Source organism: Hyla sarda, chromosome 1 (assembly GCF_029499605.1).
Source record: "Hyla sarda isolate aHylSar1 chromosome 1, aHylSar1.hap1, whole genome shotgun sequence".
In the NCBI taxonomy this organism is placed as follows: Eukaryota; Metazoa; Chordata; class Amphibia; order Anura; family Hylidae; genus Hyla; species Hyla sarda.
Genome location: NC_079189.1, coordinates 13,004 through 157,182, shown reverse-complemented (window position 1 = coordinate 157,182; position 144,179 = coordinate 13,004). Strand labels below are relative to the sequence as shown.

Genomic DNA, 144,179 nt, shown 5'->3' with positions numbered 1-144,179 from the left:
TATAAACTATAAGGGGGGGAAACTATTAGCAGCAAAAAGGGGCCTACAACAACTATATAGTGGAAGTTGTGCCCCGGCCCATATAGTTGTTGTAGGCCCCTCTTTGCTAATAATTTTCCCCCCATATAGTTGTAGGCCTCTCTGAGAGGGGCCTACCACAACTATAGGGGAAACTATTAACAGAGGGGCCTACCCAAATTATATGGAGCCCCCTATATAGTTTGGGTAGGCCCCTCTGTTAATAGTTGCTTCCATATAGTTTGGGTAGGCCCCTCTGTTAAAGGAGTAGTGTCACGATTCGGCTTCCAGGTAGTGGATCCTCTGTGTCAGCGAGGGATTGGCGTGGACCGTGCTAGTGGACCGGTTCTAAGAGACTACTGGTTTTCACCAGAGCCCGCCGCAAAGCGGGATGGTCTTGCTGCGGCAGTAGCAACCAGGTCGTATCCACTAGCAACGGCTCTACCTCGCTGACTGCTGAGAAGGCGTGGGACAGAAGGACTAGGCAGAGGCAAGGTCAGACGTAGCAGAAGGTCGGGGGCAGGCGGCAAGGTTCGTAGTCAAGATGGATAGCAAGGGTTCAGGTAACACAGGCTTTGGACACACTAAACGCTTTCACTGGCACAAGGCAACAAGATCCGGCAAGGGAGTGCAGGGGCAGTGAGCAGATATAGTCTGGGAGCAGGTGGGAGCCAATTAAGCTAATTGGGCCAGGCACCAATCATTGGTGCACTGGCCCTTTAAGTCTCAGAGAGCTGGCGCGCGCGCGCCCTAGAGAGCGGAGCCGCGCGCGCCAGCACATGACAGCAGGGGACCGGGACGGGTAAGTGACCTGGGATGCGATTCGCGAGCGGGCGCGTCCCGCTGTGCGAATCGCATCCCTGACGGCCATGACAGTGCAGCGCTCCCGGTCAGCGGGACTGACCGGGGCGCTGCGGGGAGAGAGACGCCGTAAGCGCTCCGGGGAGGAGCGGGGACCCGGAGCGCTAGGCGTAACAGTACCCCCCCCCTTAAGTCTCCCCTTTTCTTTGTCCGGTAACTGCCTCCCCTGGGATGAGGACACCGGGAAAGAATGGAGGGTTTCCTCAACGGCAGGCAGTACAGCAGGAGTGGGAATGGGGAGGGAGGGCAGAGGGCGAAGCCTGGCACGGGGCAGTGTGACACCAGGACGGGGGCCATGAGGAGGCACTGAGGCTTGCCTGACGGGACTGGGAGGGGGGGAGAGGCACTTCCTATGGCAGGCAGAGTCCCAGTTCTTGATCTCCCCGGTGGTCCAATCAAGGGTGGGAGAATGAAGCCGGAGCCATGGCAGACCGAGGAGGACCTCAGAGGTACAGTTGGGAAGGACGAATAACTCAATCCTTTCGTGGTGGGGTCCAATAGACATCAGGAGGGGTTCTGTGCGGTAACGCACGGTGCAATCCAATCTGACTCCGTTGACCGCGGAAACGTAGAGCGGCTTGACGAGACGGGTCACCGGGATGCTGAATTTATTCACAAATGACTCCAAAATAAAATTCCCAGAGGCACCAGAGTCCAAGCAGGCCACGGCTGAGAGGGAGGAGTTGGCTGAAGGAGAAATCCGCACGGGCACCGTGAGACGTGGAGAAGCAGACTTAGAACCAAGAGACGCCACACCCACGTGAGCTGGGTGCGTGCGTGCGTTTCCCAGACGTGGAGGACGGATAGGGCAATCCACCAAGAAATGCTCGGTACTGGCACAGTAAAGACAGAGATTTTCTTCCCTACGGCGATTCCTCTCTTCCTGGGTCAGGCGAGACCGATCCACTTGCATGGCCTCCTCGGCGGGAGGCACAGGGGTAGATTGCAACGGATACTGTGGGAGAGGTGCCCAGAGATCTAAGTCTTTTTCCTGGCGGAGCTCTTGGTGTCGCTCAGAAAAACGCATGTCAATGCGGGTAGCCAAATGGATGAGTTCTTGCAGGTTGGCAGGAATCTCTCGTGCGGCCAGCACATCCTTGATGCGACTGGATAGGCCTTTTTTAAAGGTCGCGCAGAGAGCCTCGTTGTTCCATGATAACTCGGAAGCAAGAGTACGAAATTGGATGGCGTACTCGCCCACTGAAGAATTACCCTGGACCAGGTTCAACAGGGCAGTCTCGGGAGAAGAAGCTCGGGCTGGCTCCTCGAAGACACTCCGGACTTCAGCGAAGAAGGACTGGACTGTGGCTGTGGCAGGATCATTGCGGTCCCAGAGCGGTGTGGCCCAAGACAAGGCCTTTCCTGAAAGAAGGCTTACTACGAACGCCACCTTAGACCGTTCAGTAGGAAACAAGTCCGACAACATCTCCATATGCAGGGAACACTGAGACAAAAATCCACGGCAGAGTTTAGAGTCCCCATCAAATTTGTCCGGCAGGGACAGGCGGAGGCTAGGAGCGGCCACTCGCTGCGGAGGAGGTGCAGGAGCTGGCGGAGGAGATGGTTGCTGCTGTAGCAGAGGCAGAAGTTGCTGTAACATGGCGGTCAACTGCGACAGCTGCTGTCCTTGTTGGGCAATTTGCTGCGATTGCTGAGCGACCACCGTGGTAAGGTCAGCGAGACTTGGCAGCGGCACCTCAGCGGGATCCATGGCCGGATCTACTGTCACGATTCGGCTTACAGGTTGTGAATCCACTGTGTCAGCGAGGGATTGGCGTGGACCGTGCTGGTGGACCGGTTCTAAGTGGCTACTGGTGTTCACCAGAGCCCGCCGCAAAGCGGGATGGTCTTGCTGCGGCGGTAGCAACCAGGTCGTATCCACTAGCAACGGCTCAACCTCGCTGACTGCTGAGAAGGCGTGGGACAGAAGGACTAGGCAGAGGCAAGGTCAGACGTAGCAGAAGGTCGGGGCAGGCGGCAAGGTGCGTAGTCAATATGGATAGCAGGAGATCAGGTAACACAGGCTTGGACAACACTAAACGCTTTCACTGGCACAAGGCAACAAGATCCGGCAAGGGAGTGCAGGGGAAGTGAGGTGATATAGCCAGGGAGCAGGTGGAAGCTAATCAGGCTAATTGGGCCAGGCACCAATCATTGGTGCACTGGCCCTTTAAGTCTCAGAGAGCTGGCGCGCGCGCGCCCTAGAGAATGGAGCCGCGCGCGCCAGCACATGACACCCGGGGACCGGGACGGGTAAGTGACTTGGGATGCGATTCGCGAGCGGGCGCGTCCCGCTATGCGAATCGCATCCCCGCCGGCAATGTCAGTGCAGCGCTCCCGGTCAGCGGGTCTGACCGGGGCGCTGCAGGGAGAGAGAGACGCCGTGAGCGCTCCGGGGAGGAGCAGAGACCTACATCTACATCAAAGCAGTCTACTATTCTGTATCTGTAACAAGTCTAGATACAGGGAAAGTCCTGGCAAAAGTCATCACCTGCTGGAGTTTTGACAAAATTACTCACCGGCTGATGTTTTACAAAAATTACAGAGTTTACCACATATCTACATCAAAGCAGTCTACTATTTTGTATCTGTAAATCTGTAACAAGTCTAGATACTGGGGAAAGTCCAGGCAAAAGTAATCACCGGCTAGTGTTTTACGAAAATATGTTATCCAAGTGTACTGTATTTCTTTCCCTCATCAGTGCATACCACATACTTGCATCTAATTAGTGTACCATTTTGTACCTGTTAATCTGTCAAGGGCCTACATACTGTGAAAGGACAGCCATAAGTAATCACCTGCTGCTGTTCTAGACAAATACTGTTTAAAGAGTAGTGTAGCGTAATGTAATACTCTCATATACGCACTAAGTATGTCAGGCAGAGAAGTACCAGGACGTGCAGAGAGGAGTGGCAGAGGCCTAAATAGTTCATGCAGAGGTCACAGCAGACTAGGGGCGAGTGGCAGCAGGAGTCGCAGCGAGAGGCCTGAGCTCCCGTTATCAGCCAGCGGTCGTGTCTCCAGCAGCAACCCATCTGCCGTCATTGATTGGTTAACACGCTCATCCACATCATCACAAGTGACATCTTACACCATCAGTCAACAGTCAGTGGGTTCCTCAGACACAACCCTCAGTTGGCATGGCCCGGGACCAGATGCTCCTACATCTCCCGCTTTTAGTCAGCTATTCCGCCAAAAATCCATTGGCGAAGCCATGTCCAAGAGACAACAGTATGCGCCCACTCATCCAACAGTGCAGAAGTTGAATGTGCTCCTGTCCAAGTTGCTGGTGTTGCAGTCCCTCCCTTTCCAACTGGTGGACTCTGCACCTTTCAGAGAATTGATGGCTTGTGCCGATCCGAGGTGGAGAGTCCCAAGCCGTCATTTCTTGGCGAAAAAGGCAGTACCAGCCCTGCATAAGTATGTACAAGAGAAGGTGGGCCAGTCCTTAAGCCTGTCGGTGTGTTCAAAAGTGCACGGCAGCGCCGACGTGTGGAGCTGTAACTACGGGCAGGGACAACACTTGTCTTTTACGGCCCACTGGGTAAATGTGGTTCCTGCACAGCCACAACAGCAACTTGGACAGGTCACACCGCTTCCTCCTCCACGCTCTCAGGCAGTTGGTCCTGTTACAGTGTGCGACCACGCCTCCTCATCCTCCATCGTGTCCTCGGCCTCCACTGCACGTCCAAATCTCGGTGGCCCTTCATCGTACCATGTGTAGGGCACGGCGTTGTCAAGCTGTTCTTCACATGGTTTGCCTTGGCGAATGGAGTCTCACAGGGGTGGAACTGCTAAAATTAATTTGTCAAGAAAACCCGAGTATGGCTTACTCCACGAAATCTGGAAATGGGAACCATGGTGACCAACAACGAGAAGAACATTGTGTCCGCGCTGCAGCAAGGAAGTGTGAAACATGCGCCCTGCATGGCACACGTGATGAATCCGGTTGTCAAGCACTTCCTGAAGTCTTCACCCCATTTGCAAAACATCCTGAAAATGGCAAGAAAACTGTGCATGCACATCAGCCACTCGTACACCGCCAAGCACACCTTCCTCGAGCTGCAGCGTCAGAACGGTATCCCACAACATAGCCTTATTTGTGACGTTGCCACACATTGGAATTCCACCCTCCATATGTTGGACAGACCATACGAACAAAGACAAAGCCATCACCGATTTCCAAGCAGATAGGAGTACTCCCCTGTGTAACTTCAATGTGAACCAGTGGCAGCTCATACTTGACACCTGCCGTTTGCTGAGGCCCTTTGAGGAACCCACATTATTTATGAGTCGCCTGGATTACGGCATGAACTACGTAATTCCCCTCCTACATTTCCTACAACAAATGATTGAAACCATGGCTGGTCACTGCAATGGAGACTTTGCGCCTACATCCAGGGCCGCCATCAGGGGGGTACAACCCATACACTTGTAGGGGGCCCGGAGCTTCAGGGGGGCCCGGCCGTCCCTGGAACTTTTTTTTTTTCTGGTAGTCAGTCAAGTCAGTGAGTGGACCCACCACCACTCCTGACTGAAAATAACTTACAGTCATCATGGTCACGCTGCGGACAATTCTGCTTCCATGCAGCAGGGATACCTCCGGGGCTGGCCCGTCTCTTTAAATTTGCAGTGGCCGGTGGGAGGTACTACTTACTCCCATATGGCTGCTGCGCATTGATACAGCAGCACTGTGGCGGAGGCTGAGCAGAGGATAGTCTCTCTGTCTCTGCTGCCTGCCTGCTGACTAAGAAAGTCAGGTGCGCTGCAGCTCCGCTCTGCGGCGCTGGCTAAGGCGAGCGGTGGCAGCAGTGGTGGGATAAGCAATAGAGCGGCGCTGGTGCCATAAATAAATGTTTATTAAAAAAAATATATAATGATCATTTGGGGCTGGGGGGTGCCCGGAGGCGAGCTGTTGCACTCGCAGAACTAGGTGGCAGGCAGCTGAGTTGGGGCCTGCTGCCTCGGCAAAAGATGTCATGAGGATTGGAGGCATTCAGGTATAAACTATAAGGGGGGAAACTATTAGCAGCAAAAAGGGGCCTACAACAACTATATAGTGGAAGTTGTGCCCCGGCCCATATAGTTGTTGTAGGCCCCTCTTTGCTAATAATTTTCCCCCCATATAGTTGTAGGCCTCTCTGAGAGGGGCCTACCACAACTATAGGGGAAACTATTAACAGAGGGGCCTACCCAAATTATATGGAGCCCCCTATATAGTTTGGGTAGGCCCCTCTGTTAATAGTTGCTTCCATATAGTTTGGGTAGGCCCCTCTGTTAAAGGAGTAGTGTCACGATTCGGCTTCCAGGTAGTGGATCCTCTGTGTCAGCGAGGGATTGGCGTGGACCGTGCTAGTGGACCGGTTCTAAGAGACTACTGGTTTTCACCAGAGCCCGCCGCAAAGCGGGATGGTCTTGCTGCGGCAGTAGCAACCAGGTCGTATCCACTAGCAACGGCTCTACCTCGCTGACTGCTGAGAAGGCGTGGGACAGAAGGACTAGGCAGAGGCAAGGTCAGACGTAGCAGAAGGTCGGGGGCAGGCGGCAAGGTTCGTAGTCAAGATGGATAGCAAGGGTTCAGGTAACACAGGCTTTGGACACACTAAACGCTTTCACTGGCACAAGGCAACAAGATCCGGCAAGGGAGTGCAGGGGCAGTGAGCAGATATAGTCTGGGAGCAGGTGGGAGCCAATTAAGCTAATTGGGCCAGGCACCAATCATTGGTGCACTGGCCCTTTAAGTCTCAGAGAGCTGGCGCGCGCGCGCCCTAGAGAGCGGAGCCGCGCGCGCCAGCACATGACAGCAGGGGACCGGGACGGGTAAGTGACCTGGGATGCGATTCGCGAGCGGGCGCGTCCCGCTGTGCGAATCGCATCCCTGACGGCCATGACAGTGCAGCGCTCCCGGTCAGCGGGACTGACCGGGGCGCTGCGGGGAGAGAGACGCCGTAAGCGCTCCGGGGAGGAGCGGGGACCCGGAGCGCTAGGCGTAACAGTACCCCCCCCCTTAAGTCTCCCCTTTTCTTTGTCCGGTAACTGCCTCCCCTGGGATGAGGACACCGGGAAAGAATGGAGGGTTTCCTCAACGGCAGGCAGCACAGCAGGAGTGGGAATGGGGAGGGAGGGCAGAGGGCGAGGCCTGGCACGGGGCAGTGTGACACCAGGACGGGGGCCATGAGGAGGCACTGAGGCTTGCCTGACGGGACTGGGAGGGGGGGAGAGGCACTTCCTATGGCAGGCAGAGTCCCAGTTCTTGATCTCCCCGGTGGTCCAATCAAGGGTGGGAGAATGAAGCCGGAGCCATGGCAGACCGAGGAGGACCTCAGAGGTACAGTTGGGAAGGACGAATAACTCAATCCTTTCGTGGTGGGGTCCAATAGACATCAGGAGGGGTTCTGTGCGGTAACGCACGGTGCAATCCAATCTGACTCCGTTGACCGCGGAAACGTAGAGCGGCTTGACGAGACGGGTCACCGGGATGCTGAATTTATTCACAAATGACTCCAAAATAAAATTCCCAGAGGCACCAGAGTCCAAGCAGGCCACGGCTGAGAGGGAGGAGTTGGCTGAAGGAGAAATCCGCACGGGCACCGTGAGACGTGGAGAAGCAGACTTAGAACCAAGAGACGCCACACCCACGTGAGCTGGGTGCGTGCGTGCATTTCCCAGACGTGGAGGACGGATAGGGCAATCCACCAAGAAATGCTCGGTACTGGCACAGTAAAGACAGAGATTTTCTTCCCTACGGCGATTCCTCTCTTCCTGGGTCAGGCGAGACCGATCCACTTGCATGGCCTCCTCGGCGGGAGGCACAGGGGTAGATTGCAACGGATACTGTGGGAGAGGTGCCCAGAGATCTAAGTCTTTTTCCTGGCGGAGCTCTTGGTGTCGCTCAGAAAAACGCATGTCAATGCGGGTAGCCAAATGGATGAGTTCTTGCAGGTTGGCAGGAATCTCTCGTGCGGCCAGCACATCCTTGATGCGACTGGATAGGCCTTTTTTAAAGGTCGCGCAGAGAGCCTCGTTGTTCCATGATAACTCGGAAGCAAGAGTACGAAATTGGATGGCGTACTCGCCCACTGAAGAATTACCCTGGACCAGGTTCAACAGGGCAGTCTCGGGAGAAGAAGCTCGGGCTGGCTCCTCGAAGACACTCCGGACTTCAGCGAAGAAGGACTGGACTGTGGCTGTGGCAGGATCATTGCGGTCCCAGAGCGGTGTGGCCCAAGACAAGGCCTTTCCTGAAAGAAGGCTTACTACGAACGCCACCTTAGACCGTTCAGTAGGAAACAAGTCCGACAACATCTCCATATGCAGGGAACACTGAGACAAAAATCCACGGCAGAGTTTAGAGTCCCCATCAAATTTGTCCGGCAGGGACAGGCGGAGGCTAGGAGCGGCCACTCGCTGCGGAGGAGGTGCAGGAGCTGGCGGAGGAGATGGTTGCTGCTGTAGCAGAGGCAGAAGTTGCTGTAACATGGCGGTCAACTGCGACAGCTGCTGTCCTTGTTGGGCAATCTGCTGCGATTGCTGAGCGACCACCGTGGGAAGGTCAGCGAGACTTGGCAGCGGCACCTCAGCGGGATCCATGGCCGGATCTACTGTCACGATTCGGCTTCCAGGTAGTGGATCCTCTGTGTCAGCGAGGGATTGGCGTGGACCGTGCTAGTGGACCGGTTCTAAGAGACTACTGGTTTTCACCAGAGCCCGCCGCAAAGCGGGATGGTCTTGCTGCGGCAGTAGCAACCAGGTCGTATCCACTAGCAACGGCTCTACCTCGCTGACTGCTGAGAAGGCGTGGGACAGAAAGACTAGGCAGAGGCAAGGTCAGACGTAGCAGAAGGTCGGGGGCAGGCGGCAAGGTTCGTAGTCAAGATGGATAGCAAGGGTTCAGGTAACACAGGCTTTGGACACACTAAACGCTTTCACTGGCACAAGGCAACAAGATCCGGCAAGGGAGTGCAGGGGCAGTGAGCAGATATAGTCTGGGAGCAGGTGGGAGCAAATTAAGCTAATTGGGCCAGGCACCAATCATTGGTGCACTGGCCCTTTAAGTCTCAGAGAGCTGGCGCGCGCGCGCCCTAGAGAGCGGAGCCGCGCGCGCCAGCACATGACAGCAGGGGACCGGGACGGGTAAGTGACCTGGGATGCGATTCGCGAGCGGGCGCGTCCCGCTGTGCGAATCGCATCCCCGACGGCCATGACAGTGCAGCGCTCCCGGTCAGCGGGACTGACCGGGGCGCTGCGGGGAGAGAGACGCCGTAAGCGCTCCGGGGAGGAGCGGGGACCCGGAGCGCTAGGCGTAACAAGTAGTCTGGGGAAAAATAACATCCCCTATCCAAGGATAGGGGTTAAGTTATAGATCGCTGGTGGGGTCCAAGCGCTGGGCCCCCCGCGATCTCCTGCACAGGGCCCAGGCAGTTTACCGGAAACTGACGTCTTTACCCCGCAGCAGCCAGAGGAGCTGGAGGGTTATGAGGAAGTTGAGACAGAGGACCCAGACACACCGTGGCAGTATGCAGTGGAGATGGAGACAGGTAGTCCCTGGCGGAAATGGCACGATGCATGCTCAGTTGCTTGCGTAGTGACCCCCGAATTGTCAAAATTCGTCAGTGGGATGACTTCTGGATCTCCACCTTATTAGACCCTCGCTACCGTCCCAGAATGGGGGCCTTTTTTACACCCACTGAGAGGGAGGACAAACTGACCTACTACAGAGAGATCCTACATAGTCAGTTGGCCGATGCCTATCGGCCACATGGTCCATTCACTCGCAGGTCTGACTCGGGGGGCCCTCTGCGCTCGCCTTCCACTGCCACGGCTGCTGGGGAGGGGAGGGGTGGCAAGAGCAGTACCAGCTCAATCAGCAGCAGCCTGAGTCTACAGTCGCTGATGAGTAGCTTTCTTCACCCGCATAGTGAAGCAACTCATCAGCAGCAGGTAGACATGGAGCAGGACCTGAACCAGCAGGTGGTGGCATACCTTGACATGACCATGCCAACAACCATTGAAGATCCGCTGGACTTCTGGGCAGGCAAACTTGATTTATAGCCGCAACTAGCAGAGTTTGCCCTGGAAAAGCTGTCCTGCCCGGCCAGTATTGTGCCATCAGAGCGGGTGTTTAGTGCGGCCGGGGCCATAGTCGCCCCAAGGCGAACTCGTCTGTCCACGAAAAATGTGGACAGACTGACCTTTGTGAAGATGAATCAGGGATGGATCAGCCAGGATTTCCAGCCACCAATGCCAGATGCCTCAGAGTAGATTGACCATGCTGCTACACCAACATTTCCCAATTATGGTTGGTTATGAAACTCTCTTGGGTTATCAATTAGGGTTATGAAACCCTCTTGGGTACTGCAAATGTTTGCTCCTGACTCATTCTGTGTCTTTCAGGAACTACTTGCCTCACTGACGCTACTGGCCTTGGGCCTTTAATTTTTGGAAGTTTAGCAGTAGCTAAATACATGCTTAATGTGAATTTCATCATTGATCTTTAAATGTAAGGGGTTATGAAACCCTCTTGGGTACTGCGAATACCTGCTCCTGACTCATCCTGTGTCTTTCAGGAACTACTTGCCTCACTGATGCTTGGGGCCTTGGGCCTTTAATTTTTGGATGTTTAGCAGTAGCTAAATACATGCTTAATGCAAATTTCAACATTGATCTTGCAATGTAAAGGGTTATGAAACCCTCAGGTGTACTGCTGATGCCTGCTCCTGTGTCTTTCAGGAACTACTTGGCTTACTGTTGCTTCTGGGCTTGGGCCTTAAATTTTTGGATGTTTAGCACGAGATAAATACATGCTTAATAGAAATTTCAACTTTGATCTTTCAATGTAAGGGGTTATGAACCCTCGGGTGTACTGCTGAGGCCGCCTGCTCCTGACTGTGTGTTTAAGGAACTACTTGGCTTATTGATGCTTCAGGGCTTGGGCCTTAAATTTGGATGTTTTACACTAGCTTACATACATGCTTAATTGAGATTTCAACATTGATCTTTCAATCTTAGGTGTTATGAAATCTTCTTGTGTACTGCTGATGCCTTTTCCTGACTGAGTCTTTCAGGAACTACTTGGATTACTGATGCTTCTGGGCTTGGGCCTTACATTTTTGGATTTTTGGACTTGATACATACATGCTTAAGTTAAATTTCAACATTTATGGTGCAATGTATGGGGTTATTAAACCCTCTTGATTCTGTTTTTTTTTTAATTTCTGATAATTTTCTAAGAAGTAAACTTGAATTTTCCAGAATACTAACCATGACACCATGGAACGCTTGTTGTGTGTTATTTTTTTATTAAAATTTTCCCAAAATAACACGGTGAGGGATAAACTCTGCTTCTTTATGTCAGAACACATAACTTTAGAGAAGAATGTCTTTTTGTGGTCCACCGTCCTGCATTATAGAGTCTTCTGGACTCTTGGATATGCAATTGTTCTAACACAAAGGTGTTTCATCGGACAACATACCTAAAACAACTTTAATATTTTCTTCTGACTGAGAAAACGATTGAATTCTTCTAGTACACCTTTTAATAAACACTGAAGTTAGCCTTTTTTTCTTAGTTCTGCTGTGTCATGTGACTCAACACTGTTATCCACTTTTGATGAGAGTGTCTAAAGGTCGTCATTTTTACTTTCTATTAAAATTGGAGTGTCTGTCTGAATTTCTGAGATAGAATCTGCTATCTGGTGATCTCAAGTTAAATCATTGAAATCCTCGAAGCATTTACTTTTTGCTTCTTTGGATGGACCTATTTCCTATGTGTGTGAGCCATAATGGCTTCCCATTGCTTCAGCCACCTCAAGGATGTGGCATTCAGACACCGTATAGTCTAGAATCTGCTATCAGGTGATCTTGAGATAAATAATTAAAATCCTCGAATTAATTGATATTTCAATCTTATTGCTTATTAAATCCCCCAGTGTACTGCAGATGCCTCTTCCTGACTGTTTTTATCCGGAACTAATTTACTTAATGCTGCTTCTGGCCTTGGCCTTCAAATTTTGTGATATTTAGCACTTGCTTAATTGAAATTTCAACATTGATCTTGCAATGTAAAGGGTTATGAAACCCTCGGGTGTACTGCTGATGCCTGCGCCTGTGTCTTTCAGGAATTACTTGGCTTACTGATGCTTCTGGGCTTGGGCCTTACATTTTTGGATGGTAGCACTACCTAACATGCATCTTCAGTAGAGATTTCAAAGTTCCCCTTTTAATTTTAGGGATTGTGAACCCCTCTTGTGTACTCATGCTGCTTCCTGCTCCACTATGTCAGCCCGTTGGTCCTGTGACAGTGTGTGACTCCGTCTCCACATCCTCAATTGTGTCTTAAGCCTCCACTGCCCGGACAAGTCTCAGTGGCCCTTCAGCATACCATGTGTGCAGGTCACGGCGGTGTCACGCTGTTCTTCACATGGTTTGCCTTGGCGAAAGGTCTTGGAAACTATGGACGGTCAGGGCAATGGAGACGTTGCGCATACATCTCACGGCCACATGAGCCCTGTGGGGGCTTGTTGGATTTGGTCCTTTGTACCCACACGCTGGGGTCCGGGACACTCAAAGTTTGATTTAAATTTCAAATAAAAAAATCAGACGTTTCAATGGACTCCTCATGCTTCAGCCAACTCCAGGCTGTGTCATTCAGGCAATATATGGTTAACTGATGCCGCTGCTGGGCCTGTGTCTGGGAATTTCACATTTTATCATAGGTTTATCTTCGATTTAAATTTCTAAATTCATCTTTTAATCTTAGAGATTGTGAAGGCCTAGTGCCTACTCATGCTGCTCGCAACTCCGGGCTGTGCCATTCATCCACAATATGGTCTCCTCATGCTGCCAACACCTCCACGCTGTGCCATTCAGCCACTATATGGTCTCCTCATACTGCCAACACCTCCATGCTGTGTCATTTAGTCACTATATGGTCTCTTCATGCTGCAGCCTCATCCAAGCTGTGTCATTCAGTCACTATATGGTGTCCTCATGCTGCCAACACCTCCACGCTGTGTCATTCAGGTCCTATATGGTCTCTTGATGCTGCCAACACCTCCACGCTGTGTCATTCAGCCACTATATGGTCTCCTCATGCTGCCCACACCTCCACGCTGGCCATTCATCCACTATATGGTCTCCTCATGCTGCCAACACCTCCACACTGTGTCATTCAGCCACTATATGGTCTCGACATGCTGCCAACACCTCCACGCTGTGTCATTCAGCCACTATATGGTCTCCTCATGCTGCCAACACCTTCATGCTGTGTCATTCAGCCACTATATGGTCTCCTCGTGCTGCCAACACCTCCACGCTGTGTCATTCAGCCACTATATGTTCTCCTCATAATGCCAACACCTCCATGCTGTGTCATTCAGCCACTATATGGTCTCCTCATGCTGCCAACACCTCCGCGCTGTGTCATTCAGTCACTATATGATCTCCTCATGCTGCCAACACCTCCACACTGTGTCATTCACCCACTATATGGTCTCCTCATGCTGCCAACACCTCCACGCTGTGTCATTCAGCCACTAAATGGTCTCCTCATGCTGCCAACACCTCCACGCTGTGTCATTCAGCCACTATATGGTGTCCTCATGCTGCCAACACCTCCACACTATGTCATTCAGCCACTATATAGTCTCCTGACACTGATGCCACCACCAGGCTCTGTCATTGTGGTGCTGTGCGGCAGTAATTCTAAGAGAGATGCCGGTAATCTGCATGTTATTCTGAATAACAGTATTATTTCACTACCCCAGCACACTCCATATGCGTTTTAGAACACAGCAAAGTGTTTTATACCCCTATTGAGGGTGTCTGTAGGCTAGAAATAGCCTTTTTTAATATCGATTCACCGCAAAATAATTCAGATCGAAACAAACATTTTCAGAAAATTCCGCAAATCGTCCGAATCGAATTTTTGAAAAGTTCGCTCATCTCTACAAATGACCCTCAAATCTACTTCTCCGGCCCTGACGTCCCTTCTCTACTATCCAGAATCCTAAACTGTCTGCCTGCTCTTTCTTCTTTATTTCTCCTCCCACTTTCTCAAACTCAACATGGAGAAAACGGAATTCATAATTTTCCCCCCACCCAGCTCCAACCCCCCACCCAGCCTATCAATCAAAGTCAATGGTTCTATACTCTCTTCAGCTACCCAAGTGTAACGGCTACCCAGGTAGAGAGAGGGTATCAGCCGTTGATGACGTCCTTTTCCCTGCAAGCTGCTGTGTCAAAGTAAAGCTGGTAAATCCTATTCACAATATCCAGAGGGAGAGTCAGGTTTAGCTGTAAAAAGAGCAGCGTAATATTCCCAAATAATCCCCTTTCAAGAACGAGACGAGACTAGGTTTGAAGGGTCAAGAAGAACTCTTTATTGTGGAACAAGTGTCTTCTTTTATAGGAAGGACATAACAGGGGGAAGGGTCAGTAAAGACAATACAGGTGGAAGGTAGTCTGGGAGATAATCCAATGAAGGCAATACAGGTGACAGGTAGTCTGGGAGATAATCCAACAAAGGTAATCCAGGTGACAGGTAGTCTGTGAGATAATCCAATAAAGGCAATATAGGTGACAGATAGTCTGAGAGATAATCCAACAAAGGTAATTAACTCTCCCTATACAGTGCCTTGAGTGCAAAAGGTGTATTGTGCACATAAAGTGTATGAAAACAGTAAATAAAGTATTTTAACTCTGAGCTTTATGTCACTGGACAACATAAACTGAGGGTACAAATAGTGATGTCCTTAAGTCCATCCAAGTAGGTAGGGTGACTCTAGGATCCGTCACAAGTATAACTACTGAACGTCCGGTTGCATTCTCTGGTAATGGCATTTCTCATACAATATCCATTTCTTTCAGGAATTACTTGGCTTACTGATGCTTCTGGGCTTGGGCCTTACATTTTTGGATGGTAGCACTACCTAACATGCATCTTCAGTAGAGATTTCAAAGTTCCCCTTTTAATTTTAGGGATTGTGAACCCCTCTTGTGTACTCATGCTGCTTCCTGCTCCACTATGTCAGCCCGTTGGTCCTGTGACAGTGTGTGACTCCGTCTCCACATCCTCAATTGTGTCTTAAGCCTCCACTGCCCGGACAAGTCTCAGTGGCCCTTCAGCATACCATGTGTGCAGGTCACGGCGGTGTCACGCTGTTCTTCACATGGTTTGCCTTGGCGAAAGGTCTTGGAAACTATGGACGGTCAGGGCAATGGAGACGTTGCGCATACATCTCACGGCCACATGAGCCCTGTGGGGGCTTGTTGGATTTGGTCCTTTGTACCCACACGCTGGGGTCCGGGACACTCAAAGTTTGATTTAAATTTCAAATAAAAAAATCAGACGTTTCAATGGACTCCTCATGCTTCAGCCAACTCCAGGCTGTGTCATTCAGGCAATATATGGTTAACTGATGCCGCTGCTGGGCCTGTGTCTGGGAATTTCACATTTTATCATAGGTTTATCTTCGATTTAAATTTCTAAATTCATCTTTTAATCTTAGAGATTGTGAAGGCCTAGTGCCTACTCATGCTGCTCGCAACTCCGGGCTGTGCCATTCATCCACAATATGGTCTCCTCATGCTGCCAACACCTCCACGCTGTGCCATTCAGCCACTATATGGTCTCCTCATACTGCCAACACCTCCATGCTGTGTCATTTAGTCACTATATGGTCTCCTCATGCTGCAGCCTCATCCAAGCTGTGTCATTCAGTCACTATATGGTGTCCTCATGCTGCCAACACCTCCACGCTGTGTCATTCAGGTCCTATATGGTCTCTTGATGCTGCCAACACCTCCACGCTGTGTCATTCAGCCACTATATGGTCTCCTCATGCTGCCCACACCTCCACGCTGGCCATTCATCCACTATATGGTCTCCTCATGCTGCCAACACCTCCACACTGTGTCATTCAGCCACTATATGGTCTCGACATGCTGCCAACACCTCCACGCTGTGTCATTCAGCCACTATATGGTCTCCTCATGCTGCCAACACCTTCATGCTGTGTCATTCAGCCACTATATGGTCTCCTCGTGCTGCCAACACCTCCACGCTGTGTCATTCAGCCACTATATGTTCTCCTCATAATGCCAACACCTCCATGCTGTGTCATTCAGCCACTATATGGTCTCCTCATGCTGCCAACACCTCCGCGCTGTGTCATTCAGTCACTATATGATCTCCTCATGCTGCCAACACCTCCACACTGTGTCATTCACCCACTATATGGTCTCCTCATGCTGCCAACACCTCCACGCTGTGTCATTCAGCCACTAAATGGTCTCCTCATGCTGCCAACACCTCCACGCTGTGTCATTCAGCCACTATATGGTGTCCTCATGCTGCCAACACCTCCACACTATGTCATTCAGCCACTATATAGTCTCCTGACACTGATGCCACCACCAGGCTCTGTCATTGTGGTGCTGTGCGGCAGTGATTCTAAGAGAGATGCCGGTAATCTGCATGTTATTCTGAATAACAGTATTATTTCACTACCCCAGCACACTCCATATGCGTTTTAGAACACAGCAAAGTGTTTTATACCCCTATTGAGGGTGTCTGTAGGCTAGAAATAGCCTTTTTTAATATCGATTCACCGCAAAATAATTCAGATCGAAACAAACATTTTCAGAAAATTCCGCAAATCGTCCGAATCGAATTTTTGAAAAGTTCGCTCATCTCTACAAATGACCCTCAAATCTACTTCTCCGGCCCTGACGTCCCTTCTCTACTATCCAGAATCCTAAACTGTCTGCCTGCTCTTTCTTCTTTATTTCTCCTCCCACTTTCTCAAACTCAACATGGAGAAAACGGAATTCATAATTTTCCCCCCACCCAGCTCCAACCCCCCACCCAGCCTATCAATCAAAGTCAATGGTTCTATACTCTCTTCAGCTACCCAAGTGTAACGGCTACCCAGGTAGAGAGAGGGTATCAGCCGTTGATGACGTCCTTTTCCCTGCAAGCTGCTGTGTCAAAGTAAAGCTGGTAAATCCTATTCACAATATCCAGAGGGAGAGTCAGGTTTAGCTGTAAAAAGAGCAGCGTAATATTCCCAAATAATCCTCTTTCAAGAACGAGACGAGACTAGGTTTGAAGGGTCAAGAAGAACTCTTTATTGTGGAACAAGTGTCTTCTTTTATAGGAAGGACATAACAGGGGGAAGGGTCAGTAAAGACAATACAGGTGGAAGGTAGTCTGGGAGATAATCCAATGAAGGCAATACAGGTGACAGGTAGTCTGGGAGATAATCCAATAAAGGCAATACAGGTGACAGGTAGTCTGGGAGATAATCCAACAAAGGTAATCCAGGTGACAGGTAGTCTGTGAGATAATCCAATAAAGGCAATATAGGTGACAGATAGTCTGAGAGATAATCCAACAAAGGTAATTAACTCTCCCTATACAGTGCCTTGAGTGCAAAAGGTGTATTGTGCACATAAAGTGTATGAAAACAGTAAATAAAGTATTTTAACTCTGAGCTTTATGTCACTGGACAACATAAACTGAGGGTACAAATAGTGATGTCCTTAAATCCATCCAAGAAGGTAGGGTGACTCTAGGATCCGTCACAAGTATAACTACTGAACGGCCGGTTGCATTCTCTGGTAATGGCATTTCTCATACAATATCCATGCGAATAACTCCAGCTATCTTAACAGTCCAGGCATGTAGTATAGTCTGGTTACACTGCTCCCCTTTTGTGGAACACCCCGGTAGACCCGGATTGATCCATTTCGGGTCAACTTGGGGCTGTCCGGTCCGCTGTTAGGGTAAAAGTTCCGTTTGCCTGGACAGTCCGTCTGCATTACCATTGAATCTGCCAGGGCAGTATTGGATGGAAAAATTGTAGGGTTGCAGGGCCAAGCTCCATCTTAGCAGGCGCCCATTATCCCCAGCTACTCGGTTCAGCCATACGAGTAGGTTATGGTCTGTGATCAGGGTGAATTCCTGACCGTACAAGTAGGGTGTGAGCTTCCTTAAAGCCCAAACCAGGGCTAAACATTCCTTTTCCACTGCCGCGTAGCTCACTTCCCTGGGCAATAGCTTTCTACTCAGGTACGCGACAGGGTGTTCCCCTCCATCCTCCCCGATCTGGCTCAGAACTGCCCCCAGTCCTTACATGGACGCATCTGTGTGAACGACAAATCTTTTGTTAGGGATGGGGGCAGATAGAACAGGTGCGTTGATCAAGGCTTGTTTCAAGGTCTGGAATGCGATTTCACAGCTGGGAGACCACAGGACTACTCTAGGCAAGTTCTTTTTGGTCAAATCTGTCAAAGATTTAGCAATGGTACTATAGTCAGGGACACATTTTCTGTAATACCCTGCTGTCCCTAGGAATGCCAGGACCTGGGTCTTAGTGTGGGGTGTGGGCCAATTGGCTACAGCCTCAACCTTAGCAGGTTCTGGTTGTTGTTTCCCACACCCCACTCTGTGTCCCAAGTACTGGACTTCTGCCATCCCAAAATTACATTTTTCTGGTTTCAGGGTTAGGCCTGCGGCCCTAATTTGATCCAGTACGGCCTCGACATGCCTCAGGTGTTCCCCCCAAGTCTCACTATAGATCGCAATGTCATCCAGGTATCAAGGAGGAGGTCCACTAAGCGCTGAAATGTAGCTGGGGCGTTTTTCATCCCAAAAGGCATGACCTTGAACTGGTATAAGCCAAATGGGGTGACAAAGGCCGATTTAGGGATAGCCTCCTTGGCCAGGGGAATCAGATAATGTCCCCTGGCAATATACGATGTAATAACTCGTCTACTCGGGGCATTAAAGCATACCATTAAAGCGTTCACAGAGACAGTTAGTCTGAGGGTGGTACGTTTAACTAAGCAGGGTCTTAATACCGCAGACCTTACACAACTGTTGTGTTAGGTCGGCGGTAAACTGGGTCCCTCTGTCGGATAAGATTTCCTGAGGAACCTCACTCTGGTGAATATCCCAATGAGAGCACTGGAAACAGTGTCCGCCTGGATATTCGTCAGAGCGACGGCCTCCGGGTAGCGAGTAGCATAGTCCACTACGGTAAGAATATATTTCCTACCCGAGGGACTGGGGTTAGGTAGGGGACCCACTAGGTCGACTGCCACCCTGCTAAACGGTTCCTCGATCATGGACATAGGTGACAGTCGGGCTTTAGGGTGATCCCCTCTTTTCCCTACCCGTTGGCATACGTCACAAGTGCTGCAGTAACGTCGCACATCCCTCGAGATCCCCGGCCAAAAGAAGGTCTGGGTGATCCTGTAGGTGGTGCGGTTACCCCCTAGATGCCCTGCCAACGGAATGTCGTGGCCAATTCGAAGAAGTTCCAACCGGTACTTTCTGGGTACCACTAGTTGGCACTTCTGCGAAGGGACAAAGCCTCTCTTTCTGCCTTCGGTCAATCTATATAACCTGTCACCATCCCATATAAAACGTTCCCACTCGTCCGCTCTACTGTCTGTTAATTTTTGATACCTTTGGAGGGTGGGGTCCTCCCTAGTTTCCCTCCCAAACTCCTCTGGGGTGTCCCAAGCTATGGGTCTTTTTATCATAGTGGGGTTAAATGTGGGTGCTGGGCTTACCTGGGTCTCCCGGCCTGTGGTATAATCGTCTGTGATACGGGTCTGTGAGCGGGTGGTTATGGGACAAGCAGCAGCAGGCGTAGGTAAATAAGCCAAAGTCAGAGGGCCAATGTCGTTGCCCAACACAACCTCGGCAGGCAGGTTGTCCATAATGCCAACTGTGGTCTTTCCCGACCCGACTCCCCAGTCCAAATGCACTCGGGCGGTGGGCAAGCGAAATACAGCACCCCCTGTGACCCGAACAGCAACGATGCGAGTAGACACATTTTCTGGCTTTACCAGATGCTTTTGAATCAAAGTGATAGTAGCCCCGGTATCTCTTAGGCCTTGTGCTACTTGTCCATTCACCCGTACCTCCTGACGGTGATGCTGACGGTTATCTGGAGAAGCAGCTTGTATTGGGTCTGCCTCATACAAAATTCCCAGACATTCCTCAGGGCCCACCTCGGTTTCTAGGCAGTGAGCCGCAGAGGGGCGTGATGGGGTGGCCTCTGTGTTGGGTGTTGTGCGTCTCCAGTTGTTATTGGTAGATCTCAATGGGCAATAACGAGCAATATGTCCCGTGTTGCTGCAGTGGTGGCACATCCCCCTAGACAAATCTCGGGGGTAGTTGGTGGACCCCTGAGGGCGCGGTGGTCCTGGTGGGACTGGAGCCCGAAACTCTGGGCGTAAGGTGACGGCTGGAGTGCGCGGTTCTACCTTATGAGCCAGCCGTGTAGTACCCTGGCTTACTTTTCTTGTTTCCTCATACTCATCTGCTAGCCGAGCCGCCTCGTTTAAGTTAGCGGGGTGGCGGTCTCGTACCCAGTCTTGTATGTCCGCGGCCAGGTCTTGGAAGAAATGTTCCATTAGGAACAACTGCAATACCTCCTCCCCGGAGTTGGCCTTGCACCCTTGGACCCAATGTGATGCCACCCTTTGTAATCGGTTGGCCCATTCCATGTGGGAGTCCACAGCCTTCTTCTTGGACTCCCGGAAGTGGCGGCGGTATGCTTCTGGGGTTACAGCATACCTGGTGAGCAGTGCCTCTTTCACCCTTTGATACTGCGATATCTCTTCTGCAGTAAGTGCTCGGAAAGCCTCATTTGCTTTCCCTGATAGTTTCCCAGCCAGGATAGTGACCGATTGCTCTGGTGGTACTTGTTGTAGTGAGCACTGCCTCTCAAAGTCAGCCAAATACCCATCAATTTCTTCTTCATTTTCCACAAAGGTTTTAAAAGCAGTAAATGGAATTTTCTTTACTGCAGCAGTGGGTGGAGGGGCAGGAACTGCATGTGTAATGGGTTGTCTAGCTCTTACCAGTTCCGCTTCTTATCTCCTCTTAGTTTCGATCTCCTCCTTTGCGTCCCGGAACAGCTGGTTTATTAGTTCCGTGGACGTTGCTGGATACAATGCTAATCTCCGCTGTACAATAGCAGTAAGTACATCGTCCTCGCTGACAGGTGCAATAGGTTCAGTTACCTCCATGGACCTATCCCTTTCGTCCAGCTCCAGCAGGTCAGCTATCAGCTCTCTCCGTGGTCTGTTACTGGCACTCCTACCACGACTCTCCAATAAATATTTTAGTGTGGGTCTTTTCAGCCTGGCATACCGAGACTCCATTCAGCACTTGCTCTTTGGATAAAAGGACTATCCCACCGCTGCCACCAATGTAACGGCTACCCAGGTAGAGAGAGGGTATCAGCCGTTGATGACGTCCTTTTCCCTGTAAGCTGCTGTGTCAAAGTAAAGCTGGTATAATCCTATTCACGATATCCAGAGGGAGAGTCAGGTTTAGCTGTAAAAAGAGCAGAGTAATATTCCCAAATAATCCCTTTTCAAGAACGAGACGAGGCTACGTTTGAAGGGTCAAGAAGAACTCTTTATTGTGGAACAAGTGTCTTCTTTTATAGGAAGGACATCACAGGGGGAAGGGTCAGTAAAGACAATACAGGTGGAAGGTAGTCTGGGAGATTGTTAGGATTCGGCTGGCTGGAGGTGGATCCTCTGTGTCAGAGAGGGATTGGCGTGGACCATACCGGTGGACCGGTTCTAAGATGCTACTGGTATTCACCAGTGCCCGCCGCAAAGCGGGATGGTTTTGCTGCGGCGGTAGCAACCAGGTTGTATCCACCGGTAACGGCTCAACCTCTCTGACTGCTGAGACAGGCACGGTACAAAAGGACAAGGCAAGAGCAAGGTCGGACGTAGCAGAAGGTCAGGGCAGGCGGCAAGGGTCGTAGTCAGGGGCAACAGCAGAAGGTCTGGAACACAGGCTATGGACATACACTAAATGCTTTCTCTGGCACAAGGCAACAAGATCCGGCAAAGCAGTGAAGGGGAAGTGAGGTTATATGAGCAGGGAGCAGGTGGAGGCTAATTAGACTGATTGGGCCAGGCACCAATCATTGTTGCACTGGCCCTTTAAATCCTAGAGAGCTGGCGCGCGCGCGCCCTAGAGAGCGGAGCCGCAGGCGCCAGAACGTGACAGCCGGGGACCGGGACAGGTAAGTGGCTTGGGATGCGATTTGCGAGCGGGCGCTCTGGGGAGGAGCATGGACCCGGAGCGCTCGGCGTAACAGTACCCCCCCCCCCCTAGGTCTCCCCCTCTTTTAGTCTCCTTGTCCCTTCAAATGAGACGAGAACATAGGGGGCGACTCTTGAGTTTCCTTCCGGAAAAAAAAGAAGTCCTGGGAAGCAACATCAGCGGCCGGTAAACCAGAAGAAGTGGGAATGGGGAGGGGGGGCAGAGGGTGAAGCTTGTCACGGGGCAGAGTATTACCAGGAAGGGGGCTATGAGGAGCAGATGTGAGGCATCGTTTGTGACAAGCAGGACCCCAATTCTTGATCTCCCCGGTGGTCCAGTCAAGGGTGGGAGAATGACGTTGGAGCCATGGCAGACCAAGGAGGACTTCAGAGGTGCAGTTGGGCAGAACAAAAAATTCAATTTTCTCGTGATGCAGTCCAATGCTCATAAGCAGGGGTTCTGTGCGGTAACGCACAGTGCAGTCCAATTTTACTCCGTTGACCGAAGAAATGTAGAGCGGCTTGACGAGACGGGTCACCGGGATGCAGAACCTATTAACCAAAGAGGCCAGAATAAAATTTCCAGCAGAACCAGAGTCCAAGAAGGCCACAGCTGAGAAGGAGGAGTTGGCAGAAGGAGCAATCCGCACGGGCACAGTGAGACGTGGAGAGGCAGAATTCACACCAAGGGACGCCACTCCCATTTGAACAGGGTGCGTGCGTGCGTTTCCCAGACGCGGAGGACGAATAGGGCAGTCCACCAAGAAATGTTCGATACTAGCGAGTTTTTTATCTCTGCGGCGAGGCCTCTGTTCATGGGTCAGGCGAGACCGATCCACTTGCATAGCCTCCTCGGCGGGAGGTACAGGGGTAGATTGCAAAGGATACTGGGAGAGAGGTGCCCAGAGATCAAGGTCCTTTTCCTGGCGGAGCTCCTGGTGTCTTTCAGAAAAAAGCTTGTCAATGCGGGTGGCCAAAAGGATAAGTTCAGACAGGTTAGCTGGAATTTCTCGTGCGGCCAGTACATCTTTGATGTTGTTGGATAAGCCTTTCTTGAAGGTCGCGCAGAGGGCCTCATTGTTCCAGGCTAGCTCTGAGGCGAGGGTACGAAATTGGATGGCGTATTCGCCTACGGAAGAAGTTCCTTGGACTAGGTTCAGCAAGGCAGTCTCGGCAGAGGAGGCCCGGGCTGGCTCCTCGAAGACACTATGGACTTCAGCGAAGAAGGACTGGACAGTGGCTGTGGCAGGATAATTGCGGTCCCAGAGCGGTGTGGCCCAAGACAAGGCCTTTCCAGACAGAAGACTAACTACGAAAGCCACCTTAGACCGTTCTGTAGGGAACATTGAGACAGGAAACCACGGCAGAGATTAGAGCCCCTATCAAATTTGTCTGGCAGAGACAAACGGAGGCTAGGAGCGGCCACTCGCTGCGGAGGAGGTGCAGGAGCTGGCGGAGGAGATGGTTGCTGCTGTAGCAGTGGCAGAAGTTGCTGTAGCATGGCGGTCAACTGCGACAGCTGCTGTCCTTGTTGGGCGATTTGTTGGGATTGCTGGGTGACCACCGTGGGTAGGTCATCAAGACTTGGCAGCGGCACCTCAGCGGGATCCATGGCCGGATCTACTGTTAGGATTCGGCTGGCTGGAGGTGGATCCTCTGTGTCAGAGAGGGATTGGCGTGTACCGTACCGGTGGACCGGTTCTAAGATGCTACTGGTATTCACCAGAGCCCGCCGCAAAGCGGGATGGTCTTGCTGCGGCGGTAGCAACCAGGTCGTATCCACCGGTAACGGCTCAACCTCTCTGACTGCTGAGACAGGCGCGGTACAAAAGGACAAGGCAAGAGCAAGGTCGGACGTAGCAGAAGGTCAGAGCAGGCGGCAAGGGTCGTAGTCAGGGTCAACAGCAGAAGGTCTGGAACACAGGCTTGGGACATACACTAAACACTTTCTCTGGCACAAGGCAACAAGATCCGGCAAAGCAGTGAAGGGGAAGTGAGGTTATATGAGCAGGGAGCAGTTGGAGGCTAATTAGACTGATTGGGCCAGGCACCAATCATTGGTGCACTGGCCCTTTAAATCTTAGAGAGCTGGCGCGCGCGTGCCCTAGAGAGCGGAGCCGCGCGCGCCAGAACGTGAGAGCCGGGGACCGGGACAGGTAAGTGGCTTGGGATGCGATTCCAGCTATGCGAATCGCATCCACGTTGTGAATGTCAGTGCAGCGCTCCCGGTCAGCGGGTCTGACCGGGGCGCTGCAGAGAGAAGAACGCCGCGAGCGCTCCGGGGAGGAGCAGGGACCCGGAGCGCTCGGCGTAACAGAGATAATCCAATAAAGGCAATACAGGTGACAGGTAGTCTGTGAGATAATCCAACTAAAGTAATCCAGGTGACAGGTAGTCTGTGAGATAATCCAATAAAGGCAATATAGGTGACAGATAGTCTGGGAGATAATCCAACAAAGGTAATCCAGGTGACAGGTAGTCTGTGAGATAATCCAATAAAGGCAATACAGGTGACAGATAGTCTGGGAGATAATCCAACAAAGGTAATTAGCTCTCCCTATACAGTGCCTTGAGTGCAAAATGTGTATTGTGCACAGAAAGTGTATGAAAACAGTAAATAAAGTATTTTAACTCTGAGCTTTATGTCACTGGACAACATAAACTCAGGGGTACAAATAGTGATGTCCTTAAGTCCATCCAAGTAGGTAGGGTGACTCTAGGATCCGTCACAAGTATAACTACCGAACTGCCGGTTGCATTCTCTGGTAATGGCATTTCTCATACAATATCCATGCGAATAACTCCAGCTATCTTAACAGTCCAGGCATGTAGTCCGCTGCCTTGGAGTCACCTTCGACTCCTCACTGTCTTTCAAACCACACATTAAAAACCTTAGCACCGCCTTATTATTAATAATAATAATAATAATAATAAAAGGCAAAGTTTTTCATGAAATTTTAGAATTTGATGGATAAGACATAAAGACTATCGGGAGATCGGCTCATTCAAATGATTGGGATGTGACGCAAGTCCGTTGGAGATACGGCAACTGAACTCCAAATCTGTGATGTGAATGCACCCTTATAAGTGGGGGAACTTGAAGAATAACCATTTAATTACCAAGGATAAATTTAGGGTGATGGACAATCCCACCCCAAACCTCTGTGCCCTGCCAAAACTTCATGAAGAAAGACGGACGGTGTCTGGCATCCTAATTGTATCGGGAAACAACTGTTTGAGGGTATCAGGCATTATGATGAGGAGGTTTTGTCCCCTTTGTTCGCCCCCTTCCCTCATTCTTTCTTGACACTTAGGACATCGTCACCAGACCCCACAAGATTCAGGTGTCATCCACTGCCCTGATAGCTGGCCTCGATGTACAGTCTCTTTATACCAGTGTGTGTCACCAGTTAGGGACCAAGACAATTCATCATTTTTGAGCCCTGATGGTACATATTTCCAGGCTCACAATGGATTTGTTTGACAGTCGTCTTAATGCCCTTTCACTCACAACTATTTTGTTTTTACCACAAATTTCACTTACAGGTCACAGCAGGCACAGCTATGGGAACGATATCTGCCCCCACTTATGCAAACCATTTTCTTGAACTTGTTTTTTCTGAAACGTCTTAACTTACTGAGCACGTGTTTGTTTTGGGAAGGGGAGGTACATCGATGACGTCCTAACTCTTAGGGACAGAGATGTTGACTTGTTTCGTCAGTGTGTACATTGCGAGTAAATTCTAACCATCTAGGTTTTGGTTTTACTTGGGAGATACACAGAGCATCGATTCATTTTCTTGATTTAAGAATCTCTCTGGAGCCTGGTTGGGACGTCCGAAACAAAACATTTTAAAAGAAAACAGCGACAAACAGTCTCATGCACTGGCATGAATAGATATTTTTTTAAAACAAGGTGCACTCCTAGTGCAGGCGGTTTGAGGTAATAGCAATGTGCACCAAAAAAATGAAAGGCTTACCAGATGGTGTTGTGCTCAGGGCACAACACCTCCGAAGGTGCGTTCGACTTGCAGTGGTAGTTGGAGGTCAGCAGCCACAGTGTCCTTTCCAGATGCCTCAAGGTCAGTGCAATAGAGTACGTGGATGAATTCCAAAAAGAAGGACTTTCTATACCTATATGCTTCTCCTCCCTGAAAGATGCGAGGCAACCGTCCACAGTGTAAAATTAGGAACTTTATTTGCAACAATAGTTTCAAGCCTGTACTGGGCTCTTTTCGCCAGGCATACTGTCAGATTATCCAAAACACAACATTTAAAAGGGTACTGCTCCCCTAGACATCTTATCCCCTATCCTTTGGATAGGGGATAAGATGTCAGATCTCGGAGGATAAGATGTTGGATCTCGGCTGCAGCACCCACCTGTATGGCTTCTGGCAACGCTGGAGGCTTCGGATCCCGACCACAATGGTGGAAGAGCGTGACGTCACGACTCCGCCCCGTGTGACGTCACGCCCAGCCCCTCAATGCAAGTCTATGGGAAGGGGTGTGACGGACCTCCCATAGATTTGCATTGAGGGGTGGGGCGTGACGTCACACGGGTGGGAGTCGTGATGTCACGCTCTTCCGCCATTGTGGTCGGGATCCGAAGCCTCCAGCGTTGGCGGAAGCCGTACAGGTGGGTGCTGCAGCCGAGATCCTGGGAGTCCCCAGCAGCGGAACCCCAGCGATCTGACATCTTATACCCTATCCTTTGGATAGGGGATAAGATGTCTAGGGGCGGAGTACCCCTTTAAAAAGCCTGGGGAGAGAACTTAAACCGAGTGAAAAGGTCACCATACAATAATTAAACATGTAAAATCAATTGGATTAGATTAAAACAGTACATAAAAGCCAATTCATAGTATAATCCATATGACAAACAAAATAAGAGGGGGTACACAAGCAACATAAGAGTTTATAATGCCTATTGTAGTTTTCTGCAGTGCTGGTACCCACGTTCGTGGCACCGGCTGTCACCAGCAAATTGTAAACACATAGTAGTAAACAAAACCGCGATCCTGTGTGCTAGGACGCGCTGCCTCTACTAGGTGCGTGGACCTGTATTGTAGATGGAGATGCGATCTGTGAATGGTGAATGGTCAGATCGTTGATTCTAGCAGCCGCATCTGATTAAGGAATGAATGTGGGCGGTAAGTATCAGAGCGGTGGAATTTCATATTGCTGCGACATTCATTTCACAGGGATGTTGAGTAGTGTTGCTCACGAATATTCGCAATTCGAAATTTCGCATATTCGCGAATATAGCACTATATATTCACAATTACGAATATTTGCTTTTTTTTGTTCACAGTACACATCACAGTGATCGCTGATCATCTCTCTCTGCTCTTCGCATATGCGCATATTCGTGAATATTGACCCCCTCCCTTCTTTAATGGTATAGGGAACTAATGGGCTAGTGCAGTGGTCTCCAACCTGCGGACCTCCAGATGTTGCAAAACTACAACTCCCAGCATGCACGGACAGCCAACGGCTGTCCGTGCATGCTGGGAGTTGTAGTTTTGCAACATCTGGAGGTCCCCAGGTTGGAGACCACTGCACTAGTGCATTAACTCTGTGATTTTTTTGCCCGTTGAAACCAATAGGCCCATTGGGGTCTATGGGGATCTCACGGTATGTAAAACTGTAAGATAAGCAGGAGGGTCTCAGCAGTACAGTGGATGGGAGACCGAGCGGTGGTTTGAGTACCGGAGTGTTACAGTGTTGTGGTTAAACTTAACTTTCCAGGAAAGGCTGCTGTGTTACCCATAGCAACCAATCAGATCGCTTCTTTCATTTTTCACAAGGCCTCTGCAAAATGAAAGAAGCGATCTGATTGGTTGCTATGGGCAACTCAGCAGCTTTTCCAGGAAAGTAAAGTTTAACCACAACACTGTAACACTCTGTCCCACCCCAGAACTCGAACCATCGCATGGTCTCCCATCCACTGTACTGCCGAGACCCTCCTGCTTATCTTACAGTTTTACATACCGTGAGATCCCCAAAGGTCACAATGGGCCTATTTGTTTCAACGGGCAAAAAAATCACAGAGGTAATGCACTAGCCCATTAGTTCCCTAAACCATTAAAGAAGGGAGGGCTCAATTTTGCGTGAAAATTCGCATATATGCATCGATTTTCGCATAAGCGCATAGAAAAAAACCCGAATATAACGAATATGCGAATTTCGCGAATATATGACGAATATTCGTCCATATCTTTGCGAAATATCGCAAATTCGAATATGGCCTATGCCGCTCATCACTAATGTTGAGGATTGCCATGTATAGAGCATAAAAGCAGTATCTGTTCACATACACGCCATGTTCATTTGTAACAATGTTGGAGATTGGAGTGTACAGTGTATTGGAGAAGTGTATGTTCATATAGCTGCAACATAATTTCCCAAGTCCTGGGCGGGGGGGCGCAAAAGGTATATTCTGTGTGGGAGACAGGAAAGATGTTGGACGCCACATAAGTCTTGTGTTGTATTTTGGTCAGGATGATAACCCAATTTTTTAAGATGGTACACTAATGGTTGGGGAACTCACGGCGAAAGAGTTCACCATATGTCCCCAAAGGTTGTGGGGGTGGGGGGAAGCTGTATAATCAGGGGTCAAGTTCTGGAAAAAAAAGTGTCTGATCCCGGGGGTCCCGATGCTAGGGACCCCCACGTTCTCCCTTCTGCACCCGGCATTTGTTTAGAGCATTGGGTGCAGCACCGGAGGCTCGTGACGTCACAGTCATGGCCCCTCAATGCAAGTCTATGGGAGCCTCCCATAGACTAGCATTGAGGGGCCATGACCGTGACGTCACGAGCCTCTGCCCCGCATCACCAGTCATCCTCTCTCCGTGCACCGGATGTCTGGGGTGACACAGCCGAGATCGCGGGGACCCCCACGATCTGATATCTTACCCCCTATACTTTGAATAGGGGATAAGATGTCTAGGGGTGGAGTACCCCTTTAAGGGCTGGTCTCCTGCTAATGGGAACTGTGTTCTTGATAAGGAAAAAGTGCAGGAACTCCGTTCCCATGAGTTCCTGCAGGACTTGAGCCCTGTGCATAATGTAATATGAAAAGATGCGTACCATCCAGGTGGACCCGTATACTAGTCTCCACCACTTCGTTGAGTCCTTTCGGGGAGATTGTAGACAGTTTGTACATCCAAAAGACTTCCTTCTTTTTTAGTATTTCAAACCGATTAGTCAGATCGCTGGGTATGTGGTCAGTTGGCATGACTGAGAGAAGATATTCACCTCCTGGATGTGAAATGGCACAGTGCCTGGATATGCTATGAAGCGTAAAATGATTCCTTATGTCTGTGCTTATTCAGGCGCTTCTGTAATGGCTGGATGGTCCTTCCCACATATTGTAGTCCACAAATCCAATCCAACAGGTAGATAACCAAGGAGGACCGGCATGTGAGCCTATCCTTTACATTCAATTTCCCTCCATGCACTGGCATAGCCATCACTCGTGAGGCCTGAAACGTGCTCCAGTATTTACCAGCATAACCAATAAGCATTCAAGCTTCTACAGCTCAGAGGTATCTGAACAATTGTTAAAGATTGTCATTGTTAAATAAAGTCAAACAGATAAGAAAAAAAGTGTAAAACTTTAAAAATAAGTAAAATAAATGAATATTTGAAACGTGTCACGTTCCACCATATGGTTCCTAAAGCTGCCGTGCAGTACTTACCCAAGCGATTGCCCCATATGGCGATAAGATGGTGTCAGGGCAGATATATCAGAGATTATGAGAGGAGACCGTGAATCTAATTTACAGATCACATGACCTTATAACTCATCATAATAAAAGGGTTAATTTGTCATTTTTTATAGATGTAGTCGGGAATTGGTGTAAGACGTATTACAGAAGATAATACTGACTGAAGAGGACATCATTTATACTGGGTCTACTAGAGGACACCCCCTTATTATACCCCAGAGGACACCCCCTTATTATACCCCAGAGGACACCCCCTTTGTATACCCCAGAAGACAGTCCCTTATTATACCCGAGGACACCCGGTTATTATACCCGAGGACACCCTCTTATTATACCCCAGAGGACACCCCCTTTGTATACCCCAGAAGACACCCCCTTATTATACCCCAGAGGACACCCCCTTATTACACCCCAGAGGACATCCCCTTCGTATACCGCAGAAGACACACCCTTATTATACCCCAGAGGACACCCCCTTATTACACCCCAGAGGACACCCCCTTATTATACCCCAGAGGAGACCACTTAGTATACCCAAGAGGACACCCTCTTATTACACCCCAGAGGACACTCCCTTATTACTCCCCAGAGGACACCCCCTTATTATTCCCCAGAAGACACCCCCTTATTCCCCAGAGTACACCCCCTTATTATACCCCAGAGGACACCACTTAGTATTCCTCAGAAGACACCCCCTTATTACACCCCAGAAGACACCCCCTTATTACTCCCCAGAAGACACCCCCTTATTATTCCCCAGAATACACCCCCTTATTACACCTCAAAGGACACCCCCTTATTATACCCCAGAGGACACCACTTAGTATACTCAAGAGGACACCCCCTTATTACACCCCAGAGGACACCCCCTCATTACACCCCAAAGGACACCCCCTTATTATTCCCCAGAATACACCCCCTTATTACACCCCAAAGGACACCCCCTTATTATACCCCAGAGGACACCACTTAGTATACCCAAGAGGACACCCCCTTATTACACCCCAGAGGACACCCCCTTATTATACCCAAGAGGACACCCCCTTATTATACCCCAAAGAGCACAGTCACCTATCAGGGGATTGTCATAGTGTGAGGGGTAACTAGCGGTACCCAGTGCTATAAGGGGCACCTCTTACCATATAGTGAGGGATATAAGAAGAGTAAGGGCCCTGTGTATACAGCTGAGGACCATAAATTGATCGGCACTATTCCCTGTGGGGGGGGGATGTGGTGTTTGTTGTATTATCAGATGTTACAATGTATTTGTGATTTCGATGACTATTGGACACATAGGAGGATAAGAGCAGCGTCAGCTTTAGTCATTATTACATAATAAAGACAAATAGGGTACTGACAGCAGCGTCCAGATCCCAAGGGGCCGATTATCCCCCCTGTAATATGAGCGCAGATGGATGAGACCCACGGTGGGGATGGGGATATAGTCTTCAGAAAGTCACAACAGACACCACATTATGGGTTTAATAAACAAAAACAAGAATATTCCCAGAAGTTATAAAGTAAAAACACATCAGATGTGGGGGCAGGTAACTATTCTCCCCAGTATAAACATAATAAATCTGTAATAACACAACATTATTCTGCTGCATGTTCTGCCACAATTCAGGCCCATCAGGTACAGTAATGGGGTCAGGGTTTCTTCTCTGTGATGAGTTTCAAAGGCCGAATTCCTTGTAAAACATTTTCTACATACAGAACATCAACATCTTGTGTGACTTCTCTCATGTTGAACAAGAGGATTTTTTTGTAAAGCATTTCCCACATTCTGAATATGAATAAGGCTTCTCCCCTGTGTGACTTCTCTGATGTATAACGAGATCTGATATTCTTCTATAACATTTCTCAATGAATATGGCTTCCTCCCTATGTGAATTTTTATCTGTAAAAAGATTTTAGCTTACAGTAAACTGTTTTCCACATTTAAACTTTTCACCCCTTTTGTGAATTTTCTCATGTATGACAAGATTCCCTTTCTTTATAAAACATTTCCCACATTCTGAACATGAATAGGGTTTCTCTCCTGTGTGACTTCTCTCATGTATCACAAGCTTAGATTTTTGTATAAAACATTTTCCACATTCTAAACATGATTACGGCTTCTCACCTCTGTGAACTTCCTCATGTATTACAAGATTCAGTTTTTGTGTAAAACATTTTCCACATTCTAAACATGAATAGGGTTTCTCTCCTGTGTGAATTCTCTCATGTAACACAAAATGCGATTTTCGTATAAAGCATTACCCACATTCTGAACATGAATAAGGTTTCTCTCCTGTGTGACTTCTCTCATGTATCACAAGCTTAGATTTTTGTACAAAACATTTTCCACATTCTAAACATGATTACGGCTTCTCACCTCTGTGAACATTCTCATGTATTACAAGATTCGGTTTTTGTGTAAAACATTTTCCACATTCTAAACATGAATAGGGTTTCTCTCCTGTGTGAATTCTCTCATGTAACACAAGATGTGATTTTCGTATAAAGCATTTCCCACATTCTGAACATGAAAATGGCTTCTCTCCTTTGTGAATTCTTTCATGTGTAACAAGATATGACTTTCGTATAAAGCATTTCCCACATTCTGAACATGAAAATGGCTTCTCTCTTGTGTGAGTTCTCTCATGTATCACAAGCTCAGATTTTTGTATAAAACATTTCCCACATTCTGAACATGAATAAGGTTTCTCTCCTGTATGACTTCTCTCATGTATCACAAGCTCAGATTTTTGTATAAAACATTTTCCACATTCTAAACATGAATACGGCTTCTCTCCAGTGTGAACTTTCTCATGTATTACAAGATTCGATTTTTGTGTAAAACATTTCCCACATTCTGAACATGAATAAGGTTTCTCTCCTGTGTGACTTCTCTCATGTATCACAAGCTCAGATTTTTGTATAAAACATTTTCCACATTCTGAACATGAATATGGTTTCTCTCCTGTGTGACTTCTCTCATGTATCACAAGATCAGATTTTTGTATAAAACATTTTCCACATTCTAAACATGAATAGGGCTTCTCTCCTTTGTGAAATTTCTCATGGAACACAAGATGCGGTTTTTGTGTAAAACATTTTCCACATTCTAAACATGAATAGGGTTTCTCTCCTGTGTGAATTCTCTCATGGAACACAAGATGTGATTTTTGGATAAAGCATTTCCCACATTCTGAACATGAAAATGGCTTCTCTCCTGTGTGAATTCTCTCATGAGTAACAAGATGTGATTTTTGTATAAAGCATTTCCCACATTCTGAACATGAAAATGGCTTATCTCCTGTGTGAATTCTTCTGTGTGTAAGAAGACTTGGGCTTGCTGTAAATTGTTTCCCACATTCATCACATTTAAACTTTTTGCCCCCTCTCTGATCTATCTCTATGGTAACAATGTGTGGTTGGTCAGGAGGATTATTATATGATAGATCTGGATGGAGATTAGGGGTAAGGAGGTCTTCTCCTGAGGAGCGCTCCATGATCTCTCCATCTTGTCCTGAGGAGCGCTCCATGATCTCTCCATCTTGTCCTGAGGAGCGCTCCATGATCTCTCCATCTTGTCCTGAGGAGCGCTCCATGATCTCTCCATCTTGTCCTGAGGAGCGCTCCATGATCTCTCCATCTTGTCCTGAGGAGCGCTCCATGATCTCTCCATCTTGTCCTGAGGAGCGCTCCATGATCTCTCCATCTTGTCCTGAGGAGCGCTCCATGATCTCTCCATCTTGTCCTGAGGAGCGCTCCATGATCTCTCCATCTTGTCCTGAGGAGCGCTCCATGATCTCTCCATCTTGTCCTGAGGAGCGCTCCATGATCTCTCCATCTTGTCCTGAGAAGCGCTCCATGATCTCTCCATCTTCTCCTGAGAAGCGCTCCATGATCTCTCCATCTTCTCCTGAGCAGCGCTCCATGATCTCTCCATCTTGTCCTGAGGAGCGCTCCATGATCTCTCCATCTTGTCCTGAGGAGCGCTCCATGATCTCTCCATCTTGTCCTGAGGAGCGCTCCATGATCTCTCCATCTTGTCCTGAGGAGCGCTCCATGATCTCTCCATCTTGTCCTGAGGAGCGCTCCATGATCTCTCCATCTTGTCCTGAGGAGCGCTCCATGATCTCCCCATCTTCTCCTGAGGAGCGCTCCATGATCTCCCCATCTTCTCCTGAGGAGCGCTCCATGATCTCTCCATCTTGTCCTGAGGAGCGCTCTATGATCTCTCCATCTTCTCCTTTATCACTCACAGATAACATGACGTCTTCTTTGTTCTTACAGAGATTTCCTGTTTGGGAGGAGAGTAGAGACATTTATTCATTTTTTTGCAGTTTTTAATGCATTTTGCTCAAGAATTGAATCCAGCAGTAAGTAGGGGTATGAATACTTCCTTCATATTTCCTATTGATTTTGAATCCATGTCTGTTATAGCTAAAGAAAATCTGCACAATGTAAATAAAGCCTTATATAGACTTTCTAATGTCAGTGATACCTACGGCCCCGGAGGGTCTCTGGTGGGCCGCACAGGTCCCATTACACTGATTACAGATCATACAGGATTGTCTTTGGGGGGTTCTCTCTCTCACCTCTTGCACTTTTATCATGTCCGGGCTGGCGAGGCTCTTATGTCATGTGACGTCCTTAATTGCTCCTCCTCTCTCCCTCCCTTTACTCCTCCTCTCTACTTTCTTCCTCTCTTTCTTTACTCCTCCGCTCTAACACCTCCTGGCATTGTTACATACCTGGGGAAACACCTCCTGGAATAATTACATACCTGGGGTAACACCTCCTGGAATTTCCTCCTTCACTTCCCTCATACACGGGTGATGGCCCCTCATCCTCTCTTCTTCATCCTCCACTTTATTATTAGTCAGATCTCCCCCCTGATGTGACATATAGAACAATTCACTACAATACAGCAGACAGGAGGAGCAACAGAGACCCCCAAAATCTACCCCCACATCTATCACTGCAGGACCCCCCTATAGAGATATAGGATCAGCCTCATCTACCTGATGCTTCTCTGGGACATTTCCCTCTGGACAGTCCTGGGAATACAGAGGGCAGGGACACCTCTCGGTTGGATTTCTATCAATGACTCCATCTGTAGGGAACACACAGTGATGAATAGATTATTCCATGTGATGATCAGATGATGGGTGTAGTAGTATCTAGGAGACCCTCCACCAATAAAAGTCTCCCCCTCCTTACACTGCTGATCGGACCCCAAATCCGTCTCCTCTTCTGGTTCATCTTTTGCCTCAACCTTAATATCCATCAGATCTTCACCCTAAAGAGAAAAAAACCCACACAAAATAAAAGGGGCTCCCGAATTCCATTATAACCTGGGGGGGGCACACGGCCCCATGGTCCCCAGTATACATGTCCCCTCCTCCTTATTTCCTTCTTCCTCCTTTATCTGCACAGGTTGTTTTCCTCAGTTATTCTGCCCGGTAACAGCTGTTCTGCTGAGAGATGGATTCCTGCTTCTGATTGGAGGATCAGATTCTGCCCGGTAACCATGATCTTCTGCCCAGCGATGCTCCAGCCCAACAACAGCATTCTGATTGGCTGGAGGCCCATTGGCGGGAAAAGTATTTCCCTTCTATACTGGGCTGTGGTGTCTCCAGCTCAGTCACCTGTGGGAAGATTAGAAGAAGCCCCGCCCTCCCCCTTTTATTTCACTTTCCTTTCCATCACAATGTTTTATAGAAGAGGTAAGTGACCCGAGAAGTCATGGGGGACATGTCTAATATTATATCTTATTGTGGTTCTGCTATTTTATTACTACGACTTTGGTTTGAGGCTTTGATATTTTGATCATAGTTATTTATTTATTCTTGCATGAGCAGAGCCGGGGCGCCGGGCTGGAGATCACAGGGGTCCCTACCCAGATCAAATGGAGTTCCCCTTTAGTTAGGGTGGGACCTATGGTGCCATGATCATGGGTTCAATCACTTTATGGTCATATTTTGGAAACTTTAACACCAGCTACCTGATGGTTCTTTGGGACATTTCCCTCTGGACAGTCCTTGAAATACTGAGGATGGGGACACCACTCGGCTGGATTTCTATCAATGACTCCATCTGCAGGGAACAAACAGGGAATGAATACATCAGTGCTGGATAGATTTCTATGTTACTAGGTAATGAGAGTGATATCTATATATGTCTCTTCTTACCTTGTGATGTGAGGGGCCGGTGATCCTCCATCATGACTATGTCCTGGTACAGATCCTTGTGTCCTTCTACATACTCCCACTCCTCCATGGAGAAATAGACCGCCACATCCTGACACCTTATAGGAACCTGACACACAATGATACCGTCATCACCAGACCCCTCCATTACTGTATAATGTCCCAGCAGTGTCACCTCTCTAATCATCACCAGACCCCTCCATTACTGTATAATGTCCCAGCAGTGTCACCTCTCTAATCATCACCAGACCCCTCCATTACTGTATAATGTCCCAGCAGTGTCACCTCTCTAAACATCACCAGACCCCTCCATTACTGTATAATGTCCCAGCAGTGTCACCTCTCCAGTCATCACCAGACCGCTCCATTACTGTATAATGTCCCAGCAGTGTCACCTCTCTAATCATCACCAGACCCCTCCATCACTGTATAATGTCCCAGCAGTGTCACCTCTCCAGTCATCACCAGATCCCTCCATTACTGTATAATGTCCCAGCAGTGTCACCTCTCTAATCATCACCAGACTCCTCCATTACTGTATAATGTCCCAGCAGTGTCACCTCTCTAATCATCACCAGACCCCTCCATCACTGTATAATGTCCCAGCAGTGTCACCTCTCCAGTCATCACCAGACTCCTCCATTACTGTATAATGTTCCAGCAGTGTCACCTCTCCAGTCATCACCAGACCCCTCCTTTACTGTATAATGTCCCAGCAGTGTCACCTCTCCAGTCATCACCAGACCCCTCCATTACTGTATAATGTCCCAGCAGTGTCACCTCTCCAGTCATCACCAGACCCCTCCATTACTGTATAATGTCCCAGCAGTGTCACCTCTCCAGTCATCACCAGACCCCTCCATTACTGTATAATGTCCCAGCAGTGTCACCTCTCCAGTCATCACCAGACCCCTCCATCACTGTATAATGTCCCAGCAGTGTCACCTCTCCAGTCATCACCAGACCGCTCCATTACTGTATAATGTCCCAGCAGGGTCACCTCTCCAGTCAGCAGCTCAGTGATCCTGTGGATGAGTTCCAGGATCTTCTCCTCATGTATCAGTGAGTGAGGTGGAGGCTCCATGATGGGGCCCGGGGCCCTGCTCTGTCCTCCTGACTCATGGAGATGGCTGCTGGGGGCCACACACTCCCCCCATGTCTTCTTCACTATGGTGTAATCCTGTGTATGGAGAGAGACAATGAGGGGACTGACCCCAGTATTCCTCCCTCACTACAAAGAGGAGATTGTGCCCCTGTATAGAGCTCTAGTGAGCACATCTGGAATACTGGGGTCAATTCTGGAGACCTCACCTACAAAGAGACATCCAGAACATAGAGTGGCTCCAAAGATGGGGACAACAATGGTGGAAATGTAGATGGGGGACAACAATGGTGGAACTGTAGATGGAGGGACAACAATGGTGGAAATGTAGATGGGGGGCCAACAATGGTGGAAATGTAGATGGGGGGCCAACAATGGTGGAAATGTAGATGGGGGGGCCAACAATGGTGGAAATGTAGATGGGGGGACAACAATGGTGGAAATGTAGATGGGGGGACAACAATGGTGGAAATGTAGATGGGGGGACAACAATGGTGGAACTGTAGATGGAGGGACAACAATGGTGGAAATGTAGATGGGGGGTCAACAATGGTGGAAATGTAGATGGGGGGCCAACAATGGTGGAAATGTAGATGGGGGGCCAACAATGGTGGAAATGTAGATGGGGGGCCAACAATGGTGGAAATGTAGATGGGGGGCCAACAATGGTGGAAATGTAGATGGGGGGCCAACAATGGTGGAAATGTAGATGGGGGGAGACAACAATGGTGGAAATGTAGATGGGGGGAGACAACAATGGTGGAAATGTAGATGGGGGGACAACAATGGTGGAAATGTAGATGGAGGGACAACAATGGTGGAAATGTAGATGGGGACAACAATGGTGGAAATGTAGATGGGGGGACAACAATGGTGGAAATGTAGATGGGGACAACAATGGTGGAAATGTAGATGGGGACAACAATGGTGGAAATGTAGATGGGGGACAACAATGGTGGAAATGTAGATGGGGACAACAATGGTGGAAATGTAGATAGGGACAACAATGGTGGAAATGTAGATGGGGGACAACAATGGTGGAAATGTAGATGGGGACAACAATGGTGGAAATGTAGATGGGGGACAACAATGGTGGAAATGTAGATGGGGACAACAATGGTGGACAGGGACGTGCACAGACATTTTGGAGGGCAGGGGCTCAAATAAAAAAAAAGGCACTAATTATAAAAAAAAAATTTTTTATAGAAATATTAGTAAAAGCCTTACATATGTTAAAGGGGAACTCTGGTACAGAACATCTTATCCTCTCCTACTCACAGGATAGGAGATAATTGTCTGATTGCAAAGGTTCTGACCGCTGGGACCCCCTGCTATCTCCTGTCTTGCACCCTGGCTCTTCTCATGTACGGAGCGACCTCAGCACCATGCATGGATTACTATCGACCACTGCGCGAAGAGGTGGCCGACATGTCCCTCCGTGTATCTCTATGGGAAAGCCGGAGATACAGTGTTCATGTACCTCTGGCTCTCCCATAGAGATACACAGAGGGACGTGTCAGCCACCTCTTCGCACATTGGTCAACAGTAATCCATACATGGTGCTGAGGTCGCTCCGTACATGAGAAGAGCCAGGGTGCACGGCACAAGAGAGTGGGGGAGGGGGGGGGTCCCTGCGGTTGGACCCTGCGGATAGAGAATAATATGTTCTGTATCGGAGTTCCCCTTTAACAAAACACAATTCCTGAGGTAGGGGCCTCCGTTGTCATGTCAGCTAAATAGGACCCTGCATCACCCCACGTAGGTCCCGATCAGCCCCCCTAAAACCCACTGGCACCAATAATTTGCACTTTTAGATGCCGCAATCAACTTTGATCACAGCATCTAAAGTGTTAGTTACGGACATTGCTGTGATCACTGAGGTCTGGCATTAACTGCGTTCTGGCTGCTGATAACAGCCATTACTTACCGGCTTTGAAGCGAGTTCAGCTCCATATCTCACTTCAAAGTCTTTTAGCATCCTCTAGATGTTCAAAAATTATATGTATGCGATAATAAAAATGGACTATATAAATTGAATTACAAATAAAGACTAAAAACTATTATACTATTACTTCACATTTGATAGGTTACACTGTCCTGAATGATACCTCCAAATGTCTACTGCAGCTGCACTCGGACAGCAGGCTCTCTCCCTGTATATGAGGGTCCCTACCTGCAGCCATCTCCGTCCGATCAGCGATCTGCTGTTCCATGCCTGCTCAGGTGGCTGAAGCAGCAGAGTGCATATAACACTGATCAATGCTATGCTATGGCATAGTATTGAATAGTGTATACAATCAGAATATTGCATATAATAAATCCCTATGTGGACTAAAAAAATAGGTGTAAAAATAGTAAAAAAAAATAAGTTAATAAATGTAATTTAACCCCTTCCCTAATAAAAGTTTGAATCACCCCCTTTTTCCATTAAAAAAAATGTAAACAAAAATAAACCTAAACATACATGGTATCAGTGCGTGCGTAAATGTCCAAACTATAAAATTATAATGTTAAAGGGGTTATCCAGGAAAAAACTTTTTTTTATATATCAACTGGCTCCAGAAAGTCAAACAGATTTGTAAATTACTTCTATTAAAAAATCTTAATCCTTTCAGTACTTATGGGCTTCTGAAGTTAAGGTTGTTCTTTTCTGTCTAAATCCTCTCTGATGACACCTGTCTCGGGAAACGCCCAGTTTTGAAGCAAATCCCCATAGCAAACCTCTTCTAAACTGGACTTTTCCTGAGACAGGTGTCATCAGAGAGGATTTAGACAGAAAAGAACCTTAACTTCAGAAGCTCATAAGTACTGAAAGGATTAAGATTTTTTAATAGAAGTAATTTACAAATCTGTTTGACTTTCTGGAGCCAGTTGATATATAAAAAAAAGTTTTTCCCTGGAATACCCCTTTAATTAAACTCTGCGGTCCATTAAAAAAATTCCAAAGTCCAAAATTGGGTATTTTTGGTCATTTTGTATACCCTAAAAATATGTATAAAAGGCGATCAAAAAGTCCCATAAAAAAAAAAAAAAAATACTGATAAAAACTACAGATCAATAAATAAATACAGAAAAATAAAAAAGTTATAGGGGTCAGAAGATGATCATTTTAAACACTCATTTTGATGCTTGTATTTATAATTTTTTCAGTAGTATAATAAAATGAAACCTACATAAATTGGGTGTCCCTGTAATCGTATTTACCTAGAGAATAGATAGAAGGTGTCATTTTTTACCCAAAAAGTACACTGCGTTGAAACGGAAGCCACAAAAAAATAACAAAATGGTGTTTTTCTTCAATTTTGTCCCACAAATAATTTTTGTAGATTTGACTGATGTCATTACAAAGTAAAATTGGTAGCGCATAAAACAAGTTCTCATATGGGTCTGTTGGTGGAAAACTGAAAGGAGGAAAATACAAAAGCGCAAAAATGAAAAAATGCTCCTTTTTTTCTGTTAAGGTTTAATTATCCATATGAGGGCTCACTTTTACGCCATGATCTGTAGTTTTTATTGGGATTTTTATTCACTGCTTATACAGTTTTTTCTCATATGAAGTTATCAAGAATCTGCAATTCTGGACTTTAGATTTTTTTTTACTTTTATGCTATTTACTGTGCGATTTAATATTATATTTTAATAGCTTGGACATTTCCGCACGTGGCGATACCACATATGCTCATTTTTGTTTACATTATTTAATTATATTAGGTAAGTTTTATTAGGTAAGGGGCTTATTCACATTTATTAACACTTTTTTTTAAATATTGTATTCACTATTTTGTATCACCACCTCCAGTATTCAGGGCAACAATGAACTACAACTCCCATTATGTAAAGTGACAATGCATTTCAAGCTCAAAACCTGCAGGACACAAGGCCAGATGGCACTACAGACTGTGCAGTGCCTTCTTGTCTTGTGTGCTGGAGGTTGTGAGCTTGTAATGCACTGTCACTTTACATACTGGGGGTGGTAGTGCATTGTCCCTTTCCATGCTAGGGGTTGTACTGCTTTAACCTTTTGCATATTAGAGTCTGTACTACAAACTTCAATATGGAAGGTGACAAAGCACTACAATCCCCAGCATGTATAGTGACAAAGCACTACAATCCAAAGCATGTATAGTGACAAAGCACTACTATCCCCAGCATGTATAGTGACAAAGCACTACAATCCCCAGCATGTATAGTGAAAAAGCACTACAATCCACAATATGCAAAGGGACAAGGAACTACAATTGTTGTAGTGCTTTGTTCCTTTGAATACTGAAGGTCACACATAAGAAAACCACTAAATTAAAACTATTACCGGGGCAGGCAGGGCAGAGGGCAGACAGATGACCGGAGACACTTCAGGAATGCAGAGGGAAACAGGAGCGCGGACTCCTCTGCTGTAATGACGCTGCTGGGGTCACGTGACCTAGCAGACGTGCGCACGTCATTTACCCAGGCAACCCCTGCGCACTAATGTACGGATCCATAGAGTAAGAGGACTCCAGGGAGCTTCAGGATAGGTTCAGGGGGCATGCTACGCTGGCCAGACTGGAAAGAGAGAGTGAGGAGACCAGAGGGGGAGGGGAAGGAGAAGGAGGGGGGGCTCGGGGTTGGTGGGTTATGTGAATAAGGAGTTTTGCTGACAACCTGCCCGGACTTGAGCAGTGCTGTAGATGTACAAAGAAAAAAAAAAAGGGCATTAAAGGGGCAGCTGCAAAAAAAGGGCAGGGGCTAAAGCCCCCTTTGAAGCCTATGTGTGCACGTCCCCGATGGTGGAAATGTAGATGGGGAACAACAATGGTGGAAATGTAGATGGGGACAACAATGGTGGAAATGTAGATGGGGACAACAATGGTGGAAATGTAGATGGGGACAACAATGGTGGAAATGTAGATGGAGACAACAATGGTGGAAATGTAGATGGGAACAACAATGGTGGAAATGTAGATGGGGACAACAATGGTGGAAATGTAGATGGGGGGACAACAATGGTGGAAATGTAGATGGGGACAACAATGGTGGAAATGTAGATGGAGACAACAATGGTGGAAATGTAGATGGGGACAACAATGGTGGAAATGTAGATGGGGGAACAACAATGGTGGAAATGTAGATGGGGAACAACAATGGTGGAAATGTAGATGGGGAACAACAATGGTGGAAATGTAGATGGAGACAACAATGGTGGAAATGTAGATGGGGGACAACAATGGTGGAAATGTAGATGGGCACAACAATGGTGGAAATGTAGATGGGGGGACAACAATGGTGGAAATGTAGATGGGGACAACAATGGTGGAAATGTAGATGGAGACAACAATGGTGGAAATGTAGATGGGGACAACAATGGTGGAAATGTAGATGGGGGAACAACAATGGTGGAAATGTAGATGGGGAACAACAATGGTGGAAATGTAGATGGGGAACAACAATGGTGGAAATGTAGATGGAGACAACAATGGTGGAAATGTAGATGGGGGACAACAATGGTGGAAATGTAGATGGGCACAACAATGGTGGAAATGTAGATGGGGGGACAACAATGGTGGAAATGTAGATGGGGACAACAATGGTGGAAATGTAGATGGAGACAACAATGGTGGAAATGTAGATGGGGACAACAATGGTGGAAATGTAGATGGGGGAACAACAATGGTGGAAATGTAGATGGGGAACAACAATGGTGGAAATGTAGATGGGGAACAACAATGGTGGAAATGTAGATGGAGACAACAATGGTGCAAATGTAGATGGGGGAACAACAATGGTGGAAATGTAGATGGGGACAACAATGGTGGAAATGTAGATGGGGGACAACAATGGTGGAAATGTAGATGGGGGACAACAATGGTGGAAATGTAGATGGGGACAACAATGGTGGAACAACAATGGTGGAAATGTAGATGGGGGGACAACAATGGTGGAAATGTAGATGGGGGGACAACAATGGTGGAAATGTAGATGGGGGACAACAATGGTGGAAATGTAGATGGGGACAACAATGGTGGAAATGTATATGGGGGACAACAATGGTGGAAATGTAGATGGGGGACAACAATAGTGGGAATGTAGATGGGGGACAACAATGGTGGGAATGTAGATGGGGGACAACAATGGTGGAAATATAGATGGGGACAACAATTTTGGGGAAATGTAGATGGGGACAACAATGGTGGAAATGTAGATGGGGAACAACAATGGTGGAAATGTAGATGGGGGACAACAATGGTGGAAATGTAGATGGGGGACAACAATGGTGGAAATGTAGATGGGGACAACAATGGTGGAAATGTAGATGGGGACAACAATGGTGGAAATGTAGATGGGGACAACAATGGTGGAAATGTAGATGGGGACAACAATGGTGGAAATGTAGATGGGGACAACAATGGTGGAAATGTAGATGGGGACAACAATGGTGGAAATGTAGATGGTGGAACAACAATGGTGGAAATGTAGATGGGGGGACAACAATGGTGGAAATGTAGATGGGGGGACAACAATGGTGGAAATGTAGATGGGGGACAACAATGGTGGAAATGTAGAAGGGACAACAATGGTGGAAATGTAGATGGGGACAACAATGATGGAAATGTAGATGGGACAACAATGGTAGAAATGTAGATGGGGACAACAATGGTGGAAATGTAGATAGGGGACAACAATGGTGGAAATGTAGATGGGGGGACAACAATGGTGGAAATGTAGATGGGGGGACAACAATGGTGGAAATGTAGATGGGGGACAACAATGGTGGAAATGTAGATGGGGACAACAATGGTGGAAATGTAGATGGGGGACCACAATAGTGGGAATGTAGATGGGGGACAACAATGGTGGGAATGTAGATGGGGGACAACAATGGTGGAAATGTAGATGGGGACAACAATTTTGGGGAAATGTAGATGGGGACAACAATGGTGGAAATGTAGATGGGGACAACAATGGTGGAAATGTAGATGGGGGACAACAATGGTGGAAATGTAGATGGGGGACAACAATGGTGGAAATGTAGATGGAGACAACAATGGTGGAAATGTAGATAGGGGACAACAATGGTGGAAATGTAGATGGGGACAACAATGGTGGAAATGTAGATGGGGACAACAATGGTGGAAATGTAGATGGTGGAACAACAATGGTGGAAATGTAGATGGGGGGACAACAATGGTGGAAATGTAGATGGGGGGACAACAATGGTGGAAATGTAGATGGGGGGACAACAATGGTGGAAATGTAGATGGGGGACAACAATGGTGGAAATGTAGATGGGGACAACAATGGTGGAAATGTAGATGGGGACAACAATGGTGGAAAGGTAGATGGGGACAACAATGGTGGAAATGTAGATGGGGACAACAATGGTGGAAATGTAGATGGGGACAACAATGGTGGAAATGTAGATGGGGGACAACAATGGTGGGAATGTAGATGGGGGAAAACAATGGTGGGAATGTAGATGGGGACAACAATGGTGGAAATGTAGATGGGGACAACAATGGTGGAAATGTAGATGGGGACAACAATGGTGGAAATGTAGATGGGGACAACAATGGTGGAAATGTAGATGGGGACAACAATGGTGGAAATGTAGATGGGGACAACAATGGTGGAAATGTAGATGGGGACAACAATGGTGGAAATGTAGATGGGGACAACAATGGTGGAAATGTAGATGGGGACAACAATGGTGGAAATGTAGATGGGAACAACAATGGTGGAAATGTAGATGGGGGACAACAATGGTGGGAATGTAGATGGGGGACAACAATGGTGGGAATGTAGATGGGGACAACAATGGTGGAAATGTAGATGGGGACAACAATTTTGGGGAAATGTAGATGGGGGGACAACAATGGTGGGAATGTAGATGGGGGACAACAATGGTGGGAATGTAGATGGGGACAACAATGGTGGAAATGTAGATGGGGACAACAATTTTGGGGAAATGTAGATGGGGACAACAATGGTGGAAATGTAGATGGGGGACAACAATAGTGGAAATGTAGATGGGGGACAACAATGGTGGAAATTTAGATGGAGACAACAATGGTGGAAATGTAGATGGGGGGACAACAATGGTGGAAATGTAGATGGGGGGACAACAATGGTGGAAATGTAGATGGGGACAACAATGGTGGAAATGTAGATGGGGGACAACAATGGTGGAAATGTAGATGGGGACAACAATGGTGGAAATGTAGATGGGGGACAACAATGGTGGAAATGTAGATGGGGACAACAATTTTGGGGAAATGTAGATGGGGACAACAATGGTGGAAATGTAGATGGGGGACAACAATAGTGGAAATGTAGATGGGGGGACAACAATGGTGGAAATGTAGATGGGGGGACAACAATGGTGGAAATTTAGATGGAGACAACAATGGTGGAAATGTAGATGGGGGGACAACAATGGTGGAAATGTAGATGGGGGAACAACAATGGTGGAAATGTAGATGGGGGGCCAACAATGGTGGAAATGTAGATGGGGGGCCAACAATGGTGGAAATGTAGATGGGGACAACAATGGTGGAAATGTAGATGGGGGACAACAATGGTGGGAATGTAGATGGGGGAAAACAATGGTGGGAATGTAGATGGGGACAACAATGGTGGAAATGTAGATGGGGACAACAATGGTGGAAATGTAGATGGGGACAACAATGGTGGAAATGTAGATGGGGACAACAATGGTGGAAATGTAGATGGGGACAACAATGGTGGAAATGTAGATGGGGACAACAATGGTGGAAATGTAGATGGGGACAACAATGGTGGAAATGTAGATGGGGACAACAATGGTGGAAATGTAGATGGGGACAACAATGGTGGAAATGTAGATGGGGACAACAATGGTGGAAATGTAGATGGGGGACAACAATGGTGGGAATGTAGATGGGGGACAACAATGGTGGGAATGTAGATGGGGACAACAATGGTGGAAATGTAGATGGGGACAACAATTTTGGGGAAATGTAGATGGGGACAACAATGGTGGAAATGTAGATGGGGGACAACAATAGTGGAAATGTAGATGGGGGACAACAATGGTGGAAATTTAGATGGAGACAACAATGGTGGAAATGTAGATGGGGGGACAACAATGGTGGAAATGTAGATGGGGGGGACAACAATGGTGGAAATGTAGATGGGGACAACAATGGTGGAAATGTAGATGGGGGACAACAATGGTGGAAATGTAGATGGGGACAACAATGGTGGAAATGTAGATGGGGGACAACAATGGTGGAAATGTAGATGGGGACAACAATTTTGGGGAAATGTAGATGGGGACAACAATGGTGGAAATGTAGATGGGGGACAACAATAGTGGAAATGTAGATGGGGGACAACAATGGTGGAAATTTAGATGGAGACAACAATGGTGGAAATGTAGATGGGGGGACAACAATGGTGGAAATGTAGATGGGGGAACAACAATGGTGGAAATGTAGATGGGGGGCCAACAATGGTGGAAATGTAGATGGGGGGCCAACAATGGTGGAAATGTAGATGGGGGGCCAACAATGGTGGAAATGTAGATGGGGGGCCAACAATGGTGGAAATGTAGATGGGGGACAACAATGGTGGAAATGTAGATGGGGGGGACAACAATGGTGGAAATGTAGATGGGGGACAACAATGGTGGAAATGTAGATGGGGGGGACAACAATGGTGGAAATGTAGATGGGGGGGACAACAATGGTGGAAATGTAGATGTGGGACAACAATAGTGGAAATGTAGATGGAGACAACAATGGTGGAAATGTAGATGGGGACAACAATGGTGGAAATGTAGATGGAGACAACAATGGTGGAAATGTAGATGGGGACAACAATGGTGGAAATGTAGATGGGGACAACAATGGTGGAAATGTAGATGGGGGACAACAATGGTGGAAATGTAGATGGGTCACCTTACCTCTCCGGTCAGCAGGTGGAGGATCTCCAAGGTGAAGTGTAATATTCTCTTAGTCATCTCATTCCTGTCCTTGTCCATCCTTGGGGGTCATTCAGGAGAAGAGGAGACAACTGGGTCAGCTGGAGGTGAAGAGGAGGAGCCTGAATCACAGAACAAGTGATACACTGTAACAAACCTCCTCCTCATGTAATCTCCTTACTACTGGGGTGACACACTGTAACAAACCTCCTCCTCATGTAATCTCCTTACAACTGTGGTGACACACTGTAACAAACCTCCTCCTCATGTAATCTCCTTACTACTGGGGTGACACACTGTAACAAACCCCCTCCTCATGTAATCTCCTTACTACTGAAGTGATACACTGTAACAAACCTCCTCCCCATGTAATCTCCTTACTACTGGGGTGACACACTGTAACAAACCTCCTCCTCATGTAATCTCCTTACAACTGTGGTGACACACTGTAACAAACCTCCTCCTCATGTAATCTCCTTACTACTGGGGTGACACACTGTAACAAACCCCCTCCTCATGTAATCTCCTTACTACTGAAGTGATACACTGTAACAAACCTCCTCCCCATGTAATCTCCTTACTACTGGGGTGATACACTGTAGCAAATCTCCTCATGTAATCTCCTTACTACTGGGGTGACACACTGTAACAAACCTCCTCCTCATGTAATCTCCTTACTACTGGGGTGACACGCTGTAACAAACCTCCTCCTCATGTAATCTCCTTACTACTGGGGTGACACACTGTAACAGACCTCCTCCTCATGTAATCTCCTTACTACTGGGGTGACACACTGTAACAAACCTCCTCTCCATGTAATCTCCTTACTACTGGGGTGACACACTGTAACAAACCTCCTCCTCATGTAATCTCGTTAGTACTGGGGTGACACACTGTAACAAACCTCCTCCTCATGTAATCCCCTTACTACTGGGGTGACACACTGTAACAAACCTCCACCTCATGTAATCTCCTTACTACTGGGGTGACACATTGTAACAAACCTCCTCCTCATGTAATCTCCTCACTACTGGGGTGACACACAGTAACAAACCTCCTCCTCATGTAATCTCCTTACTACTGGGGTGACACACTGTAACAAACCTCCTCCTCATGTAATCTCCTCACTACTGGGGTGACACAGTGTAACAAACCTCCTCCTCATGTAATCTCCTCACTACTGGGGTGACACACTGTAACAAACCTCCTCCTCATGTAATCTCCTCACTACTGGGGTGACACACTGTAACAAACCTCCTTCTCATATAATCTCCTTACTACTGGGGTGACACACTGTAACAAACCTCCTCCTCATGTAATCTCCTTACTACTGGGGTGACACACTGTAACAAACCTCCTCCTCATGTAATCTCCTTACTACTGGGGTGACACACTGTAACAAATCCCCTCCTCATGTAATCTCCTTACTACTGGGGTGACACACTGTAACAAACCTCCTCCTCATGTAATTTCCTTACTACTGGGGTGACACACTGTAACAAACCTCCTCCTCATGTAATCTCCTTACTACTGGGGTGACACACTGTAACAAACCTCCTCCTCATGTAATCTCCTTACTACTGGGGTGACACACTGTAACAAACCTCCTCCTCATGTAATCTCCTTACTACTGGGGTGACACACTGTAACAAACCTCCCCCTCATGTAATCTCCTTACTACTGGGGTGACACACTGTAACAAACCTCCTCCTCATGTAATCTCCTTACTACTGGGGTGACACACTGTAACAAACCTCCTCCTCATGTAATCTCCTTACTACTGGGGTGACACACTGTAACAAACCTCCTCCTCATGTAATCTCCTTACTACTGGGGTGACACACTGTAACAAACCTCCTCCTCATGTAATCTCCTTACTACTGGGGTGACACACTGTAACAAACCTCCTCCTCATGTAATCTCACCTCAGTTCCCGTCTCTCTTCTCTGCAGATCAGTCCCGCACATAACTGTCACATGACTATATTCACAGGTCCTTTAGTCACAATTACTTTTTTTTTCTTGCTGAGCTCCGCCCACTCCTGTCACATGACCATCCAAACAGGTCCTTCGTCCACAATCTCTTCTAACCTGCTGTGCTCCGCCCCCACAGGTACTGGTCACATGATTGTGACATCATCACAGGTCCTACACCTCCTCATCTATCAGATACAGATCAGGTCCTGGTCTCAGTCGCTGCTGTTGTGTTGTGTGGAGATTTCTGCTCCTCAGTGTAAGGTAAGGCTTTTATTAGGAGGGTTTTTGTTACAATGTGTCATTATTGTGTAATCCCAGCAGTAAGGTGATTACACACCTGCCTAATACATGAGGAGGAGAGAGAGAGGACAACCCTGCCTAATACATGAGGAGGAGAGAGAGAGGACAACCCTGCCTAGTACATGAGGAGGAGAGAGAGAGGACAATCCTGCCTAATACATGAGGAGGAGAGAGAGAGGACAACCCTGCCTAATACATGAGGAGGAGAGAGAGGACAACCCTGCCTAGTACATCAGGAGGAGAGAGAGAGGACAACCCTGCCTAGTACATGAGGAGGAGAGAGAGAGGACAACCCTGCCTAATACATGAGGAGAGAGAGAGGACAATCCTGCCTAATACATGAGGAGGAGAGAGAGGACAACCCTGCCTAATACATGAGGAGGAAAGAGAGAGGACAACCCTGCCTAGTACATGAGGAGGAGAGAGGACAACCCTGCCTAATACATGAGGAGGAGAGAGAGGACAACCCTGCCTAATACATGAGGAGGAAAGAGAGAGGACAACCCTGCCTAGTACATGAGGAGAGAGAGAGAGAGAAAGGACAACCCTGCCTAATACATGAGGAGGAGAGAGAGGACAACCCTGCCTAATACATGAGGAGGAGAGAGAGGACAACCCTGCCTAATACATGAGGAGGTGAGAGAGAGAGGACAACCCTGCCTAATACATGAGGAGAGAGAGAGAGAGAGGACAACCCTGCCTAATACATGAGGAGGAAAGAGAGAGGACAACCCTGCCTAATACATGAGGAGGAGAAAGAGGACAACCCTGCCTAATACATGAGGAGGTGAGAGAGAGAGGACAACCCTGCCTAATACATGAGGAGAGAGAGAGAGAGAGGACAACCCTGCCTAATACATGAGGAGGAAAGAGAGAGGACAACCCTGCCTAATACATGAGGAGGAGAAAGAGGACAACCCTGCCTAATACATGAGGAGAGAGAGAGAGAGAGGACAACCCTGCCTAATACATGAGGAGGAAAGAGAGGACAACCCTGCCTAATACATGAGGAGAGAGAGAGAGAGGACAACCCTGCCTAATACATGAGGAGAGAGAGAGAGAGAGAGGACAACCCTGCCTAATACATGAGGAGGAGAGAGAGAGGACAACCCTGCCTAATACATGAGGAGAGAGAGAGAAGACAACCCTGCCTAATACATGAGGAGGAGAGAGAGAGGACAACCCTGCCTAGTACATGAGGAGGAGAGAGAGAGGACAACCCTGCCTAATACATGAGGAGAGAGAGAGAGGACAACCCTGCCTAATACATGAGGAGGAGAGAGAGAGGACAACCCTGCCTAGTACATGAGGAGGAGAGAGAGAGGACAACCCTGCCTAGTACATCAGGAGGAGAGAGAGAGGACAACCCTGCCTAGTACATCAGGAGGAGAGAGAGAGGACAACCCTGCCTAGTACATGAGGAGGAGAGAGAGAGGACAACCCTGCCTAGTACATCAGGAGGAGAGAGAGAGGACAACCCTGCCTAATACATGAGGAGGAGAGAGAGAGGACAACCCTGCCTAATACATGAGGAGGAGAGAGAGAGGACAATCCTGCCTAATACATGAGGAGGAGAGAGAGAGGACAACCCTGCCTAGTACATGAGGAGGAGAGAGAGAGGACAACCCTGCCTAGTACATGAGGAGGAGAGAGAGAGGACAACCCTGCCTAATACATGAGGAGGAGAGAGAGAGGACAACCCTGCCTAGTACATCAGGAGGAGAGAGAGGACAACCCTGCCTAGTACATCAGGAGGAGAGAGAGGACAACCCTGCCTAGTACATGAGGAGGAGAGAGAGAGGACAACCCTGCCTAGTACATCAGGAGGAGAGAGAGGACAACCCTGCCTAATACATGAGGAGGAGAGAGAGAGGACAACCCTGCCTAGTACATGAGGAGGAGAGAGAGAGGACAACCCTGCCTAGTACATGAGGAGGAGAGAGGACAACCCTGCCTAATACATGAGGAGGAGAGAGGACAACCCTGCCTAGTACATCAGGAGGAGAGAGAGGACAACCCTGCCTAGTACATGAGGAGGAGAGAGGACAACCCTGCCTAATACATGAGGAGGAGAGAGGACAACCCTGCCTAGTACATCAGGAGGGAGAGAGAGGACAACCCTGCCTAGTACATCAGGAGGAGAGAGGACAACCCTGCCTAATACATGAGGAGGAGAGAGAGAGGACAACCCTGCCTAGTACATCAGGAGGAGAGAGGACAACCCTGCCTAATACATGAGGAGGAGAGAGGACAACCCTGCCTAATACATGAGGAGGAGAGAGGACAACCCTGCCTAATACATGAGGAGAGAGAGAGGACAACCCTGCCTAGTACATCAGGAGGAGAGAGAGGACAACCCTGCCTAATACATGAGGAGGAGAGAGAGAGGACAACCCTGCCTAGTACATGAGGAGAGAGAGAGAGAGGACAACCCTGCCTAGTACATCAGGAGGAGAGAGAGGACAACCCTGCCTAGTACATGAGGAGGAGAGAGAGAGAGAGGACAACCCTGCCTAATACATGAGGAGGAGAGAGAGGACAACCCTGCCTAATACATGAGGAGGTGAGAGAGGACAACCCTGCCTAGTACATCAGGAGGAGAGAGAGGACAATCCTGCCTAATACATGAGGAGGAGAGAGGACAACCCTGCCTAATACATGAGGAGGAGAGAGAGGACAACCCTGCCTAGTACATCAGGAGGAGAGAGAGGACAACCCTGCCTAGTACATCAGGAGGAGAGAGAGAGGACAACCCTGCCTAGTACATCAGGAGGAGAGAGAGGACAACCCTGCCTAGTACATGAGGAGGAGAGAGAGAGGACAACCCTGCCTAATACATGAGGAGGAGAGAGAGAGGACAACCCTGCCTAATACATGAGGAGGAGAGAGAGGACAACCCTGCCTAGCACATGAGGAGGAGAGAGAGAGAGGACAACCCTGCCTAGTACATCAGGAGGAGAGAGAGGACAACCCTGCCTAGTACATGAGGAGGAGAGAGAGAGGACAACCCTGCCTAATACATGAGGAGGAGAGAGAGGACAACCCTGCCTAGTACATGAGGAGGAGAGAGAGGACAACCCTGCCTAATACATGAGGAGGAGAGAGAGGACAACCCTGCCTAATACATGAGGAGGAGAGAGAGGACAACCCTGCCTAGTACATGAGGAGGAGAGAGAGGACAACCCTGCCTAGTACATGAGGAGGAGAGAGAGAGGACAACCCTGCCTAGTACATGAGGAGGAGAGAGAGGACAATCCTGCCTAGTACATCAGGAGGAGAGAGAGGACAATCCTGCCTAGTACATCAGGAGGAGAGAGAGGACAATCCTGCCTAGTACATCAGGAGGAGAGAGAGAGAGGACAACCCTGCCTAGTACATCAGGAGGAGAGAGAGAGGACAACCCTGCCTAGTACATCAAGAGGAGAGAGAGAGAGGACAACCCTGCCTAGTACATCAGGAGGAGAGAGAGAGGACAACCCTGCCTAGTACATCAGGAGGAGAGAGAGAGGACAACCCTGCCTAATACATCAGGAGGAGAGAGGACAATCCTGCCTAGTACATCAGGAGGAGAGAGAGGACAACCCTGCCTAGTACATGAGGAGCAGAGAGAGAGGACAACCCTGCCTAGTACATGAGGAGGAGAGAGAGAGGACAACCCTGCCTAGTACATGAGGAGGAGAGAGGACAATCCTGCCTAATACATGAGGAGGAGAGAGAGAGAGGACAACCCTGCCTAATACATGAGGAGGAGAGAGAGAGGACAACCCTGCCTAATACATGAGGAGGAGAGAGAGGACAACCCTGCCTAGTACATGAGGAGGAGAGAGAGAGGACAACCCTGCCTAATACATGAGGAGGAGAGAGAGAGGACAACCCTGCCGAGTACATGAGGAGGAGAGAGAGGACAATCCTGCCTAATACATGAGGAGAGAGAGAGGACAACCCTGCCTAGTACATCAGGAGGAGAGAGAGGACAACCCTGCCTAATACATGAGGAGGAGAGAGAGAGGACAACCCTGCCTAGTACATCAGGAGGAGAGAGAGAGGACAACCCTGCCTAGTACATCAGGAGGAGAGAGAAAGGACAACCCTGCCTAATACATGAGGAGGAGAAAGAGAGGACAACCCTGCCTAATACATGAGGAGGAGAGAGGACAACCCTGCCTAGTACATCAGGAGGAGAGAGAGGACAACCCTGCCTAATACATGAGGAGGAGAGAGAGAGGACAACCCTGCCTAATACATGAGGAGGAGAGAGAGAGGACAACCCTGCCTAATACATGAGGAGGAGAGAGAGGACAACCCTGCCTAGTACATGAGGAGGAGAGAGAGAGGACAACCCTGCCTAGTACATCAGGAGGAGAGAGAGGACAACCCTGCCTAATACATGAGGAGGAGAGAGAGAGGACAACCCTGCCTAGTACATGAGGAGGAGAGAGAGGACAATCCTGCCTAGTACATGAGGAGGAGAGAGAGGACAACCCTGCCTAGTACATGAGGAGGAGAGAGAGGACAACCCTGCCTAATACATGAGGAGGAGAGAGAGGACAACCCTGCCTAGTACATGAGGAGGAGAGAGAGAGGACAACCCTGCCTAGTACATGAGGAGGAGAGAGAGGACAATCCTGCCTAGTACATCAGGAGGAGAGAGAGGACAATCCTGCCTAGTACATCAGGAGGAGAGAGAGGACAATCCTGCCTAGTACATCAGGAGGAGAGAGAGGACAATCCTGCCTAGTACATCAGGAGGAGAGAGAGAGGACAACCCTGCCTAATACATGAGGAGAGAGAGAGAGAGGACAACCCTGCCTAGTACATGAGGAGGAGAGAGAGAGGACAACCCTGCCTAATACATGAGGAGGAGAGAGAGAGAGGACAACCCTGCCTAGTACATCAGGAGGAGAGAGAGAGGACAACACTGCCTAGTACATCAGGAGGAGAGAGAGAGGACAACCCTGCCTAATACATCAGGAGGAGAGAGAGAGGACAACCCTGCCTAGTACATCAGGAGGAGAGAGAGAGGACAACCCTGCCTAGTACATCAGGAGGAGAGAGAAAGGACAACCCTGCCTAGTACATCAGGAGAGAGAGAGGACAACCCTGCCTAATACATGAGGAGGAGAGAGGACAACCCTGCCTAGTACATCAGGAGGAGAGAGAAAGGACAACCCTGCCTAATACATGAGGAGGAGAGAGAGGACAACCCTGCCTAGTACATGAGGAGGAGAGAGAGGACAACCCTGCCTAATACATGAGGAGAGAGAGAGAGAGGACAACCCTGCCTAGTACATGAGGAGGAGAGAGAGAGGACAACCCTGCCTAATACATGAGGAGGAGAGAGAGAGAGGACAACCCTGCCTAGTACATCAGGAGGAGAGAGAGAGGACAACACTGCCTAGTACATCAGGAGGAGAGAGAGAGGACAACCCTGCCTAATACATCAGGAGGAGAGAGAGAGGACAACCCTGCCTAGTACATCAGGAGGAGAGAGAGAGGACAACCCTGCCTAGTACCATCAGGAGGAGAGAGAAAGGACAACCCTGCCTAGTACATCAGGAGAGAGAGAGGACAACCCTGCCTAATACATGAGGAGGAGAGAGGACAACCCTGCCTAGTACATCAGGAGGAGAGAGAAAGGACAACCCTGCCTAATACATGAGGAGGAGAGAGAGGACAACCCTGCCTAGTACATGAGGAGGAGAGAGAGGACAACCCTGCCTAATACATGAGGAGGAGAGAGAGAGGACAACCCTGCCTAGTACATCAGGAGGAGAGAGAGAGAGGACAACCCTGCCTAGTACATCAGGAGGAGAGAGAAGGACAACCCTGCCTAATACATGAGGAGGAGAGAGAGAGAGGACAACCCTGCCTAATACATGAGGAGGAGAGAGGACAACCCTGCCTAGTACATCAGGAGGAGAGAGAGGACAACCCTGCCTAGTACATCAGGAGGAGAGAGAAAGGACAACCCTGCCTAATACATGAGGAGAGAGAGAGAGGACAACCCTGCCTAGTACATCAGGGGGAGAGAGAGAGAGGACAACCCTGCCTAGTACATCAGGAGGAGAGAGAGAGGACAACCCTGCCTAGTACATCAGGAGGGGAGAGAGAGAGGACAACTCTGCCTAGTACATCAGGAGGGGAGAGAGAGAGGACAACTCTGCCTAGTACATCAGGAGGAGAGAGGACAACCCTGCCTAGTACATCAGGAGGAGAGAGAGGGCAACCCTGCCTAGTACTTCAGGAGGAGAGAGAGGACAACCCTGCCTAGTGCATGAGGAGGAGAGAGAGAGAGGACAACCCTGCCTAATACATGAGGAGAGAGAGAGGACAACCCTGCCTAGTACATCAGGAGGAGAGAGAGGACAACCCTGCCTAGTACATCAGGAGGAGATAGAGAGGACAACCCTGCCTAGAACATCAGGAGTAGAGAGAGAGGACAACCCTGCCTAGAACATCAGGAGTAGAGAGAGAGGACAACCCTGCCTAGTACATGAGGAGGAGAGAGAGAGGACAACCCTGCCTAATACATCAGGAGGAGAGAGAGGACAACCCTGCCTAGTACATCAGGAGGAGAGAGAGAGGACAACCCTGCCTAGAACATCAGGAGTAGAGAGAGAGGACAACCCTGCCTAGTACATGAGGAGGAGAGAGAGGACAACCCTGCCTAATACATGAGGAGAGAGAGAGGACAACCCTGCCTAGTACATCAGGAGGAGAGAGAGGACAACCCTGCCTAGTACATGAGGAGGAGAGAGAGGACAACCCTGCCTAGTACATCAGGAGGAAAGAGAGAGGACAACCCTGCCTAGTACATGAGGAGGAGAGAGAGGACAACCCTGCCCAGTACATGAGGAGGAGAGAGGACAACCCTGCCTAGTACATCAGGAGGAAAGAGAGAGGACAACCCTGCCTAGTACATCAGGAGGGGAGAGGACAACCCTGCCTAGTACATCAAGAGGAGAGAGAGAGAGGACAACCCTGCCTAGTACATCAGGAGGAGAGAGAGAGGACAACCCTGCCTAGTACATCAGGAGGGGAGAGGACAACCCTGCCTAGTACATCAGGAGGAGAGGACAAACCTGCCTAGTACATCAGGAGGAGAGGACAACCCTGCCTAGTACATCAGGAGGAGAGGACAACCCTGCCTAGTACATCAGGAGGAGAGAGAGGACAACCCTGCCTAGTACATCAGGAGGAGAGAGAGAGAGGACAACCCTGCCTAGAACATCAGGAGTAGAGAGAGAGGACAACCCTGCCTAGTACATGAGGAGGAGAGAGAGGACAACCCTGCCTAATACATGAGGAGAGAGAGAGGACAACCCTGCCTAGTACATCAGGAGGAGAGAGAGGACAACCCTGCCTAGTACATGAGGAGGAGAGAGAGGACAACCCTGCCTAGTACATCAGGAGGAAAGAGAGAGGACAACCCTGCCTAGTACATCAGGAGGAGAGAGAGGACAACCCTGCCTAGTACATCAGGAGGAGAGAGAGGACAACCCTGCCTAGTACATGAGGAGGAGAGAGAGGACAACCCTGCCTAGTACATCAGGAGGAAAGAGAGAGGACAACCCTGCCTAGTACATCAGGAGGAGAGAGGACAACCCTGCCTAGTACATCAAGAGGAGAGAGAGAGAGGACAACCCTGCCTAGTACATCAGGAGGAGAGAGAGAGGACAACCCTGCCTAGTACATCAGGAGGAGAGGACAAACCTGCCTAGTACATCAGGAGGAGAGGACAACCCTGCCTAGTACATCAGGAGGAGAGGACAACCCTGCCTAGTACATCAGGAGGAGAGAGAGAGGACAACCCTGCCTAGTACATCAGGAGGGGAGAGAGGACCACCCTGCCTAGTACATCAGGAGGAGAGAGAGGACATCCCTGCCTAGTACATCTGGAGAAGAGAGAAAGAGGACAACCCTGCCTAGTACATCAGGAGGAGAGAGAGGATAACCCTGCCTAGTACATGAGGAGGAGAGAGAGGACATCCCTGCCTAGTACATCAGGAGGGAGAGAGAGGACAACCCTGCCTAGTACATGAGGAGGAGAGAGAGGACAACCCTGCCTAGTACATCAGAAGGGGAGAGAGAGGACAACCCTGCCTAGTACATCAGGAGGAGAGAGAGAGGACAACCCTGCCTAGTACATGAGGAGGAGAGAGAGGACAACCCTGCCTAGTACATCAGGAGGAAAGAGAGAGGACAACCCTGCCTAGTACATCAGGAGGAGAGAGAGGACAACCCTGCCTAGTACATCAGGAGGAGAGAGAGGACAACCCTGCCTAGTACATGAGGAGGAGAGAGAGGACAACCCTGCCTAGTACATCAGGAGGAAAGAGAGAGGACAACCCTGCCTAGTACATCAGGAGGAGAGAGGACAACCCTGCCTAGTACATCAAGAGGAGAGAGAGAGAGGACAACCCTGCCTAGTACATCAGGAGGAGAGAGAGAGGACAACCCTGCCTAGTACATCAGGAGGAGAGGACAAACCTGCCTAGTACATCAGGAGGAGAGGACAACCCTGCCTAGTACATCAGGAGGAGAGGACAACCCTGCCTAGTACATCAGGAGGAGAGAGAGAGGACAACCCTGCCTAGTACATCAGGAGGGGAGAGAGGACCACCCTGCCTAGTACATCAGGAGGAGAGAGAGGACATCCCTGCCTAGTACATCTGGAGAAGAGAGAAAGAGGACAACCCTGCCTAGTACATCAGGAGGAGAGAGAGGATAACCCTGCCTAGTACATGAGGAGGAGAGAGAGGACATCCCTGCCTAGTACATCAGGAGGGGAGAGAGAGGACAACCCTGCCTAGTACATGAGGAGGAGAGAGAGGACAACCCTGCCTAGTACATCAGAAGGGGAGAGAGAGGACAACCCTGCCTAGTACATCAGGAGGAGAGAGAGAGGACAACCCTGCCTAGTACATGAGGAGAGAGAGAGGACAACCCTGCCTAATACATGAGGAGAGAGAGGACAACCCTGCCTAATACATGAGGAGAGAGAGGACAACCCTGCCTAGTACATCAGGAGGAGGAGAGAGAGAGGACAACCCTGCCTAGTACATCAGGAGGAGAGAGGACAACCCTGTCTAGTACATCAGGAGGAGAGAGGACAACCCTGCCTAGTACATAAGGAGGAGAGAGAGGACAACCCTGCCTAATACATGAGGAGAGAGAGAGGACAACCCTGCCTAGTACATCAGGAGGAGAGAGAGGACAACCCTGCCTAGTACATCAGGAGGAGAGAGGACAACCCTGCCTAGTACATCAGGAGGAGAGAGAGGACAACCCTGCCTAGTACATCAGGAGGAGAGAGAGGACAACCCTGCCTAATACATGAGGAGAGAGAGAGGACAACCCTGCCTAGTACATCAGGAGGGGAGAGAGAGGACAACCCTGCCTAGTACATCAGGAGGGGAGAGAGAGGACAACCCTGCCTAGTACATCAGAAGGAGAGAGAGGACAACCCTGCTTAGTACATCAGGAGGAGAGAGAGGACAACCCTGCATAGTACATCAGGAGGGGAGAGAGAGGACAACCCTGCCTAGTACATCAGGAGGGGAGAGAGAGGACAACCCTGCCTAGTACATCAGAAGGAGAGAGAGGACAACCCTGCCTAGTACATCAGGAGGAGAGAGAGAGAGGACAACCCTGCCTAGTACATCAGGAGGAGAGAGAGGACAACCCTGCCTAGTACATCAGAAGTGGAGAGAGAGGACAACCCTGCCTAGTACATCAGGAGGGGAGAGAGAGGACAACCCTGCCTAGTACATCAGAAGGAGAGAGAGGACAACCCTGCTTAGTACATCAGGAGGAGAGAGAGGACAACCCTGCATAGTACATCAGGAGGGGAGAGAGAGGACAACCCTGCCTAGTACATCAGGAGGGGAGAGAGAGGACAACCCTGCCTAGTACATCAGGAGGGGAGAGAGAGGACAACCCTGCCTAGTACATCAGGAGGAGAGAGAGGACAACCCTGCCTAGTACATCAGGAGGAGAGAGAGGACAACCCTGCCTAATACATCAGGAGGAGAGAGAGAGGACAATCCTGCCTAGTACATCAGGAGGAGAGAGAGAGGACAACCCTGCCTAGTACATCAGGAGGAGAGAGAGGACAACCCTGCCTAGTACATCAGGAGGAGGGAGGACAACCCTGCCTAATACATCAGGAGGAGAGAGAGAGGACAACCCTGCCTAGTACATCAGGAGGAGAGAGAGAGGACAACCCTGCTTAGTACATCAGGAGGAGAGAGAGAGGACAACCCTGCCTAGTACATCAGGAGGAGAGAGAGATGACAACCCTGCCTAGTACATCAGGAGGAGAGAAAGAGAGAGAACAACACTGCCTAGTACATCAGGAGGCGAGAGAGAGAGAGGACTACCCTGCCTAGTACATCAGGAGGAGAGAGAGAGAGAGGACAACCCTGCCTAGTACATCAGGAGGAGAGAGGACAACCCTGCCTAGTACATCAGGAGGGGGGAGAGAGGACAACCCTGCCTAGTACATCAGGAGGAGAGAGAAAGAGGACAACCCTTCCTAGTACATCAGGAAGAGAGAGAGGACAACCCTGCCTAGTACATCAGGAGGAGAGAGGACAACCCTGCCTAGTACATCAGGGGGAGAGAGGACAATCCTGCCTAGTACATCAGGAGGAGAGAGGACAACCCTGCCTAGTACATCAGGGGGAGAGAGGACAACCCTGCCTAGTACATCAGGAGGAGAGAGAGAGGACAACCCTGCCTAGTACATCAGGAGGAGAGAGGACAACCCTGCCTAGTACATCAGGAGGAGAGAGGACAACCCTGCCTAGTACATCAGGGGGAGAGAGGACAACCCTGCCTAGTACATCAGGAGGAGAGAGGACAAACATGCTTAGTACCTCAGGGGGAGTGAGGACAACTCCTGTTGCGACACAAGGAGCGAAAACAGAGTTGGAGTAAGAAGTTTTAGCATAGTACCCCCACCGAAACCCTGCACTTACCGCGTTTGTCCTTGATTTGGCAAAAGAGCAGTTTCAACGTGGAGATAAAAATCAGAAAGTATAGCAGGGATCACTGCTTAGTCCTGTTGTGTTTGGAAATTCAGAGGAGACGATGCCATTCACCCGGACCCTAGCCAAGGGAGAGGTCTAGTTTAGGAATCCTGTATGATTACCCAAGAAATGGAAGTGAAGGTCCAATCAAACGCCTTCTCCACATCAGTTGCCAAAAACAGCTGAAAGGTTACAGATTCTAGTTTGGATCACAGTATTGTCCAGGCATAATGTCGGCCTGGTCAGGGTGGATTACATCCCCCAGGAGGTCCACCAACCAAAAAGGGTAAGAATTTGGTCAAAAAGTGTAAGATCAATGTTAAGAAGAAAGTTTGGCCTTGGCTTTAGAAAGCCACAGAGAGCGCACGCCCTCCCTCTTATGGAGAAGAGAGATCTTAAGGTCATCTGAAGGGACAGTGTTATGTTTTGATTCAATGTGACCGAACTCCGCCAGTAGTCACACAAGCCTTAAGAAGTGCGCCTTTTTTTATCAAGATCCCCCAGGCAACACCTATATCTTCCTCCCAGAGAACACCTGGAGATGTGTCCTCTAAGCCATTGGTGAGGAAAAAGTCAGTAAGAATGGAGAGAAGACAGTCAGTGACTACTTGGTCTTTTAGTATAGAGGGTTTCAGCTTACATTGCCACTGGAGGGAGTACCCCAAGGCAAGGAAATCAAAAGTACAACTAGGGCATGATCACGGGCCTATATACAGATATCGTTGTGATCATGGGCCTATATACAGGTATCGATCTGATCAAGGGCCTATATACAGATATTGTTCTGATCCCCGTCCTATATGCAGGTATTGATCGGATCCCGGGCCTATATACAGGGCATATAAACATTGTGATTACTAACGGATAGCATCTTATTAATGCAAGGACGAACCCTTACCTACCTATGATCTACAGGGGAAAAAAACGCTTCCATTCTGTCTCCAGGTTGGGTGCGGTTCTGCAGCTCAGTTCCGTTGAAGTGAAGAGAGCGAAGTTGTAATACCACACAAACTGGAGACAAACGTGGAGCTGTTTTTGAAAGAAATTACCTGTGTTTTTCTAATTCTGGATAACCCCTTTTAATTTAGCAAATCTTTATAAATAAACACCATGTAAGGTATAATTTCTCCTATCGGGGGCGCTATGTTACCAAAGATTATCTAATCTGGACCCAGAATCTTATCTAATCTGGACTTACCTTCTATTTATTTTCCATCCATTGCAGAAGAAGATTTTGTGTAGTTCTTTTTTTATGACTCATTTATAGTCTCCATTTTATCAAGTAAAATACAGAAGGATGGAGAAGGACAGGAATGAGATGACTAAGAGAATATTACACTTCACCTTGGAGATCCTCCACCTGGTGATCGGAGAGGTGAGGTGACCCATCTACATTTCCACCATTGTTGTCCCCCATCTACATTTCCACCATTGTTGTCCCCATCTACATTTCCACCATTGTTGTCCCCATCTACATTTCCACCATTGTTGCCCCCCATATACATTTCCACCATTGTTGTGTCCCCATGTACATTTCCACCATTGTTGTCCCCCATCTACATTCCTACCATTATTGTCCCCATCTACATTTCCAGCATTGTTGTCCCCATCTACATTTCCACCATTGTTGTCCCCATCTACATTTCCACCATTGTTGTCCCCCATCTGCATTTCCACCATTGTTGTCCTCCATCTGCATTTCCACCATTGTTGTCCCTCATCTGCATTTCCACCATTGTTGTCCCCCATCTACATTTCCACCATTGTTGTCCCCATCTACATTTCCACCATTGTTGTCCCCATCTACATTTCCACCATTGTTGTCCTCCATCTGCATTTCCACCATTGTTGTCCCCATCTACATTTCCACCATTGTTGTCCCCCCATCTACATTTCCACCATTGTTGTCCCCCCCATCTACATTTCCACCATTGTTGTTCCCCATCTACATTTCCACCATTGTTGTTCCCCATCTACATTTCCACCATTGTTGTTCCCCATCTACATTTCCACCATTGTTGTCCCCATCTACATTTCCACCATTGTTGTCCCCCATCTACATTTTCACCATTGTTGTCCCCCATCTACATTTCCACCATTGTTGTCCCCCCCATCTACATTTCCACCATTGTTGTCCCCCCCATCTACATTTCCACCATTGTTGTCCCCCCCCATCTACATTTCCACCATTGTTGTCCCCCCCCATCTACATTTCCACCATTGTTGTCCCCCCCCCATCTACATTTCCACCATTGTTGTCCCCCCCCCATCTACATTTCCACCATTGTTGTCCCCCCCCATCTACATTTCCACCATTGTTGTCCCCCCATCTACATTTCCACCATTGTTGTCCCCCCCCATCTACATTTCCACCATTGTTGTCCCCCCCATCTACATTTCCACCATTGTTGTCCCCCATCTTTGGAGCCGCTCTATGTTCTGGATGTCTCTTTTTAGGGGAGGTCTCCAGAACTGACCTCAGTATTCCAGATGTGCTCACTAGAGCTCTATACAGGGGGCACAATCTCCTCTTTGTAGTGAGGGAGGAATACTGGGGTCAGTCCCATCATTGTCTCTCTCTATACACAGGATTACACCATAGTGAAGAAGACATGGGGCGAGTGTGTGTCCCCCAGCAGCCATCTCCATGAGTCAGGAGGACGGAGCAGGGCCCGGGGCCCCATCACAGATCCTCCACCTCACTCACTGATACATGAGGAGAAGATCCTAGAACTCACCCACAGGATCACAGAGCTGCTGACTGGAGAGGTGACCCTGCTGGGACATTATACAGTAATGGAGGGGTCTGGTGATGATTAGAGAGGTGACACTGCTGGGACATTATATAGTAATGGAGGGGTCTGGTGATGATTAGAGAGGTGACACTGCTGGGACATCATACAGTAATGGAGGGGTCTGGTGATGATTAGAGAGGTGACACTGCTGGGACATTATATAGTAATGGAGGGGTCTGGTGATGATTAGAGAGGTGACACTGCTGGGACATCATACAGTAATGGAGGGGTCTGGTGATGATTAGAGAGGTGACACTGCTGGGATATTATACAGTAATGGAGGGGTCTGGTGATGATTAGAGAGGTGACACTGCTGGGACATTATACAGTAATGGAAGGGTCTGGTGATGACTGGAGAGGTGACACTGCTGGGACATTATACAGTAATGGAGGGGTCTGGTGATGATTAGAGAGGTGACACTGCTGGGACATTATACAGTAATGGAAGGGTCTGGTGATGACTGGAGAGGTGACACTGCTGGGACATTATACAGTAATGGAGGGGTCTGGTGATGATTAGAGAGGTGACACTGCTGGGACATTATACAGTAATGGAGGGGTCTGGTGATGACTGGAGAGGTGACACTGCTGGGACATTATACAGTAATGGAGGGGTCTGGTGATGACTGGAGAGGTGACACTGCTGGGACATTATACAGTAATGGAGGGGTCTGGTGATGACGGTATCATTGTGTATCAGGTTCCTATAAGGTGTCAGGATGTGGTGGTCTATTTCTCCATGGAGGAGTGGGAGTATGTAGAAGGACACAAGGATCTGTACCAGGACATAGTCATGATGAAGAATGACCCCCCAGGGGTAGACGAGGACATAATCCACATGACTAGGAGGACACTAGATGTGGCCCTAGAGATGATCCACGTGATATCTGGAGAGGTGAGTAGTTTCTAGTGACTTCTCTTTAGTAATAAACAGGTGATGACTGGAGAAGTGAAGTCTTGTGAATCCGTCCATACACAGGAGAGAACTGCTGGGGAACAATCAGTCAGTGTCACCTATCTCCTTCAGTGTCACCTATCTGCTTCATTCTCCCCTATACACACGTGAGCTCGGAGCAGCAGAGCCTGAGGGTGTTTTGAATTTTAAAGGGGAGAAAGACGCTGCCAGACACCTGGAGGGAATTGTCACCCCTGAGAACTAAAGGATATAGTAATTAAATGGGCCCTCCAGGAAGTATATGTATATAAAAAAAAAAAAAAGTTCCAAAGCCACCACACTACCTGGATATGTTCCCTGTAAGTAATTATGCCTGATATCAATGGCTCCTGTGGCCCTCGTTCTCATCTCTGGCTGCTTGTTATTCTATGCCATCCTTCCTCCCCCTGCAGCATGATACTACAAGTCCTGGGAGTCACTGCCACTCTGCTCTCACTCAGGACCAGATCCCTTTCTTAGAGCAGCCCCCACCCTTCTGTTGTATGAGCAGAGAGATTCAGTGTCTGATTGGTTAAGGCTGCACACACCTCCTAGCTCTCAGCACTAGAGGAAGCATGAATCGGTGCAGGGAAGAAACCACGTGGTCTACATCTCAGAAGGGCGGGGACTGTTTTCAGAGAGGGGGTTGGATGGAGAAACAGTGGATAGCTGGATGACGTCTTTTTCACAATCCCTGCATGTAAGTCACAACTGAAAGGGGGGAAACTGCTCTATATAGCTAATGAATGAAATTTAGAAAATGAAATATGTTGGTGAGAGGAAATGGACAAGTTATTAGAGGACCCCTTTTCAATTCAAAATGACCCATTTTGCTTGCTCCTCCCATTTGTCATCTGGGAATAGTCAGGAGCCCTCCATACTCCCGCCAATTGAGTTATTTATACAAATATGTAGGGTCAGTTTTACAATATATTTAGTGATCATTTTCTCTCCATATACAGGATTACATAATAATAAAGAAGTCGTCTGGAGAGATTGTGACCCCATGTGGGACCAGAGAAGGGAACAGGGCCTGGGGCCCCATCATGGAGCCTCCACCTCACTCACTGATACATGAGCAGAAGATCCTAGAACTCACCCACAGGATCACTGAGCTGCTGACTGGAGAGGTGACCCTGCTGGGACATTATACAGTAATGGAGGGGTCTGATGATTAGAGAGGTGACACTGCTGGGACATTGTACAGTAATGGAGGGGTCTGGTGATGACTAGAGAGGTGACACTGCTGGGACATTATACAGTAATGGAGGGGTCTGGTGATGATTAGAGAGGTGACACTGCTGGGACATTATACAGTAATGGAGGGGTCTGGTGATGACTGGAGAGGTGACACTGCTGGGACATTATACAGTAATGGAGGGATCTGGTGATGACTGGAGAGGTGACACTGCTGGGACATTATACAGTAATGGAGGGGTCTGGTGATGATTAGAGAGGTGACACTGCTGGGACATTATATAGTAATGGAGGGGTCTGGTGATGATTGGGGAGGTGACACTGCTGGGACATTATACAGTAATGGAGGGGTCTGGTGATGATTAGAGAGGTGACACTGCTGGGACATTATACAGTAATGGAGGGGTCTGGTGATGATTAGAGAGGTGACACTGCTGGGACATTATACAGTAATGGAGTGGTGTGGTGATGATTAGAGAGGTGACACTGCTGGGACATTATACAGTAATGGAGGGGTCTGGTGATGATTAGAGAGGTGACACTGCTGGGACATTATACAGTAATGGAGGGGTCTGGTGATGACAGTATCATTGTGTGTCAGGTTCCTGTAAGGTGTCAGGATGTGGCTGTCTATTTCTCCATGGAGGAGTGGGAGTATGTAGAAGGACACAAGGATCTGTACCAGGACATAGTCATCATGGAGGATCACCGGCCCCTCACATCACAAGGTAAGAGGAGACATATATATATATAAATATATATATATATATATAGAGACCGGTCTGAAGAAGCGCATGCGCGCGATACGGCCCGTTACCTGATGTGTTCTCTGTCTCCCCGCTCCCCTGCCTGTCAAGTCTTCCCCACCATGGAATAAATGGGATCTTCTATACACGGTCAGTGCTCCGCTACTTTTTTTCTACTATTGTGTTACTAGATCCAAGACTGTGAACAGCGTTGTAGCACTGTATCCTAGCAACCATTACATCTTGCAGGGCTGCACACGGGATACGCCACACCGCAAATTGTACTACAGGTGCTTGAATAGGAAGGTGCGCAGCTACTCTCTTTTATGTTGAACTATCATATATATAGAGATCATTCTCACTACCTGGTAACATAGAAATCTATCGGGCAGAACTGGGTCCCTCTTTATAGTGATGATGATTGTTCGGGCAGCATTATCTTGTTCAGGGTAAAGAACATAATGAATGGACCTGAGATCGTTATAGACTGGGCCATACCAGGTATGTGGGGGTCTTTTTCCCATCTATTATTGTTTTTGTATTTTGTTCATTCGCCCTCCAGCCCCACAGGACAGTGAAGTTTGTGCCCTAATAGTCGCTCCGGGGTCTGGTCTCTATATAATGCTCTGGTCTAGGCTGCGGAGCCGTCTCATCTATTACACTATAGATACCATGGTGTCCATGACTAAGGTGAAATATACAAAATGTGTCAGGATAGAGAAGACATTACAGGATTCCCCCTTCGTACTGGATGTTCTTCTCTTACTGGATACATCCTGGGAAACATCTTTAGCGTTATTAATAGGAAACGTGACCTCTACTTACGTGGCCAGGTCCATGTTCCACTGATTGAACATTTAGAGAACTATTTACATGAGGATATGTGTCACGTCAGGTAGGGACCAATACAGACCTGAACTCGCCCCAACCACAGACCCTACCGGCTTAAAGGAGTAGTCCAGTGGTGAACAACGTATCCCCTATCTTAAGGATAGGGGATAAGTTGCAGATCGCGGGGGGTCCGACTGCTGGGGCCCCCTGCGATCTCCTGTACGGAGCCCCGACAGCCTGCGGGAAGGGGGCGTGTCGACCTCCGCACTAAGCGACGGCCGACACGCCCCCTCAATACAACTCTATGGCAGAGCTGAAGCGCTGCCTTCGGCAATCTCCGGCTCTGCCATTGAGGTGTATTGAGGGGGCGTGTCGGCCGCCGCTTCGTGCGGGGGTCGACACCCGCTATCTGGCCGGAGAACTGGGGCCCCGTACAGAGAGATCGCGGGAGCCCCAGCGGTCAGACCCCCCGCGATCTCAAACTTATCCCCTATCCTTAGGATAGGGGATAAGTTTTTCACCACTGGACTACCCCTTTAAATGATTTGTACTAAATGGTGGCCTCCAAGTAGGTGATAGTCTCTACACTTAGCTACGTGCGCAGGGCATCATGGGAGGTCAGACAAGCCAGGTCAGCAACACATGGGTAGAGTAAGTACCGAAAACAGAGATATGAAAATCTCCTGTAGCTCCAGTTCTGACAATTGGACGGTGTAAATGGTCCGGTCACCGAGCTCAACTTCTATACAGTATCATCGATTGGTGTCCATGTCAGGGAATTACAATATGTCACATAACTGATTCCCCCCTCTCTGCACATAAGTATCTCCCATATATGTATATGGACTTACTTATGGGATATACTGTTTGTGTGGAAAGATGGAAAAATCTCCAAAGGGCATTAAATTACAGATTAGACATTCTTATAATATGTCAACAAAAGTTACATTTTATTTACATCATTTACACTTTCATAATAACAGAAAACAAAAAAATGGAGTCTGTAAAAGTTTGGGCACCCTGCAGAATTTATAGCATGCACTGCCCCCTTTGTAAAGCTGAGACCTGCCAGTGTCATGGATTGTTCTCAATCATCATCTGGGAAGACCAGGTAATGTCAATCTCAAAGGTTTTAAATGCCCAGACTCATCTGACCTTGCCCCAACAATCAGCACCACGGGTTCTTCTAAGCAGTTGTCTAGAAATCTGAAACTGAAAATAGTTGACGCTCACAAAGCTGGAGAAGGCTATAAGAAGATAGCAAAACGTTTTCAGATGTCAATATCCTCTGTTCGGAATGTCATTAGGAAATGGCAGTCATGAGGAACAGTGGAAGTTAAAACAAGATCTGGAAGACCAAGAAAAACATCAGAGAGAACAGCTCACAGGATTGTGAGAAAAACAATTCAAAACCCACGTTTGACTGCACAATCCCTCCAGAAAGATCTGGCAGACACTGGAGTTGTGGTTCACTATTCCACTATAAAGAGAAACTTGTACAAATATGGTCTTCATGGAAGAGTCATCAGAAGAAAACCTCTTCTACGTCCTCACCACAAAAATCAGCGTTTGAACTTTGCAAATGAACATATAGACAAGTCTAATGCATTTTGGAAACAAGTTCTGTGGACCGATGAGGTTAAAATTGAACTTTTTGGCCGGAATGAGCAAAGGTACGTTTGGAGAAGAAGGGGAACAGAATTTAATGAAAAGAACCTCTGTCCAACTGTTAAGCATGGGGGTGGATCAATCATGCTTTGGGGTTGTATTGCAGTCAGTGGCACAGGGAACATCTCACGAGTAAAAGGAAAAATGTATGCAATAAAATTTCAGCAAATTTTGGATGCTAACTTGATGCCATCTGTGAAAAGCTGAAGTTAAAGAGAGGATGGCTTCTACAAATGGATAATGATCCTAAATACACCTTGAAATCCACAGGGGATTACATCAAGAGGCGCAAACTGAAGGTTTTACCATGGCCTTCACAATCTCCTGACCTCAACATAATTGAAAATCTATGGATAGACCTTAAAAGAGCAGTGAGTGACAGACAGCCCAGAAATCTCAAAGAACTGGAAGACTTTTGTAAGGAAGAATGGGCAAAGATACCTCAAACAAGAATTGAAAGACTCTTGGCTGCTACAAAAAGCGTTTACAAGCTGTGATACTTGCCAAAGGGGGCAGTGCATGCCATAAATTCTGCAGGGTGCACAAACTTTTGCAGATGCCATTTTTTTGTTTTCTGTTATTTTGAAAGTGTAAATGATGGAAATAAAATGTAACTTTTGGTGACATATTATAAGAATGTCTAATCTGTAATTTGATGCCTTTTGGGGATTTTTCCATCTTTCCTCGGCTTCTTTATGCACATAATACAAATATTTACCTGGGGTGCCCAAACTTTTGATCCCCACTGTAGCAAAGTGTCCTGTAAAGAAGGTCGCAGTAGAGATAATGCAGTGTAAGTAGCGGTATCACACTTCAGTATATGTCCGTACTCTATGTAAGTAGCGGTATCACACTTCAGTATATGTCCGTACTCTATGTAAGTAGCGGTATCACACTTCAGTATATGTCCGTACTGTATGTAAGTAGCGGTATCACACTTCAGTATATGTCCGTACTCTATGTAAGTAGCGGTATCACACTTCAGTATATGTCCGTACTCTATGTAAGTAGCGGTATCACACTTCAGTATATGTCCGTACTGTATGTAAGTAGCGGTATCACACTTCAGTATATGTCCGTACTGTATGTAAGTAGCGGTATCACTCTTCAGTACATGTCCGTACTCTATGTAAGTAGCGGTATCACACTTCAGTATATGTCCGTACTCTATGTAAGTAGCGGTATCACACTTCAGTATATGTCCATACTCTATGTAAGTAGCGGTATCACACTTCAGTATATGTCCGTACTCTATGTAAGTAGCGGTATCACACATCTGTATATGTCCGTACTCTATGTAAGTAGCGGTATCACACTTCAGTATATGTCCGTACTCTATGTAAGTAGCGGTATCACACTTCAGTATATGTCCGTACTCTATGTAAGTAGCGGTATCACACTTCAGTATATGTCCGTACTCTATGTAAGTAGCGGTATCACACATCTGTATATGTCCGTACTCTATGTAAGTAGCGGTATCACACTTCAGTATATGTCCGTACTCTATGTAAGTAGCGGTATCACACTTCAGTATATGTCCGTACTCTATGTAAGTAGCGGTATCACACTTCAGTATATGTCCGTACTGTATGTAAGTAGCGGTATCACACTTCAGTATATGTCAGTACTCTATGTAAGTAGCGGTATCACACTTCAGTATATGTCTGTACTCTATGTAAGTAGCGGTATCACACTTCAGTATATGTCCGTACTCTATGTAAGTAGCGGTATCACACTTCAGTATATGTCCGTACTCTATGTAAGTAGCGGTATCACACTTCAGTATATGTCCGTACTGTATGTAAGTAGCGGTATCACACTTCAGTATATGTCCGTACTCTATGTAAGTAGCGGTATCACACTTCAGTATATGTCCGTACTCTATGTAAGTAGCGGTATCACACTTCAGTATATGTCCGTACTCTATGTAAGTAGCGGTATCACACTTCAGTATATGTCCGTACTGTATGTAAGTAGCGGTATCACACTTCAGTATATGTCCGTACTCTATGTAAGTAGCGGTATCACACTTCAGTATATGTCCGTACTCTATGTAAGTAGCGGTATCACACTTCAGTATATGTCCGTACTGTATGTAAGTAGCGGTATCACACTTCAGTATATGTCCGTACTGTATGTAAGTAGCGGTATCACACTTCAGTATATGTCCGTACTCTATGTAAGTAGCGGTATCACACTTCAGTATATGTCCGTACTCTATGTAAGTAGCGGTATCACACTTCAGTACATGTCCGTACTGTATGTAAGTAGCGGTATCACACTTCAGTACATGTCCGTACTCTATGTAAGTAGCGGTATCACACTTCAGTATATGTCCGTACTCTATGTAAGTAGCGGTATCACACTTCTGTATATGTCCGTACTGTATGTAAGTAGCGGTATCACACTTCTGTATATGTCTGTACTCTATGTAAGTAGCGGTATCACACTTCTGTATATGTCCGTACTCTATGTAAGTAGCGGTATCACACTTCAGTATATGTCCGTACTCTATGTAAGTAGCGGTATCACACTTCAGTATATGTCCGTACTCTATGTAAGTAGCGGTATCACACTTCAGTATATGTCCGTACTCTATGTAAGTAGCGGTATCACACTTCAGTATATGTCCGTACTCTATGTAAGTAGCGGTATCACACTTCAGTATATGTCCGTACTGTATGTAAGTAGCGGTATCACACTTCAGTATATGTCCGTACTGTATGTAAGTAGCGGTATCACACTTCAGTATATGTCCGTACTGTATGTAAGTAGCGGTATCACACTTCAGTATATGTCCGTACTCTATGTAAGTACCGGTATCACACTTCAGTACATGTCCGTACTCTATGTAAGTAGCGGTATCACACATCAGTACATGTCCGTACTCTATGTAAGTATCGGTATCACACTTCAGTATATGTCCGTACTCTATGTAAGTAGCAGAATCACACTTCAGTATATGTCCGTACTCTATGTAAGTAGCGGTATCACACTTCAGTATATGTCCGTACTGTATGTAAGTAGCGGTATCACACTTCAGTATATGTCCGTACTCTATGTAAGTAGCGGTATCACACTTCAGTATATGTCCGTACTGTATGTAAGTAGCGGTATCACACTTCAGTACATGTCCGTACTGTATGTAAGTAGCGGTATCACACTTCAGTACATGTCTGTACTCTATGTAAGTAGCGGTATCACACTTCAGTACATGTCCGTACTCTATGTAAGTAGCGGTATCACACTTCAGTATATGTCCGTACTCTATGTAAGTAGCGGTATCACACTTCAGTATATGTCCGTACTCTATGTAAGTAGCGGTATCACACTTCAGTATATGTCCGTACTCTATGTAAGTAGCGGTATCACACTTCAGTATATGTCCGTACTCTATGTAAGTAGCGGTATCACACTTCAGTATATGTCCGTACTGTATGTAAGTAGCGGTATCACACTTCAGTATATGTCCGTACTCTATGTAAGTAGCGGTATCACACTTCAGTGTATGTCCGTACTCTATGTAAGTAGCGGTATCACACTTCAGTATATGTCCGTACTCTATGTAAGTAGCGGTATCACACTTCAGTATATGTCCGTACTGTATGTAAGTAGCGGTATCACACTTCAGTATATGTCCGTACTCTATGTAAGTAGCGGTATCACACTTCAGTATATGTCCGTACTCTATGTAAGTAGCGGTATCACACTTCAGTATATGTCCGTACTCTATGTAAGTAGCGGTATCACACTTCAGTATATGTCCGTACTCTATGTAAGTAGCGGTATCACACTTCAGTATATGTCCGTACTGTATGTAAGTAGCGGTATCACACTTCAGTATATGTCCGTACTCTATGTAAGTAGCGGTATCACACTTCAGTATATGTCCGTACTCTATGTAAGTAGCGGTATCACACTTCAGTATATGTCCGTACTCTATGTAAGTAGCGGTATCACACTTCAGTATATGTCCGTACTCTATGTAAGTAGCGGTATCACACTTCAGTACATGTCCGTACTGTATGTAAGTAGCGGTATCACACTTCAGTACATGTCTGTACTCTATGTAAGTAGCGGTATCACACTTCAGTACATGTCCGTACTCTATGTAAGTAGCGGTATCACACTTCAGTATATGTCCGTACTCTATGTAAGTAGCGGTATCACACTTCAGTATATGTCCGTACTCTATGTAAGTAGCGGTATCACACTTCAGTATATGTCCGTACTCTATGTAAGTAGCGGTATCACACTTCAGTATATGTCCGTACTCTATGTAAGTAGCGGTATCACACTTCAGTATATGTCCGTACTGTATGTAAGTAGCGGTATCACACTTCAGTATATGTCCGTACTCTATGTAAGTAGCGGTATCACACTTCAGTGTATGTCCGTACTCTATGTAAGTAGCGGTATCACACTTCAGTATATGTCCGTACTCTATGTAAGTAGCGGTATCACACTTCAGTATATGTCCGTACTGTATGTAAGTAGCGGTATCACACTTCAGTATATGTCCGTACTCTATGTAAGTAGCGGTATCACACTTCAGTATATGTCCGTACTCTATGTAAGTAGCGGTATCACACTTCAGTATATGTCCGTACTCTATGTAAGTAGCGGTATCACACTTCAGTATATGTCCGTACTGTATGTAAGTAGCGGTATCACACTTCAGTATATGTCCGTACTGTATGTAAGTAGCGGTATCACACTTCAGTATATGTCCGTACTCTATGTAAGTAGCGGTATCACACTTCAGTATATGTCCGTACTCTATGTAAGTAGCGGTATCACACTTCAGTATATGTCCGTACTGTATGTAAGTAGCGGTATCACACTTCAGTATATGTCCGTACTGTATGTAAGTAGCGGTATCACACTTCAGTATATGTCCGTACTCTATGTAAGTAGCGGTATCACACTTCAGTATATGTCTGTACTCTATGTAAGTAGCGGTATCACACTTCAGTATATGTCCGTACTCTATGTAAGTAGCGGTATCACACTTCAGTACATGTCCGTACTCTATGTAAGTAGCGGTATCACACTTCAGTATATGTCCGTACTCTATGTAAGTAGCGGTATCACACTTCTGTATATGTCTGTACTCTATGTAAGTAGCGGTATCACACTTCTGTATATGTCCGTACTCTATGTAAGTAGCGGTATCACACTTCAGTATATGTCCGTACTCTATGTAAGTAGCGGTATCACACTTCAGTATATGTCCGTACTGTATGTAAGTAGCGGTATCACACTTCAGTACATGTCTGTACTCTATGTAAGTAGCGGTATCACACTTCAGTACATGTCCGTACTCTATGTAAGTAGCGGTATCACACTTCAGTATATGTCCGTACTCTATGTAAGTAGCGGTATCACACTTCAGTATATGTCCGTACTCTATGTAAGTAGCGGTATCACACTTCAGTATATGTCCGTACTGTATGTAAGTAGCGGTATCACACTTCAGTATATGTCCGTACTGTATGTAAGTAGCGGTATCACTCTTCAGTACATGTCCGTACTCTATGTAAGTAGCGGTATCACACTTCAGTATATGTCCGTACTCTATGTAAGTAGCGGTATCACACTTCAGTATATGTCCATACTCTATGTAAGTAGCGGTATCACACTTCAGTATATGTCCGTACTCTATGTAAGTAGCGGTATCACACATCTGTATATGTCCGTACTCTATGTAAGTAGCGGTATCACACTTCAGTATATGTCCGTACTCTATGTAAGTAGCGGTATCACACTTCAGTATATGTCCGTACTCTATGTAAGTAGCGGTATCACACTTCAGTATATGTCCGTACTCTATGTAAGTAGCGGTATCACACATCTGTATATGTCCGTACTCTATGTAAGTAGCGGTATCACACTTCAGTATATGTCCGTACTCTATGTAAGTAGCGGTATCACACTTCAGTATATGTCCGTACTCTATGTAAGTAGCGGTATCACACTTCAGTATATGTCCGTACTGTATGTAAGTAGCGGTATCACACTTCAGTATATGTCAGTACTCTATGTAAGTAGCGGTATCACACTTCAGTATATGTCTGTACTCTATGTAAGTAGCGGTATCACACTTCAGTATATGTCCGTACTCTATGTAAGTAGCGGTATCACACTTCAGTATATGTCCGTACTCTATGTAAGTAGCGGTATCACACTTCAGTATATGTCCGTACTGTATGTAAGTAGCGGTATCACACTTCAGTATATGTCCGTACTCTATGTAAGTAGCGGTATCACACTTCAGTATATGTCCGTACTCTATGTAAGTAGCGGTATCACACTTCAGTATATGTCCGTACTCTATGTAAGTAGCGGTATCACACTTCAGTATATGTCCGTACTGTATGTAAGTAGCGGTATCACACTTCAGTATATGTCCGTACTCTATGTAAGTAGCGGTATCACACTTCAGTATATGTCCGTACTCTATGTAAGTAGCGGTATCACACTTCAGTATATGTCCGTACTGTATGTAAGTAGCGGTATCACACTTCAGTATATGTCCGTACTGTATGTAAGTAGCGGTATCACACTTCAGTATATGTCCGTACTCTATGTAAGTAGCGGTATCACACTTCAGTATATGTCCGTACTCTATGTAAGTAGCGGTATCACACTTCAGTACATGTCCGTACTGTATGTAAGTAGCGGTATCACACTTCAGTACATGTCCGTACTCTATGTAAGTAGCGGTATCACACTTCAGTATATGTCCGTACTCTATGTAAGTAGCGGTATCACACTTCTGTATATGTCCGTACTGTATGTAAGTAGCGGTATCACACTTCTGTATATGTCTGTACTCTATGTAAGTAGCGGTATCACACTTCTGTATATGTCCGTACTCTATGTAAGTAGCGGTATCACACTTCAGTATATGTCCGTACTGTATGTAAGTAGCGGTATCACACTTCAGTATATGTCCGTACTCTATGTAAGTAGCGGTATCACACTTCAGTATATGTCCGTACTCTATGTAAGTAGCGGTATCACACTTCAGTATATGTCCGTACTCTATGTAAGTAGCGGTATCACACTTCAGTATATGTCCGTACTGTATGTAAGTAGCGGTATCACACTTCAGTATATGTCCGTACTGTATGTAAGTAGCGGTATCACACTTCAGTATATGTCCGTACTGTATGTAAGTAGCGGTATCACACTTCAGTATATGTCCGTACTCTATGTAAGTACCGGTATCACACTTCAGTACATGTCCGTACTCTATGTAAGTAGCGGTATCACACATCAGTACATGTCCGTACTCTATGTAAGTATCGGTATCACACTTCAGTATATGTCCGTACTCTATGTAAGTAGCAGAATCACACTTCAGTATATGTCCGTACTCTATGTAAGTAGCGGTATCACACTTCAGTATATGTCCGTACTGTATGTAAGTAGCGGTATCACACTTCAGTATATGTCCGTACTCTATGTAAGTAGCGGTATCACACTTCAGTATATGTCCGTACTGTATGTAAGTAGCGGTATCACACTTCAGTACATGTCCGTACTGTATGTAAGTAGCGGTATCACACTTCAGTACATGTCTGTACTCTATGTAAGTAGCGGTATCACACTTCAGTACATGTCCGTACTCTATGTAAGTAGCGGTATCACACTTCAGTATATGTCCGTACTCTATGTAAGTAGCGGTATCACACTTCAGTATATGTCCGTACTCTATGTAAGTAGCGGTATCACACTTCAGTATATGTCCGTACTCTATGTAAGTAGCGGTATCACACTTCAGTATATGTCCGTACTCTATGTAAGTAGCGGTATCACACTTCAGTATATGTCCGTACTGTATGTAAGTAGCGGTATCACACTTCAGTATATGTCCGTACTCTATGTAAGTAGCGGTATCACACTTCAGTGTATGTCCGTACTCTATGTAAGTAGCGGTATCACACTTCAGTATATGTCCGTACTCTATGTAAGTAGCGGTATCACACTTCAGTATATGTCCGTACTGTATGTAAGTAGCGGTATCACACTTCAGTATATGTCCGTACTCTATGTAAGTAGCGGTATCACACTTCAGTATATGTCCGTACTCTATGTAAGTAGCGGTATCACACTTCAGTATATGTCCGTACTCTATGTAAGTAGCGGTATCACACTTCAGTATATGTCCGTACTGTATGTAAGTAGCGGTATCACACTTCAGTATATGTCCGTACTGTATGTAAGTAGCGGTATCACACTTCAGTATATGTCCGTACTCTATGTAAGTAGCGGTATCACACTTCAGTATATGTCCGTACTCTATGTAAGTAGTGGTATCACACTTCAGTATATGTCCGTACTCTATGTAAGTAGCGGTATCACACTTCAGTATATGTCCGTACTGTATGTAAGTAGCGGTATCACACTTCAGTATATGTCCGTACTCTATGTAAGTAGCGGTATCACACTTCAGTATATGTCTGTACTCTATGTAAGTAGCGGTATCACACTTCAGTATATGTCCGTACTCTATGTAAGTAGCGGTATCACACTTCAGTACATGTCCGTACTCTATGTAAGTAGCGGTATCACACTTCAGTATATGTCCGTACTCTATGTAAGTAGCGGTATCACACTTCTGTATATGTCTGTACTCTATGTAAGTAGCGGTATCACACTTCTGTATATGTCCGTACTCTATGTAAGTAGCGGTATCACACTTCAGTATATGTCCGTACTCTATGTAAGTAGCGGTATCACACTTCAGTATATGTCCGTACTGTATGTAAGTAGCGGTATCACACTTCAGTACATGTCTGTACTCTATGTAAGTAGCGGTATCACACTTCAGTACATGTCCGTACTCTATGTAAGTAGCGGTATCACACTTCAGTATATGTCCGTACTCTATGTAAGTAGCGGTATCACACTTCAGTATATGTCCGTACTCTATGTAAGTAGCGGTATCACACTTCAGTATATGTCCGTACTCTATGTAAGTAGCGGTATCACACTTCAGTATATGTCCGTACTCTATGTAAGTAGCGGTATCACACTTCAGTATATGTCCGTACTGTATGTAAGTAGCGGTATCACACTTCAGTATATGTCCGTACTCTATGTAAGTAGCGGTATCACACTTCAGTGTATGTCCGTACTCTATGTAAGTAGCGGTATCACACTTCAGTATATGTCCGTACTCTATGTAAGTAGCGGTATCACACTTCAGTATATGTCCGTACTGTATGTAAGTAGCGGTATCACACTTCAGTATATGTCCGTACTCTATGTAAGTAGCGGTATCACACTTCAGTATATGTCCGTACTCTATGTAAGTAGCGGTATCACACTTCAGTATATGTCCGTACTCTATGTAAGTAGCGGTATCACACTTCAGTATATGTCCGTACTCTATGTAAGTAGCGGTATCACACTTCAGTATATGTCCGTACTGTATGTAAGTAGCGGTATCACACTTCAGTATATGTCCGTACTCTATGTAAGTAGCGGTATCACACTTCAGTATATGTCCGTACTCTATGTAAGTAGCGGTATCACACTTCAGTATATGTCCGTACTGTATGTAAGTAGCGGTATCACACTTCAGTATATGTCCGTACTGTATGTAAGTAGCGGTATCACACTTCAGTATATGTCCGTACTCTATGTAAGTAGCGGTATCACACTTCAGTATATGTCTGTACTCTATGTAAGTAGCGGTATCACACTTCAGTATATGTCCGTACTCTATGTAAGTAGCGGTATCACACTTCAGTACATGTCCGTACTCTATGTAAGTAGCGGTATCACACTTCAGTATATGTCCGTACTCTATGTAAGTAGCGGTATCACACTTCTGTATATGTCTGTACTCTATGTAAGTAGCGGTATCACACTTCTGTATATGTCCGTACTCTATGTAAGTAGCGGTATCACACTTCAGTATATGTCCGTACTCTATGTAAGTAGCGGTATCACACTTCAGTATATGTCCGTACTGTATGTAAGTAGCGGTATCACACTTCAGTATATGTCCGTACTGTATGTAAGTAGCGGTATCACACTTCAGTACATGTCTGTACTCTATGTAAGTAGCGGTATCACACTTCAGTACATGTCCGTACTCTATGTAAGTAGCGGTATCACACTTCAGTATATGTCCGTACTCTATGTAAGTAGCGGTATCACACTTCAGTATATGTCCGTACTCTATGTAAGTAGCGGTATCACACTTCAGTATATGTCCGTACTCTATGTAAGTAGCGGTATCACACTTCAGTGTATGTCCGTACTCTATGTAAGTAGCGGTATCACACTTCAGTATATGTCCGTACTCTATGTAAGTAGCGGTATCACACTTCAGTATATGTCCGTACTGTATGTAAGTAGCGGTATCACACTTCAGTATATGTCCGTACTCTATGTAAGTAGCGGTATCACACTTCAGTATATGTCCGTACTCTATGTAAGTAGCGGTATCACACTTCAGTATATGTCCGTACTCTATGTAAGTAGCGGTATCACACTTCAGTATATGTCCGTACTCTATGTAAGTAGCGGTATCACACTGATACCAATGCGGACGCCATCCACAATCACTGTGAACGACACACCAATCCTGCCCTTGTGTGCTCGCAAAGTGACACAGACTGCGTTACCAGCAACCACCTCGCATGGCTAGAAGTGCCAGGAGACGGTGCGAGCAGACGGAAGATGGTGCCAGGCAGTCGCCCAGATGGACCCAGTGAGCGGAACATGGTCCCACTGAACTTTAGAGGATTACAGCCCTTACATAGAGCACGTACATATACTGAAGTGTGATACCGCTACTTACATACAGTACAGACATATACAGAAGTGTGATACCGCTACTTACATAGAGTACGGACATATGCTGAAGTGTGATACCGCTACTTACATAGAGTACGGACATATACTGAAGTGTGATACCGCTACTTACATAGAGTACGGACATATACTGAAGTGTGATACCGCTACTTACATAGAGTACGGACATATACTGAAGTGTGATACCGCTACTTACATAGAGTACGGACAGATACTGAAGTGTGATACCGCTACTTACATACAGTACGGACATATACTGAAGTGTGATACCGCTACTTACATAGAGTACGGACATATACTGAAGTGTGATACCGCTACTTACATAGAGTACGGACATATACTGAAGTGTGATACCGCTACTTACATAGAGTACGGACATGTACTGAAGTGTGATACCGCTACTTACATAGAGTACGGACATATACTGAAGTGTGATACCGCTACTTACATAGAGTACGGACATATACTGAAGTGTGATACCGCTACTTACATACAGTACGGACATATACTGAAGTGTGATACCGCTACTTACATACAGTACGGACATATACTGAAGTGTGATACCGCTACTTACATAGAGTACGGACATATACTGAAGTGTGATACCGCTACTTACATAGAGTACGGACATATACTGAAGTGTGATACCGCTACTTACATAGAGTACGGACATATACTGAAGTGTGATACCGCTACTTACATAGAGTACGGACATATACTGAAGTGTGATACCGCTACTTACATACAGTACGGACATATACTGAAGTGTGATACCACTACTTACATAGAGTACGGACATATACTGAAGTGTGATACCGCTACTTACATAGAGTACGGACATATACTGAAGTGTGATACCACTACTTACATAGAGTACGGACATATACTGAAGTGTGATACCACTACTTACATAGAGTACGGACATATACTGAAGTGTGATACCGCTACTTACATAGAGTACGGACATATACTGAAGTGTGATACCGCTACTTACATACAGTACGGACATATACTGAAGTGTGATACCGCTACTTACATACAGTACGGACATATACTGAAGTGTGATACCGCTACTTACATACAGTACGGACATATACTGATGTGTGATACCGCTACTTACATAGAGTACGGACATATACTGAAGTGTGATACCGCTACTTACATACAGTACGGACATATACTGAAGTGTGATACCGCTACTTACATAGAGTACGGACATATACTGAAGTGTGATACCGCTACTTACATACAGTACGGACATATACTGAAGTGTGATACCGCTACTTACATACAGTACGGACATATACTGAAGTGTGATACCGCTACTTACATAGAGTACGGACATACACTGAAGTGTGATACCGCTACTTACATAGAGTACGGACATATACTGAAGTGTGATACCGCTACTTACATACAGTACGGACATATACTGAAGTGTGATACCGCTACTTACATAGAGTACGGACATATACTGAAGTGTGATTCTGCTACTTACATAGAGTACGGACATATACTGAAGTGTGATACCGCTACTTACATACAGTACGGACATATACTGAAGTGTGATACCGCTACTTACATACAGTACGGACATATACTGAAGTGTGATACCGCTACTTACATAGAGTACGGACATATACTGAAGTGTGATACCGCTACTTACATAGAGTACGGACATATACTGAAGTGTGATACCGCTACTTACATAGAGTACGGACATATACTGAAGTGTGATACCGCTACTTACATAGAGTACGGACATATACTGAAGTGTGATACCGCTACTTACATAGAGTACGGACATATACTGAAGTGTGATACCGCTACTTACATAGAGTACGGACATATACTGAAGTGTGATACCGCTACTTACATACAGTACGGACATATACTGAAGTGTGATACCGCTACTTACATACAGTACGGACATATACTGAAGTGTGATACCGCTACTTACATAGAGTACGGACATGTACTGAAGTGTGATACCACTACTTACATAGAGTACGGACATATACTGAAGTGTGATACCGCTACTTACATAGAGTACGGACATATACTGAAGTGTGATACCGCTACTTACATAGAGTACGGACATATACTGAAGTGTGATACCGCTACTTACATACAGTACGGACATATACTGAAGTGTGATACCGCTACTTACATAGAGTACGGACATATACTGAAGTGTGATACCGCTACTTACATAGAGTACGGACATATACTGAAGTGTGATACCGCTACTTACATAGAGTACGGACATATACTGAAGTGTGATACCGCTACTTACATACAGTACGGACATATACTGAAGTGTGATACCGCTACTTACATAGAGTACGGACATATACTGAAGTGTGATACCGCTACTTACATACAGTACGGACATATACTGAAGTGTGATACCGCTACTTACATACAGTACGGACATATACTGAAGTGTGATACCGCTACTTACATAGAGTACGGACATATACTGAAGTGTGATACCGCTACTTACATAGAGTACGGACATATACTGAAGTGTGATACCGCTACTTACATAGAGTACGGACATATACTGAAGTGTGATACCGCTACTTACATAGAGTACGGACATATACTGAAGTGTGATACCGCTACTTACATAGAGTACGGACATATACTGAAGTGTGATACCGCTACTTACATACAGTACGGACATATACTGAAGTGTGATACCGCTACTTACATAGAGTACGGACATATACTGATGTGTGATACCGCTACTTACATAGAGTACGGACATATACTGAAGTGTGATACCGCTACTTACATACAGTACGGACATATACTGAAGTGTGATACCGCTACTTACATAGAGTACGGACATATACTGAAGTGTGATACCGCTACTTACATACAGTACGGACATATACTGAAGTGTGATACCGCTACTTACATACAGTACGGACATATACTGAAGTGTGATACCGCTACTTACATAGAGTACGGACATATACTGAAGTGTGATACCGCTACTTACATAGAGTACGGACATATACTGAAGTGTGATACCGCTACTTACATAGAGTACGGACATATACTGAAGTGTGATACCGCTACTTACATAGAGTACGGACATATACTGAAGTGTGATACCGCTACTTACATAGAGTACGGACATATACTGAAGTGTGATACCGCTACTTACATAGAGTACGGACATATACTGAAGTGTGATACCGCTACTTACATACAGTACGGACATATACTGAAGTGTGATACCGCTACTTACATAGAGTACGGACATATACTGAAGTGTGATACCGCTACTTACACCGCATTATCTCTACTGCGACCTTCTTTACAGGACACTTTGCTATTTAGGATACTGTGATTATTTTGTTCCGGGATCGACCTTTTTCCCATAGGAATTGTTTTTCATGAACTGTGAGAGTCCCAGAGCCACCACTGAGGGGTTATAAAATATCCAACAGATCATCTTTTTATTTATGCTCTTTTATACACCATTTTATTACTGTGTAGTATATACTGTTTAGGTGGGGCCACAAGGGCTCTGCGACATCCACCCCACTGTATGTGTATTTTAACCAGTAAAATTGTTTAGTCCTTTAATGTGAATGGCGCATTTTGCATTATTTATTTCATCATCATTTTTATTGGTCCTGACATACCACCTGCTTTTTTCTTTTCTTTTTTTGTTCTCTTTTCATCTCATTTTTTCTTTTCTCTACTTCTTTCAATTTTTCCCCCCCTTTTTTCCTTTCTTTTTCTTTTTTCTGCTTCTCGCCGTTCCCCCTCTGATACACTACATCTGTATTCTTTTTGCATATTAAGATATCCCATAGAGCTCAATAGAGGACTGCACCTTTCACATTCTACATACTAGAGCTACCAGCACCTTGGGTATTTTGTGCTATATAGTTAACCTCAGTTCTCTATCATAGTCTTTTGTTGCACATTTGTTGTTTTCTAGTTCTAGTATTTAATCGGTGTATATGTTGTGGCTTTATACTGTGCATAAGGTATTTTAGTTATGAATATGGTTATGGCAGTCATTCTGAGCATACAGTTGTAGCCTTTATTATGTATGCATGTTATTGCAGTCATTTTGAGCATACAGTTGTAGAATTTATTATGTATGCATGTTATGGTATTTATTCTGAGCATACAGTTGTAGCATTTATTATGTATGCATGTTATGGTATTTATTCTGAGCATACAGTTGTAGCATTCATTTGTGCGCATGTTATAGTATTTATTCGGTTCATAGGTTTTCATATTTATTTCTGTATATCTGTTCATAGCTTTCATGCTGTACATGTTAGCATTGTTCTGTGCATATGTTTATAGCTGTTGTGTTGGGTATATGGTTATAGTGGTGTTCTGTGCATATGTTTTATAGCTGTTGTGTTGGGTATATGGTTATAGTGGTGTTCTGTGCATATGTTTATAGCTGTTGTGTTGGGTATATGGTTATAGTGGTGTTCTGTGCATATGTTTATAGCTGTTGTGTTGGGTATATGGTTATAGCGGTGTTCTGTGCATATGTTTATAGCTGTTGTGTTGGATATATGGTTATAGTGGTGTTCTGTGCATATGTTTATAGCTGTTGGGTATATGGTTATAGCGGTGTTCTGTACATATGTTTATAGCTGTTGTGTTGGGTATATGGTTATAGTGGTGTTCTGTGCATGTTTATAGCTGTTGTGTTGAGTGTATGGTTATAGTGGTGTTCTGTGCATATGTTTATAGCTGTTGTGTTGGGTGTATGGTTATAGCAGTGTTCTGTGCATATGTTTATAGCTGTTGTGTTGGGTATATGGTTATAGCGGTGTTCTGTACGTATGTTTATAGCTGTTGTGTTGGGTATATGGTAATAGCGTTGTTCTGTGCATATGTTTATAGCTGTTGTGTTGGGTATATGGTGATAGTGGTGTTCTCTGCATATGTTTATAGCTGTTGGGTATATGTTATAGTGGTGATTTGTGCATATGTTTAGAGCTGTTGTGTTGGGTATATGGTTATAGTGGTGTTCTGTGCATATGTTTATAGCTGTTAGGTATATGGTTATAGTGGTGTTCTGTGCATATGCTTATTGTTACGCCGAGCGCTCCGGGTCCCCGCTCCTCCCCGGAGCGCTCGCAGCGTTCACCTCGTCGCAGCGCCCCAGTCAGACTCACTGACCGGGAGCACTGCAGTATTTTCACTGGCGGGGATGCGACCCGCGAAGCGGGACGCGCCAGCTCGCGGCTCGCATCCCAGTCTCCTTACTTGACCTGTCATCCGTCTGTACAGTCCCGGCGCGCGCGGCCCCGCTCCCTAGGGCGCGCGCGCCGGCTCTTTGCGATTTAAAGGGCCAGTGCGCCTCTGATTGGCGCCTGGCCCAATTAGTACTTACACCTGTGTCCTAGCCTATATTACCTCACTTCCCCTTCCCAGCATCTTTTCCCAGGATCTTGTTGCCCTTGTGCCAGTGAAAGCGTCCCTGTGTATGTCCCAAGCCAGTGTTCCAGACCCTCTGCCGTTGCCCCTGACTACGATCCTTGCTGCCTGCCCTGACCTTCTGCTATGTCCCACCTTGCTCTTGCCTAATCCCTTGTACCGCGCCTATCTCAGCCGTCAGTTGGGGTTGAGTCGCTATCGGGTGGAACGACCTGGGGGTTACCTGCCGCAGCAAGTCCATCCCGCTTTGCGGCGGGCTCTGGTGAAAACCAGTAACCCCTTAGACTCCGTTCCCCTGGTACGGCCCACATCATCACCCCACTGACACAGAGGATCCACCACCAGTATCCTTACAGTACCCGGATCCTGACAGAAGATCCGGCCATGGATCCCGCTGAGGTCCCGCTGCCAGTTGTCGCTGACCTTACCACGGTGGTCGCCCAGCAATCTCAACAGATAGCGCAACAAGGACATCAGCTGTCCCAACTGACAGTCATGCTGCAACAACTTTTGCCACAACTTCAGCAACCATCTCCTCCGCCAGCTCCTGCACCTCCTCCGCAGCGAGTGGCCGCTTCCAGTCTCTGCTTGTCCCTGCCGGACAAATTTGATGGGGACTCTAAACAATGCCGTGGTTTCCTGTCGCAATGTTCTCTACATTTGGAGATGATGTCGGACCAATTTCCCACAGAACGGTCTAAGGTGGCTTTCGTGGTTAGTCTCCTGTCTGGGAAGGCCTTGTCGTGGGCCACACCGCTCTGGGACCGCAATGATCCTGTCACTGCCACTGTCCAGTCCTTCTTCGCTGAGGTTCGTAGTGTCTTCGAGGAACCAGCCCGAGCCTCTTCTGCCGAGACTTGTTGAACCTTGTCCAAGGAAATTCTTCTGTGGGCGAATACGCCATCCAATTTCGTACCCTCGCCTCTGAATTATCTTGGAACAATGAGGCCCCCTGCGCGACCTTCAAAAAGGCCTATCCAGCAACATCAAGGATGTGCTGGCCACACGAGAATTTCCTGCCAACCTGCATGAACTTATCCATTTGGCCACCCGCATTGACATGCGTTTTTCCGAAAGACGCCAGGAGCTCCATCAGGACATGGACTTTGTTCGCACTAGGCGATTTCTTTTCCCGGCTTCTCTCTTCTCAAGTCCACTGCAATCTGTTCCTGTGCCTTCTGCCATGGAGGCTATGCAAGTAGACTGGTCTCGCCTGACCCTACAAGAGAGGACTCGCCGCCGCAATGAGAATCTATGCCTGTACTGTGCTATTACCGAACACTTCCTGAAGGATTGTCCTATCCGTCCTCCGCGTCAGGAAAGACGCACTCCGATTCCGCACAAAGGTGAGACAGCTCTAGGTGTGAACTCTGCTTCTCCACGTCTTACTGTGCCTGTGTGGATTTATTCTTCCGCTACCTCCTTCTTCTCAGCTGTGGCCTTCTTGGATTCAGGCTCTGCAGGAAATTTTATTTTGGCCTCTTTCGTTAATAGGTTCAACATTCCAGTGACCAGTCTCGTCAGACCACTCTACATCGCTTCAGTTAATGGAGAAAAATTGAACTGCACTGTGCGTTACCGCACAGAACCCCTGTTAATGTGCATTGGACTTCATCACGAAAAAATTGAATTTCTGGTCCTACCCAACTGCACTTCTGAAATTCTCCTCGGCTTGCCTTGGCTCCAACGTCATTCTCCTACCCTTGACTAGACCACTGGGGAGATCAAGAGCTGGGGTTCTTCTTGCCTCAAAAAATGCCTCACGTCTGCTCCCGGCTCAGTCAGTCAAACTCCTGTGGTTCGTCCTATACCAAGTCTTCCCAAGGCCTACCAGGACTATGCCGATGTTTTTTGCAAAAAACAAGCAGAGACTTTGCCACCTCATAGGCCTTATGACTGCCCTATTGACCTCCTCCCTGATACTACTCCACCCCGGGGCAGGATCTATCCCCTATCCGCTCCTGAGACTCAAGCCATGTCGGATTACATCCAGGAAAATTTAAAGAGGGGATTCATTCGCAAGTCCTCATCCCCTGCCGGAGCGGGGTTCTTCTTTGTTTCTAAAAAAGACGGTACCTTACTGCCATGTATTGACTATCGCGGTTTAAATAAAATTACTATCAAAAACCGCTATCCTCTGCCTCTTATCTCGGAACTCTTTGATCGCCTTCGTGGCGCTAACATCTTCACTAAATTGGACTTAAGAGGCGCATATAATATCATTCGCATCAGAGAAGGGGATGAGTGGAAAACCGCATTTAATACCAGAGACGGACATTTTGAATATCTCGTTATGCCCTTTGGGCTCTGCAATGCCCCTGCTGTCTTCCAGGACTTCGTTAATGAAATTTTTCGAGATTTGTTATATACCTGTGTTGTGGTTTACCTGGATGACATCCAGATTTTATCCTCTAGCCTTGAAGAACACCGTCGCCATGTCCACCTAGTGTTTCAGAGACTCCGTGAAAATCAACTATATGCCAAGATGGAGAAATGTCTCTTTGAATGCCAATCTCTTCCCTTCCTAGGTTACCTAGTCTCTGGCCAGGGACTTCAAATGGACCCAGACAAACTGTCAGCCATTCTAGATTGGCCACGCCCTTCTGGACGCCAGGCTATCCAACGCTTCTTAGGATTTGCCAATTACTACCGACAGTTTATTCCTCATTTTTCCACCATAGTGGCTCCAATTGTGGCCCTAACCAGGAAGGATGCCAACCCTAAGTCCTGGCCTCCCCAAGTGGATGAGGCCTTCAATCGCCTCAAAACTGCCTTCGCTTCTGCACCAGTACTTTCCAGACCTGATCCATCAAAACCCTTCTTGCTGGAAGTGGATGCCTCCTCGGTCGTACTCCTCCAAAAAAACTCTACCGGACATATTACTTGTGGTTTATTTTCTAAAACCTTCTCTCCGGCGGAGAAAAATTACTCTATTGGTGATCGTGAACTTCTGGCCATTAAACTAGCTCTTGAAGAATGGAGGCATCTACTGGAAGGATCCAAATATCCCATTGTCATCTATACGGATCACAAGAATCTCTCGTATCTCCAGTCTGCCCAACGTCTGAACCCACGCCAGGCTAGGTGTTCGTTGTTTTTTGCCCGCTTTAACTTCGAGATTCATTTTCGTCCTGCTGACAAAAATGTCAGGGCTGACGCCCTTTCACGTTCCTCTGATTCTACCGAATCTGAAGCCCCTCTGCAACACATTGTACCTCCTGAGCGCCTGATCTCCTCTGCTCCAGCTTCTATCAGACAAACTCCTCCTGGGAAGACCTTCGTCCCTCCACGCCAGCGCCTCAAGATCGTCATGTGGGGTCACTCCTCGCACCTTGCTGGCCATGCCGGCGTCAAGAAGTCCATCCAACTCATTTCTCGTTTATATTGGTGGCCTACCCTGGAGGCTGATGTCGCTGAATTCGTTCAGGCCTGTACAGTTTGTGCCGGGGACAAGACTCCTCGCCAGAAGCCTGCTGGACTCCTTCATCCTTTACCTGTTCCTGAGCTACCATGGTCTCAAATTGCCATGGATTTTATTACGGATTTGCCTTTATCCCATGGCAACACAGTCATCTGGGTGGTCGTTGATCGTTTCTCCAAGATGGCACATTTTATTCCGCTCCCAGGTCTTCCTTCAGCGCCACAATTGGCGAAACAATTTTTTGTGCACATTTTTCGCCTTCACAGGCTTCCCACGCATATCGTCTCAGATAGAGGCGTTCAATTTGTATCGAAATTTTGGAGAGCTCTCGGTAATCAATTAAAAATCAAATTAAATTTCTCGTCCTCCTATCATCCCCAATCCAATGGGCAAGTAGAGAGAGTTAACCAGATCCTTGGTGACTATTTGCAACATTTTGTTTCCTCCCGCCAAGACGATTGGGTCGATCTTCTACCCTGGGCTGAATTCTCGTACAATTTCAAGAACTCCGAATCCTCTGCCAAATCCCCGTTCTTTGTGGTGTACGGCCGTCACCCTCTGCCCCCCCTCCCAATTCCCACTTCTTCTGGATTGCCTGCTGTAGATGAAGTTACCCGGGATTTCTCTATCATCTGGAAGGAAACTCAAAAGTCCCTCCTACTGGCCTCATCCCGTATGAAGAAGCATGTCGACAAAAAGAGAAGAACTCCTCCTGTCTTCACTCCTGGGGACAAAGTGTGGCTCTCTGCCAAGTATATCCGCTTCCGTGTCTCCAGCTATAAGCTGGGACCACGTTATCTTGGACCCTTCAAAATCAAGAGTCAAATTAATCCTGTCTCCTACAAACGTCTTCTTCCCCCTTCTCTCCATATTCCTAACGCCTTTCATGTTTCTCTTCTCAAACCTCTTGTGCTTAACCGCTTCTCTCCCAAGGTTGTCGCTCCTGCTCTTGTCTCTGGCTCCTCCGATGTCTTCGCTGTTAAAGAGATTCTCGTGTCCAAGACAGTCAGAGGTAAAAAAAAAATTCTCGTAGATTGGGAGAATTGTGGACCTGAAGAGAGGTCTTGGGAACCCGAGGATAACATCCTCGACAAGGAGCTCATTCACAAGTTTTTGGGTTCCAAAAAGAGGGGGAGACCCAAGGGGGGGGTACTGTTATGCCGAGCGCTCTGGGTCCCCTCTCCTCCCCGGAGTGCTCGCAGCCTTCACCTGTCACCTGTCCTCTGTCTGTACAGTCCCGGCGCACGCGGCCCCGCTCCCTAGGGCACGCGCATGCCGGCTCTTTGCGATTTAACCCCTTAAGGACTCAGGGTTTTTCCGTTTTTGCATTTTCGTTTTTTCCTCCTTACCTTTTAAAAATCATAACCCTTTCAATTTTCCACCTAAAAATCCATATTATGGCTTATTTTTTGCGTCGCCAATTCTACTTTGCAGTGACATTAGTCATTTTACCCCAAAATGCACGGCGAAACGGAAAAAAAAATCATTGTGCGACAAAATCGAAAAAAAAACGCCATTTTGTAACTTTTGGGGGCTTTCGTTTCTACGCAGTGCATATTTCGATAAAAATTACACCTTATCATTATTCTGTAGGTCCATACGGTTAAAATGATACCCTACTTATATAGGTTTGATTTTGTCGCACTTCTGGAAAAAATCATAACTACATGCAGGAAAATTTATACGTTTAAAAATGTCATCTTCTGACCCCTATAACTTTTTTATTTTTCCACGTACAGGGCGGTATGAGGACTCATTTTTTGCGCCGTGATCTGAAGTTTTTATCGGTATGATTTTTGTTTTGATCGAACTTTTTGATCACTTTTTATTCATTTTTTAATGATATAAAAAGTGACCAAAATACGCTTTTTTGGACTTTGGAATTTTTTTGCACGTACGCCATTGACCGTACGGCTTAATTAATGATATATTTTTATAGTTCGGACATTTACGCACACGGCGATACCACATATGTTTATTTTTTATTTTTTTTACACTGTTTTATTTTTTTTATGGGAAAAGGGGGGTGATTCAAACTTTTATTAGAGAAGGGGTTAAATGACCTTTATTAACACTTTTTTTTTACATTTTTTTTGCAGTGTTATAGGTCCCATAGGGACCTATAACACTGCACACACTGATCTCTAATGCTGATCACTGGCGTGCATTAACACGCCTGTGATCAGCATTATCGGCGCTTGACTGCTCCTGCCTGGATCTCAGGCACGGAGCAGTCATTCGTCGATCGGACACCGGGGAGGCAGGTAAGAGCCCTCCCGGTGTCCGATCAGCTGTTCGGGACATCGCGATTTCACCGCGGCAGTCCCGAACAGCCCGACTGAGCAGCCGGGTCACTTTCACTTTCACTTTAGAAGCGGCGGTCAGCTTTGACCGCCGCTTCTAAAGGGTTAATACCGCACATCGCCGTGATCGGCGATGTGTGGTATTAGCCGCGGGTCCCGGCCGTTGATTAGCGCCGGGACCGACGCGATATGATGCGGGATCGCGGCGCGATCCCGCTTCATATCGCGGGAGCCGGCGCAGGACGTAAATATACGTCCTGCGTCGTTAAGGGGTTAAAGGGCCAGTGCGCCTCTGATTGCCGCCTGGCCCAATTAGTACTTACACCTGTGTCCTAGCCTATATTACCTCACTTCCCCTTCCCAGCATCGCCAGATCTTGTTGCCCTTGCCCCAGTGAAAGTGTCCCTGTGTATGTCCCAAGCCAGTGTTCCAGACCCTCTGCCTGCCCTGACCTTCTGCTACGTCCGACCTTGCTCTTGCCTAATCCCTTGTACCGCGCCTATCTCAGCCGTCAGTTGGGGTTGAGTCGCTATCGGGTGGAACGACCTGGGGGTTACCTGCCGCAGCAAGTCCATCCCGCTTTGCGGCGGGCTCTGGTGAAAACCAGTAACCCCTTAGACTCCGTTCCCCTGGTACGGCCCACGTCATCACCCCACTGACACAGAGGATCCACCACCAGTATCCTCACAGTACCTGGATCCTGACACTTATAGCTGTTGGGTATATGGTTATAGTGGTGTTCTGGGCATATGTTTATAGCTATTGGGTATATGTTATAGTGGTGATTTGTGCATATGTTTAGAGTTGTTGTGTTGGGTATATGGTTATAGTGGTGTTCTGTGCATATGTTTATAGCTGTTGGGTATATGGTTATAGTGGTGTTCTGTGCATATGTTTATAGCTGTTGTGTTGGGTATATGGTTATAGTGGTGTTCTGTGCATATGTTTATAGCTGTTGTGTTGGGTATATGGTTATAGTGGTGTTATGTGCATATGTTTATAGCTGTTGTGTTGGTTATATGGTGATAGTGGTTTTCTGTGCATATGTTTATAGCTGTTGGGTATATGTTATAGTGGTGATTTGCGCATATGTTTAGAGCTATTGTGTTGGGTATATGGTTATAGTGGTGTTCTGTGCACATGCTTATAGCTGTTGGGTATATGGTTATAGTGGTGTTCTGGGCATATGTTTATAGCTGTTGGGTATATGTTATAGTGGTGATTTGTGCATATGTTTAGAGCTGTTGTGTTGGGTATATGGTTATAGTGGTGTTCTGTACATATGTTTATAGCTGTTGTGTTGGGTATATGGTTATAGCGGTGTTCTGTACATATGTTTATAGCTGTTGTGTTGGGTATATGGTTATAGCAGTGTTCTGTGCATATGTTTATAGCTGTTGTGTTGGGTATATGGTTATAGTGGTGTTCTGTGCATATGTTTATAGCTGTTGTGTTGGGTATATGTTATAGTGGTGTTCTGTGCATATGTTTATAGCTGTTGTGTTGGGTATATGGTTATAGTGGTGTTCTGTACATATGTTTATAGCTGTTGCGTTGGGTATATGGTTATAGTGGTGTTCTGTGCATATGTTTATAGCTGTTGTGTTGGTTATATGGTTATAGTGGTGTTCTGTACATATGTTTATAGCTGTTGTGTTGGGTATATGGTTATAGTGGTGTTCTGTGCATATGTTTATAGCTGTTGTGTTGGGTATATGGTTATAGTGGTGTTCTGTACATATGTTTATAGCTGTTGTGTTGGGTATATGGTTATAGTGGTGTTCTGTACATATGTTTATAGCTGTTGTGTTGGGTATATGGCTATAGCAGTGTTCTGTGCATGGTTATAGCTGTTGTGTTGGGTGTATGGTTATAGTGGTGTTCTGTACATATGTTTATATCTGTGGTGTTAGGTATATAGTTATAGCGGTGTTCTGTACATATGTTTAGAGCTGTTGTGTTGGGTATATGGTTATAGTGGTGTTCTGTACATATGTTTATAGCTGTTGTGTTGGGTATATGGTTATAGCGGTGTTCTGTACATATGTTTATAGTTGTTGTGTTGGGTATATGGTTATAATGGTGTTCTGTGCATATGTTTATAGCTGTTGTGTTGGGTATATAGTTATAGCGGTGTTCTGTACATATGTTTATAGCTGTTGTGTTGGGTGTATGGTTATAGTGGTGTTCTGTACATATGTTTATAGCTGTTGTGTTGGGTATATAGTTATAGCAGTGTTCTGTGCATGGTTATAGCTGTTGTGTTGGGTATATGGTTATAGTGGTGTTTTGTACATATGTTTATAGCTGTTGTGTTGGGTATATAGTTATAGCGGTGTTCTGTACATATGTTTATAGCTGTTGTGTTGGGTGTATGGTTATAGTGGTGTTCTGTACATATGTTTATAGCTGTTGTGTTGGGTATATGGTTATAGTGGTGTTCTGTACATATGCTTATAGCTGTTGTGTATATGGTTATAGCAGTGTTCTTGACGTATTTAGGGGGTGTGGCCATGATGTTACGTCCCCGACTCGGAGGCAGCGTCCGGCACAGAATGCAGGGGGCTGCACAAAGATTGCATTTAATAGCATGTAGCATTCCGTGCAGACGTTTATAGCAGTTGGTCTGGGGATACGTTACAGCAGTTATATACAGCGTTTATAGCAGTTTAGCAGTCATTCTGTGTATATGTTGTGGCTTTCTGGGCATATGTTCATAGCATTTATGACATATGTTTCCTAGCATGTTATATCATGCATACGTTCTTAGTATTGTCATTATGCTTAGGTGTGTGGCATTTATTCGGTGCATTCTTTGCTAGCATTGTTATCATGATCACGTTCATAGCATTTGTCCTGTGCATGTTATAGTTTTATTGGTGGACAGGTTTTTAGCAATTGTTCTGTGCTTATGTTTATAGTAGGGATGTACCGATACTTTTTAAGTACTCTCCGATACCAATTACAGATACTTTTTCTAGGTCATGTGACAGTTTTATTTTTTTTAAATAGGAGAAAAAAAATTTTTGTTTTTATTAGAGGAAGGGCTCTTTTTTTATACTTTAAAAAAATATTTTATTTTATTTTATTTTAAAAGGGGGAGGGAATTAAATGTTTTATTAGGGAAGGGGTTAATTCACATTTATTATTTATTTATTTAAAAAAAATCACTTTTTTAGTCCCCATAGGGGACTATTACATGCAATCTGTAGATTGCATTACACTGATCAATGATCTGCCATAGCATAGCATTGATCATTGTTATCGGCGCTCCTTTACTACTGCCTGCCATGGTTAGCTGCAATAAAGGAGCGATGATTGGACAGCAAGGAGCAGGGTGAGAGATCTCCGGCCGTCCTCACAGCTGATCGGGATATCGCGATTTCAATGCGGCGATCCCGATCAGCATCCCTGAGTTAACCGGCAGTTATCTTCAGGACTTTTAATAGGGTTAATGCCGGACATCACCGCGATTGGTGATGTTCGGCATTAGCCACAAGTCCCGGCTATGATGCATGTTAATCTGCTGGGCGCGCTGCATAGTTCGGCAACATCGTAATACCTGTATTGGATAAGGTATCGGGGATATTTGCTCGAGTACAAGTACTTGTGCAAATGACCAGTATCGGGACATCCCTAGTTTATAAAATTAGTCTGTGCATATGTTTCTGCACCTAGTCTGTGCATATGTTTCTGCACCTAGTCTGTGCATATGTTTCTGCACCTAATCTGTGCATATGTTTCTGCACCTAGTCTGTGCATATGTTTCTGCACCTAATCTGTGCATATGTTTCTGCACCTAATCTGTGCATATGTTTCTGCACCTAATCTGTGCATATGTTTCTGCACCTAGTCTGTGCATATGTTTCTGCACCTAATCTGTGCATATGTTTCTGCACCTAATCTGTGCATATGTTTCTGCACCTAATCTGTGCATATGTTTCTGCACCTAGTCTGTGCATATGTTTCTGCACCTAGTCTGTGCATATGTTTCTGCACCTAGTCTGTGCATATGTTTCTGCGCCTAGTCTGTGCACACGTTATAACATTTGGTCTGTGCTACACTCATAGCATTTATTTGGTGCATGTGTATAAGGTTATAGCATTTATTTAGTACATATGGTCATAGCATTTATTTGGTGCATGTGTATAAGGTTATAGCATTTATTTAGTACATATGGTCATAGCATTTATTTGGTGCATGTGTATAAGGTTATAGCATTTATTTAGTACATATGATCATAGCATTTATTTGGTGCATGTGTATAAGGTTATAGCATTTATTTAGTACATATGGTCATAGCATGTGTTCGGTGCACTCGTTTGTAGTATTATATCAGGCTCACATTCATATTATTTGTCCTGCTTACATTTATAGAATTCATATCATTCATTCAATCACAAGCGTTGTGTCGTGCATACGTTCAGAGGAATTATTTTGTGCATATGTTTTAGTATATATTCTGGGTTTGCTATGTGGCAGTTTATCAGTTGCATTTATACCGAGCTTGTGGTTATAACATGTATTCTTTGCATTCTTTGTTTATGTTGTAGCAATTCTTGGTACATGTTAGCATTTCTTCTGTACATACGGTTATAGCATGCTGTGTATGTGGTTATAGCGTTTATTCTGTGCATATGGTTATGGCATTGGTTTCTGTGCTGATGTTTATATGTTTTGTCTGGCATGAGTGTTAGTTTTTGTTCTGTGTATTAGGGATCGACCGATTATCGGTATGGCCGATATTATCGGCCAATAATCACGATTTTGGGCATTATCGGTATCGTCAATTACCATGCCGATAAGCCGATAATGCCCCGCACCGCCCCCACCACACCGCGACCGCCCCCCCGACCCACCGCACCGCTTCGAACCCCCCACCGTAGTGCTGGGCGGTATACCGTTTTGTTTTTTTTCTCCCACGGTATGGATTTTTGCCCATACCGCTATACCGGTCGGGCCCCTCCCCCACCCTCAGAGTCAATAAAAAATGTTTAACTTACCCGTAATGGGGGTTGTCCGGGCCATCCATCCTTCCTGTAGTGTCCGGCGGCATTCCAGGTGGAGGGTGAACCAGTCCGGGCTGTCCTTCTTCCCCGGGGGTCCTCTTCTCCACTCCAGGCAGGCTCCGGCCTAGTACACTGCATAGACGCCGCTACGCTGTGACGTCAGGTGCAATGCTGCGCAGCGGCGTCTATGCAGCGTTACTAGGCCGGAGCCTGCCCGGAGTGGAGAAGAGGACCCCCAGAGAAGGACAGCCCGGACCGGTTCACCCTCCACCTGGACACTACAGGAAGGATGGATGGCCCGGACCACCCTCCCCGGATGGTCCCTGCAGCAACTGGGAAGGTGAGTCAGGGTTCTGGGATGGACAGGGGTCTGTATAATATACTATACCTACAGTAGGCCCTCCAGCTGTTGCAAAACTACAACTCCCAGTATGCTGGGAGTAGTAGTTTTGCAACAGCTGGAGGCACCCCTAGGCGCGGCGGGGGGAGCGGTGGCGGTGATAGGTCTCAGGACCCCCGGACAGGCAGGGGGAGAGAAGCGGGTGGTGGCGGCGGCGGCGGCCTATGGCACCGCAAAAGCCACTGCAGTACATTGATTTAAAGCGCCCGCTATAAATCAATGATCTGCAGCGGTGTCGCAGGGGGATAAATAGCCGATAACTTATACCGGAATATCGGTATAAGTTATCGGCTATCGGCCCTAACCTCCACCGATTATCGGTATCGGCCCTAAAAAAACGATATCGGTCGATCCCTACTGTGTATATGGTAATAGCATTTTATTCTGGGCTTACGGTTATTGCTTTTATTTTGGGCAAACTGTTATAAGTTTTATTCTGGGCGTATGGTTATATTATTATTTTGAGCATATGGTTATAGCATTAAGTCCGGCATAAGGTTGTGGCTTTTAGGTGGGCATATGGTTAAGTGTTTAGGTTATAGCATTTTTTGGGGCAATTTCTTAGCGTTTGTTTTATAACTCCCATCGTGCCTGTCACATCTGCAGGAGGGGTGCATCATTTTAAATATTGTTCCTGATGCGTCTAAAGAGCAATGACCTCATGATACACAGGCGGTGATATGCCTGCTACATCTGCAGGGGATGCACGGTACAAGTGTTGTTACTGACACGTCCACAGAGCAATAACGTCACAACACATAGGTGGTTGTCATTCCTGCCACATCTGCAAGGGGATGCACTGCACTAGTAGTTTTTACTGACACGTTTTCAGAGCAATAATATCACGACACATAGGCAGTTGTATACCTGTTATTCCTGCCAAATCTGCAAGGGGATGCACTGCACTAGTAGTTTTTACTGACACGTTTTCAGAGCAATAATATCACGACACATAGGCAGTTGTATACCTGTTATTCCTGCCATGTCTGTAAGGGGATGCACTGCACCAACCATTGTTACTGACACGATTTCAGAGCAATAACCTCACAATACATAGGTGGTTGTGTGCCTGCCATGTTGGCAGTGGGTTGTATCACACAAATTGTTGTTACTGACACGCCTTCAGAGGAATAATATCACGACACATAGGCGGTTGTGTACCCGTTATTCCTGCCACGTCTGCAGGAATGCACTGCACAAGTTATTGTTATTGACGCTACTTTAGAGCAATAACATCATGATATTTAAGTGATGGCATACCCGTTGTGACTGTCATGTCTGCAGTGCGTTGCACCACATAAGTTATTGTTGCTGACACGTCTTCAGTTCAATAACATCTCCTCAGAGTGAAATTGTGTACCTGTGCCTGCCACATTTGCAGGGGCAGCATTGTGTGAGTTATTGTCGCTACAGGTGGTTACACGTGCCTTGTCTAGTCTATTAGAAACTGGTTTTCAGGACCATTATCACCAAAGGTTGGTCGGGTCTTCAGGATTGTGAATCAATTTCCTAACAGTTTGGGTTTTTTGCCTCTTAATGGCAGGAACATGGCTTAGCCCTGCAAGTCCTTGTGAACGTAGTCATCCCCCACATAACCTATGGGACTGTAAATAGAAAGAGGGCACCCTAAGCAGCTGGCTATTCTGCCTATAGGTGGAGCCGGCCCTGACTGTAAATAGAACCTTCTCTCCTCTCCTGTCCCTTCTTCTGCCCTAAGGACCTTGTTGTGTTGGACATTTTTGGGCGTTTTTCCCCTAAGTGTGATAGAAGATAATCTCTGACAATACCTTTATGTGACTGACAGCTACAAGATGGCGGATTTACTCTAATTTTATGTGTCATGTGATCTTATAAAATCTCCAGGATTATAAATGTCTCTACTTTATTCCTACAGGAGAAGATGGAGAGATCATGGAGCGCTCCTCAGGAGAAGATGGAGAGATCATGGAGCGCTCCTCAGGAGCGGACCTCCTTACCCCTAATGTCCATCCAGATCTATCATATAATAATCCCCCTGATCATGAGGAACCTTCTCCTGACCAACCACACATTGTTACCACAAGGACAGGTCAGAAAGGGGGTAAAAGGGGGGTAACAAGATCAAGTCTTGTTACACACAGAAGAATTCACACAGGAGAGAAGACATATTCATGTTCAGAATGTGGGAAAAGTTTTCTATATAAATCACGTCTTGTTGCACATGAGAGAAATCACACTGGAGAGAAGCCATATTCATGTTCAGAATGTGGGAAACGTTTTTCATATAAATCGCATCTTGTTAGACACGAGAGAAATCACACAGGAAAAAAGCCGTATTCCTGCTCAGAATGTTTGAAAAGTTTTACATATAAATCAGAGCTTGTTATACATGAGAGAATTCACACAGGAGAGAGGCCATATTCATGTTCAGAATGTGGAAAATGCTTTATAAGAAAATCGCATCTTGTTACACATAAGCAAAGTCACACAGAAGATAAGCCATTTCCATGTTCAGAATGTGGAAAATGCTTTATAAATAAATCAGAGCTTGTAAGACATCAGAGAAATCACACAGGAGAGAAGCTGTATTCATGTTCAGAATGCGGAAAAAGTTTTCCATATAAATCACGTCTTGCTGCACATGAGAGAAATCACACAGGAGAGAAGCCATATTTATGTTCGGAATGTGGAAAATGTTTTGAAAGAAAATCACATCTTGTTAGACATTTGAGCATTCACACAGGAGAAAAGCCGTATTCATGTTCAGAATGTGGGAAAAGTTTCAGATGTAAATCAGAGCTTGTTATACATGAGAGAAATCACACAGGAGAGAAGCCGTATTCATGTTCAAAATGTGGAAAATGCTTTATAAGAAAATCACATCTTAATCAACATGAGAATATTCACATATACGAGAAGCCATATTTATGTTCAGAATGTGGGAAAAGTTTCATATATAAATCAGATCTTCTTTTACATGAGAGAAATCACACAGGAGATAAGCCATATACATGTTCCGAATGTGGAAAAAGTTTCATATATAAATCAGAGCTTGTTATACATGAGAGAAATCACACAGGAGAGAAACCGTATTCATGCTCAGAATGTGGGAAAGGTTTTATTAGAAAATCACATCTTGTTGCACATGAGAGAATTCACACAGGAGAGAAGCCATATTCATGTTCAGAATGTGGGAAATGTTTTAGCGATATATCTGCTCGTGTGAAACATGAAAGAAGTCACACAGGAGTGAAGCCATATTCATGTTCAAAATGTGAAAAATGTTTTACACAAAAATCAGCTCTTGTTAAACATGAGATAAATCACACAAGAAAGAAGTCATATTCATGTTCAGAATGTGAAAAATGCTTTATAAGAAAATCACATCTTGTTACACATGAGAGAACTCACATAGGGGTGAAGCCATATTCATGTTCAGAGTGTGGGAAAAGTTTTCCATATAAATCACGTCTTGCTGCACATGAGAAAAATCACACAGGAGAGAAGCCATTTTCATGTTTAGAATGTGGGAAACGTTTTCCATATAAATCATGTCTTGTTGCACATGAGAGAATCCACACAGGAGAGAAGCCATATTCATGTTTAGAATGTGGGGACAGTTTTCAATATAAATCAGATCTTGTTAGACATGAGAGATATCACACAGGAAAAAAGAGATATTCATGTTCAGAATGTGGAAAAAGTTTCACATATAAATCCCTTCTTGTTGTACATGAGCGATATCACACAGGAGATAAGCCATATTCATGTTCAGAATGTGGAAAATGTTTTGTAAGAAAATCACATCTTGTTACACATAAGAGAATTCACACAGGAGTCAAGCCGTATTCATGTTCAGAATGTGGGAAAAGTTTCACAGATAAAACAGGTCTTGTTATACATGAGAGATATCACACAGGAGAGAAGCCATATTCATGTTTAGAATGTGGGAAATGTTTTATAAGAAAATCAGATCTTGCTAGACATGAGAGAATTCATACAGGAGAGAATCCATATTCATGCTCAGAATGTGGAAAATGCTTTAAAAGAAAATCACATCTTGCTAGACATGAAAGAATTCACACAGGAGAGAAGCCGTATTCATGCTCAGAATGTGGTAAATGTTTTACACAAAAATCCGATCTTATTAAACATGAGCGAATTCACACAGGAGAGAAGCCGTATTCATGTTCAGAATGTGGGAAATGTTTTACAAATAAATCACATCTTGTTATACATGAGAGAACTCACACAGGAGAGAAGTCTCACCAGTCAAACCTTCCAGTGAGTTGTTGAAGGTGAAAGGATTCTAAGGGACTATGAATGTGAAGAAAGCCCAAAAAGGAACCTGTACGCAGTAAATTTTTAATTAAATAAAATAAAATTCTGCCTTGAAATTGAAAACTCTATAGTCAGTACAGAAGTGGCTTTTTTTATTTAGAAAATTTGAACAAGAACAAGTCTGACAAGTGAAGAAGACGCAATGACTTTTTCCAAGCATTCCAAAATGTATCCTGTTTTGAGCATTATGGGTTGTGTATGTGCAGGCCTATGGCAGCAAGGGTGATGGTGGATCGGTGTTAGTTGTAGCCAGCATACAGCAGGCAGTGGTGGACTGGTGTGATTAGTAGTAGACAGCGTAAAGCAGTGATTCCCAACCGGGGTGCCGCAGGATTCGGCCGTCAAATTTTTTTTTAATTTTTTTTTATTTCCTGCACCGGCCTTCCCTGGTGCCACAGGGGGGAGGGAAGTTTGTGTGCGCTTTGCCCCCTCCCCCCTGCAGCCCAGTGAGTGAGTGCCCTGCCAGAGAGGGGAAGAACGTGGAAGCTGCACCATGCTGGTGTAGTGACCCGTGCCCCAGCGCCCCCCTCCCCCTGCCGCGCAGTGAATGAGTGCCCTGACTGAGACCGGAAGAAGGGGGAAGAAAAATTGCTTGCTTAACCCCTTAAGGACGCAGCCCATTTTGGCCTTAAGGACGCAGACAATTTTATTTTTACGTTTTTGTTTTTTCCTCTTTTTACGTTTTTGTTTTTTCCTCCTCGCCTTCAAAAAAATCATAACTTTTATATTTTCATCCACAGACTAGTATGAGGGCTTGTTTTTTGCGCGACCAGTTGTCCGTTGTAATGCCATCACTCACTTTACCATAAAATGTACGGCGCAACCAAAAAAATACTATTTATGTGGGGAAATTAAAAAGAAAACCACAATTTTGCAAATTTTGGAAGGTTTCGTTTTCACGCCGTACAATTTACGGTAAAAATGACGTGTTCTTTATTCTTTGGGTCAATAAAATTAAAATGATACCCATGATAACGTACTTTTCTATTACTATTGCGCTTAAAAAAAAATCACAAACTTTAACCAAATTAGTACGTTTAAAATCCCCCTATTTTTCATTTTTCCGTATAAGCGGCGGTATGAGGGCTCATTTTTTGCGCCGTGATCTGTACGTTTTATTGATACCATATTTTGCGCCGTGATCTGTACGTTTTATTGATACCATATTTGCTTACATAAAACTTTTAATAATTTTTTAATTAATTTTTTGGGAATAAAATGTTGTTAAAAAAGCAGCTATTTTGGCCTTTTTTTTTTTTTTTTTATACATTCACCGTACGCTATCATTTACATTTTATTTTAATAGTTGGGATATTTACGCACGCGGCGATACCAAATATGTATATAAATATATTTTTTACACTTTTTGGGGGTGAAATAGGGAAAATGGGACAATTGAAGTTTTTAATGGGGGAGGGTGTTTTTCACTTTTTTTTACTTTTATTTTTCACTTTTTTTACTTTTATTTTTACACTTTAATAGTCCCCATAGGGGACTATCTATAGCAATCATTTGATTGCTAATACTGTTCAGTGCTATGTATAGGACACAGCACTGATCAGTGTTATCGGTGATCTTCTGCTCGATCTCAGACAGGAGCAGAAGACCCCGGGAGACGGCCAGAGCCAGGTGAGGGGACCTCCGGCTGCCATGCTGGATGATCGGATCGCTGCGGCAGTGCTGTGGGCGATCCCATCATCCATTCAAGTCTGTATTGATGACGGCATCTGAGGGGTTAATGGCGGATGTCCGCCATTACGGGCGGGTCCCTGGCTGCTATCACTGGCTGTACACTCCTCTACACCCCTCTGCCACCCATGTACACTCCTCTACACCCCTCTGTCACCCATGTACACTCCTCTACACCCCTCTGTCACCCATGTACACTCCTCTACACCCCGCTGTCACCCATGTACACTCCTCTACACCCCTCTGTCACCCATGTACACTCCTCTACACCCCTCTGTCACCCATGTACACTCCTCTACACCCCTCTGTCACCCATGTACACTCCTCTACACCCCTCTGTCACCCATGTACACTCCTCTATCACCCCCTACACCCCTCTGTCACCATGTACACTCCTCTATCACCCCCTACACCCCTCTGTCACCATGTACACTCCTCTATCACCCCCTACACCCTTCTGTCATCCATGTACACTCCTCTACACAACTGTCCCCCATGTACACCTTTGTGCACCCCTCTGTTACCCCTTTACACCTATACGCCCCTGTATTCCTCTTCACTTGTAAAGGGGCAATCTGGAGGCTGATGCTGGTAAAGTGCGGAGCCTAATCGATATGTATTACAGGTTTAACGGTGAAGAGTTGTGGCTGGAAGAAATGGTCAGGACGGTCCGGGCCAGAGGGAGAAGAACAGGGAACGACGCTGATCAGAGAAGACGTCACTTGTGAGTTGCTGCATAAAGCAGCACTTTAACCCCTTAAGGACCAGGCCATTTTACACCTTAAGGACCAGAGCATTTTTTGCAATTCTGACCATGCAATTATGATCCATTTTAAACATTAATAACTCTGATGCTTTTAGTTATCATTCTGATTCTGAGATTGTTTTTTCGTGACATATTCTACTTTAACATAGTGGTAAAATTTTATGGTATCTTGCATCCTTTCTTGGTGAAAAATCCCAAAATTTTATAAAAAAAATTTACATTTTGCATTTTTCTAACTTTGAAGCTCTCTGCTTGTAAGGAAAATGGATATTCCCCCCAAAAAATTTTGGTCCACATATACAATATGTCTACTTTATGTTTGCATCATAAAATTGACGTGTTTTTACTTTTGGAGACATCAGAGGCTTCAAAGTTCAGCAGCAATTTTTACATTTTTCACAAAATTTCCAAACTCACTATTTTTCAGGGACCAGTTCAGGTTTGAAGTGGATTTGAAGGGTCTTTACATTAGAAATTCCCCACAAATGACCCCATTATAAAAACTGCACCCCCCAAAGTATTCAAAATGACATTCAGTAAGTGTTTTAACCCTTTAGGAGTTTCACAGGAATAGCAGCAAAGTGAAGGAGAAAATTCACAATCTTCATTTTTTACACTCGCATGTTCTTGTAGACCCAATTTTTGAATTTTTACGAGGGGTAAAAGGAGAAAATGTATACTTATATTTGTAGCCCAATTTCTCTCGAGTAAGCACATACCTCATATGTCTATGTAAAGTGTTCGGCGGGCGCAGTAGAGGGCTCAGAAGGGAAGGGGCGACAAATGGTTTTTGGGGGGCATGTCACATTTAGGAAGCCCGTATGGTGCCAGGACAGCAAAAAAAAAACACATGGCATACCATTTTGGAAACTAGACCCCTCAGGGAACGTAACAAGGGGTTAAGTGAACCTTTATACCCTACAGGTGTTTCACGACTTTTGCATATGTAAAAAAAAAAAAAAAATTTTTACCTAAAATGCTTGGTTTCCCAAAAATAACAGAAAATACCCCCAAAATTTGTAGTGCAATTTCTCCCGAGTACGGCGATACCCCATATGTGTCCCTAAACTGTTGCCTTGAAATACGACAGGGCTCCAAAGTGAGAGCGCCATGCGCATTTGAGGCCTAAATTAGGGACTTGCATAGGGGTGGACATAGGGGTATTCTACGCCAGTGATTCCCAAACAGGGTGCCTCCAGCTGTTGTAAAACTCCCTGCATGCCTAGACAGTCAGTGGCTATCTGGCAATACTGGGAGTAGTTGTTTTGCAACAGCTGGAGGCTCCATTTTGGAAACAGCAGCGTACCAGACGTTTTTCATTTTTATTGGGGAGGGGGGCTGTGTAGGGGTATGTGTATATGTAGTGTTTTTTACTTTTTATTTTATTGTGTGTTAGTGTAGTGTAGTGTTTTTAGGGTACAGTCACACGGGCGGGGGTTCACAGTAGTTTCTCGCAGGCAGTTTGAGCTGCGGCAGAAAATTTGCCGCAGCTCAAACTTGCAGCCGGATACTTACTGTAAACCTCCGCCCATGTGAGTGTACCCTGTACATTCACATTGGGGGGGAGAAACATCCAGCTGTATTAAAACTACAACTCCCAGCATGTACGGTCTATCAGTGCACGCTGGGAGTTGTAGTTTTGCAACAGCTGGAGGCACACTGGTTTGCTACTTAACTCAGTGTTTCACAACCAGTGTGCCTTCAGCTGCTGCAAAACTACAACTCTCAGCAGTCACCCAAAGCCAACGGGCATGCTGGGAGTTGTAGTTATGCAACCAGCAGATGCACCACTACAACTCCCAGCAAGCACTTTAGCTGAAGCTGGGAGTTGTAGTTACACAACAGCTGAAGGTACACTTTTCCATAGAAAAAATGTGCCTCCAGCTGTTGCAAAACTATAAGTCCCAGCATGCCCATAAGGGAATACTGGGAGTTGTGGTGGTCTGCCTCCTGCTGTTGCATAACTACAGCTCCCAGCATGCCCTTTTTGCTTGCTTGGAGCTGTTGCTAAGCAAAAGCAGGAGGCTATCACTCATCTCCAACTGCTGATCCACGCCGCCGCTGCAGGTCAGTCCCTCGTTGCCGCCGCCACTCCTGGGGCCCCGATCCCAACAGGGACGCCGGGGATCGGGGTCCCCAGCTCCCGGGGTCCTCTTACCGCACCCGATCACGTCCTCCGGAAGAGGGGCGGAGCGGGTTGCGGGAGTGACACCCGCAGCAGGTGCCCTGATTGGTCGGCCGATTGTCGCCAAAAACCGGTTTGGTGACAGTTTTCCTTTAAATGAATCAGGTATGGATAAGTGAGGAATTTAGAATTTATACCTTCTGTATCCCCCTCCCCCCCGGCAATAACCAGAGGTACTGGCAGGTAGTGGGGCGGATGCTGATCAATACAATGCCTACCATGTCCAGATCCGCCCAGCCGTTTGCCTGATATCTTCATTTATCAAGATATGCAAATCATTTATCTGGCACGGGCGGGGTTACTGCCTTCATCTGGCACTGTGACATCATCACTGCTCGGCCCGTAGCACTGCCCAGCTTATGCATATTCATGCCCTCACTCCGGACCTCCCTCTCCTCTCCGCTCTGTACAGGACTCCACTGCTCTAAGCCCGCCTCTGGGTGTACACAGGAAGCCGACACGTGCAGTGGAGTCACCTACAGTGCGGGGAGGAGAGGGAGATGTCGAGGGGCCCGATGCAGCACAGATTGACTCAAATCAGCTGCAAAGGATGATTGGGGGGGGGGGGGCAAGATAGTGGAGGAGCTGGGCAGATCTACAGGGGCCCAATGCCTAGGGTCTGACATGTGGGACTGTGACGTCCAACGCAATAAATCCAAGCGCTGAACGCCGGGTCCTCACACTCTGAGTAACGGTTCATGTCTCCACAGTCTCAGGTTTTATTGTTTTATAGCTTTCGATGAACACAAAAAAGTAACAGTTCAAACCTCCTGTAAAACATTTTCCCAATTGTTTAGCTTGGGTGACCTTTCAGGGTCTCTGGAAAGATGGGTAAATTTTTTTTTTTTTTTTTTAGATGGTTGTTTTAGTTATGCTGGTAGGAGAAAAATCTTTCGGCCTCTATATGAAGGATAAATATCAAGGCGCCTGTTGTCAATGTCTAGAAGACCTTTCAGGGTCCTCAGAAAGTTAGATGAGTAAATTATATAAATGGTTTTAGGACAATTTCATAAGATGAGAACAATGTAAAGTATTATACGAGCTCCATTTGTTTCTAAGTATTCGTAAAATATCCTTTCAGAGTCCCCAGAAAGTTAAAGGGGTACTCTGGTGGAAAACTTTTTTTTTTAATCAACTGATGCCAGAAAATTTTACAGATTAGTAAATTACTTCTATTTAAAAATATTAATCCTTCCAGTACTTATTAGCTGCTGAATGCTACAGAGGAAATTCTTTTCTTTTTGGAACCCAGCGCTCTCTGCTGACATCACGAGCACAGTGCTCTCTGCTGACACCTCTGTTCATTTTAGGAACTGTCCAGAGTAGGAGAAAACCCCCATAGAAAACATATGCTGCTCTGGACAGTTCCTAAAATGGACAGAGATGTCAGCAGAGAGCTCTGTGTTCCAAATAGAATATAATTTCCTCTTTAGTATTCAGCAGCTAATAAGTACTGGAAGGATTAAGATTTTTTAATAGAAGTAATTTACAAATCTGTTTAACTTTCTGCCACCAGTTGATAAAAAAAAAGTTTTCCACGGGAGTACCCCTTTAAGTGCATATAATAGTATGACGCTAGTATGATACTATGCCTCTGTAGGATCTCCAATAGTGCAGTCTATAAATTTTATGTAACCAATTTGATTAAACTGCTTTTCAGGATCTCAGAAATGTTGGGTAGAACATAGATGTTCAATGGACTGGAGAAAGGAAGAAACGGAGCGCACACCTGGATAACTTGCTGTGTCGATTTATTCAAGATTACAGTCGCGGACATCAGCCTCCCCTTCACCCCGAGCAGAGCTGGAGCGCCAGGAGCTTGCACCTGGATGACAAGGAGATTAAAAAATCTTTATCCTTCCAGTACTTTTTAGCAGCTGTATGCTACAGAGGAAATTCTTTTCATTTTGAATGTCTTTTTTGTCTTGTCCACAGTGCTCTCTGCTGACACCTTTGTCCATTTCAGGAACTGTCCAGAGCAGCATAGGTTTGCTATGGGGATTTTCTCCTCCTCTGGACAGTTTCTGATACGGGCATCTGGTGTCAGCAGAGAGCACTGTGGACAAGACAAAAAAGAAATTCAAAATGAAAAGAATTTCCTCTGTAGCATACAGCTGCTAAAAAGTACAGGAAGGGTAAAGATTTTTTCATTGAAGTAATTTACAAATCTGTTTAACTTTCTGGAACCAGTTCATTAAAAAAAGAAATGTTTTCCACCGGAGTACCCCTTTAACTTCTTGGGGACAGAGGGCGTACCTGTACGGCCTCAGCCCCCTCCCTTTCTATAACGCGGTGCCGCACGCTCTTAACCCTTTAGACGCGGCGTTCAAAGTTGAACGCCATGTCTAAAGTGAAACTAAAGCACTGCCGGATAGCTGAGGGAGCTGTTCGGGATCGCCGCAGCATCTCGAACAGCTTACAGGACAGCAGGAGGGTCCCTACCTGCCTCCTTGCTGTCCGATCGCCGAATGACTGCTCAGTCATGAGCAGTCAAGCAGCAGAATCATCGATCAGTGGTTTACTATGAGAAACCACTGATCAATGTAAAAGATCAGTGTGTGCAGTGTTATAGATCCCTATGGGATAACAATGATCAGTATAAGAGATCAGTGTGTGCAGTATTATAGTCTCCTATGGGATAACAATGATCAGTATAAGAGATCAGTGTGTGCAGTGTTATAGTCTCCTATGGGATAATAATGATCAGTATAAGAGATCAGTGTGTGCAGTGTTATAGTCTCCTATGGGATAACAATGATCATTATAAGAGATCAGTCTGTACAGTGTTATAATCTCCTATGGAATAACAATGATCAGTGTAAGACATCAGTGTGTGCAGTATTATACTGATCATTGTTATCCCATAGGAGACTATAAGAGATCAGTGTGTGCAGTATTATAGTCTCATATGGGATAACAATGATCAGTATAAGAGATCAGTGTGTTCAGTGTTATACCGGTCATTATTATCCCATAGGAGACTATAACACTGAACACACTGATCTCTTATACTGATCATTGTTATCCCATATGAGACTATAATACTGCACACACTGATCTCTTATAGTCTCCTATGGGATAACAATGATCAGTATAAGATCAGTGTGTGCAGTGTTATAGGTCCCTATGAGATAATAATGATCAGTATAAGAGATCAGTGTGTGCAGTGTTATAGTCTCCTATAGGATAACAATGATCAGTATAAGAGATCAGTGTGTGCAGTGTTATAGGTCCCTATGGGATAACAATGACCAGTATAAGAGATCAGTGTGTGCAGTGTTATAGGTCCCTATGGGATAACAATGATCAGTATAAGAGATCAGTGTGTGCAGTGTTATAGGTCCCTATGGGATAATAATGATCAGTATAAGAGATCAGTGTGTGCAGTGTTATAGTCTCCTATAGGATAACAATGATCAGTATAAGAGATCAGTGTGTGCAGTGTTATAGGTCCCTATGGGATAACAATGACCAGTATAAGAGATCAGTGTGTGCAGTGTTATAGGTCCCTATGGGATAACAATGATCAGCATAAGAGATCAGTGTGTACAGTGTTATAGTCTCCTATGGGATAACAATGATCAGTATAAGAGATCAGTGTGTGCAGTGTTATAGTCTCCTATGGGATAATAATGATCAGTATAAGAGATCAGTGTGTGCAGTGTTATACTGATCATTATTATCCCATAGGAGACTATAACACTGCACACACTGATCTCATATACTGATCATTGTTATCCCATAGGAGACTATAACACTGTACACACTGATCTCTTATACTGATCATTGTTATCCCATAGGAGACTAACACTGTACACACTGATCTCTTATACTGATCATTGTTATCCCATAGGAGACTATAACACTGCACACACTGATCTCTTATACTGATCATTATTATCCCATAGGAGACTATAAGAAATCAGTGTGTGCAGTGTTATAGTCTCCTATGGGATAACAATGATCAGTATAAGAGATCAGTGTGTACAGTGTTATAGTCTCATATGGGATAACAATGATCAGTATAAGATCAGTGTGTGCAGTGTCATAGGTCCCTATGGGATAACAATGATCAGTGTAAGAGATCAGTGTGTGCAGTGTTATAGGTCCCTATGGGATAATAATGATCAGTATAAGAGATCAGTGTGTGCAGTGTTATAGTCTCCTATGGGATAACAATGATCAGTATAAGAGATCAGTGTGTAGTGTTATAGTCTCCTATGGGATAATAATGATCAGTATAAGAGATCAGTGTGTGCAGTGTTATAGTCTCCTATGGGATAACAATGATCAGTATAAGAGATCAGTGTGTGCAGTGTTATAGGTCCCTATGGGATAACAATGATCAGTGTAAGAGATCAGTGTGTGCAGTGTTATAGGTCCCTATGGGATAATAATGATCAGTATAAGAGATCAGTGTGTGCAGTGTTATAGTCTCCTATGGGATAACAATGATCAGTATAAGAGATCAGTGTGCAGTGTTATAGTCTCCTATGGGATAATAATGATCAGTATAAGAGATCAGTGTGTGCAGTGTTATAGTCTCCTATGGGATAACAATGATCAGTATAAGAGATCAGTGTGTGCAGTGTTATAGGTCCCTATGGGATAACAATGATCAGTATAAGAGATCAGTGTGTGCAGTGTTATAGTCTCCTATGGGATAGTAATGATCAGTATAAGAGATCAGTGTGTGGAGTGTTATAGGTCCCTATGGGATAACAATGATCAGTATAAGAGATCAGTGTGTGCAGTGTTATAGGTCCCTATGGGATAAAAATGATCAGTATAAGAGATCAGTGTGTGCAGTGTTATACTGATCATTATTATCCCATAGGAGACTATAACACTGCACACACTGATCTCTTATACTGATCATTGTTATCCCATAGGAGACTATAACACTGCACACACTGATCTCTTATACTGATCATTGTTATCCCATAGGAGACTATAACACTGCACACACTGATCTCTTATACTGATCATTATTATCCCATAGGGACCTATAAGAGATCAGTGTGTGCAGTGTTATAGTCTCCTATGGGATAACAATGATCAGTATAAGAGATCAGTGTGATCAGTGTTATAGCTCCCTATGGGATAATAATGATCAGTATAAGAGATCAGTGTGTGCAGTGTTATAGTCTCCTATGGGATAACAATGATCAGTATAAGAGATCAGTGTGTGCAGTGTTATAGTCTCCTATGGGATAACAATGATCAGTATAAGAGATCAGTGTGATCAGTGTTATAGCTCCCTATGGGATAATAATGATCAGTATAAGAGATCAGTGTGTGCAGTGTTATAGTCTCCTATGGGATAACAATGATCAGTATAAGAGATCAGTGTGTGCAGTGTTATAGTCTCCTATGGGATAACAATGATCAGTATAAGAGATCAGTGTGATCAGTATTATAGTCTCCTATGGGATAATAATGATCAGTATAAGATCAGTGTGTGCAGTGTTATAGTCTCCTATGGGATAATAATGATCAGTATAAGAGATCAGTGTGTGCAGTATTATAGTCTCCTATGGGATAACAATGATCAGTATAAGAGATCAGTGTGTGCAGTATTATAGTCTCCTATGGGATAACAATGATCAGTATAAGAGATCAGTGTGTGCAGTGTTATAGTCTCCTATGGGATAACAATGATCAGTATAAGAGATCAGTGTGTGCAGTGTTATAGTCTCCTATGGGATAACAATGATCAGTATAAGAGATCAGTGTGTGCAGTGTTATAGGTCCCTATGGGATAAAAATGATCAGTATAAGAGATCAGTGTGTGCAGTGTTATACTGATCATTATTATCCCATAGGAGACTATAACACTGCACACACTGATCTCTTATACTGATCATTGTTATCCCATAGGAGACTATAACACTGCACACACTGATCTCTTATACTGATCATTGTTATCCCATAGGAGACTATAACACTGCACACACTGATCTCTTATACTGATCATTATTATCCCATAGGGACCTATAAGAGATCAGTGTGTGCAGTGTTATAGTCTCCTATGGGATAACAATGATCAGTATAAGAGATCAGTGTGATCAGTGTTATAGCTCCCTATGGGATAATAATGATCAGTATAAGAGATCAGTGTGTGCAGTCTTATAGTCTCCTATGGGATAACAATGATCAGTATAAGAGATCAGTGTGTGCAGTGTTATAGTCTCCTATGGGATAACAATGATCAGTATAAGAGATCAGTGTTATAGCTCCCTATGGGATAATAATGATCAGTATAAGAGATCAGTGTGTGCAGTGTTATAGTCTCCTATGGGATAACAATGATCAGTATAAGAGATCAGTGTGTGCAGTGTTATAGTCTCCTATGGGATAACAATGATCAGTATAAGAGATCAGTGTGATCAGTATTATAGTCTCCTATGGGATAATAATGATCAGTATAAGATCAGTGTGTGCAGTGTTATAGTCTCCTATGGGATAATAATGATCAGTATAAGAGATCAGTGTGTGCAGTATTATAGTCTCCTATGGGATAACAATGATCAGTATAAGAGATCAGTGTGTGCAGTATTATAGTCTCCTATGGGATAACAATGATCAGTATAAGAGATCAGTGTGTGCAGTGTTATAGTCTCCTATGGGATAACAATGATCAGTATAAGAGATCAGTGTGTGCAGTATTATAGTCTCCTATATATAACATTGCAAAAAAAAAGATCATTTAACCCCTTCCCTAATAAAAGTTTGAATCCCCCCCCTTATCCCAATAAAAAAAAAAACTGTAAATAAAAATAAACAGAAATGGTATCGCCGCGTGTAGAAATGTCTGAATTATAAAAATATATGGTTAATTAAACCGCGCGGTCAATGGCGTACGCGCGAAAAAATTCCAAAGTCCAAAATAATGTATTTTGGTCACTTTTTATATCATGAAAATCTGAATAAAGGGGGAGTGGCCTGCAGCGGATGGAGTGAGTCGCAAGCTTCCCGAGCTCCACACCACCGCCGGGATTAAGAGTGGTTTATGCCCTAAAATCCGCATCATTTTTAGACTACCGGCTATCTAAGACGCCCCTGCACCTATAGATACTAACCGGAGGCTCCTGCTCTTCATATTCGGCCAGTTCAGGCTTCTAACAGTGGCCTTCATACAGGAAGAGACGCGCGGTGCGCTCACCCACTGCGCATGCGCCTTTAATATTCCTCCCGGAGACAAACTGCGACGCTTGAGAGACTCCTGGAGGCTGCGATAAAGTGAACGGAGGGGCCGTTTCCAAGTCTCCTTACCTCATCCGCAGCCCCCGATAAGACACCCGGCCGGGGGCAGTGACGGCTTGGACAAAGCTGATGTTCACACCTCCTCCACGTGGTGACTCCGCTGAACACCCCGCGGAGACCTGCAAGATCCCAGGTCGGGTGAGTGGAGTAACAAATAGCTGCTGCTCCTATATATACTCAAGGGACACCACCAAACACTGACAATACTCTGATTTACTATAGGCCCTGGCAGCCATTTTAAAGTAAAGGGGAAGTGCATATACAGTGGCCCCTGCACCAGCCCTCATTGCTGATACCCACGGAGATCTATCATAGTGTCTATCTACTTCCTAATGCTTCAGGACAGTCTAGATCATATACCATATATCTAAAACTCATTAAATCCAACTGAATTACAGAGGCCTCAGATCATCAGAAATACAGAAAGCACATTTATTCTCAGCTTTCATTGACTTCCTCTGCCTTACAGCCTTCAACTATAAAGACAGAAAATCTGCAGAATTCAGTGGAATGTTCCCTACAACAATTCTACTTGAATAATATCCTCAGCCTGGACTTTCTATATCTGAAACACATATTCCACTGCGAGTTTCAGGGGTATACTCATTTCTACTCCAACATACTCCATACTAAGTGGGACTGCACTGCCACCTGCTGACAGACTGTGATATTAACCCTAGAAATACTGCTTATCCATTGTCTAAATTCTACAACCTGTCTACTCCATTTAATCCTCAAAATACATGGGGGGGTCAGAATAAAAAGAAAGGGCTAACAAAACACACAAGGGCCTCCAGATCTCGTTCTATATCAGTTTCTTCCTACTCCAAGAGGGATATTACTGTGGCGGACAACTCACCTTGCTTACCACTTAGTGTACCATCTTCTCCAAACAGGAAAACGAATCGTAACCTAACGCCTATACTCAGCTCACCTTTGAAACTGACTGTCAATAAAACACGAATGGCACCTGTCAATAACCCATCAAAACCAGAAATTGAAATGGGTGACTCTCAGTTACCACTGAAGGACCAAATTATAAATGATCCTCAAAGCTGTGACGTTGGGGTGGACCCTGTACCTTCTGACGCACTTATCTATTCAGATCAAAAGGAAAAGAGAATGCCTAGAAACACTCTCAACCAAACTAAACAAACTCTATCTACTTCTGCGGACTGGACTATCACACCTTCCGACTCTATCTCTTCTCCGTTACGTAAAAGGCAAGAGCAGGATCCATGGCCCCAAGGATCACCTAACTCAGTCATGGACGACTCTCCCTTCAAAGAAGATAAATCATTAAAAGAATATTTACGTCACTTACCTACAAAGAAAGACTTTATAAACATTCTGAGAGAGATGAAAAACGAAATGAAAAATGTACTGAAATCGGAAATCGCCACGGTCAGACAAGATGTTAGAGAAGTCAACCATAGAGTAGACTCCCTAGAGTCTGATCATGACCAAACCCGCCAATACATATCCTCCCTTCAGTCCACTGTAGCAGCTCAACACAATACTTTGTGCGAATACCAGAGACATCTGGAAGATTTGGACAATCGAGGACGTAGACATAACATAAGAGTGAGAGGCCTACCTGAAGCCACACACAATGGAGACCTAATGGTTACCTTGGAAGCAATATTTAATATGATACTTAAAGCGCCTTCAACAAACAAGATTAAAATGGATAGAGCCCATAGAGCTCTCAAACCAAAAGGATCCACGTCCTACCCCAGAGATGTGATCTGTTGCATAACGGACTATGCGATAAAGGAAGACATTATGTACAACGCACGAAACATGCGTACCATTGACTTTGATGGCGCTACGATTCAATTGATGCCTGATTTGTCATGGTTAACGCTGCAAAAAAGGAGACAACTCAAACCTCTACTACAGACCCTGAAGGATCTTGACATAAACTATCGCTGGGGCTACCCATTTAGCCTTTCCGCGAGCCGTAATGGTAAAACTGCGACATTGAAAGCGACACAAGACCTGACGATATTCTGTGAGGTGCTGGAGATTCCGGTTCCAAAATTGCCCAACTGGGAACTGCTCCCTCCACCTCCATCTCCTCCACCGCTGTGGACAAAGGTCTCTCCGAGACGAAGACGCAATCATCACCCTCATGGCTTGGATCCCCGCAATCCAACCACACAAGACACACCTGGTTAAATGTGACTCTTTTCTGTTTGCTTTGCAGAGATGACATTGAAAGTCACATATATTTCATTACTTAATAGGGCTTTTATAGGGCTAAATATACATTAGATAGTTACATTAAGACCACTAGCTCAAACCATTTCAGTTTAGGGAACACTAAGGTTGCTTATATTAGCTGTATTGGTTTTCTTTGTTTGTTCATATCAAAACCCCGGTCGGGAGCTGACTTGGGTCCTTGTTCTCCTTCGGCTTATTGCTTCCTCCCCCAATTGTGGTGAGTCCCTTTTCCTCCTTTAGCACCTTGGTGTTATTGGAGCGGATATAGATAATTGACTCCCACTGCTTACTCTTAGGGATATTTCGCCAGTTTAGAGTGATACTAGTGAATTTTTTACATGTTATTACTTTGTTTTAATTGTTCTTTTCTTAACTCTGCTGTCTCTCTCTCTTTATTATGTTTGACTATTTCTCGAGGATCACAGTCTCGTCCAGACACAAGGAAAAACTCCATCTCCGTCCTTTGCCTGCTCCTACTCCTGACACCCTCTAGAACCAAATGTTGGGATGTACTATCACGTATCTTCTCAAGGGATCCGGTAGGATATTTATCCATATGCACACATCAAACTCGATTCTGTCATGGCGCGTTTAATGTCTTTTAATGTTAGGGGACTGAACTCTGATGTCAAACGCAGACTCTTGCTTAAAGACCTGCGATCACAAAAAGTTGACATCGCGTTCATCCAAGAAACCCACCATGACAGTTCGGGATCCTTCAAATTTGCATTAAAATTCTTCCCAGAAATTCATGTAGCTACTCAGGATAGACGGAGAGGTGGAGTAGCCATCTTAATTTCTCGTTCTTGCCCTTTCCAGACAACATCCACAATCATTGACCCTAATGGTAGATATATTATACTGTCAGGTACACTAGGGAATGTCCCCTTTACACTTTGCAACATCTATGCCCCTAATAATTCCCAGATTCCCTTTCTTAAAAGAGTTTTCTCCAAAATAGCTAAACTTAACCCTACTACACTTTTTATAGGTGGGGATTTTAACCTACCGTTCTCTATGTCCATGGATAGATTTTCCGCCATACACCCTGAACCTTCCTCCTCCTTGACACGATTGTCATCTCAATTAAGACAGTTAATTAGGAAATTCCATTTATTTGATCTATGGAGAATCTCTAATCAGAATAGTAAGGAGTACACATTTTATTCCCATCCTCACACCACCCATTCTAGAATAGACATGTTCCTGGGCAATCTCCCAGCTTTAAGATTGATGAAAACGTCCACTATAAATCCTATAATTTGGTCCGATCATGCTCCACTTATCCTGGATCTTTTGGACCCTGACACTCCACGCAGATCTTGCCACTGGAGATTAAATGAATCACTGTTGAAAAACGAAATACATAGAGGGAGCCTTGGAGCATGTCTTAAAGAATATTTTGACCAAAACCTTGGTTCAGTACCATCATTTTCTACTATATGGGAGGCTCACAAGACCGTATTTAGAGGCCAATGTATTCGATTATCCACATATCTCAAGAAAGACTCATTAAAAAAATACAAAGAACTTGAAACTAAACTTAAAACATTAGAGAATACAATGTCCTCCCACCCTACTATTACTACCCTTAGGAAAATCACGAGTTTACGTAATCAACTAAAAGACTTGGCCATAAATGGAGTGGAAAAACTGATCTCATACTCCAAATATAGATATTACGCAAATGCTAACAAGGCGCATTCTCTATTAGCATCCCAACTTAATTCTCAAACTGCTCGAGTCAATCCATTTGCAATTAAAACAAATACTGGTTCACTATCATATGATCCCAAAAAAATTGCAGAGGCGTTTCATGATTATTACTCTCTGTTATATAATCTCCCCCCTTCTTCATCCATGAGTCAAACGACCAAGATGTCGATAACCAATACCTTCCTTGATTCCTCTAATTTACCTAAGGTGGGGGGTTCGGACCTCGAGATGTTAAATGCACAAATCACGATTGATGAAATTCAAGACACCATTAAGGCTCTTCCTAATGGGAAAACGCCAGGTCCTGATGGCCTACCATATCTATATTATAAATCATATCTTGAGGTTTTGACACCCCACCTTCAAACCCTATTTAACTCATTTTTATCAGACGCCCTGATTCCCCTCTCAATGTTAAACTCTTATATTACTGTAATATTAAAACCGGATAAAGACCCAGCAGAATTGTCACGATTCGGCTGGCTGGAGGTGGATCCTCTGTGCCAGAGAGGGATTGGCGTGGACCGTGTTGGTGGACCGGTTCTAAGTTGCTACTAGTATTCACCAGAGCCCGCCGCAAAGCGGGATGGACTTGCAGCGGCGGTAGCAACCAGGTCGTATCCACCAGCAACGGCTCAACCTCTCTGACTGCTGAAGATAAGCGCGGTACAAGGGAGTAGACAAGAGCAAGGTCGGACGTAGCAGAAGGTCAGGGCAGGCAGCAAGGATCGTAGTCAGGGGCAACGGCAGGAGGTCTGGAACACAGGCTAGGAACACACAAGGGAACGCTTTCACTGGCACAATGGCAACAAGATCCGGCGAGGGAGTGCAGGGGAAGTGAGGTATAAGTAGGGAGTGCACAGGTGAACATACTGATTAAGCCTGCTGCGCCAATCAGTGGCGGAGTGGCCCTTTAAATTGCAGAGACCCGGCGCGCGCACGCCCTAAGGAGCGGGGCCGCGCGCGCCGGGACAAGACAGACGGGGAACGGGTCAGGTACGGGAGCCGGGATGCGCATCGCGAGCGGGCGCCTCCCGCATCGCGAATCGCATCCCGGGTGGGAGTGATATTGCAGCGCACCCGGTCGGCAGGTCTGACCGGGGCGCTGCGACTGAGAGGATGCTGCGAGCGCTCCGGGGAGGAGCGGGGACCCGGAGCGCTCGGCGTAACAGTACCCCCCCCTTGGGTCTCCCCCTCTTCTTGGGGCCTGAGAACCTGAGGATAAGACTTTTGTCTAGGATGTTGTTCTCAGGTTCCCAGGATCTCTCCTCTGGGCCACAGTTTTCCCAATCCACTAAAAAAAATCTTTTACCTCTGACAGTCTTGGAGGCCAGAATCTCCTTCACGGAGAAGACGTCAGATGAACCGGAAACAGGAGTGGGAGAAACAACTTTGGGAGAGAAGCGGTTAAGGATGAGTGGTTTAAGGAGAGAAACATGGAAGGCATTGGGAATACGGAGAGAAGGAGGAAGAAGGAGTTTGTAAGAGACAGGGTTAATCTGGCACAAGATTTTGAAAGGACCAAGATAGCGTGGTCCCAGTTTGTAACTGGGGACACGAAAGCGGACATATTTAGCGGAGAGCCATACCTTGTCTCCTGGAGCAAAAATGGGGGGAATTCTTCTTTTCTTATCAGCAAATCTTTTCATCCGGGATGAAGCCTGTAAAAGAGAATTTTGGATCTCTTTCCATATGGTGGAAAGATCACGAGTCACTTCATCCACAGCGGGCAAACCAGAGGGCATGGGAGTAGGGAGGGGAGGAAGAGGGTGACGGCCGTACACCACGAAAAATGGGGATTTAGCAGAAGATTCGGAGACTCTGAAGTTGTATGAAAATTCGGCCCATGGTAGAAGATCTGGCCAGTCATCCTGGCGGGAGGAAACAAAATGTCGTAAATAGTCACCCAGGACCTGATTAATTCTTTCTACTTGCCCATTGGATTGGGGATGATAAGAAGAAGAGAAGTTTAATTTGATCTTGAGCTGTTTACAGAGGGCCCTCCAGAATTTAGACACGAATTGGATGCCTCTATCCGAGACGATATGCGTGGGCAATCCATGAAGGCGAAAAATGTGTACAAAAAATTGCTTTGCCAACTGAGGCGCTGAAGGAAGACCAGGAAGAGGAATAAAATGTGCCATCTTGGAAAATCGATCAACGACCACCCAAACAACTGTGTTGCCACCGGATGAGGGCAAGTCCGTAATAAAGTCCATACCAATCTGTGACCAAGGCTGTTCAGGAACAGGCAGAGGATGAAGGAGGCCAGCAGGCTTCTGGCGAGGAGTCTTATCCCGGGCACAGACAGTGCAGGCCCGCACAAAATCAACAACATCAGTCTCCAGAGTCAGCCACCAATAAAATCGAGAGATGAGTTGCAAGGATTTTTTGATGCCCGCATGGCCTGCGAGGTGGGAGGAGTGTCCCCATTTGAGAATCCCGAGACGCTGGCGTGGAGAAACGAAGGTCTTCCCTGGAGGAGTTTGCCTGATGGAGGCTGGAGAAGTGGAGATCAGACAGTCCGGAGGAATGATGTGTTGCGGAGAGACCTATACTTCAGAGGCATCAGAAGAACGAGAGAGGGCATCGGCCCTAATTCTTGTCAGCAGGGCGAAAATGGATTTCAAAGTTAAAACGGGCAAAGAACAACGACCACCTGGCCTGGCGAGGGTTCAGTCGTTGGGCAGACTGGAGATAAGAGAGATTCTTGTGATCAGTGTATATGATAACTGGAAATTTTGATCCCTCCAGCAGATGCCTCCATTCCTTAAGTGCCAATTTAATGGCCAGTAGTTCTCGATCACCAATGGAGTAGTTTCTCTCCACCGGAGAGAAGGTCCTAGAAAAAAACCCACAAGTAGCAGCATGCCCGGAAGAATTTTTTTGTAGAAGGACAGCTCCAGCTCCCACAGAGGAGGCATCTACCTCCAATAGAAAGGGTTTAGATGGGTCAGGTCTGGAAAGCACGGGAGCAGAAGAAAAGGCAGACTTGAGATGTTTACATGCATCTTCCGCTTGGGGAGACCAGGACTTAGGATTGGCATTTTTCTTGGTTAAAGCCACGATAGGGGCCACAATAGTGGAGAAGTGTGGAATGAATTGTCTGTAATAATTGGCGAACCCCAAAAAACGTTGGATAGCACGGAGTCCGGAGGGGCGTGGCCAATCTAAGACGGCAGAAAGTTTATCTGGGTCCATTTGTAGTCCCTGGCCAGAGACCAAGTATCCTAGGAAAGGAAGAGATTGACATTCAAAGAGACATTTCTCCATTTTGGCATAAAGTTGATTGTCCCGAAGTCTCTGAAGAACCATGCGGACATGCTGGCGGTGTTCTTCTAAGTTGGCAGAAAAAATCAGAATATCGTCCAGATAAACCACAACACAGGAATATAGGAGATCACGAAAAATTTCATTAACAAAGTCTTGGAAGACGGCAGGGGCGTTGCACAGGCCAAAGGGCATGACCAGATACTCAAAGTGTCCATCTCTGGTGTTAAATGCAGTCTTCCATTCGTCCCCCTCCCTGATGCGGATGAGATTATAAGCACCTCTTAAGTCCAGTTTGGTAAAGATGTGGGCGCCTTGTAGGCGATCAAAGAGTTCTGAGATAAGAGGTAGGGGGTAGCGGTTCTTTACCGTGATTTTATTAAGTCCGCGGTAATCAATGCAAGGGCGTAGGGAGCCATCTTTTTTGGACACAAAAAAAAATCCAGCTCCGGCAGGAGAGGAGGACTTGCGGATAAACCCCTTTTTTAAATTCTCCTGGATGTACTCCGACATGGCTAGAGTCTCTGGAGCAGACAGAGGATAGATTCTGCCCCGGGGTGGAGTAGTACCCGGGAGGAGGTCAATAGGACAGTCATAAGGCCTGTGAGGAGGTAAAGTCTCTACTTGCTTTTTGCAAAAAACATCAGCATAGTCCATATAAGCCTTAGGAAGACCGGATACCGGGGAAACCACAGGGTCACGACAGGGAGTACTGGGAACCGGTTTAAGACAGTCCCTGTGACAAGAAGTACCCCAGTTCTTGATTTCTCCTGTGGACCAATCAAGGGTTGGGGAATGGCGTTGAAGCCACGGTAATCCAAGAAGAATTTCTGAAGTGCAGTTGGAGAGGACCAAAAATTCAATTTTTTCGTGATGGGCTCCGATGCACATTAGGAGAGGTTCCGTGCGGTAACGCACGGTACAGTCCAATCTTTCATTGTTAACAGAATTGATGTAGAGGGGTCTGGCGAGACTGGTCACCGGGATGTTGAACCTGTTGACGAGAGAGGCCAAAATAAAATTTCCTGCAGATCCGGAATCCAAGAAGGCCATAGCAGAGAAGGAGAAGGTAGAAGAAGAAATCCGCACAGGCACAGTAAGGCGTGGAGAAGCAGAGTTCACATCAAGAGCTGTCTCATCTTTGTGCGGAGTCAGCGTACGTCTTTCCAGGCGGGGAGGACGGATAGGACAATCCTTCAAGAAATGTTCGGTACTGGCACAGTACAGGCAAAGATTCTCCATGCGGCGTCGTGTCCTCTCTTGAGGTGTCAAGCGAGACCGGTCAACTTGCATAGCCTCCACGGCGGGAGGCACAGGAACGGATTGCAGAGGACCAGAGGAGAGAGGAGCCGGGGAGAAAAACCGCCTCGTGCGAACAAAGTCCATATCCTGGCGGAGCTCCTGACGCCTTTCGGAAAAACGCATGTCAATGCGGGTGGCAAGATGAATAAGTTCATGCAGGTTAGCAGGAATTTCTCGTGCGGCCAGCACATCTTTAATGTTACTGGATCGGCCTTTTTTAAAGGTCGCGCAGAGGGCCTCGTTATTCCAGGATAATTCGGAGGCAAGAGTACGGAATTGGATGGCGTACTCGCCAACATAAGAATTACCCTGGACCAGGTTCAGCAGGGCAGTCTCAGCAGAAGAGGCTCGGGCAGGTTCCTCAAAGACACTTCGAATCTCCGTGAAGAAGGAGTGTACAGAGGCAGTGACAGGGTCATTGCGGTCCCAGAGCGGTGTGGCCCATGACAGAGCTTTCCCAGACAGAAGGCTGACTACGAAAGCCACCTTAGACCTTTCAGTAGGAAACTGGTCCGACATCATCTCCAAGTGCAGGGAACATTGCGAAAGAAAGCCACGGCAAAACTTAGAGTCCCCATCAAATTTATCCGGCAAGGATAATCGAAGGCTGGAAGCGGCCACTCGCTGCGGAGGAGGTGCAGGAGCTGGCGGAGGAGAAGATTGCTGGAGCTGTGGTAATAGCTGCTGTAGCATCACGGTCAGTTGAGACAGCTGGTGGCCTTGTTGCGCTATCTGTTGCGACTGCTGGGCGACCACCGTGGTGAGGTCGGCGACAACTGGCAGCGGGACCTCAGCGGGATCCATGGCCGGATCTACTGTCACGATTCGGCTGGCTGGAGGTGGATCCTCTGTGCCAGAGAGGGTTTGGCGTGGACCGTGTTGGTGAACCGGTTCTAAGTTGCTACTAGTATTCACCAGAGCCCGCCGCAAAGCGGGATGGTCTTGCAGCGGCGGTAGCAACCAGGTCGTATCCACCAGCAATGGCTCAACCTCTCTGACTGCTGAAGATAAGCGCGGTACAAGGGAGTAGACAAGAGCAAGGTCGGACGTAGCAGAAGGTCAGGGCAGGCAGCAAGGATCGTAGTCAGGGGCAACGGCAGGAGGTCTGGAACACAGGCTAGGAACACACAAGGAAACGCTTTCACTGGCACAATGGCAACAAGATCCGGCGAGGGAGTGCAGGGGAAGTGAGGTATAAGTAGGGAGTGCACAGGTGAACATACTGATTAAGCCTGCTGCGCCAATCAGTGGCGCAGTGGCCCTTTGAATTGCAGAGACCCGGCGCGCGCGCGCCCTAAGGAGCGGGGCCGCGCGCGCCGGGACAAGACAGACGGGGAACGGGTCAGGTATGGGAGCCGGGATGCGCATCGCGAGCGGGCGCCTCCCGCATCGCGAATCGCATCCCGGCTGGGAGTGATATTGCAGCGCACCCGGTCGGCAGGTCTGACCGGGGCGCTGCGAATTAGAGGATGCTGCGAGCGCTCCGGGGAGGAGCGGGGATCCGGAGCGCTCGGCGTAACAAGAATGTGCCAGTTACCGCCCAATTTCCCTATTGAATTCGGACTTAAAAATATTTACAAAAATTTTAGCCAATAGACTAAGCGATCTACTTGACGGTCTCATACATAAAGACCAAGTGGGCTTTACCCGGTTTAGACAAGCTGGAGACAGCACCAGAAGAAACATAGACCTAATTGATATACTTAATAAAACTAAAACATCCGGTCTACTCTTAAGTTTAGATGCGGAGAAAGCTTTCGACAGACTTGATTGGTCATTTTTATTTTCAGTCTTGAAAGCATATGGAATATCTGGGCCTTTCTTCTCTGCTGTCTCTGCTCTGTACACATCACCATCAGCTCAAATCCATTTACCCCATGCCACATCTTCACGATTCCAAATTTCCAACGGTACACGACAGGGCTGCCCCTTATCCCCTCTCCTTTTTGTCCTTAGTATAGAACCCCTAGCCTCTATAATCCGCTCGAATCCTAATATTCAAGGTATCAAGGTGAAGAATAAAGAATTCAAAATATCATTATTTGCAGATGATGTCCTTCTTTCTTTATCTTGTCCCCATATATCCCTACCCAACCTGCATTCCACCTTAGATAGATACAGCACATTGTCAGGTTACAAAATAAATTCCAGCAAAACAGAGGCACTCTCTATCAATATACCCTCAATTGACTTACAAAATTTGAAACTGAATTACCCATACAAATGGCGAGAGACGTCCTTGAAATATCTGGGAGTCCAGCTTACTTGTTCTTACAAATCCCTATTTAAACACAATATCCCTCCTCTTACTCAAGAGATAAAATCTCTATTAGATAAATGGTCTTCCCTACCACTATCCCTTTTGGGAAAGATAGCAGCAATTAAAATGTCCATTCTACTAAAATTATTGTATCTCTTTGAAACCCTACCTATTCCCATTTCGAAGGGTGCGTTGAAAAAAATTCAATCACACCTACTGAGATTTGTTTGGGGGGGGGGGGGGGGGGAGGAGCCCATGGGTTATCGATCTCGGTCCTAACGTCCTTAAAGAAATATGGAGGCTTGGCATTCCCAGATCTATATAACTACTATTTAGCTTCTAACCTTCGCAGGATCCCCTCATGGACTTCTTTCCTGGCGTATAATAAATGGACCGAGATTGAGAAGATGTGGATATCACCTACCTACCCTTCTTCTCTCATATGGACTCATACCCCACTTTCAACTCCTAGAAATCTTCTTGGTCCAATTAGATTAACAAAATCCATATGGGATAAATCTTTTACGTTATTTCCTTTAAAATCATCCCTCTCGTTGCTTACGCCTTTAATATTCAACCCTCTTATACCAAGTAGCTACGAGACGGAGATTATAACCCCTTGGATTACAGCGAAAATTTTTCCCCTGGCCGACATAGTAGATCCAATCACACGAACTATACTACAATTTCCAATACTACAAAAGAAGTTTGATCTCCCCACATCAGCTTATACATTTTATCAAGATGTAACACACATTCTGTTACACAACTCTGCGGACACAATATTCTCTCGACCGACTCCATTCGAATTATTATGCAGAAACAACACTACGACAAAAGGTCTGATTTCAAATATTTATAATATTTTATTATCACCACATGATGATAACCTTGTATACCATCCATACATGACTAAATGGGAAACACACCTAGGAAGAACACTTTCAAGACGTCAATGGCGTTCCATATGGATGCATGCTTCTAAATCCTCACTTTGTATAACGCATAGAGAAAGTCAGTATAAACTCCTAATGCATTGGTATCGCACCCCAGACAAGCTCCACCGCTTATTTCCTGAGTTATCTCCCATCTGTTGGAGATGTAATAAAGAGGTGGGTACTATTACCCATATATTTTGGGACTGTGCATCACTACGCCATTTTTGGTTGGAAATCCAGTCATTAATCAGAATGCTTATGGGAGGGGCAGTTCCTTTTCTCCCAGTAACTTATCTGTTAAATCTTCCCCCTGAAAACCTATCCAATAACAAAATCAAATTACTGATGTTAATATTAACGGCTTCCAAATGCTTGATAGCCAAATGGTGGAGAAGAACTGATACCCCTTCCATTCAAATACTGACGGACAGGATACGAGAGGTGAGGAGGATGGAGAACCTTTCTGCACTTATAGCTAATAAATTACATGTGTTTAATGACGTATGGTCACCTTGGGACTCTCTAGAAGTTATTTCACCACCTTAGCCGTTCTCTTCCTCAGGCAAAGTCAGACTGTGATCCTCATTCTGTATTTTCCTCTCTTCTTCCTTTCATATTTTCTTTCTTGATTTCCATGTCTTTCCTTCTTCTACTTTTTATTTTTTATATTACTGTAGTTTATTTTTACGTCTCTAGTGTGAATTCTACGTGTCATACAATGTGATATTACTTCGGATCCAATAGACCATTGGTTCATCTCACAAACTTGGATTGTTCTATTCTATACTGTTCTGTCTCTACACATGACAATTCATGTTCTATACATTGTAATGATGATACATGTTATACTTTGCTTACTTTGCTTACTTCTACACTGGAGATGACTTTATACTTTCTTGCTTTATCTTTTATATGATACTTGATATGTATAAAATGTCTTGGATAATATTTCTATATAAATAAACAGTTATTTAAAAAAAAGAAAATATGAATAAAAAGCGATGAAAAAGTCCAATCAATACAAAAACGTTACCGCTAAAAACTTCAGATCATGGTGCAAAAAATGAGCCCTCATACCGGCCCGTACACGGAAAAATTAAAAAGTTATAGGGGTCAGAAGATGACAATTTTAAACGTATACATTTTCCTGCATGTAGTTATGATTTTTTCCAACCTATATAAGTCGGGGATCATTATAACCGTATGGACCTACAGAATAAAGAGAAGGGGGCATTTATACCGAAATATGTACTGCGTAGAAACGGAAGCCCCAAAAGTTTTTCTTCAATTTTGTCGCACAATTTTTTTTTTCAGTTTCTCCGTAGATTTTTGGGTAAAATTACTGATGTCACTGCAAAGTAGAATTGGTGGCGCAAAAAATAAGACGTAATATGGATTTTTAGGTGCAAAATTGGAAGAATTATGGAGGAAAAAACTAAAGTGCAAAATCTGGAAAATCCACCGTCCCCAAAGGGTTCAAAGGTGCACAAAGTAGGATTTATAGTAATAGTGGTGCTGATGGGGTAGAAAAACCTGAACCCCTCCAGACTCATTGAGACTATGGTCCGATACCTGAACCCCTCCGGACTCATTGAGACTATGGTCCAAAACCGGAACCCTTCCAGACTCATTGAGACTATGGTCAGATACCTGAACCCCTCCAGACTCATTGAGACTATGGTCCGATACCTGAACCCTTCCAAACTCATTGAGACTATGGTCCGATACCTGAACCCTTCCAAACTCATTGAGACTATGGTCCGATACCTGAACCCCTTCGGACTCATTGAGACTATGGTCAGATACCTGAACCCCTCCGGACTCATTGAGACTATGGTCCAATACCTGAACCCCTACGGACTCATTGAGACTATGGTCCGATACCTGAACCCCTCCAGACTCATTGAGACTATGGTCCGATACCTGAACCCCTCCAGACTCATTGAGACTATGGTCCAAAACCGGAACCCTTCCAGACTCATTGACACTATGGTCCAAAACCGGAACCCTTCCAGACTCATTGAGACTATGGCCCGATACCTTAACCCCTCCAGACTCATTGAGACTATGGTCCGATACCTGAACCCCTCCAGACTCATTGAGACTATGGTCCGATACCTGAACCCCTCCAGACTCATTGAGACTATGGTCCGATACCTGAACCCCTCCGGACTCATTGAGACTATGGTCCAAAACCGGAACCCTTCCAGACTCATTGAGACTATGGCCCGATACCTTAACCCCTCCAGACTCATTGAGACTATGGTCCGATACCTGAACCCTTCCAGACTCATTGAGACTATGGCCCGATGCCTTAACCCCTCCAGACTCATTGAGACTATGGTCCGATACCTGAACCCCTCCAGACTCATTGAGACTATGGTCCGATACCTGAACCCCTCCAGACTCATTGAGACTATGGTCCGATACCTGAACCCCTCCAGACTCATTGAGACTATGGTCCGATACCTGAACCCTTCCAAACTCATTGAGACTATGGTCCGATACCTGAACCCCTCCAGACTCATTGAAACTATGGTCCAATACCTGAACCCCTCCGGACCCATTGAGACGTGACATTATGGTCCAATATGGAGGGTGAGAACTTTTCTCACCTCGGCAGGTAAATCAATCTAAATTGCACAGACATAGAACTCATGGTCACTTTGCGTCTGTCAACCAGGGTGGGAATTGTCAAAGTAAAAGCCCCAACTAAAGACGACTCCCCATCCATGGGATGAAATGATTCAGCTGACAGAGGAGACCAATGCAGATCAGTGGTACCACCTCCGAAACCCATCTCCATGGATGTCCTAGGAAGGATGCAACAGCAGGTTGGCCTAGAAGAGAAAGAATCCTTAAAGGGGTACTCCACTGCTCAGCATTTGGATCAAACTGTTCCGAGCGCTGGAGTCGGGAGCTTGTGACGTCATAACAGGGCGTGATGTCATGAGTGGCGGGGCTATGACGTCACAAGCTCCTGGCGCCATCTCCAGCGTTCGGAAAAGTTTGTTCTAAACGCTGAGCAGTGGAGTACCCCATTAAAGGTCAAACTTCGCTGTGTGGCGGATGACAAGGCTCGTGATGTCACAGTCATGCCCCGCGTATGATGTCACGACCACGCCCCTTCCCATAGACTTGCATTGAGGGGGTGTGGCCGTGACATCACGAGCCTCTGGTGCAGCACCCAACGCTCTAAACGAACATTGGGTGCAGCAGGGAGATTGCAGGGGTCCCCAGCAGCAAGACCTCCGCGATCAGACATCTTACCCCCTATCCTTTGAATAGGGGATAAGATGTCTAGGGGCGGAATATTCCTTTAAAGAAAGTGGGTAGCATCAAGGGAGTCTATGGGTAATTAAAAATGGCTGCCCAGGTCTCTGTACATGTGACTGATGGAATCGCACGTTGCTCAAAGACGGTGAGGATGGATTTTCTATGGCAGCAGGAAAGTCGTATAACCAAAAATAAGGTCTTAGTCACAAAACACATCGTACTATGAAACCTATAGACAGACACTGTAACCAAGTAGGGCAGAAATATCACATTTTATTGAACAAAGTACAAATAACAAAACAATAAAAAGATGGAGCAGCGAACAGACCCCAAAAAAGAGAAAATACCACAAAAAATGGAGAATAACAAAAAATGGAGAATAACAAAAAATGGAGAATAACAAAAAATGGAGAATAACAAAAAATGGAGAATAACATAGCAACCAATATTGTGGGTATTATACTGCACAATGGTATCCAAAAGTATTGGCACACACGAGCGGGACAAAAAATGTGACTATAATGCCCAGTCAGACCATATAAGACGCTTCTAGCTGATATAATCCATTTATTGGTAATGATGCTTCCTCAGGGAGAGGTTTAGTGAACTAAGATTAAAGGGGGATTCCAGGAAAAAACATTATTATATAAATCAACTGGATCCAGAAAGTTACAGATTTGTAAATGAGAAAAAAGTGGGTGGTGCAGCGGACAATTATATACTGACCCTATACCCGTTGCGTCCCTGTGCATCGTCGTCAAGGCAACGTCATTATTCCAGGGCCGGGCGCGAAGCGCGGAGAAGAGGCCTGGGAAGATGGACAGTCCGGAACGACTATCCCTCCCCACCAGACGGTCCCTGCAGCACAGATGGCCCGGACCAGCGCACCCGAACGTCCGCCGAGCGGAGGTGAGTACAAAACTAAAGGGGGGATGGGGGGGGGGGGGGGCTGGATGATGACGAAGGCCCGGGCAGTGGTCTTCAACCTGCGGACCTCCAGATGTTTCAAAACTACAACTCCCAGCATGTCCAGACAGCCATCGGCTGTCTGGGCATGCTGGGAGTTGTAGTTTTGAAACATCTGGAGGTCCGCAGGTTGAAGACCACTGAGGGCGGAGAGTTCACTCGAGTATAAGCCGAGGGGGGGTGTTTTCAGCTGAAAAATAGTGTTGAAAAACTCGGCTTATACTCGAGTATATACGGTATCCGGTAATATTAATTTCATGTTACATTAATCCGCCATCTGGAAATAGTATTCTTATTTGCCGGACTATTCCATCTGGTTTTCCGGACTATTCCATCTGGTTTTCTGCTCTCCACACTTATTCTTATTGTAGGGCCTGTGTGGGAAATATTTTACGCAACATAAGCTGAAAACTTAAAGATTTGTAAATGACTTTGATTAAAAAAAATCTTAATCCTTTCATTACTTATGAGCTGCTGAAGTTGAGTTGTTCTTTTCTGTCTAAGTGGTCTCTGATGACACGTGTCTTGGGAACTGTCCAGAGTAGAAGCAAATCCCCATAGCAAACCTCTGTGCAGTTCCCGAGACAAGCAGAGATGTCAGCAGAGAGCACTGTTGTCAGACAGAAAAGAACAACTCAACTTCAGCGGCTGATACTTATTGGAAGGATTAATATTTTTTTTATAGAAGTAATTTACAAATCTTTCCCAAAATAGGGTGTGATCCATGTATTATCCAGGTATCCAGTTTTTCCATGCAATTTTAATGTGATGATGCGGTAGGTCATGTGACCGGACCGCTCAGTATTTTAATCGTGTTTGTTATAAGATGTATTAGTCTACGATTAAGCCCTGCAAAGGGCGAAACGCGTCAGACATCTTTATCTGTATGTATCCTGCTGTGGCATAAATAAAGACAAGCCTTTTTTACCTCATACCTTGGTGCCGGACGGAGTTCTTTCTAATTTACAAATCTGTTTAACCCCTTAAGGACTCAGCGTTTTTCCGTTTTTGCATTTTCATTTTTTCCTCTTCACCTTCTAAAAATCATAACTCTTTCAATTTTGCACCTAAAATTCCATATGAGGCTTGTTTTTTGCGCCACCAATTCTATTTTGCAGGGACATCAGTCATTTTACCGAAAAATCCACGGCCAAACGGGAAAAAAATAAATTGTGCGACAAAATGGAAGAAAAAAAACTGTCATTTTGTAACTTTTGGGGGCTTCCGTTTCTACGCAGTGCATATTTCGGTATAAATGCCCCCTTCTCTTTATTCTGTAGGTCCATACGGTTATAATGATCCCCGACTTATATAGGTTGGAAAAAATCATAACTACATGCAGGAAAATGTCATCTTCTGACCCCTATAACTTTTTTATTTTTCCGCGTACGGGGCGGTATGAGGGCTCATTTTTTGCGCCATGATCTGAAGTTTTTTTCGGTACGATTTTGATCTCTTATACTGATCATTGTTATCCCATAGACTATAACACTGCACACACTGATCTCTTATACTGATCATTATTATCCCATAGGAGACTATAACACTGCACACACTGATCTCTTATACTGATCATTGTTATCCCATAGGAGACTATAACACTGTACACACTGATCTCTTATACTGATCATTATTATCCCATAGGAGACTATAACACTGCACACACTGATCTCTCATACTGATCATTGTTATCCCATAGGAGACTATAACACTGTACACACTGATCTCTTATACTGATCATTATTATCCCATAGGAGACTATAACACTGCACACACTGATCTCTCATACTGATCATTGTTATCCCATAGGAGACTATAACACTGCACACACTGATCTCTTATACTGATCATTATTATCCCATAGGAGACTATAACACTGCACACACTGATCTCTTATACTGATCATTATTATCCCATAGGAGACTATAACACTGCACACACTGATCTCTTATACTGATCATTGTTATCCCATAGGAGACTATAACACTGCACACACTGTTCTCTTATACTGATTATTATTACCCCATAGGAGACTATAACACTGCACACACTGATCTCTTATACTGATCATTGTTATCCCATAGGGGACTATAACACTGATCACACTGATCTCTTATACTGATCATTATTATCCCATAGGAGACTATAACACTGCACACACTGATCTCTTATACTGATCATTATTATCCCATAGGAGACTATAACACTGCACACACTGATCTCTTATACTGATCATTGTTATCCCATAGGAGACTATAACACTGTACACACTGATCTCTTATACTGATCATTATTATCCCATAGGAGACTATAACACTGCACACACTGATCTCTCATACTGATCATTGTTATCCCATAGGAGACTATAACACTGTACACACTGATCTCTTATACTGATCATTATTATCCCATAGGAGACTATAACACTGCACACACTGATCTCTCATACTGATCATTGTTATCCCATAGGAGACTATAACACTGCACACACTGATCTCTTATACTGATCATTATTATCCCATAGGAGACTATAACACTGCACACACTGATCTCTTATACTGATCATTATTATCCCATAGGAGACTATAACACTGCACACACTGATCTCTTATACTGATCATTGTTATCCCATAGGGGACTATAACACTGATCACACTGATCTCTTATACTGATCATTATTATCCCATAGGAGACTATAACACTGCACACACTGATCTCTTATACTGATCATTATTATCCCATAGGAGACTATAACACTGCACACACTGATCTCTTATACTGATCATTATTACCCCATAGGAGACTATAACACTGCACACACTGATATCTTATACTGATCATTGTTATCCTATAGGAGACTATAACACTGCACACACTGATCTCTTATACTGATCATTATTACCCCATAGGAGACTATAACACTGCACACACTGATATCTTATACTGATCATTGTTATCCCATAGGGGGCTATAATACTGCACACACTGATCTTTTACCGTGATCCCTGCAAAGCCATAGCTTTGCATGGATCAGCGTTCTAGGGGCTCGATTGCTCAAGCCTGTAGCTCAGGCTTGGAGCAATCAAACACCGATCGGACGCGACGGAGCAAGGTAAGGAGACCTCCGCTCGCGTTCTAGCTGATCGGAACATCGCGATTTTATCATGATAGTCCCGATGAGCCCGACTGAGCTGCCGGGAAGCTTTTACTTTCATTTTGGAAGGGTTAATAGCATGTGGCACAACGATCTGTGCCGCGCACTATTAGTCCAGGGTCCCGGCTATCATTAGCAGCTGGGACCGACCCGATATGATGCAGGGTCATGGCATGACCCCGTTTTAAATACCAGGACTGGCGCAGGGCGTACAGGTACGCCCTGCGTCCTTAAGAGGTTAACTTTCTGGAGCCAGTTTTTCCTGGAATACCCCTTTAAGCTTTTTATACACCCATTGGCCAATAAAGTTAAAGAAATAAGAGGCGGGAGTCGTTACCTGTAACAAGTGAACGCTGCGGACGTCTGTAACGCCGGGCACCATGATTGCTGACACAGGGCGCCTGCAGAGATTGTGATGACGGGAGGAGTCTGCCCACGCCACCACGCAGACGTGCCGATTACCCGGCGCAAACACCGCCATCATCCTGTCTGACCGTGTCAGCAAAAACAAATACGCTACAGACTCAACAAAGAAGACACAGTGGAATTGCTGTAGTAAATAGTAAATGGCAAAAAAGCATTATTGTGTGCAAAATAAAACCATAATGGATCGGGGAACATATATAACAAAATAAATGTGTTAAAATGGTGAAAAAAATATATTACAGACCAGTGCAAAACATACTGAATATATATTAAAGTGGTACTCCGCTGCTCAGCGTTTGGAACAAACTGTTCCGAACGCTAGAGCCGGGAGCTTGTGACAACATAGCCCCGCCCCCTCATGACATCACGCCCTGTCCCCTCAATGCAAGTCTATGGGAGGGGGCGTGACAGCTGTCACGCCCCCTACCATAGACTTGCATTGAGGAGGCGGGGCGTGACGTCATGATGGGGCAGGCTATGACGTCATGACTCCCGGTGCCGACTCCAGCGTTAGGAATGGTTTGTTCCAAACGCAGAGCAGCGGAGTACCACTTTAAGTATGGTACAACAATACAGAGACCCACAGATTGCTGCTGGTTGGTGCTGGGTGAGAGAGACCCACAGTGCTGAGTAAAACGGCAGCCGCAGCTTTATTCTTCCCCCTAAGCAGAACTTTCTGTTCCTCACTTCACTGAGGAGACTTTTACTTTCACTTTCTGTTTCCCTCTATGCGGCGGCTGGCAGCACAAACAGAAGGACCAGGACCTGATAGGGGGAGCCGACCTTATTGATGGGGCTGCCGGCACCTCTTCGGTCACCACCGAGATAGCAGCTGTCACGATGGGGCAGATGAGAAGGGCTGCCCATCTTCTTGACCGCTCTGCGCCGGTACGCTTAGCCACGCCTACCACTATGTCTTATTTTTGGGGTATGGCTTATTTAACGCCAAAGCTTAGAAATTCTGCTACAGCTTATTTTATGGGTATGTCTTATTTTCGGGGAAACGGGGTAATACAATACAATGTGTATATACAACAATGTACAGGTGCATTAATTTGTGCGTATAGAGAATATAATCTAAATATTATAATGAGTGAAGGACCTCTATCCAACCAAGACAGCAACATAAACTGTTAATATAATCCATATCATATATCAAAGTAAATGGTATAAAAAGGGGGGGGGGGGGGAGAACCGAACCAATCCACTACGTACGAGAAAGAAAAAGACAAAGAACACATATAGAAAAAATCAAAGATAAAGAAAGGAACCAAAGGAAAAGAAGAAAAAGAAAGGAAAACATGAGAAATAAAAGAACCAAAAAAAACTGGAGAAAAAGAAAATTAAAATGAAGCCAATGAGTGGAATACATTAAAACCAAAATATGCAGGAAAATTAGGATCAGTCCAGACATAAGTTCTTCTATACAAGAAATGTCATTATATGACTGGGGCAAAGATATTGTGCTCATTTAAGCCCCACAGGGTGGAAATCCATTTGGTCTCCTTTTGGGCTAATGTTCTTTTCCAATTCTCACCCCTGGGATAATAATAATCCAACAATGGTGGAAATGTAGATGGGGGGACAACAATGGTGGAAATGTAGATGGGGGACAACAATGGTGGAAATGTAGATGGAGACAACAATGGTGGAAATGTAGATGGGGACAACAATGATGGAAATGTAGATGGGGGACAACAATGGTGGAAATGTAGATGGGGACAACAATGGTGGAAATGTAGATGGGGACAACAATGGTGGAAATGTAGATGGGGACAACAATGGTGGAAATGTAGATGGGGACAACAATGGTGGAAATGTAGATGGGGGACAATAATGGTGGAAATGTAGATGGGGGGACAACAATGGTGGAAATGTAGATGGGGACAACAATGGTGGAAATGTAGATGGAGACAACAATGGTGGAAATGTAGATGGGGACAACAATGATGGAAATGTAGATGGGGGACAACAATGGTGGAAATGTAGATGGGGACAACAATGGTGGAAATGTAGATGGAGACAACAATGGTGGAAATGTAGATGGAGACAACAATGGTGGAAATGTAGATGGGGACAACAATGGTGGAAATGTAGATGGAGACAACAATGGTGGAAATGTAGATGGGAACAACAATGGTGGAAATGTAGATGGGGACAACAATGATGGAAATGTAGATGGGGGACAACAATGCTGGAAATGTAGATGGGGGACAACAATGGTGGAAATGTAGATGGGGGACAACAATGGTGGAAATGTAGATGGGGACAACAATGGTGGAAATGTAGATGGAGACAACAATGGTGGAAATGTAGATGGAGACAACAATGGTGGAAATGTAGATGGAGACAACAATGGTGGAAATGTAGATGGGGACAACAATGGTGGAAATGTAGATGGGGACAACAATGGTGGAAATGTAGATGGGGACAACAATGGTGGAAATGTAGATGGGGGGACAACAATGGTGGAAATGTAGATGGGGACAACAATGGTGGAAATGTAGATGGGGGACAACAATGGTGGAAATGTAGATGGAGACAACAATGGTGGAAATGTAGATGGGGGACAACAATGGTGGAAATGTAGATGGGGACAACAATGGTGGAAATGTAGATGGGGACAACAATGGTGGAAATGTAGATGGGGGGACAACAATGGTGGAAATGTAGATGGGGGGACAACAATGGTGGAAATGTAGATGGGGGGACAACAATGGTGGAAATGTAGATGGGGGGACAACAATGGTGGAAATGTAGATGGGGGACAACAATGGTGGGAATGTAGATGGGGACAACAATGGTGGAAATGTAGATGGGGACAACAATGGTAGAAATGTAGATGGGGAACAACAATGGAGGAAATGTAGATGGGGGACAACAATGGAGGAAATGTAGATGGGGACAACAATGGTGGAAATGTAGATGGGGGACAACAATGGTGGAAATGTAGATGGAGACAACAATGGTGGAAATGTAGATGGGGACAACAATGGTGGAAATGTAGATGAGGGGACAACAATGGTGGAAATGTAGATGGGGGGACAACAATGGTGGAAATGTAGATGGAGAGGTGGGGCTGTGAGGAGCGGGGCTGTGCAGATCTACGTCCCTGTATAACACTGCTAGGAATGTATTCTAGTAGTTTTAAAGCAATTTCAAGGCTGTTATGGCAACATGCGGTAACCATGGTAACTAACAGCTGTAGCCGTGATCTCCAGGCACGAATGTGGAAGCTTGCAGCTTCCGTGTTCATGACGTACCGCCACGCCCCCTCCCATAGACATGAATGAAGGGGGCGTGACGTTACGAACGCAGAAGCTGCAAACATACAGCAGCTGATAAGTACTGGAAGGATTAAGATTTTTAAATAGAAGTAATTTACAAATCTAAAGAAAGAAAAAACGGGGGGTGCAAGTGCAGCTCACAATTAGTATATAAATACTACCTGAGGTCAACAGGGCATGCAACTATACCACAGTTGCAAAAATTATAAAATATGTAAAAAAGAAATATATTGCCCGGACCTTCCAAGGTAGTGTATTTAAATTATATAAATGATAGAAAACTGGGTCGTACTCCAATAATAATTCATTGATTATTTATTAAAAATGTATAGTGCATTATTCCTCACAGGGCCCTTGTGAGAAGAAACACATATAATAGATATACAAAATTAAAATATAGAAATGTTATAAAAATGTAACACTGGCATATGGAATAGAATAGCTTAGCTCTATGTTGGTGGATTCATATAACGTCTTTAGAGTATTGTAAAGGTGTAAATGTCCTTTAGTATGGTAATTGAAGTGGATACTCTATTACCGGTCCTGGGTGATGTGGCTGTGTCAGCTCCCGTGTCCGGATGGCGGTCAGCGGTCCTAGATGGTGCTGTGGCTTTGTCTTTCAAGATCCAGGTGTTTATGCGGTGTTGGTCGTCCCAGGTTAGTGGCACTGGCGGGTGCCGATGGTAATTCACCGGGAGGCCGTGCGCTGGCAGGCGCTGTTGGAAATTTGTCAGGAGACCAAGCGTTGGCAGGCGCTGATGGTATCGATCTCCTCACCGCTGGACTTGGAAGCCGGAGACTACACGCTGGGTAGATGGAGCTTGCCTCGTGTAGGTGGCGTGTGACGTCAGCTGGAACCGGAGTTGACCAGGTAAAATCAGGACCGGACACTAGTCTAGGTCGACTAATGCGTGAGGGATCCACAATGTAATGGATTTGCTCCGTGAACTAGAGCTTGGATTCATACAGAGCATATATGCCAGTGTACAAAATCAGTGCATAAGACTAGACGCGTTTCAGGGTTCTCAGATACGACCCTTTCCTCAGTGACTACTGAGGAAAGGGTCGTATCTGAGAACCCTGAAACGCGTCTAGTCTTATGCACTGATTTTGTACACTGGCATATATGCTCTGTATGAATCCAAGCTCTAGTTCACGGAGCAAATCCATTACATTGTGGATCCCTCACGCATTAGTCGACCTAGACTAGTGTCCGGTCCTGATTTTACCTGGTCAACTCCGGTTCCAGCTGACGTCACACGCCACCTACACGAGGCAAGCTCCATCTACCCAGCGTGTAGTCTCCGGCTTCCAAGTCCAGCGGTGAGGAGATCGATACCATCAGCGCCTGCCAACGCTTGGTCTCCTGACAAATTTCCAACAGCGCCTGCCAGCGCACGGCCTCCCGGTGAATTACCATCGGCACCCGCCAGTGCCACTAACCTGGGACGACCAACACCGCATAAACACCTGGATCTTGAAAGACAAAGCCACAGCACCATCTAGGACCGCTGACCGCCATCCGGACACGGGAGCTGACACAGCCACATCACCCAGGACCGGTAATAGAGTATCCACTTCAATTACCATACTAAAGGACATTTACACCTTTACAATACTCTAAAGACGTTATATGAATCCACCAACATAGAGCTAAGCTATTCTATTCCATATGCCAGTGTTACATTTTTATAACATTTCTATATTTTAATTTTGTATATCTATTATATGTGTTTCTTCTCACAAGGGCCCTGTGAGGAATAATGCACTATACATTTTTAATAAATAATCAATGAATTATTATTGGAGTACGACCCAGTTTTCTATCATTTATATAATTTAAATACACTACCTTGGAAGGTCCGGGCAATATATTTCTTTTTTACATAATTTACAAATCTGTTTACCTTTTTGGCACCAGTTGATTTAGCAGTCTGGTAGTAGTAGGGTACAGCAAGAAAACTAAAGCTAACAAATCCGTTTTCCGGGATTTAAAATACCCGTATTACCCCACTCTAAAATATCACTTTTCTTAACGTGTTTATTAAAATGTATAATCAAAAATTTTTGTAAAAACACCAATGTCCAACTGTATTAGGTATATGTCATTGTGACATGAGGGCATGCGCCCACAATCGTATAACACTGGGAGTATTACATCATATATACTGTTGATGGCTGCAGTTCTATATTATAATAAAAATATGACTGGTGACACTGGGTTATTAAAACTCTGACAAATATTCCGCCTGACATGTTTCGCTCCTCAGAGGTCCTCCTCCGGAAAAGACCTTAAAATGAGCCAACTAGTCCACAAGAGCCAAACTAACCGGTGAAACCACACAACCCCTGGAGAACTTTGGACACTGGCGCAGCTGCTACTACCACCACCAAGCACCTGTCTGCTGCTGCTATCTGTATTAGTGCTGGTACTACCACCAACGTTCTTACTGGTAGAGGACATGGCCGGGATGTTCTGTCCTCTACCATGTCCAACAATTAGTTTACCAAACATAGTTTTTGCATATTCTAAAAGATTTTGAGATTATTTTGATCTTTTAGGGGTGAATTGTCACTCACCTTGTCGTGCACTTTAACTTTCAATGCTTTGAACTGCGTTGTTATCTTACAACAAGGTAGATACAGTCATGGCGGTAAATGTTGGCACCCCCGATATTTATCTAGAAAATGAAGTATTTCTCACAGGAAAGGATTGCAGTAACACATGTTTTGCTATACACATGTTTATTCCCTTTGTGTGTATTGGAACTAAACCAAAAAAGGAGGAAAAAAAGCAAATTGGACATAATGTCACCAAACTCCAAAAATGGTCCGGACACAATTATTGGCCCCTTTCAGAATTGTGGATAAATAAGATTGTTTCAAGCATGTGATGATCCTTTATACTCACCTGGGGCAAGTAACAGGTGTGGGCAATATAAAAATCACACCTGAAAGCAGAAAAAGGAGAGAAGTTCACTTAGTATTTGCATTGTGTCTGTGTGTGCCACACTAAGCATGGACAACAGAAAGAGGAGGAGAAGAGAACTGTCTGAGGACTTGAGAACCAAAATTGTGGACAAATATCAACAATCTCCAGGTTACAAGTCCATCTCCAGAGATCTAGATTTACCTTTGTCCACAGTGCGCAACATTATCAAGAAGTTTACACCCCATGGCACTGTAGATAATCTCCCTGGGCGTGGACGGAAGAGAAAAACTGATGAAAGGTGTCAACGCAGGATAGTCCGGATGGTGGATAAGCAGCCCCAAACAAGTTCCAAAGATATTCAAGCTGTCCTGCAGGCTCAGGGAGCATCAGTGTCAGCGCAAACTATCAGTCAACATTTAAATAAAATTAAACGCTATGGAGGAGACCCACGAGGACCCCACTATGGAGGAGACCCAAGAGGACCCCACTATGGAGGAGACCCAGGAGGACCCCACTGCTGACACAGAGACATAAAAAGAGCAAGACATTTGCTTTTTTTCCTCCCTTTTTTGGTTTAGTTCCAATACACACAAAGGGAATAAACATGTGTATAGCAAAACATGTTACTGCATTACTTTTCTGTGAGAAATACTTAATTTTCTTGAAAAATTTCAGAGGTGCAAACATTTACGGCCATGACTGTATACTTTGTGATCGATTAAAACGAGAATATTTATGTACAGGCGCTTTAGATGAATAATTCCCATTAAATGTAAGTTATATATCAGACAAGAGGCTCATATCTTAAGCATTAATCTTCCTTTATTAATGCCCATAGCAGAAATTCAAACTCTTTTAATGAATTTTTTACTAGAAAACTTTTAACCACTTAAAACTACAACTCCCAGCAGTCCATAGGATGTATCGGCCAATCCCTGGCCTGGATGCTTGGTATATAAGGGACTGCCTCCATTATCTCCTCCTCTTTCTTTCTGCTCATAGCAGAACTCAGATAAGTATTATTCATTGGTCTAATTCTATTATATATATTTGTGCTATTATTATATATATTGTTCTATTCTTTTCTTTATTTTCAGGCTGCATCAGCCTGTTATTTCCTTGTCTTTTCTGTCACCAGCCTACTGCTGTTTTTCACTTTCTTCCTATATCTGCCATTTTATTTCCTCTCCTGCCGGCCCTCTGTGGCTGGGACGCTCTGTCGGCACGCCCGCTCTGCTTTTCAGCACGTCGTCTCCCGACCGAGCGTGTCCGCTTCTCCTCCTACCCTGCGCCATTTCCTTCGGGCGCCATCTTACCTTCTTCCCCCTTTTCGTGCCCTGTTGCTTCGCGCCGCGCACTCTCCTTGGCAGGCGGCGCGTCTCTAGGGGGCGTGTCCCGGAGGCCTGCGGCCTTCTAATCACAGCCCGGGGAACTAGTAATCTCGTGAGATTACGTTCCCCTGAGTCGGGATTTCGCTCCTCCTTCACCGCTACTCCAGTATAGTGACAGCGGTGTACTGGAAGGAGCGTTCCAATTAGTCTCATACTGCCCGTTCTTGGGGAATTTATTCCCCTATTAACGGTTGGTACCCCTGCTAATCAGTTGTAGTATTGATTTCACTATCCCTTTTTCCTAATTAGTTTATCTATATACATATATATCTATATATACCCTCTACCACTATGGCTGATGATAGATCCTCTGTGTCTCCCAAGACCCCAGCTGGGGATGAGCCATCTCTGGACGCACCCCTACTTCTGACTGCTGTCCAGTTACAAGACCTGATCAATAAATCAGTTCAGGCAGCTATAGCTTCAGTTCATTCAGCCCCTATAGCGCACCAAACTGCGCCTCTCCTACCTGGCCCCTCAGGTAGTAATGAACAGCCCGTCAAGAAGGGTAAAACATCTCAAAAAAGCAAACATGTTACCATGTTATCTGACTCCCCGGCAGGGGAAGTAGAATTCATGCCCCGGGCATGTATACCAGTCTCGATAAGGCTCAAACATCATTAAAGAAGTCGGGCACTCCTAAGCTTTTTCCCAAGGCCGGCAGAAACAGGGGCCGTTCTGCCGGTCACTATTCTGCAAACAGGCCATACAATAAAGCTCCCGCTCCACAGTACAGCCAGGCTCCACAATCCTACCCCGTGCCTATGGCGCAACCAGCGCCCTTCTTCCCGCCCCGAGGACGCCCTTGGAGAGGACGTGGTGGGAGAGGATATCCCCGCTCCCGCCCAACTACCGGTAAGTTCAATACACCTGAATTCTGCTCGTATGCCTGTAGGGGGAAGACTGCGACATTTTATCCACGCCTGGTCTACCATAACGGCAGACGCGTGGATACTCAATACCGTGGCGGGGTACATAGTGGAGCTTTACTCCCTACCAGACTTCAATGTGGTTCCTCACCCTATCATGTTTTCAACTCTGAACATTGCTCTTATAGACAACGAACTCTAGGACCTTTTGACCAAGCGAGCAGTGGTAGAAGTAGACCCAATCTCCCCGGGGTTCCTCAGCAACCTCTTCCTAGTCCGGAAAAAAAGTGGCGGCTACCACCCCGTTATAAATCTGAGACATCTGAACCAGCATGTCGTTTATCGACATTTCAAAATGGAGGGGATCCATTGTCTACGGGATCTCTTACGTCCCGGGGACTGGCTAGTGAAGGTAGACTTAAAGGATGCCTATCTAACGGTTCCTATTCATCCAACCTCTCAACACCTGCTACGGTTCCTCTGGAAAGACCGAATGTGGCAATTTACTTGCCTCCCCTTCGGTCTCTCGTCCGCACCGTGGTGCTTTACCAAACTGCTGAAGCCAGTGGTGGCAGCCTTGCGGAGCAGAGGAGTGAGGTTAATCATTTACTTAGACGACCTGCTCATAATGGCTCGATCCAGCCATCAAGCAGGCGTACATGCCAGCTGGACCGTCAGACTGTTACAAGATCTGGGGTTCCTTATCAATCACGAGAAGTCCATTCTCGTTACGGCCCAAGAGATGGAATTTTTGGGATTCCTGGTGGATACCAATCAGGCGGTCCTCCGCCTGCCCAAGGCCAAGTTGGCTACCATCCGCAAGGAGATCAGGGCCGTGTTGTACAAACAACGAGTGTCATTGCGAGGCTTGGCACAGTTGGTTGGGCTGCTATCAGCCTCTATCCAGGCCATATTTCCGGCCCCTCTTCACTATCGGGCCTTACAGAGACTCAAGGCGTTGCACTTACGACAGGCACTTCGCTATGCGGACGAAGTGTCGCTAGATACGGAAGCCGTGGAGGAACTTCAGTCGTGGCTTCGTCATGCCGTCAAATGGAACGGCAAGACTATCTTCAGCTCCAATCCGGACGTCATCATAGAGTCGGACGCGAGTCGTCACGGCTGGGGCGCTCGGTGCGGTCTCTCTTCCACAGGAGGGACTTGGTCCGCAGAGGAATCTCTGCTGCACATCAACACGCTCGAACTCCTGGAGGCATTCTTTGCCATCAAGAGCCTTCTATCAGACGCATCCAACTGTTGTGTGTTGCTGCATATGGACAACGTGACAGCGGTCCAATACGTCAATCGCTTGGGAGGTTCCAGATCCAGAACCCTGGCGGATCTTGCGAAGAAGTTCTGGCACTTTTGCCTGGACCGCAATATCGTTCCCCTAGCGGAATACATCCCTGGGGTATCCAACACGATAGCGGACTGGAACTCTCGCTATCTGACCGACTCCAGCGACTGGCGGCTGGATCGGTCGATCTTCCTGGCCCTTGGCCATCTATGGGGTCTATTCTCTATAGATCTATTTGCTTCCCATCTCAATCATCAACTGCCCCGCTTTTACAGCTGGAGGCCAGACCCAGAAGCCTATGCGGTGGACGCCTTTATGGCCCCGGGGGACGCATTATGCGTTTCCTCCGTTCTCGATGATCCTCAGGGTTCTTCTGCATATAGCGAACCTGAGAGCGTCGGTTGTGATCATCACTCCCTGGTGGCCGACACAGCCATGGTTTCCCCTCTTGCTGGGGATGACTGTGGATTTTCCCAGATTTCTCCCTCAGTTCCCTCATCTCCTCTCCAATCCGAGCGGGGGTCTTCACCCCCTGATCACAGACCACAACCTGCATCTCCTCGCATGGTTGGTCTCGGGGTGCCAGACGCAGATAGCGACCTTTCAAGATCAGCTAGGGATCTCCTTGCCTTGGCCTGGGCCCCCGGGACTAGATCGGCATACCGATCAGCCTGGAGACTCTGGGTACGTTGGTGTGATCAATGGCAGGTTGATCCCGTTCAGGCGCCTGTATCCATGGTAGCTAATTACTTGGCGGATTCTTTCGAATCCGGGAAATCTTATAGTTCTATTAATGTGTATAGATCGGCAATATCAGCTTACCACGCACCAGTAGATTCTCTGCCAGTAGGCAAACACCCCTTGGTATGTCGCCTTCTCAGAGGCGTTAAATTTAGACGTCCTCCTCGCCCAAAGTATCAGGCTACTTGGGACGTGGCCAGAGTCCTCACCATGTTCTCTGCGTGGGAGGACAATACTGCACTTTCTCTTAAAATGCTGTCTTTTAAACTTACGGTCCTTTTATCTCTGATTTCCATTAAGCGCGTTTCGGACGTTAGGGCCTTAGACATCTCCAGGCGACAATTTTCGCCGTTGGGAGTTAAATTTTCTGTCGTGCGTAGAACGAAAACCGGACTTCAATCGTTTTTTTTTATCCATATTTCCCCGCACATCCATGTCTGTGTGTTGTCCGCTGTCTTCAGGCATATGAATCCCAGACGGCTTCATTGCGCTCTTCGGAGTCTTCCCAACTCCTCATCTCCTACGTCTGCCCTCACCAACCGGTATCTTTGGCTACCCTAGCAAGGTGGGTGCGTTGTTCCATGGCATTCGCAGGGATTGACATGTCCCTGTTCGGCGCCCATTCGTCCAGAGGCGCGATGGCTACTAAAGTAGTCACCTCTGGAGGTTCCCTTGCGGACCTACTGACGGCGGCAGATTGGTTTTCTGAGACCATCTTCCATCAATTCTATTTTCGACCGGAGGAATACATATCTATGTCGGTTCTGTAATTACTTTGTTGTTTCCATTGTGGATTATGTGTGGTATTTATCTCTAGCTTTGAACTTGCATAAGATATGAGCCTCCTGTCTGATATATAAATTGAGGTTTTCCTAGCTTGTGACGGAAGATATTAGTTATATGAAGACAGGAGGCGAGTATCTTCCCGCCCAACCCTGTCATGGTATCCTTTTTTCTTTCTAGGCTACTGAAGACGGCATCCTACGAGTCGGAGGCTGAGGTGTGCCGGAATTTCCTGTTCGTTATTGTGTCCCCGTTGGGACATGGGTTTGGTCCGGTGATTCGAGGTTCTATGGATTCGGTTTGGGTTCTATCGTGATTCGAGGTTCCAGTTGCGGCTACAGATTCGCATCAAGAAAGAGGAGGAGATAATGGAGGCAGTCCCTTATATACCAAGCATCCCGGCCAGGGATTGGCCGATACATGCTATGGACTGCTGGGAGTTGTAGTTTTAAGTGGTTAAAAGTTTTCTAGTAAAAAATTCATTAAAAGAGTTTGAATTTCTGCTATGGGCATTAATAAAGGAAGATTAATGCATAAGATACTCGCCTCCTGTCTTCATATAACTAATATTTTCCGTCACAAGCTAGGAAAATCTCGATTTAGTGTGATAAGGTTTTTTTTGCCCACTGTCTCGGTCTCTCTCCCTTTCGCTACATGCCTTTAAAACTAAGTCCCCCACACCCTTTGCTGTTTCCTCTTGGCCCAAGAGCTGATTGAAACATAAACCAGCAAATCATTGTATAACCTGGGGTCATGTTCTAAAGTTCTGCGAGCTGTGGCCACCCTGAAATTCAGGTTGGATCCAGGATTTGGCTTGCAACATGTCTAAAAAAAAGTTATCAAGCTGTCAGAGGTGAACAAGAATATTTAAAAATCACTAGATAATAAAACTCAAGGTCAAATTGTGTCCTTCATATATGCTAGTATTTTACCCCCTTGAGGATGCAGCTCATTCTGGCCCCGAGAATGCAGGACATTTTCATATTTGTGTTTTTTCTACTCTTTTTTTTATTGTTTTATTTTTTTTTGGGGGGGGGGGGGGCGCTTATTCATGTTTATGAAAAATCTTTTTTTTATTTTTTTATTTTTTTTTTGGGGGGGGGGGGGGGGGCTTATTCATGTTTATGAAAAATCTTTTTTTTATTTTTTTTTTACACTTATTAGATTGATAATACTGGTCCATATTATCTGTTCTGCTTGAAGGAAGACCAGAGGAGACGAGCGCAGCAGACAGCTGGGAGTAGGTGAGCAGAGCTCCGGCGGCCATCTTAACTTATGGGCCCCCCACTATTGCACCCGC

General features: G+C 45.9%; 2 protein-coding genes across 2 annotated transcripts; one reads left to right on the top strand and one right to left on the bottom strand.

The window, feature by feature from the left end:
- Positions 1-31,457: 31,457 nt before the first annotated feature.
- Positions 31,458-33,355, bottom strand: LOC130276666 (zinc finger protein OZF-like). Its single transcript, XM_056526369.1, has one exon. It carries the CDS (start codon positions 33,321-33,323, stop codon positions 32,058-32,060), a length of 1,266 nt encoding a protein of 421 aa, XP_056382344.1. The 5' UTR covers positions 33,324-33,355; the 3' UTR covers positions 31,458-32,057.
- Positions 33,356-49,059: 15,704 nt separating this feature from the next.
- On the top strand, positions 49,060-100,827 carry LOC130276612 (zinc finger protein 585B-like). Its single transcript, XM_056526264.1, has 7 exons — positions 49,060-49,173; positions 61,513-61,620; positions 62,835-63,014; positions 63,741-63,935; positions 64,937-65,104; positions 65,773-65,899; positions 97,714-100,827. Exons 1-7 carry the CDS (start codon positions 49,060-49,062, stop codon positions 100,092-100,094), a joined length of 3,273 nt encoding a protein of 1,090 aa, XP_056382239.1. The 3' UTR covers positions 100,095-100,827.
- The last annotated feature ends 43,352 nt before the right edge of the window (positions 100,828-144,179 follow it).

What these genes read in the sequence shown, in the direction of transcription:
- LOC130276666 (XM_056526369.1), bottom strand. Translation starts at nt 33,323, where the DNA reads ATGGAGCGCTCCTCAGGACAAGATGGAGAGATCATGGAGCGCTCCTCA.
- LOC130276612 (XM_056526264.1), top strand. Translation starts at nt 49,060, where the DNA reads ATGATTGTGACATCATCACAGGTCCTACACCTCCTCATCTATCAGATA. An exon ending in TCCACGTGATATCTGGAGAG is followed by an intron (nt 63,936 to 64,936) that starts GTGAGTAGTTTC and finishes CTCCATATACAG; the next exon opens with GATTACATAATAATAAAGAA. An exon ending in CTGAGCTGCTGACTGGAGAG is followed by an intron (nt 65,105 to 65,772) that starts GTGACCCTGCTG and finishes ATTGTGTGTCAG; the next exon opens with GTTCCTGTAAGGTGTCAGGA.